Below are 144,179 nucleotides of genomic sequence, written 5' to 3' on the forward strand. Positions count from 1 at the left end.
TTTAATTTAAAAAATTCTAAATCTAAAAGTTTGAATTACTTTAGTAAGTCAAGTTTCCTTAGTTTAAATTTTTCTTTCATCTCTATTAATAAAATAGGAATAAAGTAAACTAAACTTAAATTTAGAATTATTTTTGATATAAATAATATATGAATTAATGTTTTTTCAAAAATTTAAAAATATAATTTCTAATATATTACTAAAACCATTCAAATAAAATATTTAATATATATTTAAATAAAACTTAAAATGTTAATTTATATTTAAATATTAATAAAGTTTTTATTTTTATTGCATTTCAATAAAAATTAAATAAAAAATAAATAAAAAAATTAAATTATTTATCTTGCATATAATTTAATCCATATTTATATAAATAAGTAAATAAAATAGGGTTATGGCATGCTATCTTTTCCATCAGTCACATTATCAGAATCATCAACTACATCAACATGTAATATCAGGTGTAGATGTTAGACATCAAGGAGGTGAGCATTCACAAACCATATGAGACCATCATCCATTTGTTCTCTATATCAACACCAGTCATAAGTAGTTATCAATACTTTCTCATGGGGGCTTCACTAGTTAGGCAATATCATATCACGTGTGTTCATATTGGGGGGTTTAATATCCCAAAAATGATGGTACAATATATTGCCCATCGATGAAAATAGGGGGGGTTTTAATTTGGGCTATGAAAAAATGCAATATTTTGTGAAAATAGGGGGGCTTTTAATTCAAGCTATGTATTGGGAGGGGATGGGAAAAAAGGAGTTTAGGGCAATATTTTTTGAAAATAGGGGTATTTTTTAGTATGCCATGAACATACATGATATAATTTAGGTTCACTAAGTGAATCCCTCGTGTACTTTCTTCATGTATTAGAACACCATCAATACCTTAACCATTATCATCATACATTGTGAAACATCAATATTAAATGGATAGTGAACAACCAAGGGGCAACATCATCTACACAACTACATATCTTGATAGAAGAATTATCAAAACCAAATATCTCCATATGAATAATCTACATTCTATATTAGTGGTATTATACATTCATCTAATCTTCTACACTTTGTGTTAAGGACATCACATAGAAATACCATAACATTAGCAACAAGAGATTGGATACCCATAACAAGGAATTCTTCAAGAGAATCTTCAATTATCATCAACATCCTTTGTAATCATCATCCAAATTTATTCTTAGTAACAATGATAACATCTACCACAAACTCCCTTATTCTTGAAATCATCGTACCATATCATATGAGAAATATACAGCTTCATCATCACTTCCTCAATAACAATCTCTAATATTATCATACAAATTCATCATCTCTTTAGCAACAACCTCTACCAATCACCATATCGTCCATGATAACAATCTACAACATATATTGTCAAACATAAGGTTGACATCAACGACAACATATATTACCAACATATTTATATTTATGCTTGTTCATTTTCTCCTTTTGAATGTGTTTCTTATTATATGAGTATTAAAGATTGTTGAGAAATTCAACACTATCACCAACACTCACTACTACATTTGGGCCTAATTTCTGATGGCTAATTGTCAGACTTGCGATGACACCACATCGGACTTCCGACCAACTTTACTGTCGAAAACTCATCATCGGGCTTCCCGACGATGCCATTTGCGTTGGTTGTCTGACGAAGTTATTAACTCCTCCAATGGCAGCTATATTTTCTCCCCTGGCCACAAATTTCAGTGGATTACCTTCAGAATTCCGATGGATGCTATGTTTTCTCCTCGAGGACTGTCCAACATGGAAGTGATGTCGGATATACAGCATCCTTGTCGGATGTTTCTTTAGTTGTCATAAAAATTTTGACAGTTAGAGATGATGTGGGTCAAACGGCTTTGCCGTCGGTGGATGAAAGCATTTAATGAGTTCTACTTTTAAACATTACATAAAACATTTATTATTTATTTGATTCAGTGTTATTTGAAAAAAAGGATTATCAATGATGTTTCCTTTCTCAAAGAATTGTCTAGGATCTTTCCGTCAGATAATATGTAACATCGAATGACTAAATCATTTTCTTTACAAATACTTATTTTATTTAATTATTATCTAAGCATGAATTAAAATTTATATTTGTACGGGAGCAAAACATACAAGCTAAAGAGTCATGTGCAAGTAAATTTCGTAAAAGAAAGCAAGCAGGCATTATCTTGAATGACATGGAAACAAGCTCATCATCTGCCTAGAAGAGAGCAATTGGAGAAAAGTAGAGGAAAGTGTTAAAGGGTGATAAATAAATAGAGTATGCAATACAAACAAACAATATCTGGAGTGTGTGATGTGACGTCTCTAATTTATGTCCTGAGGGACTAACTGGTTTTGGAGATCCTGCGAAACCTATTGGGTCACACTTGGAGGAAATTAATGTGTTCGTGCAAGGAGCACCCTTTTTCTATTATGAGAATGATTGTTTTGCACCGAAGGATATTTGGAAGGCAATATCCAAAACTTTCTATAGTGTGGAACCAGAGTTGGTGGACTCAAAGTAATTTTCAGCTTTCAGAAGACCAAGAGGTTATGTACAAAAACTCCCAATAGAAGGGCAATTTCAAGCATTAGCTCTCCCCCCCATGACTATTCAGGAAGCACTTCCTCAGACAAAGGACTATTGGCCTCCATGGGATCAAAGAAAAAAATTGAAGCATAGAGTCTAGTAGATGTGGTGGTGTCCTTTGGGAAGAACTCTGCACTATAATTGAAAATTCACGATGGAAACTACAAGATAGCGAAGAGATACATTCTTGAAAAGTGGGAAGAATGGATCTTGGTTTGGGTGGGGCCAAGTGAGGTGGCTCCTCTGGAGGTTGACGAGTTAGAAATTATATTAGGATTTGAAAAAGATCACACTCGTGGAACTTCATGTGACTAATTGATTGCATTGTTTGGGTAATGCATTCCAAATAGATACAGTTGCATACCATTTATCTGTCTTGATTAAAACCTTTTATCCTAATGGCATTAAATTAAAGTTCTTTCTCTTCTATCTGGTATTGGTGGAGAAGAGGTTTCTTTGCATCAACCAAGGATACAATGCAATGCAACCTCTTCTCCACCAATACCAGATAGAAGAGAAAGTACTTTAATTTAATGCCATTAGGATAAAAGGCTTTAATCAAGACAGATAAATGGTATGCAACTGTATCTATTTGGAATGCATTACCCAAATAGTGTAATCGATCAGTCGCACATGAAGTTCCATGAGTGTGATCTTTTTCAAATCCTAATATGATTTCTATCTTGTCAACCTCTAGAGGAGCCACTTGACTTGGCCCCACCCAAACCAAGATCCATTCTTCCTACTTTTCAAGATAATGTATTTCTCTTCACTATCTTGCAGTTTACCTCGTGAATTTTCAATTATAGTGTAGAGTTCTTCATGAAGGACACCACCACATCGTCTAGAGTCTATGTTTCAATTTTTTTCTTTGATCACATGGAGGCCAATAGTCCTTTGTCTAAGGAAGTTCTTCCTGAATAGTCATGGGGGGGAGAGGTAATGCTTGAAATCTCCCTTCTATTGGGAGATTGTGTACATAACCTCTTAGTCTTCTGAAAGCTGAAAATTACTTCAAGTCTGCCAAGTCTAGTTCCACACTATAGAAATTTTTGGATATTACCTTCCAAATATCCTTCGGTGCAAAAACATCATTCTCATAATAGAAAAAGGGTGTTCCTTGCATAAACACATTAATTTCCTCCAAGCGTGGCCCAATAGGTTCCGCAAGAACTCCAAAACCAGTTAGTCCCTCCGGACATAAATTAGAGACGTCACATCACACACTCCAGACATTGTTTGTTTGTATTGCATAATCTCCATGTATTTATCACCCTTTAACACTTTCCTCTACTTTTCTCCAATTTCTCTCTTCTAGGCAGCTGATGAGCTTGTTTCCATGTCATTCAAGATAATGCCTGCTTGCTTTCTTTTACGAAATTTACTTGTACATGACTCTTCAGCATGTATGTTCTTCTTCCATACATATATAAATTTTAATTCACGCTCAGATAATAATTAAATAAAATAAGCATTTGTAAAGAAAAAGATTTAGTCATTCGATGTTACATATTATTTGATGGAAAGATCCTAGACAATTCTTCGAGAAAGGAAACATCATTGAGAATCCTTTTTTGCAAATAACACTAAATCAAATAAATTAAAAATGTTTCATGCAATTTTTAAAAGTAGAACTCCTGCAATGCTTTCAGGCACCGATGACAAAGCCATTTGACCCACACCATTATCCATAATAGAACAAATCAATATAATAGGCTATTATAAAGAATATATACAAAAATATGAAAGAACATTAAATTACCATTACAAACCCATAAACCATTAAATAGTGAAAATAGATATAAGTTTGTAAATGTCTCCCTACAAACACCACAACCATAACCAAAACAAAAAAAATTCTTACCCGCAAAAACTAAGTAGTTGGTGAGTTGCAAGTCTACAACATCTCTTAGATGATCGAACCGTTTCTTAATTTTGTTCTTCTGATTAGTCAATGGATTTAGTTTCATGTACAAATTTTCTATTTGAAGCCTTCCATTTCCCTATATTTGAGACTTAATTATATTCTTGTGAGTAGAATGGTGAATTTTATCACCCAAACAAATCATATGCAAGGGAGACAATCACTTAAGGTCCATCTTATCTTGAAACATTGATGCCCACTTTAGCATGTCACATCCTAAATTGATAAGACTCGTGATTGGGACCCAAAATATGACCCCTCATTTCTTGTGTGAGGATTCGAGAAAGATTCATCAAGGTATCATGTTTAATTTTAAGCATTTTTAGATTAGATCTAAAGGGATCATTTTAAAGAGGGAAGAAGAGATCTTTTCGTAAAGATGTCTACCTCCAAAAATAGAGGAGATATTTAATAAAGATATCATCTTTTAAATTAAGAAATGGGTAGGAGATTAAGAATACAAACCTTCCATATTGCACACTACAAGGTATATTCAAACCTATTTGACCTAGGAAAGCCCCCATCAACAAACCTATTTTCGTCATTTCGTGTGTAAGAAATTGATTCAGGAGTTACGTATGAAGAATTTGGCAAAGTAAATGATGACAATCAAACTCAAATTTTATCTGTCTTGAAAGCCTTTTATCCTGATGGCATTAAATTAAAGTTCTTTCTCTATTTTATGGTGATCTCAGGAGCAGAGGTTGCTTTGCATCGACCTAGGATACATTTAATTTGTGTTGTATCTACAGAAATATGTATCATAGGTCGATGCAATGCAACTTCTGCTCCACCAATACTAGATAGAAGAGAAAGTACTTTAACTTAATGTCATCAGGATAAAATGCTTTCAAGTCATTGCTAAAATCAGTTTAAAGTGTATTCATTTAGGGACCTAAATCATAAAATATTCTCAACTTACACATCATAAAAGGATCTTAAAATATTCATTGTTTATAATGATAAGAATTTTGTTGTTCCATACACCTTCCTTTACTATTTTAGAAATATCATCGACCAAAATATTGTATAGCAGTAGTATGGAGTGCATTTCATCTATTTTATGCCCAAATATTTCATCATACCACTTTCTTTTCAAAGGCGACTGATTGATTACGCTGTTTGGGTAATGCATTCCAAATAGATACAGTTGCATACCATTTATCTGTCTTGAAATCTTTTTATCCTGATGGCATTAAATTAAAGTTCTTTCTCTATTTTTTGGTGATCTCTGGAGCAGAGGTTGCTTTGCATCGACCTGGGATACATTTAACTTGTGTTGTATTTGCGGAAATATGTATCATAGGTTAGTGCAATGCAACCTCTGCTCCACCAATACCAGATAGAAGAGAAAGTACTTTAATTTAATGCCATCAATGATAAAATACTTTAAAGACATATATTAGGTATAAAACGAAGCCTAACCTTTCATTTGAAAGGGTCTACCTACAATTCAAGTGATCTCTTAATTATAAAATCAATTCAATTCCATTAAGTGAACAAGCAATCAAGCATTGAAGGAGAATTCAAGTTGGTGTAGGTGCATTTGGAAGACCAAAGGACTCAATGAAGCCATTAAAGACTTTTGAAGGTCTTAGGAGTGAAGATCCAATCAATTATGATGTCTTAAGGTCTATTATGGCCTTTAATGATGAAAATTGTAATAAGTTTGTAATTTGTCCTAAAGGGCCTAGTAAGGACCTTACGACCAACAAAAAGATGTAACAGGGATTTATGGCTTAGGGAGTCTACAAGAGTTTAGGCAAGTTCAATAAATCATTTCATAACCTTGTGTGTTAGCAATTAAGAGTTTTTGATCAAATGGTTGATGTAATGCTTTGTACGGCAGAGAATGCTGGTGTATGGACTAGGACAAGCAATAATAGCAAATTTTTGTTTTCTTGAAATTTTTTGGTGTTTTGGCTTATGGTAACTTTGTCTTGAGTGTGTATTCCAATTCCTAATGCATTTAAGAGACCTTGAACATCTTATTTGCAGGGAAGATGCACTGATAATCCATTTGTCTCAAACTTTAGACTAGTTGTATTGACTATTCTAAAATATTTGTGCAATTTGGCATTTGATTTGGTTGATTTACAATGAGAATGGTCATTCCAAGAATGTAAAAGGCCTAATATTCATGGGATGGAACTCCTCTAACATGTACAATAAATTACTAACATGTTGATGTGTAAATTGGGTGGAGAACCGGGGTGATCACCAAAACAACGAATGTAAGAGTGGAGAAATTGCTTGCTAAGGAGCAGCAATAGCAAATCCGCCTTAAGGAGGGGCACATTTTATGATTGATAGTGATTAGAAATTTCAAATGAAAGGTGAATCCATCATCATTTGGATGGTATAGTTTTTGGAAGAGGGGTATACGAGAAACCCTACTTTTAAGGGTTTGTGAGAGGCTAAATAAGGGATTTTGCATTCAAGAAGGTTAAAACTTGTAAATAATTGTATTTTCTTAGTTTTGAATCATATACTTTCCAAAGAAACCTTTTGATAGTAGATTTTGTGTACCATCCTAATCCAAAAAGCATTCATTTTGTCTACATCCAATAGTCATTGCTAAAATCAATTTAAAGTGTATTCATTTAGGGACCTTTCATAAAATATTCTCAACTTACACATCATAAAAGGATCTTAAAATATTCATTTTTTATAATGATAAGAATTTGGTTGTTCCATACACCTTCCTTTACTATTTTAAAAATATCATCAACCAAAATATTGTGCTGCAATAGTATGGAGTGCATTTCATCTATTTTATGCCCAAATATTTCATCATACCACTTTCTTTTCAAAGGCGACTGATCAACTGTGCTTTTTGGGTAATGCATTCCAAATAGATACAGTTGCATACCATTTATCTATCTTGAAAGCCTTTTATCCTGATGGCATTAAATTAAAGTTCTTTCTCTATTTTATAGCGACCTTTGGAGTAGAGGTTGCTTTGCATCGACCTAGGATACATTTAACTTGTGTTGTATCTGCAGAAATATGTATCCTAGATCGATGCAATGCAACCTCTGCTCCACCAATACCAAATAGAAGAGAAAGTACTTTAATTTATAGCCATTAAGATAAAATGCTTTCAAGACATATATTAGGTATAAAAGGAAGCCTACCCTGTCATTTGAAGGGGTTTACGTATAATTCAAGTGATCTCTTAATTATAAAATCAATTCAATTCCAAGTGAACAAGCAATCAAGCATTCATCAAGAATTGAAGGAGAATTAAAGTTAAAGCACATCATTCTGCATGACATCCTAAGACCTTGTGTGAGGATTCAAGAAAGATTCATCAAGGTATCATGTTCAATTTTAAGCAATTTTAGATTAGATCTAAAGGGATCATTTTAAAGAGGGAGGAAGAGATCTTTTCGTAAAGATGTCTACCTCCAAAAATAGAGGAGATATTTAATAAAGATATCATCTTTTAAATTAATAAATGGGCAGGAGATTAAGAATACAAACCTTCCATATTGCACACTTCAAGTTATATTCAAACCTATTTGACCTAGGAAAGCCCCCATCAACAAACCTATTTTTGTCATTTTGTGTGTAGGAAATTGATTCAGGAGTTACGTGTGAAGAATTTGGCAAAGTAAATGATGATAATCAAACTCAAATTTTGATGGCATGAAAAGTAGAAGAGTAGCCTAGTTCCATACACCTTCCTTTACTATTTTAAAAATATCATCGACCAAAATATTGTGCAGTAGTAGTATGGAGTGCATTTCATCTATTTTATGCCCAAATATTTCATCTGTGTATATATCACTTAACAAACCACCTGATACTTAATCGATGTGTCTATCATATGCAAGACAACTGATACTAATCGGTATGTATTAGTACTTAAGCCCGATAACAATCAATGTTCACAGTTAATATATTAACAGATATTAATCGGAGTGCATTGGTTAAGCCTGATAACAATCGGTGTTCATAGTTAATATGTTAACCAATATTAATCGGAGTGCATTGCTTTTAATGTAAACCAATACCAATTGGGATTTTATGCTATGAGATTTACAACTGATGGTTATCGGTAGTTAAGCATTGATTGAACTTTTCAAGTATGGTTTAATATATACAAATTTAAGAATGATCATTGATCAAATGAAGGAACAATAGCTTGAAGTCTTCATCATAGTTTATTGATAGGATAGATGATTGAATGAGAGACTTAATTTATCTCTCATTCAATCATTTATCGACTTACCGAGGCTATCATACATTAACAGGATAGAGGGACCTTATATCAAATTAAGGAAGGCATGAGAGTGAAATATGTATTAGTGTAATTATTATACTTTTTGAATATTTATCCTTGGTTACATTCAGACCAAATTACAAGTTACATTCAATATAGGACCACAAGTTACATTACCCAATTAGGGTTAGACCAAATTATAAGTTACATTTATAGGGTTTGTCCTATTCGAGATAGCTACTATTTCAACACATTCTAACACATGTTTCTATTTGTATGCAATAATTAGTAGTAGCTACATAGAATAGCATAAGTTCTTTTCTAATAGTGACCTTCATATGCAATTCTTTCAAGATTATTTAGTTGTATCTACCTTCTTAGGTTATGCAAATGGAGATTAGATTAGGTTATGTATCTACTTTCTTGCTCTATAATTCTCGTTGTGTTTAATAAATTTTTATCCCTTTGGTGAAAAAAAAGGAGGTTGATGATAAATATCTATGTTGTCTATTAGTTGATTCCCATTACAATAAGTGGTTAATGCTGATACAAAGTAACACTAACAGTAAAATTTGATGACAATCTAATACACATCACTCTTGAACTTACCCCTGTCTCATATAACCCTATGTTGGCTAGGCCCCACAATAATTAGAAGATCCTAATTACTACTGTCCTAAACCTTGCGTTGACCATCACAATTTCACAGTGAGTTGAGTTAATTAGTCCATTAGCGAAATTGGGAAAGAGTTTGGTATTGAGTTAGGTGTTGGTGGAAGGTTTAAGGTGGTACACTATCATCATAATTAATGTTAGAGTGTTGTGTGAAGAAGAATGGCCAAGAAAGGAGTAACTGTCCTAAGTGCTTGAGATTGTCACAAAAAGTGAGTGTTGCAGTAGTGAATCTTCCTTTGACCTTTGTGTGTTTGGGAGGGTAAAGACCCATGGTGGTATATGTTGAGTTGTTGGCAGGGTAAAGACCCACATATCAACTATCTACTTTGACATCCTAGGATGGTGTCCACCTACTTTAAAACCTTGTGGGCACTCTTTGTCTGATACTAACATATACATAACATGTGCCTCTCATATAACCCTATGTTGGCTAGGCCCCACCATAATTAGAAGATCCTAACTAATAAAAACACCAGATTCTCCCCTAAAAGGTTGTTGACTCATAGAAGGCCTAGCTTTATAGCCCTATAGTCTCTCATACCTAAAATATCCTTGTGTCTATGATGGTCACATGTGACTACCCTATGGCCCCTACTGTGCTCTAGACCTTTGTCCCTAATATTGATACTATTGGGTTTTTCTTTGTAAATCATATAGTAAGTCTAAATTATCCTTTGAAGGATGGGGAGGCCTATGGACACTTTAGTCCCTTCATCAAGGTTACAAACTTCTCTCATGACTCTTGTGTCATCCCATGTACCTCCTTTTCCATAAGAGACTTTGCCATAGCAACCCTAAAGTCATTTGGATTGGCCATGTGTAGGAAAACTGAAATTTTGGGCTTTCCACCCCTAGAGAAATAATTGACAAGTAACTTGTCTTGAATGTAATCTACAAACTACAAGAACTCCAAAAAATAACTCTCATGTTGAGCCACTATGAAACCTTATTATGTAAATTGTGAAACTCATCTATGCATCTTTGTCAAAAATATTTTGAAATAGAACACACTTTGAAGGACTCCAAAATTGTATCTGGAGAGGGCTTCCAATGTGGGTTGGTGCATTTTATCCTCCTAGTACCACAAAGTGGAATCAAGTCCTCTCAAAAATTGCATTGAAAATTATGCCTTTAGGTTTCTCACATATAGATGCAACCCAAAGCATAAGTCCAAGCTAAGTAACCAAGACTTATCCTCAACCCCATTTGTGGATCTTCAAAATGTAGAGGATTGGAGATGAAGCAACTCTCAAATATGATCCATTGGCTCATGATATGTTCTTTCTATAGTCTATACCTCTTGTATTTATTCATGATGAGGCTAGGTAATGTGTATTGATCAATATTCTATCTCCTCTATGTGTATTTCCCAAATTCAAGGCAAACTCCTAATAAGCTCCCAAGATGAAAGTATATGCTCCTCTACTACAAGTGGATCCTCATGGCTTGGAAGATTTGAGGTCCATACTTTTGCTACTCATCTTGGTGAAAACTCTCAAAGTGATATGACCCTTCCTTCTATTTCCTACACCCTATTTTCTAACCCACACCTCATAACCGTTACCTCACTTCCTATCATTATTACCTTCCATCTACCTTTCATATCCCCTATCTTAACCTCCTCCACTTTCCTACATCCTATCCTAAAGCTTAACCTCATAGACACTTACTTTTACTTCACCTACCTAACCCCATTCCATCCTTCACATCCTTTTATCTCCCCCCATTCACTTTCCTACCTTTGAAACCCCTAACATATCCTAACTTACTCTTTCACCATTATATCCTTCATCACTTACCTCCCTATCTTATCCTAACCCACACCTCATAACCTTATACCTCTCAGCTTCCATTTTATACCACCTTCCTAATGGTACACTTATGGTCCCTTCCAAAACACTGACAAAAAATATCACTTGATCACTACACAGTGCTCTCACCGTTCTGCAGCAGGGATTTTCCGTCACAACCATATATACCAGCATCCATAATTAGGATATATTTTACATAATGGCACTCGATCATGTAGGTTTAGGTCAACCCTCTCCTTAATTAGGATATATTTTAAATATGGAAAGTAGTGTTAATATGTTTTAGGTGTACTATATTGTTCATTAATTAAAATGCAGTGTTTAATTAATACATGATTGTAGGATTGTTCAACGGTTTAGGTCTTGTAAGAAATTTTTCTTTTAAATTGATCATTTCATATTACAGAAACCTCTCACCATCTCTGCTATTGGCAATTAATCTGATAAATCTATAATAAACTTTGGATCTAGATATTTGAATATGTATAACAATGAATTTTCTGATTATACCCTACCTTTTTTCTTCAACCGGATCTTGTAATGCCCAATTTAGGGTGAAACAATGATAATTGAAATGGCTGCCTTGACAAACACATTCCTGCAGCGATTAAACCGGCATAGGGAGCCTATGTCCGCCTCCCTCCTTCGTGTTCATTGGGGGATGGCCCAACAATAACTTCTCAACTTACTAGACCCCCACCCGTGACTTCTTGAGCGCATAATCGATCCAGATTCTTTTGCTAGAATCAGCATGGGAGGAACCACTTCATTCCGCAGCTGGAGCATTTGTGGCATAAAGGTCCTACCAGGAACCAACCATTTAATTCGATTTGGTTTATTCTATCATAATGTCGAAGCATCCGTCCAGAAGTGAGATGTGGGAAAGGAATGCAATGCATTATGACAAGAAGCTATCTCCTTCAGACATCCGAGGGGTGACTAGAATTAGGAGGTCGAGCCTTGATGTCATGTGAATCAGATTTATTCTTTCTCCCCGGTTGATCAAGCGCATAAATGATCTGATTCAATCTCTTTGTCCCGTATTCATCCAATTAGTGCATAAATGACCTATCCATTTTCATATGAGAAAGAGCACCTGACCTGATCTCTTTGTTTAGTTGAGCGCATCGACATATCGATCGAATGCATCCCGATCGGGCCATACACTAGTAGTATAGCTAGGATAGCTGGTATTTTGTAATGGCAGAGGTGGGACGAAGAGGAAGGATTTTGTAATGGTAGAGGCGGGACGAATAGGTAGGATTTTGTAAAGGCAAAGGTCGACGGGACGAAGAGGCAAGATTTATGAAATGACTTGGTCTTTTTTTTAATTTTTTTAAGTAATGCCCGTGGTCATCAGAATTTCGACGAACGCGGGCACTTTTTCTAAAAAACACAAATTTCACTGCCAATTCCTTCTCCGTCGAAACCAAATGTTGCATTATCGTCGGAATTCCGATGAACACGGGCATTTTTTCAAAAAAAAATCAAATTTGATCACAATATACCTTCTCCATCGGAAACCTCCATCGTAATTTTAGGCCAAATGTATTAGTGACTACATTAGTGCTAGGAAGCATTTTCCACACCTTAGATTCTATTTCTTTGTTATAAAAGCCTAGCCATTTTTGGTTTGGTTATTGGGTAGTGGATTTTTTATGCCAATCTTATTTTGAGTTGGAGTTTGTGTGGAGTGTTTTCTAAAATCTTGTTGTAGGAAGAAGATGGCAAGAAAATCTAGACATTTTGATATGGAAAATTTTTATGATAGTAACTTCAAATTGTGGGAACTTAAAGATTTAAAAATGAGGCATGCGAGAGAGAGAGTGAGTTGGAGAGTGGAATTGAGGGTTTCAGGGGGGAGTGGGGAAGGAAATGGAGATCTGGGTGAGGATCTAGAAGATGATGAAGAGGATGAGAACAATGTTGTTTCTTGTTGTTGTTTTTTGGAGGCTAGGGCATGTGGAAAGCTATTTCTCTTAATTGCTCTTGTGTTTTTTGTAGATTGTTTTTCATGTGGATGGATGGTTTGGTTGGGGGTGTTTGCCTCCTACTTTGTTTGGAGCTCCCTATTGGTGTTGCTTCCCCATGGTACCAAGGCTTACTCAAAATAGCGGTTCTTTTTCTAGTATGGGGGCTTACGAGGGGTTATTCTGCTTCCCTTGGGGATGCTAGATGCCAGTTGGTTGTACGCAAGATGTTTCTCTTTTATGGGTCATTCTTGGGGAATCAACACTATTTATTTTTGTGGCCTTAGTGATGCTTGTTGTTTTCTAATCAGATTCTTTTAGGGATCATTTCCTATTAGAATTCATGAAATGCAAGTCCCACAAGCCCAATTATTTTCTGCAAGAATCCCTGTCACACAATAAGAGAGAATTGAACATCAAAGAGAATTGAAGACAAATAACAATAATTGAATGCTTGATTGAATATTTCTTGATTTACAATGAAGGATATGTCATCCTTATAAAGAAATCTAATTCTAAAGATAGAAACCCTATAAAGCAATTAATAATTAATAATGAATTAATTATTAATATACCTAGGGGATGCATGCATATTAAATGATTATTAAATGCCTAAAAAGCTTCCTAAATTTAGCTTAAGTGAAAAAAGAAAAAGGTGACTTAATTAATTAATCAATATGATTGAATTAATTAAGTAAATAAAACCTTTTACTCTAACACCCCCATTAAGATGAATTTAGGGAGAAGCTAAAAAGATAAGTGCATGAATGCAACTACATGCAAATTTGGGTCCCAGCAACAAGGCCTGATGAGGTACCCAATCACAACATGTAAATCTTTGTAAAGTGGAGAAAAGGAGAAAAACCAATGGGAACAAAACTCCTCTCCAAAAAGAGATGAATGAAGACCATGAAGCCCTTAAAAAATGTAGAATCTCATGTAAATGTTCCTCCACAGGAAGAATGAGAATTTATGTTGCACCAAAAAATGTCAAAGTGTGACAAAACCAAGTACCAATGGTGATCACAATGAATCACTCACTGTAGATGATAAAGATTAGGCACACAAACTAGGTATGGGAACCATCAGTTACATAGACATATTGACATGCTCAATAAAGGAGACATGTCAAAGGTCTGATATCAAATTCCTAATCTACAATACAAAAGGGTTTAATCATGTGCCATTAAAAGATGAAGGACAAAGAGGTGTGGCACCTTATGATAATGCGTGTACAACATAGCTTAAAGAAGAAGATCCAACATGTAATGCAAGTGTGCAAAACTAGAAAATATGTAGATGAGGTTGCCACCAAATGATGCCCTTTAGAAATCTATGTAGATGATATGCCCTTTGGTTGGAATATAGCCAAGGGTGAAATTAAGGAGGCCAAAACTGCCCTCCTCCCTCCAGATCGCTTGTTCATTCGCTCTAATACCATCTTAGAATTCATGAAATGTGAATCCCACAAGCCCAGTTATCTTCTTCAAGAATCCTGTCACACAATAAGAGAGAACTGAACATCAAAGAGAATTGAAGACATATAATAATAATTGAATGCTTGATTTACATTGAAAGATATGCCATCCTTATAAAGAAATCTAATTCTAAAGATAGAAACCCTAAAAAGCAATTAATAATTAATATTGAAATAATTATTAATATACCTAAGGGATGCATGCATATTAAATGATTATTAAATGCCTAAAATTTTTCGTAAATTTAGCTTAAGTGAAAAAAGAAAAAGGTGACTTAATTAATTAATTAATCAATATGATTTAATTAATTAATTAAATAAAATATTTTACTCTAACATTTCCTCTTGTTATAAGGTCATGTGGGAGTTATTTGTCTTTTTGCCCGAGATTGGAGATCTTCATGTTTGAATCTTTGGAGGCTTCTTTTGATGTTATAGCTTCTTCTCTACCTTTTGTGTTGGCTTTGTGGTGGTTACTCTTTCCCTCTTCTCTCCCTATGCTTCTTTGATTTTTTTGGTCATGTGGGAGAGGTTATTTAATTGAGGGCTTCTCATAAATCTCTCTGGTTTGAGATTACTGTGGTGATGGGGTCTTCTCTTTTTTTTTTCCTTTTTTTTTGGTAAAAGGCATAGGCTACATATTTTTATTAAGTATTTCAAAAGATTACAAAAATACCAGAATTATAGTACTAGAAGTAGAGATACATAACAAGAGGGTTTCATTATGCTTATATCGGTGATCAAAACATCTGATATAACATATCATAATATATCATATAGTAATTTTTTGCCTTAGAAAAAATATACTATGATAAAGTCTAAAATCCAACTTGGAATAGACAAAAAGATCTAAGCACTATAGTAATTACAACTTAAAAGACCATATACAATGTCTAGTATAAACACAAAACTATACAAAATTATAACTGGGGCTTTTTAGTTGCTACAACACCTTGAATCATCAACTTTGAGGAACTAGCTTCGCCTTGTTCTTCACCCAACATCCTCTTTTCTAAGGGCTAACCTTTAGAACCTAGAGAAATTTCTTATCCAAAGTCATGAATAGTGATTGAAATCTATGAAAACTAGCAGCATATCTAGAAAGCAATTGAAAACAACCACAACCCAGAGCACTGAAAAGAAAATGTTTCCTTGAAAAAACCATCAGTGTGAAGTCGTTCTTTAATTAATACATTTCAAAATCAGCCAATGGTATTGAGGCCAACTATGGGTGAATACATCTTAAATCTTCTCTTTTCTTATTCATTTAGACACTTGGGTCTCTCTTTATTGGGGTTTTTCGTGTCCTCCCCTTTCTTGATTCTTCAACTTTGGTCTTTGAGCTTCAGTTTCAACATCTTTGGTTTTCTCCAATTTTTCCTATTAAGGTGGACCTATCTTCTATTGAGGTGGAGATGTATATTATTGGATATGATATATCTTCTATTGAGGTGGAGTTGGATGCTACTCATGATGAGAGGAGGTGCTATTGGGGGGTTGATGGCACCCTATTTCTTTGTTGTAAGGGAGTTGTTGTTGACCTTTTTTCTGAATTCTTTCCTTTCTCTCCTATTGAGGTGGAGATCTTGAAGGGCAAGGTGAACTCAATGTTACTCATTCTCAAGGTTAAGGTTATGGGAGCCTTTCTAAAACCCATTGTTAAGGTTGAGGGATCTTGGAAAAATCCTATGCTCATGTTTGTCTGAGTTTTATAGTGTTTGGATTCGGCCTTCTTCTCTTATAGCTAGTTCTTCAATATTTAGTCTTTGTTGTTAAGTTGTGGTTGGGTTGTTGGTTACCTATGTTGTATCTTATTGCAACATTCTTATCTGGGTTCTATATCCATACAAAATATGAGGGTTTTAAATTCCTTCAAAACCTATTGAAGGGGTTTCAGGTCCCCTCAAACCTTGCTTTACCCTTAATCAAAAACTTCAAATTGTGGAAGTAAAAGATGAAAGGTATGCTCATGGATAGAGATCTATGAGATATAATATCTAAAATAAAACCTCAAAATATGAGTCAAGAAGCTTGGGATACAATGTATTAGAAGGTTAAGGGTTTGATAAGACTCTATTTAGTTGATTTAGCCCTTTTAAATTTCTATGAAGAGAAGACTATGAAAGAAATATGGGAAGTTCTTAGAGATTTTTATCAAGATAATCACTAGTAAACAAGCTTTTTCTTGAGAAAGAAGATGTATTCTATAAAGATGCAAGTTGTAGGATCTATTTCTAATGATATTCCTATTATTTTCAACATGATAGTTGATCAATTGAGTTCACTTCTAGTGATAAGATTGAGGATCATTACATGCTTCTATTGTGCTATTTTCCTATTTAATCATGGGTCCACCTTGTTATGGCTATCAAAAGTACAAATACCAAGTTCAAGATGGATGAGGTGGTAGTACTATTACTTTGTTCTCTATATGTTCACTTGAATTCTTTCCTATCTCCTATCATTTTCTCAGTCAGAGGTGTGCCAATTATATTGCAATTTCTGATGAACTTCTAATAGAAAGTAGTCAATCCATTAAAATATCTTACCTCTCTAACATTTATCAATGCAGGCCATTCAAAAATTGTTGTAACCTTCTCCTGATCCATCTTCATTCTTTTACATAAATGAAGAATCCCAAATATACCAACTTTGTCTTCATAAAACTAAACTTTCAGAAATTTATCAACTTCTGTTCTCTCAACCTCTAAAATATTTGTTTTTAATATGCCATAAATGTTCTTATCTAGTCTTGTTGAAAATTGGAATATCATCCAACTAAACAATAACAAACTTAACCAAAGAATTGGTTTAGTACCTCATTCATTACCCTGATGAAAGTGCTCGATGCATTCATCAACCCAAAGATATCACCAACCATTCATACAATCCTTCATTTGTCTTAAATGCAGTCTTCCAATCATCTCCTTCTCTAATTCTAATATGATTGTATCCACTAGATTTAGGTCAATCTTTGTAAAATAATTTATCAACTTAAATAATCGATAATGTCATTCATCCTTGGCAATGGGAAGCTATCCTTCACAGTGATCTTGTTGATCTTTCTCTTGAGTAAATACACATCCTCCATTCTCTTTCTTTCTTTGGTACTAGTACAATAGGTACCGCACATGGGCTTAAACTTTCTCTAATGAATCTCTTTATCAACAAATCCCCTACTTATCTATTCATCTTTGTCCTATTAGTTGGTGGCATCTAGTGTGCCACTTTATTTGGTGAGCTAGCTCTAGGTAGGAGATCTAGATGATGACTGATACTTTGGACCGATGGTTGTCCATCTAATATATTCTTTAAAATGATATCCTGATACTCTATAAACCATTCTTTTATCTCACTTTGTGATGGTTCTTTGTTTTCAATAACGTTTTAAGCTTCCAAATTGCCACACTTCTTTGAAATCAATGCAAAACACATGTTTTCATGCCCTAGACCTCCCGAAAACTTCTAGCCTATTAACAATCAAATTTTTGTATTACCGTACACTTTATTTTTCTCCTCTTCTTCTTCCAAAGGTATCAATATACATCTCTTTCCATTTTATGTCATAATATAGGTATTACTTCTTTCATTATGCATTGCTTTTATATCATATTACCATGGTCTTCCCAACAATACATTACATACATCAATTGATATAATATTACACAATACTTCATTATGATAAGATCCTATATGAAATTTCACCCAACATTGTTCACTTAACAATACTTTATAGTGATCTTGAATCCATCTTATCCTATATATTCTTGTATGTGTCAGTTTTTTTCAAATTAGCTTGTGCACCATCTCCTCTAAAACTAAATTATATGTGCTACCACTATCAATAATGAAATTGCAACTTTTATCTAATTCTGAATAAACTCTTCCTTTGTGGTGGCTCATTATTTATTTTTTCTTGGAATATAAATCTTCTCATCATAAGCGATTTTCCTTTCTCCAATTTCCCAACTAAACTAGGTGATCCAACATGTTCTTCTTTTACATAGACTACATTTCTGCATTGTTCTCAGCTCTCTTATAATACTCCCTTGATGACACTCAAATTCTCTATACCTCCACTTCCACATTTGAAACAAGTTCCTCTAAATGGTCTCTTCTCAAATACATTGACATCTCTCTCATATCCATAATTTTACAGAAAGAATTGTAGCCTTCTCTATTACTACGATAGGAATTCCTATCATTTGTCCCTATACAATAGACCTTGTCTTCTTTCTATTAATTGCAGAAGGGTTTATCATCTTCATTTTGTTGGATATGGTTTATCATTGTTGATTCTCGGATATGTTGTTGTCATTGATGTCAACATATTCCTGTGAGTTATTCTGGTGAGATTGGTAAGCTTTTCTGATTTGATTTTTTAGTTTGGTTATCTTGATCATTGTTTTGCAAAATCCGGTATTCCTCCGGTATATTCCGATGTGATTAGATCTAGTGCTAAGTCTTTCAAATATTGTTTTGGTTGGTATTGTGTATCTTCATTTCAGATGGTTCATGATTTGATGCTCCGCAAGTTATCTTTCTTCGTGACAGTTACTGATTGGTTGTGTTCTTGAGCTTCTAGACATTGACAGATGAAGATTTGAAAAGTGGCAGTGGTTCAACTATTCCAGATGATTCTAACATGCTTGTTGGTGTTTCCTAGTCCTGTCCTATTTGTTTTGGCGATCCACTTTTATTGTTGTGCATTTTCTTAGTGGTTTTCATCAACCGGTATTGATTTTTCATGTTATGCGGTATTGCTCGTGGTGTAGCATGTTGCGGTTGATTTTGGCTTGATTTTCGGTGGATGTGATCATTTGGGAATTTGAATTAGGTCCATGCTATGTAATGTAAATTATTATATTGGTCCTATGGTCAATCTTTGTATCGTGTAATATAATTTTGTAATTGTGAGTTGAGGGATGAGGGTTTAGCTGACCTTGTTATCAAGGTTGATCATCTATATATATAGGTGAGATATTCATGTAGTTTGGGTGTTGGTATTGTGTCTGCATTATTAGAGAGAGGTGAATGTGTGAACAAGAGATTTATCATTCACTAAAGTGTTGAGGTGAGATTGGTGTTGCAAAGAGGACAATTGTGCTTAACCAAAACTATCATGAGGCATTTGTGGATGCTATCATTGCAGTTCATGTCTTCCAGATTGTAGTCTGAATCATATTATAAGTCAGTGAGACTTCCCTAAGGGTTGTAGCCTTTTGAGCATATATCTTTTGAGCAGTGAGCTCTACGAAGTGTGTCTAAATGCATGTACATTTCCCATTGTAATATTTTCACATACTACTAAAGAGTATCATATTACCGTGGGTAGGTTCCCATCATGGTTTTTCCCTTAACCAAGTTTTCCACAACAAAAATCTTAATGTTGTGTGTTGTCCTATTAATTTTCTTATCTGTCTATTGGTACAGTTTGGTAGATATGTTATGTGCTTAAAGTTTTATGTTCCAGTGAAGACTATTTCACCCCCCCTCTTATTCTTCCTTCTTGATTGCTAATATAAATTGGTATCAGAGCTACATCCTCTGGTAGAAGCTTAATAGCTTCAAGAGATTTGGGATGGTAGCTCAAGGTATACTTTTCAAGAAGGATAGTATGAGGTTGGATGGAAGCAATTATACTATATGGAAGAACCAGATGGTGGTGCACTTGAAATGTCTTGGAGAAGATTACTGGAAGATCATAAAAAATGTCTATGTCGTTTCTCGAAATGGACCATATACTCTGGATGAGGTTAAGGAAGCAGAATATAACATCAGAGCAAAGGAAGCATTTCTTAATGCCCTAACTGATTCAGAGATGACAAATTCTATGGGACTTTAGACTACACATGAGATCTCGAAGAAGCTTGAGATCCTATATTGATGCAGGAGCACCCCCAGTTCTTGGCAATCTTACATCAACCAAAAATATTTCCTTTCTATTTTGCTTTCTGTTTTGCATTTTTAGCATTTCATTCTGCATTTTCTGGCATTGGCTCATTAGATCTTGAGGAGTTGGATTTTTTCTTGAGGACTTGATCATCTACCTTATTCCCAAACCGCACAACATTTGGATCATTTTCTGGAAAGTTATTGCTACCAGTTTCTGAGATAGTTTTCTGGTACCGGTTGCTTGGACCTATTTGAATTTGTAATCTACCAAAATCTACCAAATCACTTCTGTAGCTTATGGAGTCCTGAGTGTTGATTTTGATGTTCCTTGGCACATGGTTGACCTTCCCTTTCATCCACACTTCATCCTTTGGATTTTCTAGAGGAATCTCTTTGGCAGAGGTTGACCTTGTTGTTTTTATATGTTAGGTCTTGTTCTTTGGTATTTGATCCCTTTTTGGGCCAACCGGATCCCCTTGGATCGTATAAATCATTATAATTGAGCATTAGAATAGAGATCAATTAAGATATAGAAGATAGAAGATAGATCTTAAGATTGGAGGTCCCGGTTGTGTCATATTCTATAATTAAGCACGTTTTAGTAGGCAAGTGAGCCAATTTTTGTAACCCAAATGTTACTGGTTGATTGTAAACAATTTTCATGATTTAATTCATTCAGTTATACATTGCCCCCATCATATCATTATGTTTCTGTTGTGTTTACTCTTGCTGCATAGTCCAGATTGATCTCTTTGAGGTCACTCCTAACCGATTACTGCACCAAGCGGTATAAGAGCGAGATTTCATTTCAAAGATGGCACTTTCTTGAGAAATTTTGTTGTAGGGTGGCGGATTGTGGATTTGACCTACAACTACAGAGGACTGTCGTGAAGATGGCACAAAGAGGAAATAGGAATGGTGGAGCGCATGGGAATGCAAACCCCGTTGTGATGGAAATGTTATGAGGAATCACAACCCAGTTGGAATCCATTGAGATAGCATAGAGAAGAGGCCTACATATTGAATATGTGAGTGAAGATGAAGGAGAAGAAGCCTCGACAGAATAGGTAAACCCACCGACGATTGATCTGGACGAAGAAAGGTTCTTAAGGGTTTTGAGTAGGGCAAATACTAAGCCACATTTTACCCCACCAAAATATGATGGAAAGTTGGATTCAGATGAATTGATGGATTGGATCTTGGAGATGGAGAAATATTTTGATTTTGAGAACACCACAGAAGAAAGAAAGGTGAAATATTTTTGTACCCAGATGAAAGGTCATGCATCTCTTTGGTGGGAGCATTTTTAGGTTGATAGATGGAGAAGAGGTAAAGAAAAGATCAAGACATGGGATCAGATGGTTGCTAAGTTGAAATCAAAATTTATGCCAGATGATTATCAAGTGAATCTATTCCAGAAGTTGCAAAATTTGAGGCAGAAGGAATCTAGTGTGAAGGAGTACACTGAAGCATTTTATAAGTTGAATATCAAATCCAAACATGTTGATGATGAAGTTGAACAAGTTGAAATATATTTGAATGGATTGTGGATGTCTATAGAAGATGAACTCAGTTTGATCAAATTGTAGAGTGTTGAAGAAGCTTACTAGTATGCCTTGAAAGCAAAAGAGAAGTTGAATAAAAGACATGAGTAGAGACATAGAGGTAGAGGTGAAAGGTTTTTCAAAGCAATAATTCAAGGAGGAAGAGGATATACTAGAGGAAGAGGAACCTGCATAGATCATAACAAGGACAAGGAAGTAAACAAATAAGGTAATTCATACCAGAAGGATGATAGAAATTTCTACCAGAGGAGAGAACCGGATAGTATTGGAATGAGAATTTTGGAAAAGATGATAGAAGAAAAGACAAGAGAGTGTTTAGAGGAACTTTCTATAAGTGTGGAGGAGAAGGACATGTAAGAAGACAGAGAATACTAGGAGGACAATAGTGGTGGAAGAAAACCCCACCAGATCAGCTAATAAACTAGAATATGGAGAACTATTGATGATGAGGAGAGATTTGTGTCATATCGAAGGAGATGAAGAGCCCTTTTAGAGGAGAAATTTGTTCAAGACCAGATGTAAAGTATCTAGTAAGTGCTCTAAAGTTTTTATTGATAGTGGTAGTTTAGATAACCTTGTTTCAAAAGAGATGGTGAATACATTGAATCTGGAAAGATTGAAAGACCTTAAGCCTTCTCAGATAGCATGGATTCAGAGGATCATAAGCTATTAGTAAGTGAGCAATGTTTCATGAAATTAAAAGTTGGGAATTATCATGATGAATTCTTGTGTGACATTATGCCTATGGATATTTATCACCTTTTGTTGGGTAGACCTTGGCTGTTTGATAGACAGGCAATACATGATGGGAGAAAGAATACATAGACTATTGTGGCCAATGGGATGAAGCAATCCTTGTTGCCCTTGGAGGAGCCTTTGAAGAATGAATTATGTATGAATGCTAGAATCTATTTAGTGGATGGAAGGAAATTCCTAGATGGGATGAGACATGAGAATGTGTGTTTTGTCTTAGTTCCTAAGAAGACTAAGAATTCAGAGAATGAAGAACAACTGGAAGAGATAAAAGAGTTGCTGATAGAGTATGAATATATCACTTCAAAAAATATGCCTAATGGATTTCTACCTATGAGAAGTATCAGTCATTGCATGGACCTAGTCCCCAGAGCTAGTTTGCCTAACAAAGCTGCACATCGGATGACACCAACAGAGAATGAAGAGTTGAATAGCCAAGTGCAGGAATTATTGAAGAAAGGTTTGATTAGAGAAAGTTTGAGTTTTTGTATAGTACCAACATTATTAGCACCTAAGAATAATGGAGAATGGAGGATGTGTATCAATTCCAAAGCAATAAACAAGATCACAATGAAATACCAATTTCCTTTCCCTAGGATGGATGACATAATGGACTGTTTGAGTGGAGCCAAATACTTCACAAAGATAGAATTGAAGAGTGGATATCATTAGATCAGGATCAGAGAAGGAGATGAGTGGAAGACAACATTCAAGACAAATGAAGGATTGTATGAGTGGTTTGCGATGCCTTTTGGGTTAAATAATGCATCGATTACTTTCATGAGGCTTATGAATGAGGTATTGAATAAATTATTGGGTAAGTTTGTTATTTAATATTTGGATGACATTTTGATTTTTAGTAAGACAAAAGAGGAGCATTTGTTGTATTTAAGACAAGTTTTGCAAAGTTTGAGAGAAGAAAAGTTGTTGATAAATCTGAAGTGTACTTTCATGAAGGAAGAGTTAGTCTATTTGGAATTTGTGATATCTGAGGATGGTTTTAAGATGGACCTTGAGAAAGTAAAACCAAATGTTGAATGGCCTACACCAAAAAGTATTGGAGAGGTAAGATCATTTCATGGATTGGCTAGTTTCTACCGGAAGTTGATCAGAAATTTAAATTCAGTTTGTAACCCTATGACTTAGACAATAAGGGGAGATAGGAAGGATTTCAAGTGGACTACCAAAACAAACAAAATTTTTCAATTGCTGAAGTAGAAAGTGACCGAGTAGCCTATGTTAGCTTTACCATATTTCAACAAAGTATTTCAAGTGGATTGTGATGCAAGTGGAACTACCATTAGAGCCATATTGAGTCAGGAATGGAGAGTAGTAGCTTATTTGAATGAGAAGTTGAAAGATGCCCAGAGAATATATTCAGTGTATGATCATAAATTTTATTCCATAGTTCAAGCCTTGAAGAAGTGGAGACATTACTTGTTGCCTAAGGAGTTTTTATTGTATATTCATCATCAAGCTTTGCAGTATTTGAATAGTCAGAGTAAGTTGAATCAAAGACATATGAGATGGGTAGAATTCTTCCAGAGTTACACCTTTGTGTTGAAGTATAGAAGTGGGAAATATTACAAAGTTGTTGATTCATTGAGTAGAAAGAGAAATTTGCTGACAAAGATGAGAGTGACAATATTAGGGTTTGAGGAGTTGAAGGCCTTCTATGATGATGACCCAAATTTTGCAGAACCTTGGAGAGAATGTAGAGAACCAGTTATGATAGACAAAAGAAAGTGGTTGGATTACTTTATTTAGGATGGGATGTTATTAAGAGGAGTTCAGTTATGCATACCTAAGAGTGCTATGAGGGAGAATATGATAAAGGAGAAACATAGTGGAGGATTAGCCAAACACTTTGGTGTTGCTAAAATAGTAGCATTGGTGAGTGAGAATTACTTTTGGCCCCAGATTCATAAGGATGTTAGGAACTATGTGAAAAGTTGTAGAGTTTGTCAAGTTGCAAAAGGTAGTAGTGAGAATGTGGGATTGTATAAACCTTTGACAATATTAGAGAGACCTAGAGAAGATATAAGCATGGATTTCATACTTGGATTTCCTAAAACACTGAGAGGGAATGATTTTACATTTGTAGTAGTGGATAGGTTCTTGAAGATGGCTCCTTTCATACCTTGTAAGAAGACATCAGATGCAGTGCATATAGCTGACCTATTTTTCAAGGAAGTGGTGAGATTGCATGGATTACCTAAGAGCATAGTTTCAGATAGAGATACTAAGTTTATCGGTTATTTTTGGAGTACACTTTATAAGAAGATGAAGACAGATTTGAAGTTCAGTTCTACTTTTCAACTATAGACTAATGGATAGACAAAAGTAGTTAACCTGGGCTTGGGAAATTTGTTAATATGCTTAGTTGAGGACAAAACCGGAAGTTGGGATTTGATCCTTGCACAAGCATAGTTTGCCTACAATAATTTAGTAAACAAGAGTATCAGAAAGATGCCTTTTGAGATTGTTATCAGAGAACACCCTAGAGGTATATCAGAATTAAGAGATATTAGCAGTGAAGATTGGAGAAGTTCAGAAGTAGAAGAATTTGCAGATCACATAAAGGACTTACATATTCAAGTTAAGCAGCATTTGGAGGACATGAACAACAAGTATAAGGAGAAAGAAGATGAGAAGAGAAGGCATAAGGAATTTTAAGTTGGCGATGAAGTGATGGTGTATCTAAGAAAAGAAAGATTCCTGATTGGAACTTATAACAAGTTACAAATGAGGAAGTTTGGACCTTACAAGATTTTGAGAAAGTTTAGTTCTGGAAATGCATATGAAGTGGAGTTACCAGATAGTCTGAGTATTTCACCTATATTTAACATTGAATACCTACATCAGTATCATGAACCAGAGTTTAGTGATGACAATATTGCAGATCAGAGAAACAATTGCCCTAGAAGGAACTAGATCAGATTGAAGACATTTTGGACTATAGGATTGGGCGTAGTACCTAGAGAAGTCTGTATAAGGAGTATCTTGTGAAGTGGAAAGGTAGACCAATTGAAGGTTCATCTTGGATTCCTCAAGTAGAGGTAGACTGCCTTGGTTTTCCTCTAACCCTAGCAAAGTGAGAGACTCACTTTTTTCAACAACCCTATATGTCTGATGCAGGAGCATGTTCGGTTCTTGGCAATCTTTCATCAACCAAAAATATTTCCTTTTTGTTTTGGTTTTTGTTTTGCAGTTTCAACATTTCATTAAGAATTTTCTAGAATTGGATCATTGGATCTTGAGGAGTTGGATTTTTTCTTGAGAACCTGATCATCTACCTTATTCCCAAACCACGAAGCATTTGGATTATTTTCTAGCAAGTTATCACCTCCGGTTTTCGAGATAGTTTTATGGTACCAGTTGCCTAGACCTATTTGCATTTGTAATCTACCAAAATCCATCTGATCCCTTTCATAGCTTGCGAAGCCCTAAGCGTTGATTTCGATGTTCCTTGGTGCATGAATGACCTTCCCTTTGATCCACACTTCATCCTTTGGATTTTCTAGAGGAATCCCTTTGGCCGAGGCCGACCTTGTTGTTTTTACATGTTAGCTCTTGGTCTTCGGCATTTGATCCCTTTTTGGGTTGACTGGATCCCCTTGGATTATATAAATCATTGTAATTGAGCATTAGAATAGAGATCCATTAAGATATAGAATATAGAAGATATATCTTAAGATTGGAGGTCCCGATTGTGACCTATTCTATAATTAAGCATGTTTTAGTAGGCCAGTGAGCTGATTTCTGTAACCTGGATGTTACTAGTTGATTGTAAACATTTTTCATATAATTAATTCAGTTTTACATTGCCTCCATCATATCCTTGTGTTTCCATTGTGTTTACTCTTGCTGACCAGTCCAGATTGATCTATTTGAGGTCTCTCCTAACCAGTGACTGCACCATGTATGAAGGTGAAAAACAGGTCAAAGTTGCTAAGTGGCAGAGCTAGAAAGGAAAATATGAGACATTGAAGATGGGAGATGATGAGAATATACACTCTTTTATGGATAAGGTGAATGATCTTGTCCTAGGTATCAGATGTACTGGTAGAAGCATTGAGGAGGGTAAAATTGTTGCTAAGGTGCTAAGATCCTTGTCTCTTTCTTATAAACATAAGGTTGTTTTTATTGATGAGATCCGAAGAGTGACTACCATGACAAGAGATGTGTTGGTTGGAAAACTTGTTGCATTTGAGCTGAGTGAGTTTGGAGAATCACATGGAAAGTTTGAGACAAGATTTATAGCATCAACATCTATATCTGGTAAGCAGAAATATGATCTTGATGAGTGCAGAATATCCATATATGAAAGAGAAAGAAGAGAAATAGTAGAGAAAAAAAGAGAGCTTGATGAGCTTGAAGCACTGATTTCTCAGAGATTTCCTAAAGGTGTCACTAAGTATGATGGAAAGTTTCCTTTGAAATGTTTCTCTTGTAATAAGATAGGACATTTTGCTTCTAGATGCCCAAAGAGAATGGCTAAGTATGGCACGCATGATAAGTTTGATAAGCATGATAGGAATGATAGATATGAGAAGCATGAGAAGTATGATAAACCTTATAAGGGTAACTAGAAGTTTAGGAACCAGAAGAATTGTTATTAGGTTGCAGATGAAGGTGTTATAGATGATTAATCAGAAGGAGATGAAGTTGTGTTTATTGCCATTAAAAAGAAGATAGACCTATGCCTATTGATTCCACTAGTTGTTCTTTTGAGGAGAAATCTTTGGCTACTAAGGTAGAATAAAAGGATGAATGGGTGATTGACAATGGTTATTCACATCATATGACCGGTGATAAGAGAAAATTTGTAAGCGTGGAAAGGTATGATAGTGGAATAGTTAGATTTGTAGATGACAAAGCCTATGTAATCTATGGGAGAGGTTCTATTTCTTTTGATGGTAAGCATAATGCTGATGATGTCTTGTATGTTGAAGGTTTGAAGCATAACCTTTTGAGTGTTAGAAAACTGGTTGGTAAGGGTTATGATCTACAATTCAAAGATGGTAAATACAAGATATTGAAGGTAACATTTTTTATTTGAATACTGGTGAGAAAAGTTGTTTGATTGCTAAAATAGACGAGAGTTGGTTGTGTCATAGGAGAATGTATCATGTAAACTTTGATTCATTGATCAAGATCAATTCTACACAAGATGTTAGAGATCTTCCTAATATTGTTAAACATGTTAATCTGGCATGTAAGGAATGTCAACTAGGTAAGAAAACACAAATTTCTTTCAAGAGTAAACAATATTCATATGATAGATTGCTAGATCTTGTGCATACTGACCTATGTGGACCTACAAATATTAGAAGTGTGTAGGGTGATAGATACGTTATGCTACTAATTGATGATTATTCCAGGATGATGTGGGTTGTCTTTTTGAAAGAAAAATCAGAAGCATTTGACAAATTCAAGATATTAAAAGCTAAAGTTGAAATTAAGTCCACATTGAAGCTGAAATGTCTAAGATCTGATAGAGGTGGCAAATTATGTTCTGGTGAGTTCAATTCATTATATGAGATGCATGGAATCAAAAGACAACTATCTGCTCCTAGAACCCCACAACAGAATGGAGTTGTTGAGAGAAAGAACATGACTATTTTTGATGTGGCAAGAACTATGTTGATTGAAGGGAATGTTCCAAAGATCTACTGGAGAGAGGCCATTAGCACTTTTATTTATACATTCAACAGAGTTCACACCAAAGCTATACTGGTAAGACCCCTTATGAGCTTTGGTTTGGTCATGTTCCTACTGTAAGATAATTGAGAGTATTTGGTAGCAAATGTTATATCAAGAGAGATGAGGATATAGGAAATTTTGATGCTAGAAGTCATGAAGGTATCTTCTTGGGATATTCAATTAAGAGAAAAGCCTACTCATGCTATAATAAGAGACCGAGAAAGATAGTTGAGAGTGAAAATGTGAAGGTGGATGAGAACCTTGGTAAGGATATCAAAGCTTATGATGATGGTGAACATGTTGTTTTAGTTCCTATTCAGCCTGAAGAGCCTAAGAAGAATGATCTGGTAGAGATTGTTAATCCAGATGTTGTTGCTACCAGTGAAGATATACAGGAACCTAAGAATCATAATAATCAGAGGAATCTGAGGTATGTAAGATTGAATCATTCTGAAAATTAGATTATTGGTGATAAGAATAAAGGTGTGATGACTAGAAGAAGGTTAGCTGCTGAAAAAGTATGTTTGATTTCTAAATTTGAACCTAAAGATATTATTGAAGCTTGTAAAGATGAAAATTGTATGAGATATATGGAAGAAGAACTATATCAGATTGAAAATAATAACACTTGGGAACTTGTGCCTAGACCTAAGGTTAAGAATGTTATTGGTACTACATGGGTGTTTAGAAACAAGCTGAATGAAGCCAGTGAAGTTGTCAAAAATAAAGCTAGACTGGTCTACAAAGGATACTCACATCAAGAAGGAATTGATTATGAAGAAACATTTTCTCCGGTTGCTGAAATTGAAGTTGTTAGACTGTTACTTGCTTATGCTTCTTATAAAGATTTCAAGGTATATCAGATGGATGTCAAATCTACATTTTTGAATGGTGATCTAGAGGAAGAATTCTACATTGAGCAACCTAATGGATTTTTATTGTTGGATGATGGAGACATGGTATGTAAGTTGAGGAAAGCACTTCATGGATTGAAACAAGCCTCTAGAGCCTGGTATGCTAGATTAGACAAATACTTGTTGAAATTGGGATTCACTAAAGGTGTTGCTAACAATAATTTGTACTTTAAAATTGAAAATGATAACATCCTAATTGTTGAAGTTTTTGTTGATGACATTATTTTTTGTGGTGATGATGATACAGGTATGAAGTTTCCTAGTGATATGCAGAAAGAATTTGAGATGTCTATGATTGGTGAGATGAAGTTTTTCTTAGGTTTGTAGATTGCACAGATAGGAAAAGGAATCTTTATATCTCAAACTAAGTATGTGAAGGAAATGTTGAAGAAGTTTGGATTAGATGATTCCAAATTGGTTGGAACTCTTATGATAACTGGTTGTAAATTGTGTAAAAATAATGCATCTCCTAAAGCTAATCAGAGTTTGAACAGATCTATGGTTGGTGGACTGCTATATCTTACTCATACTAGGCCTGACATTATGCATGTTGTGTGTATGACATCTAGATATCAAGATGATCTGAAGGATAGTCATGTAACTATTGTTAAGAGGATATGCAGATATCTAAAGGGAACTATGGATTATGGTTTATGGTATCCAAAGAACGATGATTTCATGTTGTGTGTCTACACTGATGCAGATTAGGTTGGTGATGTTGATGACTGGAAGAGTACTACCAGTGGAGAATTATTTTTGGGTAAGATGCTGGTTTCATGGGAAAGTAAGAGACAAGATGCAGTATCCTTATCTTTAGCTGAAGATGAGTACATCATTGCTACTAGTAATTGCACTTAGATAGTTTGGAGGAAGCAAATGTTGAAAGATATCAGAGTTATTCATGATGAGTCTACTATCATTTACCATAATAATTCCAATGCTATAAATATGTCAAAGAATCTGATGCAACATTCAAATACTAAGCATATATCAATCAAATATCATTACTTGAGAGAGCAAGTCAATGAGGAGAAGGTGAAGCTGGAATATGTATCTACAAATGAACAAATTGCTGATATTTTCACTAAGACTTTGCCTGTAGATACATTTTTCTATTTGAGAGACAAGTTAGGGGTATACACCCCTCCTGATGAGAACTAGATGCATTGATTTGCATTGATCCAGTAGATTTTAGAGCCTTATCTTTTATCTGAATTGATGAGCTGGTGTTGCTCCTTTGCTAGAGTAGTCTGTGTTTTGGGAGAGAGATTTCTAAAATATTTGTTTATGTGTTTTAGGGGGGAGAGAGTTTGGTTATGTGTAATATGGGGAGAGAGTTTAGTTATCTAATTTGAGATATTTGGCATTGTTTTCAAAGGGGGAGAGAGATCATGTGAAAAACTGCATTATCTATCTTGATCTTAGGGGGACTTTGTTGCTGATATCTTCTTTCTTCGCATTGATTGGTTTTCACATTCATATGTTGCCATCAATGCCAAAGGGGGAGATTTTTGGATATGGTTTATCATTTCTATTGCTAGGATATGTTGTTATCATTGATATCAACATATTGCTTTGATTTATTCTGGTGAGATTAGGAATTTTTTCTAATCCGGTTTTGTAGTTTGGTTTTGTTGATCACTGTTTTGCAGAATTCGGTATTTCCTCCGGCATATTCCAGTGTGATCAGACCTAGTGATGAGACTTTGGGATATTGTTTTGGTTGGTCTTGTATATCTTCATTTTAGATGGTTCATGATTTGGTGCTCTGCAAGTTATCTTTCTTCATGACAGTTGTTGATTGGTTGTGTTCTTGAGCTTCTAGACATTGATAGATGTAGATTTGAAAAGTGGTGTTGGTGAAACTATTCTAGATGATTCTAACTTGATTTTTGGTATTTCCTAGTCATATCATATTTCTTTTAGCAATGTTCTTTGATCATTGTGTGAGTTTCTGGTGGTTTTCATCAACCGGTATTGATTTTCATGTTATGTGGTGTTTTTGGTGGTGTAGCGTGTTGGGGTTGACCTTGGCATGATTTCCAATGGATGTGATCATTTGGGAGTTTGAATTAGGTTCATGCTATGCAATGTGAATCATTATATTGGTCCATTGGTCAATCTTTGTATCGTGTAATGTAATTTTGTAATTGTGAGTTGAGGATTGAGGGTTTAGCTGGCCCTGTTATCAAGGTTGATGATTTGTATATAGGTGAGATATTCATGTAATTTGGGTGTCACTATTATGTTTACATTATCAGAGAGAGGTAAATGTGCGAACCAGAGATTTATCATTCAGTGAAGTGTTGAGGTGAGATTGGTGTTGCAGAGCAGACAATTTTGCTTAATCAGAATTGTCATCCGACATTTGTAGATGCTATCATTGCATTTCATTTCTTTCGGATTGTAGTCTGAATCATATTGTAAGTCAATGAGACTTTTCTAAGGGTTGTAGCCTTTTGGGCAAATATTTTTTGGGCAGTGAGCTCTAGGCAGTGTGCCTGAATGCATGTGCATTCCTTATTGTAACCTTTTCACATACTACTGCAGAGTATCATATTACTGTGGGTAAGTTCCCACCATGTTTTTTCCCTTAACTGGGTTTTCCAAGTCAATAATCTTGGTGTTGTGTGTTGTACTGTTAATTTGGTTATCTGTCTATTGCTGCAGTTTGGTAGATCTGTTATTGTGCTTAAAGTTTTATGTTCTGGTGAAGACTGATTCACCCCCCCTCCCAGTCTTTTTTCTTGATTGCTGCTATCATATTTTGCTCAGTGTATGATATTCCTTCTTTGAATTGTATTCGACCTCTCTAAAATCTTCCTCTTTTGGACCTTTACCTCTGGTCAAATTTCTTGTTTCTCCTACTCCTTCAGTGCAAAATGGTATACTTTCTCAATTGTGGTTAGCCTCACTAGATTTAGTTCTTCTTGAGTATTTTTTCTTAGACCGTTGATGTACAGAGAAAATTTTTCTTTACTTGTTCTTAGACTGTTGATGTACAGAGAAATCGTTGAATGTTGGAACTATGGAAAAATCGATCAATTTAATAAAGAATTTAAGGAGGATAAAAACAATAAGAGACCTTTTGATTCATAAATACACATTATGCCTCCTTTCTCTCTGCTCCATCTCCATGAGTTACTTCCTTGGAAATCTGATTTTGATGAGAATGGATAATATTTTTTCTATAGGTGACACTATGCCTCAAACTCAACAACCTCTTCTCCAAGGATAAATTAAAGAAAACTTTTCTACCAACTAAAAAAATCCACCAAGCTTGACACAATTTAATTGTCAGTTAAATATCCCTACAGTAAACACATTGTCTTAAGGTAGGATACAACTATATTCCTTAGCTAATATCCCACTAGAGAATAACCCTATAAATAATTTTTTAGGCTAGAGAATAATAGGGACCTTCAAGTTCCAACAAGAGACAATGGTGAGAAATTAGAGTTTTTTGTGGTGACAAATGAATATCCAAACTACCAAAGGAAACTCACTGCTCTTGAAAGGACTTTCAAGTTGAGGATCATTTCCTTAAGGAAAGATATGGAGGGCTTGTAGGATGTGTCTCACTACCTTAGTGAAAGATACAAAGAGGATTTGAGTTACAAAGTATAAGCCTTAAACATCACAACATCTAACAATCTCCCTTGAATGTAACTGTTCTTGACTCAATACCTCAAGCAACCATTTGACAATTCACCTCCAATACTTTCACCACACGCATCATCTACCTCAATATCACATCATTCTCAATACACAAAAATCCACACTAATTTGAACATCTATATATCATATGCATCATAAAAAAACATCAATTAGGTCAACCAAACCAAGGATAAGGAGAGATGCCAACAATTTAGCCACAAAAACATAATGGTGGTGAAAGTGGTATTATCCAAGAGATAGAGAGAACATAAAAAAATCATAAAATATCATCCAATATGGGCCCAGACATCACACACACAAGTGCACATCCTCCAAAGACAATAATAGGATAACGTGTAGCACATAAGTCAGCCCAAAAATGCTTCCTCCAAACAAATTCACACAATTTTGATACCACAAGGCATAGTAGGGCCCAAACAAACTTAACAAATTCTCCAATGTTGGTGTAGACCCCTAGAAGCATAGCACAAGAAAACAAACAATCCCTATTGTCTAGATAACTACAAATCACCCTCAAAAACCAACTCCATTCAAAATGTAGCACCAAAACATTCAACTATTGACATTCAAAACACATGGGTATGTTCCTTGAACATTGAACAACATTCCAAATAATATTTTCTCACACAAAATAGATACAAAACTCTTCATACCCAAATGCCTAGACAACATAGTCATGAAATAGAACATCGCAAACACACTTTTAGAGAGCTTCATCACTTGGAATCTAAACTAAGGCATTGCACAAACATCGCAAGAATGTCCTCCAAGACACAAAAATGAAATAAAAAATGTAAAGCAATATAGAGAATTATCCATGCCAGTCCTAACAAACCATCAACTACCAATATACTGCCTTAACAAGAAACGCCAACTACAATACCAAGGATCTAAGAAGATAGGAGTGTAATGTCAATAGATCATAAATATTAAATCAAAAATTGCAAGATAATATCTTCAAATGTGAAGGAATGTTGAGCATTCTTCTATACTGTCTTCAAACAACTTTAACTCATGGAGACTAAAACACTTTGAAACACCATTTTCTTCCTCAAGGAAAGGCATCCCAATAACTTGTAGAAATTGTATTACCATCAACACCAACATCAACATATCCATTATATCAATATGCTTCTAATACTCATTTTAATACTTCTAATCCTCATCTTAATGCCTCTAATCATGACAACATTTTTTCTCTCAATCATGAGCATCATCACTATCACTATCATAGGTATACAAGATCTAGCCTCCTATAAACATCTTTGTTATAACTATTCTTCAATTTACATCATCATCGTATATGTTGAGACATCAACACCAAACTGATGGTGGACATCCAATCAAGGAAATAATCAACAACATCTCTATGCAACTACATATTTGACAAGACAATTTTCAACATCATATGCAAGTACAAGTATTAGTGCTAGCTATCTCCACAAAACACATCTAAAAAAAGAAACCCTCAATCATTATCAATTCACATAACTCACCACAATTATCATATGTACTATAGCATGCTAGATATCAACACCAAGAGGGTGGACATCATCCGTGAAACATCTACACAACACTGTTCTACATTAATGACATCATACATCAATATGATCACCTAAACTTCAAATTAGTGACAAAACCTAGCACCAAAATAACATGCTAGGTGTAGATACCAACACCAAGAAGGTGGATATTCACAAGGAATATCAACATTTCTACATCATCATAATTATGTATGATACTAGAATATACTAAGTGAGACACATATTTGACTGAACATCCATTAACCATCTACAGTCTACAAAATATTCAATGTATCACATCATCTATTAAATTATATTGAATATGAATATCAATGCCAAGAATGATGGACATCCAACCATGGATATAATTTAATCATCAATTGTTTACCTTATTAGTACTAAGACATCATTCTACACTATCCAAGAATCATAATATATCAACGATATATACTTCTATAATTAGCATATCATCAATAACAACACTTAGTCATCAAAGACAATAATTCCATTAATCTCCATCATAGCAATATCCATAGTTGCACCATGTGACAAGAATTGTGATAGGATAACAATGACACCACACAAGAAAGGGGTTGACACTAATGGACAACATTATAATTGTACTGACAATAATCTCCAATATTCTCCACAACGCTAAGGGATGACATCAATGAAAATAATTACAAATAAGATATATAATGTTAAGGATATCCCAAGTGATGAATGTTGTACCTAAGAGAACAAACACACATTAGTTAGGTAATGTGATAATTTTCCCTAGTGGTAACAAAAGTTGAAATAATTTAGGGAAGATTATGGTCTCCTCGGTATGACTCTTAGATTATGGTAGGCATGTAAGTTACCACATAGTAATATTAGCAAGGCATAATGCATGATGCTCGCCCAATGTAATGATATGGCTCTTACAACATACTTAGGGACCAAGAAAGTGCAACAAAATGATATGTGACCATGAGAACACAAATTGAAGTGATTGCTGCCATATGCATGTGCTAATGTAATGTACAATATAATGGGTGTAATAAATATCATATGTAATTATGAAATAAAATGTAAAATTATTCCCCCCTAACATGGACAAGATAGAATGATAAAGCTAAGAGATGAGATGGGGCAAGTAATGATAAAAATTAATGAATAACGATTCCCACATATAGGTAAGATGTGTGTTATCAATTTTTGCTAGGTTATAATTAGTTTTTGCAATAAATTCTCTGAGTGCATGGCATAATAGTAAAACTAGTGAAATATTGGTATATATGTAGGCCAAATTGTGAGGAATAGAAATGAAATTGGTTGTGGTTTTTGTGTTATATTTAGTCATTTCAAATCAGGTATGAACTAAGTAAATTTTTTTATTGTATTTTTTTCTAACCCGAAATATAAAATACATAAAAAAAATTGAAACAATATTTTTGGATAAAAAATAAAATAAAAATTGCTAAAAACTAAAAATAAGAACAAAGAAATGAAAAATGTTAATTGAAACAAGGCTAGGGCAGGTATATTGGAGGTCTGCAATTAGTATCCTGCTTAAATCAAGGTAAAAAATGACCTCTCGGGCATTTTCTAAAAAAAATAGTTCTTTTTGGTAAACATGATCTCGTTTAGTTTAGAATGAGATCATGTTTAGTTCAGAATGAGATCTTGTTTAGTTCAAAAAGGGATCCCGTTTAGTTCAGAATGAGGTCCCATTTGTCGCTCGTCTTAGGAACTCACCAACAAGAAGGATCCCATTCCAAATTTTGGCTCAAGATCTTGAATCTGAATTTGATTCCATTTTATTAAAATTGGGATGTTGTTTGAGTGATTGCAATTTAGTCTTTTTGTCTTAGTCTGAAACTTCCATAAGAAGTGGACACAATTTCTTGAACTTACCTGTATAAAAAAATTTTCACTTTGGATACAGTTGGTGAAATAAATTTTTTGTTTAGAGATTCATACAATCATGATGAATACTGATATTCCATGTTTGTTGTTTTTTGAAAAATGGTGTTGTAATTTTTTTTCAGTACTTAAAAAAATCAACCTCATATGAGGCATTGAAAAGTTGAATGTTTTTCTTTTAAATAACATTTTTTAAGGTACTTGTCTAAGCTTGTTAGGGCTTGCATTAGTGTATATAAACTAAAAATTTTTATTTAGCTTTACATCATCTAAGCCTCTACAAATTTTGGAGCATTTATAATGGTTCTACTAAAGTTAGCGATAGGTTTATTTATAGTTGTGCTCCTCCAAAGTTGGTCAAGCTATAGATTTAGTTGGAATGGGAATCTTTCCTGCATCTATAATTGGTTTTTTGTCCTCCTAAAAGAAGGAATATTGTTTGTAGGAACTGGATTATTTTTTATCATCAAGCATTTACATATATTGAAAGAGATTATACATAATGGGGGAAGATGATACATAATCTCTCCTTTTCTCTCTTATTGGGAGACAATAGATTATATACTTATGATGGATCTCATACCTAAATGGTCATATTTAGTTGTCTTTCTTCCTTCATTTGAATTTTTATTTTTTCTCTCTTTTAGATAAGATTTTTGTCCCACCAAGTTTTCTCCTATTCTACATTTGTGAGTTTGATTGAATTTGTATGTATAGGTACCTAACATGGCCTAGTAGCCAGAACCCATCATCATCTTTGTATCCTTGCATCATTTGTGTTTGTTCAACATTGTCCCTAACTTGCACTTAAAGGAGGTATTGGTGTGAATAGTTGTATTTCCTATCTAGTTTTTCCCTTTATGGTACGAAGAAGACACATTACCTAACTAGTTTCTAGTTAGGCCCTTTTCACACATATTCATATTTTTAGTTCACTTAGGGAGCTACAAGTAATTTTAGAAGTCTCTAGTAGACATGTGATCTTCTCCCGTAGTTGTCTCATGTCATTAGATTAAGATTTTTCTCATCATCCTAGTTAGTCTTACCTGTCAACCTTGCCTATATAAGCAAAGTCCCATATGTATATTTAAGAACATGTATGCATGTACACATTAATTGATTATATTTGATCTAATATCATTTTGTATCTAGTATTGGAAAATTTATTCTCTTGTATTTGTCATTTGTGTAAGGATATTTTGGTTTAGCAGATGACCCTAGGAGCTTGAGTCCATAAGTCCCTCTAATATAATCAATCTATCAATTTTAATACTTTTAAAAAGAAAAAAAGAATGTTTTTTTAAGGTATCAAGGACAATTCCAATGATTCTTAGGCATAGATGATTAGAAGGATTTAACTAACAATAAGACCAACCCAAATGTTACATTATACTTTATGAATAGACATGTTAAGATATGTTACCTTATATCTTCTAGAAGTAGATTTGACATCAAAAAGTCGTGTAGATTTCACTTATTAGAACCGAAAAGGAAGTTACAATTTTTAATATATAAAATAATTACAATAGTTATAAGATATAGATAATTTGAAAGATAACAATAATAACGACAATTTAAAGATACATATATGAAAAAATGTGAAATATAATAAATTGTATAATCAAATAACATATCTAATAAATAAATAATAAACTAATTTAATCTAGAAACAATACAAATATTTATCATCATCATCAATATAAATTTTACACAATTAAATTTGAAGTTTAAAATAAAATTTTATTTGAAATTCGATTAATAATATATTTTATTTACATAAAAAATATATTAGAATTAAATTCAACTTTAACTACTTATTATGTCTGATCTAAAAAATATACTTATGCCACTGAAATTCATTTTAAAATCTCATCGAAATAGAAAACACAAACTTCATTACAAGTCTTCAAAACTTTGTGCTTAAAAAGTGGAGGAGATAAAAGTTTTCTGCAAATGCGAATTTAGACTTGAGAAGCCATCTCCCAAATCTGTCATTGCTCCTTCCTCATCCTCATCCTTGTACTTGTCTTCATCCTTCTCCTCATCACTATCACCATCCTCATCCTCATCACCCTGGTCTTCCTCATCCTCGTCATCATCTTCATCCTCATCTTTGTCCTCATCCTCTTCGTCCTCGTCCTTGTCCTTGTCCCTGTCTTTATCCCTCTCCTCATCACTATCACAATCTTTTTCCTCATCGCCCTGGTCATCTTTATCCTCATCCTCATCCTTGGCCTTGATAAATATTTGTTAGTTTAAAAATGAGCAGAGAAAACACATAATAATGAATAGAAAACAGCAGAAAGAATAATAGACACAACAAAGAACTCAAGACACAAGATTAACATGGTTCACCACTAAGTGGCTACGTCCACCAGAAACGCATGGAGAATTCTTATTAACCAATATCCAATTACATAGTACATCATGTATGGGCTGCACACAACCATTTATATAAACATATCAAATATGAAATGAAGAGTCCTTTGGGGAAGACAAATAGCCATGTGACTGTTGGGCTTCATATACCCAACAATCTCCCCCGTGAAGTCCAACCGGCATAGCCTGTAACATTCCCTACATTTCTATTCCAAGGCTCATACTACAACCAGCTCTTGAGAAGATTTTAATATCACCAAACTCTATTCATGAACAGTGCGAATTAATCTTCTCCAAGTCAGATCAAAGTTAAAAACGTATTCTCTAACTACTTCATCTGGTAATCCATAATTAGGAACACTACTATCTGCAGATGCATAATACACTCCTCCATCAAAGTCTCTTGCTCTTGTGCTCCCCTGTAATAGAATATCTAGAAGATCACCATTATCAGATTTTAATACCCAAATATAAAACTCTCGTACATGTGTGAATAGCCTACAAACATCACTCCCAATTCTCATGGTTGCCTCATTGAATGAATTTGTTGTATTTTGTGCAGAAACTTGTGTAGTACCTACAATCAATGCATTCCACTCTACCTCCACTACTGCAATCTGCAACAATAAATCATCACTTCTGCAATCTGTTTATTCTTCTTTGGGGTCATCCTCATTCGCTGGATCCAAGACTACATCCTCCTCACCCCGGGAGGCATCCTTCTCATCTTGGAAGGGAAACAAACTAGTCTCTTCTTCAAATAGCAAATACAACAAACCCTCTTCTTATTCAGGCAAAGTCTCCTCCTTTTTCTAGCCATCCCACCAATGACATTTGGTTTCAACCTCCACTTGGACATCACTCTCTACCGAGTCTAGACTGCCAAGAAATTTTTCAATGACTAATTTGGCTTCATCATCTGATTCAGCCTCATCATCTGAAACTTCAGCCTGTTTATTGATAAAATAAAAACACCCAACTCTAGGATCAACTATCCAATCAGATCCCATCTCTGCTCAACATTTCACCATAGCTCTGATACCAATTGTTAGTTTAAAAATGAGCAGAGAAAACACATAATAATGAACACAAAACAACAGAAATAATAATAAACACAACAAAGAACTCAAGACACAAGATTAACGTGGTTCACCACTAAGTGGCTACATCCACTAAAAACGCAGGGAGAATTCTTATCAACCAATATCTAATTACACAGTACATCATGTATGGGCTGCACACAGCCATTTATATAAACATATCAAATATGAAATGAAGAGTCTAATGGGGAAGACAAACAACCATGTGACTGTTGGGCTTCATATACCCAACAATATTCTCTCCAAGTTTTGCACTTGTGGATTGCCTTGCTCGCTAGGCGAGATGTCTGCCTCGGTAATAAAGGTGTGCACTCGCCACGTTGAAGAGCCAAATGCCAATGACCGCATAGACATCATGCATGTAAAAAATCCAAATAATTGCTTCCATTTGTAGTGGGGAGGGGGAGGAATCCAAGCATAGAGAGAAAGAGAAGCACCACCTCTAATGCCCTGCAATAAGTGGCAGAGAGACTGGCCAATACTTTTCTCACTTTGCTCCATTAATACCATATACATTATTTGGAAATCCCCACAAGAAAGCTCCGGTGTTTTCTTCTTCACCATCTGACAAGCCTTCTTATTTGCCGAGAAGCATAGATCACAACATGTGACCAGGAAAGATAGTTTTTCTTCACCCCCCATTAAGGTGGATGACCACTCTCTGACCACTCCATCAACATTCAGAAATCTTCTCTGCCCGTCAAATATGCAGACATAGAAGGGAGAGCATCAAGGAAGTTGCTAATGATTTCATCTTCTTTCTTCAAGGTATCTTTATGGACAAGACAAGATTTAGGAGAAGGACAAACATAACTCATCAATGCTTCATCTCTGGAGGCTTGGTGTGTCTTGTCTCTTTCATAGCTTCGGATGAAGAAACTCATAGTAAGGAAATATGATTGAAGTGTGAATTGTGTGAGTAATCATAGGGAAAACCTCATGAATTGTTCTAGGGTTAAGAATTTGATAAGAATTTGCATGATTCTGTGTTGTTCTTGAGCTTCTTGTGTCGACTCCTACTTTAATTTTTCCTCTTGTGGTTAAGTGATAGAAACCCCAGTCTACAAACTTGCCTAATCTTCCTGATGGTTTTGGTGAAATGCATATAGGTCATCAATAGAGCACCATCAAACAACATGCATGATAAATCAAATCAACATCATATAGAGTCCATGTCTGCATATCATCATAAAAATAAACTATCCAAGTATACAATGAAATCACGAAAATAATAATCAATGAAGATAATCAATATGCAAACCCTAAAGCACTAAAAAATAAAAGATAATCAATATACAAATCCTATTAGCCCAACAAAAATTTTGAGGAATTATGTCAATGTTTCAAGGAGTGAGAGCTAGAAGAATTGAAGTGTGAAATGAGCTGATTTTTAACCTTTATCACTATGGAAATTACTCTTCTATTACCATTTTGGTAATGTCCAGTTAAATCTGTAACAACTATTTGTGCATAGTCGGTCTATTGACGGGTGTTTTGACACACTCACCAACAATCAGATAATTTGTGTAAACACTCGCTACCTCTCTTGAAAAGTAATAAATCACATTGAAAATTTTTCACCAAGATATGAAAGAGACAAGACACACCAAGTCTCGAGAGACTTTAAGATCTTACTACTCTTATATCAAAATAAAACAACACATGAAAGGGAAAGAGAGAACATGACTACAGTACCTAGTAAGATTTGCTTACTATGAGTTTCTTCAATTTGTTCAGCTGACCAAAACCATTGGGAAGATTAGGCAAGTTTGTACAGTTTATTATTTTCAACCTCTTCAAGTCGCTCAGTTTATCTAAGACAGACTAGACAAGTTTGTACAATCACTTAAACTCAACTCCTCCAAATTTCTTAGTTGACCAAAGGTATCGGGCAAGGAAGTGAGCTCTCTAAAACTGCACAATTTTAGGCAACGAAGAGATTTAAGTTGACCAAAGCTCTGTGGAAGCCTCATCATATAATGCTTATTTTGAGATATACCAGCTCTTGCAGACGAGATAGTTTACCAAAACTTTCATCCAACCCAAGGGATTCTAAAGCCTCCACCTTCAATCTACACAAAGAATGAGGTAACTACAGACATAGTTGATATTCCAAATCAGTCCTGGAAAGGGAAAAAAATAATCCGATATCTCTATTCTAAACAATAGATAGAGAAATTAAATGCGTAACATACGTTGCAAAAACTATCGTCACTTCTTATGCGGCCCTCAAATATTGCCTGCCTTGGAAGCTAGTTTAACTCCATCCGTGAACAATATCCATTATTAATTTTTAGATACCTTAGATTTTCAAATTTCTTGGTGCATGCTCCTGTGACTTTTTCTCCTTCACTAAGGATCAAGACTCTTAGGCACTGACACATCTTATCCAGATCTTCTGTTAGAAGATGAATTCCTTTCAATTTCTCAAGTCTCTGCAAGTATAAAGTATCAGATTAAAATAATAATATGGTTCCCGGAGAAAGTTACAACCCCCATACAAGCTTGTATACAGAATAGAATAGACTTTTCTTGTATTCTGTATTGCATTTTTCTCATTGGTGAATATCGTTAGTTTATTCAATTGAGAGTCACTTCTAACAAATTATGGTGAAAGTAAGGTTATAAAGAGGAAGAATTATACTCCCACAATCGAAGAGAAGAGTCACGAATATTTTAACAATTTTATTACCTACTACGCAAAATCATATATTATTCCAACCTTAAATATGTTTTTGCTTTGAGGAAATCTAACTTATAAACAAATATAGAAAGAGAAAAGAAGAAAATAGAGCATATAGCTAAACTTCTACAAGTTTACTATGTCTAGTAATTAAGTTTACGAAGGAGAAAGAGAAGTAAATTGGTACTTCTACTATAAGTTTACTAAGACCAAGTACAATATTGATAGTAATTTTGCATAGTGAGTTGCAAAGATTTATTTTTTGATGCTTCAAGACCATATTGTAATCGCTCTTCACATCAATGATTAGTTTTCATTTTCTTTGCTACAGTGTAATTTATAATTTTTGATAGTTTTCTTAGTGAATGGTTTAGATAATTCTATTGTTTTTAGCATGTTACCTATGTTAGAAGGAAACTACTCATTTTTAGTTTATTTCTTGATTTAGCTTGCAATGCTATTTTCTTTTGAGACAATGCGATTTTTTATATATTTGTGTTTATTTTATGTTATTGATCTATTGTATTGAGTGTTATTTTTGAAACTATTCTATTTAAAGATAATATAGGGCATTTCAATTTCTATTGTAAGTGTTCTAATTTTTTGTGTGTAATCAAGTTTTTGTTGTCAGTGTTTTTCATTTTGTATTGTTGTCACCATCATCATTATAGGATTATTCAAAAAAAAATCTAATAATAAACTAATGTAAACTAAATCTAATTTAACCATCAAACATGCAAAAGTATGCATGGTGATAAAGATCATGCATCACTTCACAACATTTCCCCTTGATGTTAAGACTCACAATATGATTTTGAAGCCTTGAAAATTGAATCTCTACAACTTGGTGTAATTTTGTTAATACAAGATAACTCAAAGTGGAAAAATCCAAATGTTTGTAACTTATTAATTATTGTGCAACATTTCCACACATCTAGTCTATAGACCATTTAATACACTTTTTGTTGAAGTCAAGTACCCATTTATTCATCTCTCTCCCTCATGATAAATCAGAAAGTGTTTCCTTGTTTTCTGTAACATAGAGAAGACTCATGACACTTGTAGACACCTAAAATTAATTAAATCAATATTTAATTAATTTAAGCCTGTCAACATAATTAATTAATCTAATTATATAGGCCAATAATTAATTTATCAAATAAATTAATTGTTCCCCATTCTTCTAAAGTCAACCAAATCATTAATTCTACTTGTAGACACCTAAAATTGTCCTGTGTAATTAAATAAATATTTATTTAATTATTTTATTTTAAGTCTTCTATTAATTAAATAAATATTTAATTAATTAATTAATTAATTAATCCTCTTCTAAGCCTTTCCTCATTTAAATAAATACTTTTATTTATTTAATTGATCCCACTTCTTCTATTAATTAAATAAATCTTTATTTATTTAATTAATTCATTAGCCTTTTCTACCCATGACACATGTCATTCATCTCTCAATTCCTACACTACCTACCCAATCATTATTTTCTTATTTCTTTTATCTACCCTCTAATCCTAGCCGACCATCTACCTTTACACCTCTTAATCTTATACCTCCATTTCTTTCAGTGTCTTCTATATAAGAGGATGCTTCTCTCATTTCAATCCTCCTAAGCATTCTAATCAATCTTATGCAATCAAGCCTTTTTGTGATCAAGCTATCAACCACATTTTCATTCTTTGTTGTGCTCTTGTGCAAACATAAAATCTAAAAGCAAACATATCAAGCAAGATCAATGGAGATAGGAAGAATGGAGATTCAAACCCTATTGGACATGTGATGGTATAATCTTTGTGATTTTGTTGATTTGCATTGTCTTAAGTAATCTTCATATGTTATTGTGGATCTTTGTTGTTGTTAGGCTAGGGTTTTGTGGTTGAATTCATTTAGTCTTTCAATATTATTGTTTTCATTATCCACTTTTCACCATACACACTACTAAATCCTTTTTGGTTAATTAGTTTTAATTAATTAACCTAATCATGTAAATCCTAAAAATCAATTTTCCTAATCCCCACTTATTCTAATTAATTCTTCTAGAAACCCTCATAATCATGCTTAACAATATCCTTCTATTTTAAATTCCCCCACTCATGTCAAAGGGAATTTTAAATTCCCCCACTCATGTCACAAGGAATTTTATACTCTTTGATCCATGCCCACTACCTCAAATCAATCTTAGCCCATCATAACCAAATCAATCTTGGGCCTCCATTGGCCTCCTCCAATCTATAAATTGGAGCCTCTTTTCCTCACAAAAGGGGTCTTCCATTCTTCTATCGTTATGATTCTGATTTCTCTTCTATCTTCTTCCTATCATACCGTCATAATGCTCTCATAATACTTCATTCAAATCAAATCCTCAATCCTCATCTATCAATAATCCATCAATCCAAATCCTATCAAATCCCAATCTTGTTGAGAAAAGGAGAGAAATCAACATCCACATCAAGAAAGGAGCAAATAAAGTGGAGCATCAAATGGGTGCATCTTCCACTTCATCAAGCTCAATCTAAGGGAGAGGTGAAAGACAAGGTATAAAGTTGGTTGTTTTCATTTATATTGTGTCTTGTTTGATTTCTTTGCATTCTAACCTCCTTTGTCCCTTCTTCTTTTTTTTCTTTTCCCCTCTGCATGTTTATTGTGTCTTTACATTCTGATTTCAAAGCTTGGTATGAGAAGATGCTCTTGGAAGTTCATGGACCACCTCAAGCTTCCTCCCAAGTCAATCCCATAACTTCTCATCCATATATCATACCCCCATCCATCTTATCTCAACACACTATATCCAATCCCAATCTATATTTATTATCCTTCCTCTACCTTTGACAAGGGAAATCCATCTTATTCCCCATCCATATCTCCATATTATCCCTCATCCGTATATATACCTTCATCTCTCCTCCCATCTACATCCCAATCCCCATATTTTTACAACACCTTCATTACCTCTACTCCCCATCCAAATCCTTTACTCCATAGTCCTCCAAGAGTTAATCCTAATTGCCCAATCCATTATTCCAATCCTCCATGTAATCCTTATCCCCCATCAAAATCCACATTATCTTCATCCTTCAAGGCCATGTTTCAAAAAATGGCCCAAGAATTAAGAGAAAAGGACTCAAAACCCCCACCTAAAAAAAAAGTTGTGTAATCTCCCCAAGTCATACATCCACCTCTATCTCCTCCAAACTAGGAAGAACCTCACTCCCCTAAGCTTCCTATATCTACCATCCCTTCACCTACCCACATTGAAGAATCCACATCCTCCTCCATCACATCATCCCCACAACCCCAAACATGTCAAGACCTTGTTCCAAAGCATGCTAGCATAGGTTCCTCTCCATTACAAGATCAAATAATCACTCCACCTCATGATACCTCTCCATCTCAAAATCCAAGTCTACCCTCCACTCCATCCCATAATTCCCTTCCATCCTAAGATAAAATTATCTCTCCTAATCCCCCTTGTGATCCCATTCCTAATAAAGATCAAAACATCCCTTTTATCCAAAGCAATGATTCCCCTCCATGTCAAGATCAAGTTACTCCATCTCATAATCCCATTACATTTCAAGAAGAAAATATCCCGTCCACCCCATTGTATGATCCCCTTTCATCTTAAGATCCAATAATCGCTCATACTCCACCACTTTATCCTATCACAAGTCAAGATCAAAGTATTCCTCCATCTCATAATCCTAATATTCCTCCTAATCCTCCACATGATTATATTCATCCACAAAATCCCACCACCCCTAGTGAGGCCATTCATGAATCCCATACCTATCAACTTGGCTCTTCCACCTTTATCCACTATGGTTTCCTCCAAGATCTTACCACTCCTTCCACCTCCTATCCCTCTCAAAATGGAATCGCATCTTGTTTCCAAAATAATAAGTTCCTATTGGAATAACTATTTGTGAAAAAATGAATTATCAAGGCAAAGGGTTAGGCCTCCATGAACAAGGCATATTGGAACCCTTTCAAATCAAATAAAATGAAAATGCATATGGCCTTGGCTACAAGATCATGCTCAAGATGTTGGTATATCTTCTATCCCTCCTAAATCCAAAACCCTTTTCATATAAATCAGAATCATGCCATTCACCATCTTTCACATCCATTTCGGGCCCTTATGTTCAAAAGTTTCTTCCTTCCTTCACCCTATTCAGTTTGGGCCCCTATGTTCCAATGCTCAATCCTCCATTCCTTCCATCCAATTTGGCTCCTTACATCCCTCCATCTACCATTTCATTACCCCAAATAATCCTTAAGCAAGGTCAACAAAGGCAGACATCCTTGAATTCCTTCCAAAAATCTCCCTCCATCCTCCCATCCATAAAATCTCAAAATCATTTGTCCTCAAGCACCAACACCATTTGTATTGGAAGAAATTTGGATGCCAAATTTAACATGCATACAGTCAACAATCCACAAAAGTCAAAGGATCAACATGTCCCCTCAAAAACACATGCACAATAAAAGAAAAATGTGATCTGAAAGAAAGGACAATCCAAAAGGCCGCAAAGGCCCCAAAAGAAAAAAATCAAAACCTATGTGGATTCCTAAGATACTTCTAGAAGCAGGACAATCAAAATTGGCATCCAAACTTGCTAATTGAAAAGATCCATCCATTCATAAGTCCTCCAATCCTCCATCTAAAAACTCCTCACCTTCAAAATCCATTTTAGGCCCTTATGCCCTAAAATCCGCTCTCTCATGTCCATCGTCCCCTTCATCTATTTTGAGTCCTCATGTCCCAAAATCCGCATTTGATCGTCCATCTAGTTCAAACTACCCTCCTCTCCAATTTGACCACCCTTCAAGGTGTGAGCCAATGTTGATCTTCCCAAAATCCCCTTCCATTTATCCACAAGTCTTCCAAAACTCCATCCATTATCGCATTTTTTCACAATCCCATCCTTAACATAAATCCTTCACTCCATTCATCCTTCATCCATCACATCTTCCAAATCAATTCTACCAACATATATGAGCATACCTCCAATTCAAAGCAACACTAAGGGATACTATCCATGGAACTAGATGCTTGAGTCCTCCCTAGCTCCTTCATGCATCCACTATCTTCCACTATCCACTCATCCTCATCCTTATCCATCCAAACTATTCCAAAAATTTAGAAAAATAAAAAAATCAAGGAAAACATAAAAAAATCAAGAAAGGTACAAAACAAAAAAAAGCAAAAAAATAAGAAAAAGTAAAGAAAAATCATTTCATCCAATGGTGAAAACCACTTCTTGTGGCACCTTGGGGAGGTACCATGATGAAAACTTGGCAAATAAAGTCGTGTGTAATCCCCCCTCTTTAACTCTGCACTTGGGGGCAAGCTTCATCCATGCTATCCTACTATTTACATTATCCATATCTCTTATCCTTTATCCACCTCCTATCTGCATCCATCCTTCTTTACTATCATTGATCTTGACTATACTATCCACATACTCCATCTCATATCCCTCATCCTATCCAAATGAAATCCTCCATTTTCATCTTTGGTCTTGATCATATTAGAGGCAAAATAATATGCATGCACGCTTTAGAAAACACAAGCCTTAAATCCTCTACCATCCATATGCATTACATATTATCCTTCAAACTCATACATCTTTATCCACCATCCTTACATCCTCAATTTCACCACCTCTACTATGGGGAATTGCACTTCTTTGCAACATAATTCTTTGATCCCCATCTTTCCTTTCCCTTAGACCTCCATATCCTATCACCATCCATCCACTTAATCTCTCCATCTCCTATCCAAACAAATTCTTCATCCAGCTATCCTATATCCACAATCCCATTCAATCCAATCCAATCATATTCCTCATCTCATCCAACTCAATCCACTCAAACCTCATTATATTCCCATCTATCTACTTGATCCAATCCCATCATATCATATCATCCAATCCAATCCTAATCAATCATTTATCCCTCTTCCATCTCATCCTATCCAATCCTAATCCCCATCAAATTGAGCTTTCCCATCTACCTAAGCTTACATTGACTTGTGCCTAATCCAGGCACCCATCCATACTGTGCTAATCAAATCCAAGAAACAATCCTCTCATCTGCAGACCTTGCACATCCACCTTGCCTTTTTCCAATCATCAACCTATATCCAATCCATCACCTATCCATCGGGATGAACCATTCCCATGTCTGGCAGTTTATCCAAATCCATCACCTGCCCATCAGGATGCATCCTTCCCTAGTTTGACAGTTTCTCCAAACCCATGTCCTACTCTTGGCAAGAGATGTCAGTTGGTCATGTGCATGTTGTTTTTATGGTTGATCTTTATGCTTTGATTTTTATATTGTGTCCCAAGACTATACTTGCTCATGGCTACCTCAATCATCACATATCTTGGTATGTCTTGGATAGTGTATCATGGGGCATAGATTTCATGGTATGGTATGTTCGAAGGTTTTCCTTGTATGATCCGACAACCCTGCATTAGTGTTTATCAACACTTGCATGGTTGTGTGCAAGACATTCATGTTTGTCTGAGCATCGGTCCATGCCTCAGATCTTCATATCATCCTAGTTCTTATAATCAGTGGTGTAGACTATCCATGTCAATATCAAAACCTATATTTTCTCTCCATATCCACTCAACAAGAAATCCTATCCACTCATTTCATTTCATTCATCATCTCATTCCATCTAGTGACTCTAATTTATCCATCTGTCTTCATCCTCCTCTTCTCTTTATCTAGTCCTATAATCCATTTTGAGAGCACACCTGTGTTCTTCGAACTCGCATGTCCTCTCAAGAGGGCATACCACTACTTCCTCATCTCATGACTGGGGCATCATGCTACTAGCCCTTATCCTTTTCATCCACTATATTTTATTCTTCTTTGATATAACATCACTTCATGACGCTATATCAAAGAAGGGCAAAATGTAGACACCTAAAATTAATTAAATCAATATTTAATTAATTTAAGCCCGTCAACATAATTAATTAATTTAATTATATAGGTCAATAATTAATTCATCAAATAAATTAATTATTTTCCATTCTTCTAAAGTCAACCAAATCATTAATTCTTCTAGAAACCCTGATAATCATGCTTAACAATATCCTTCAATTTTAAATTCCCCCACTCATGTCAAAGGGAATTTTAAATTCCCCCACTCATGTTGAAGGGAATTTTAAATTCCCCCACTCATTTCAAAGGAAATTTTAAATTCCCACATTCATGTCAAAGGGATTTTAAAATTCCCCCACTCATGTCATAAGGAGTTTTATATTCCTTGATTCATGCCAACTAACTCAAATCAATCTTAACCCTTCATAAACAAATCAATCTTTGCCCTCCATTGGCCTCCTCCAATCTATAAATTGGAGCCTCTTTTCCTCACAAAGGGGTTCTTCCATTCTTCTATCCTTATGGTGCTCATTTCTCTTCTATCTTCTTCCTATCATACCATCATAATGCTCTCATAATACTTCATCCAAATCAAATCCTCAATCCTCGTCCATCAATAACTCATCAATCCAAATCCTATCAAATCCTAATCTTGTTGATAAAAGGAGAGAAATCAACATCCACATCAAGTGGAGCATCAAAGGGGCACATCTTCCACTTCATCAAGCTCAATCTAAAGGAGAGGTGAAAGACAAGGTATAAAGTTGGTTGTTTGCATTTATATTGCATCTTGTTTGATTTCTTTGCATTATAACCTCCTTTGTCCCTTCTTCTTTTCCATCTTTTTCCCCTCTTCAATACTTCCATGTGCTAATCATAACAAGCAATCACAAATTACTCAAGACTCATATAATTAAATTTTGTTTGACCACTATTTTTTTAACATGTGAGCATTTAGGCTTCTATAACCTTTTGAACATACTTATAACCTTTTTTTATCTCAATCCATCCATAATCATTCTACATATGATCTTTCATAGACTATCTATTTCAACGTGACTTTTTAGAGTGATTATTGAACCCACAAATTGAACAAGGATGAAGCTCCCAACATTTCTCTACTTCGTGTCATTCCCTATGAAAATATAAGCACTTCATTTTTTCCATTTATTGAGATGATTTTCACAAACTTTTAATATATATGCCATCATTAAAAATTATTTTATTATATCCAAGACCTACATACTTTGGCCTCATAATAAATGAATGGTTTCTCTAATTCCTTCCCCATGCTTTCCTAAACCTTTTATATCATTAAGCAATTTATTCATGATCTCCATACCAAAATTATCTTCAAGAAGAATTTTCTATTAGCATCACAAACCAAACTTGTGCACTAAAATGCTTGCTTAACTTCAGCTTCACACTCTTTACCTGATGAAAATTTTAATACGACGCCCATATGAATTGTTTGACCAAAAGAACAAAAAAACCTTCTATTCCACATAAGACATCACAAACTAATGACTTTGATTTCCAAAGCTCATTTTTTTTTCCAACAGTTTTAATTTCTCTTCCAAATCTTCAATCTCCTTTACTTCATCAAATAGCTTTAATTTTTCTTTTAATTCTCCATTTTTCTTTATAACTTTCTTTAATTATTTGTGAAGAATATCATTTTCATGTTTTTTTCCATCGATATCCTTTCTCAACTCCTTTATAGTCACTATAAATTTTGAATTGGAGCTTTTAAGTTTCACTAATTCATCTTTCAAAAAATATTTCTCACAAATTAAAGATTCAATTTCTTTCTCCACCTTTTCATCTGTCTTTCCATTTGAAACAAACTGAATTTACTTGACATTCCAATTGATTGGTGGAAATACATAATGGTCTATATTTCTACATGTTAAACGTCCATAAAACTAAATTCATGTACTTACTCTGGCCTAGCTAAAGCTTTTTGTTCACCCTAACTCTTCTAATTTCCATCCCAAGAATGTGTTTCACTGCATCAAGATCTTTCATTTTAGATTTAGTTCAACTTTATACTTTAGTTTTGAAAGCATACTTTTACCTTTACCAATGAATAACATATTTTTAACATATAACGCAATATATAGGAAATTATCACCACCAAATTTATAATAAACATAGTGATCTAATTTACAATGCTCGAATCCCAAACTCACGACCATGTCTCAAATTCTAGGTACCATATCCCAATACTCTATTTAAGGCCATACATAGATTTCTTCAATTTAAAAGATAAATTACTTTACCTTTTACCACATAGTTCTATAGTTGTGTCATAAATTTATTGCTTAAAATCACCATGAATGAAGGGAGTTTTCACATCCATTTGCTCAACCTCTAAATAATAAGAAATAACAATAGAAATAAAAAATCTAATGGATGCCATTTTTGCAATGAGAGAAAATACCTCACCATAATCAATACCCTCAACATGAGAGTAGACTTTCACAACCAACCTTACTTTATACTTCTCAATACCTCTATGTGAACCAATCTTTTTCTTGAGCACCCATTTCCAACCAATATTTTTTCATCCTTTCCAATATTGGTACAAGATCCCATGTATTATTCTCTTTTAAAGTTTCCATTTCTTCATCCATTTCATTTTTAAGGATTCTACATCATTCATACCTAATACCTCTTCTACAGATCTAGGTTCATCCATATTAGTATTCAAAACAAAAATACATCTCCAATCATCAGATAAATATCTTTCAAGTGGTTGCCTATGTCCTATGGACCTTTGAACAAGAAAAGATGGAAATTCTTCTTCCTCTTCTAAAGATTTAGATCTAGATAAGCTCTCATCAACTTCTTGTCTATATAGGGGTATCATTCAACATTTTTAGGTGTAGAAGGAAATTAAATCACATCTTCTTGTTTAGTTTATTATTGATGCAATGTAACTGAATGAGGCTTAGTTTCTCTAGAAATAACACTTTTACTGTGTATTACCTTTTGTGAAACAATATCACTAAGACTGCATCCTTTCACAACATATATGTATTCAATGAAGATACATTTCAAAGCCTTGTTCTCCAAAAATAATTTCTTCTCCTTTGGGACATATACATAGGCATCGAAACCAAAAAGTCTAAGATGTCTCAATGAAGACTTATGCCTTGACCATGCCTTCGTAGGTGTTTTATTAACAAGAGTTGATGTAGGACACCTATTAATTAGGTATCAAGCATTGGCAACATCTTCAACCCAAAAACTTTCATTTTGGACTAGCTTCTAGTCTTCTCCATCAGTCTCTTGTTCATTCTTTCTACAACTCCATTCTGTTGTGGACAATATTAAGTTTTCTTCTTTCTATTAAGACCATAGGTATTTATAGAATCTATCAAAATCATTAGAGTTAAATAAATTTCCAATATGAGTCCTCAAACATTTTATTTTCTTTCTGGTATGCAATTCAACCATTTCTTTAAATTGACTAAAAAGTTTATATTTACTCTTTCAAAAACTATTTATGTCCTACTATAATCATCAATAAATAAAACATCATATGTGGATTATGAAATGGAAGGAATGTTTGCACGATCAAAAACATTACAATGAATAACCCCTACCAAATCCACCCATGGTTCCACTTGTTGCTCCATCGATTCCTGTAGATGTGCAGAATACATCATCCACTTCAATATTAGATGCTTTGAATTCTCTCATAGGTAACCTGAGTGAGCAAGTTGCACACATGGCATCCGCTCCTTGATCGATGCCACATATGTGTACAAGCTGTCATCAGATGTGTGTAGGTCCTACTGCTGATCCAGGATACGCTTCAGTTGCAGTTGAGCATGATGAAACATATGATACTATGATGACATCATATATGGATTTTCTTTGCCCTAATGATCATCTTGAGTAAGTATAGATATATATACATGTACATGTCAATCTAATACTTCAATTAAATATAGGTATAAATTAAGTGCATGTCTTTTTTTTAATACAATCTAATACTTGATTAAAAAAATTTGGTTTGTGTAGATAAGGACTACACCAAATGTTCAAGTCAATATTGCATCTACTCCTACACAGCTTGGCACAACTTTTGGGGTATAGTATCAATTTCTATCTAGAAATTGTACTATCTTTTTAAGTTAATATGTTATCATCGTATACTATATAAATTTTCATGTTAATACATTGAATGCTTCTTTCTCCAGGCTTCAGGTCAGGCAAGACCCTCTACATCACATCGAGAAGAGGGTGTGATAACTATGACACCATCTATTGTATGTATCTTAGAATTCATAAATTAAATATGAACTCTTACAACATTGTAACTTAACTTGAAATTATTTAATACACATATATATGTTCAATAAATATGATTTCATTAAATGCATGTTTGCAGGTGGACACTACTATTAGGATAGGTTATCCTCATCATTTTTATCAGAGCCAATTTGAATGCACATCGACATCCTTTGAGGTCTTAATATGTAATACTTAATTTGACCTTGTTTTGACTCTTATTTTGAGATTTAATTGGATACTTTGAATTTGACCTTGTACAGGACTTAGCTAGCACTACATTTGGTGTTGATTTCAATGTACATACACGTAAAGGTGCACAAGATACTACTAGAGGAGATGAGCAACCTTATATACAATATATTATTATATGATTATTTAATCAAATTATAAATGTTCATTTTTATTTAAGAAAAAAATAAACACTTGTATGTGCTCATGTTCGTTATATCATGTTTCTTATCTTGCATATAGGATGGAACAACTCCCTAGCATATAGTACATGCATAACAAGTTACTGGAGTTGATGTGCACACACATACGATAAGTTTGTAACTTAATGAATTCCAACTGTATTTGATAAATGATTATCTTTTAATAGTTAATCAAGTATTTTGATATTATTTTTTCCTTACAGCATGAGATGGGTGGATCTGGTCCACGTCGTGGGGAGAAGAGACCACAAGATTTTATTGATGATAGCACTTAGATTTTACTATTTATTTGGCTATGATATGATGTACATGTACTTTTTAATGGACTTTACACATTTGTTTACACGTGTAATTATTTTTTAACATTGTATATATTTCCTTGGATGTGCACATACTTTATATATGGATATTTGCATAAGAGGATTAGATCATATATATATTTTGGACTACATATATATATGAACATTAGATATTATGTGGAGTTCATCATGTTACCATCTAGATATTATATGGATTATGTGGACTTAAAATTTTATTTATGGAACTTGTGCTTAAATAACTTTATATGGATTATGTGGACTTGAAATTTTATTTATGGAATTTTATTTAAATAAATTGTGATTAGATAAAATAAAGGTGTACTTCATGAACTAACAATGATGGTAAGACCAAAGTATCAAAACATATCTTATAATTATAACATATTTTAAACTAAATTAAAAAGTATTAATCATCATAGACATGCAAAATATATAATTACCATTACAATAATGATGATGATAAGAGAAAAGTATCAAAACATAGGTTTAAATATATAATTACCATTTCAATAACAATGATGATAAGAGCAAAGTGTAAGGAACAAAGTAGGTGATATTGTGGGGTCCTTACAAGTAGATCCAGTGTGCTATGTATGAAATTAAATTTAACCCATAGAATATATAATATATTGAATAGAACTTGATTAAAATATAATTATCTCATTCATAAATTTGACCAATAGTCTCTCATTTATGCATATTACACAAAGTGTAATCAAGCAGACCTATCTAAAATAAAAAATAGTCTATTTAAATTATAATAATAAAGATATATATCTCTCAAAATACAACATAAAGTATGCACAAATAGTAGTAGTCATTGAGGCCAAGTCTACTCTGAGAGACCTTGAAAAAAAATATACATATGATTAGTTTTTATAATGAGGATGCATTCAATTTAAAATACAACATAAAGCATACATCACGACTCTTCAAAGGGATTTGCCTTAAGGGTACAAAAATTTAACTTACTTGTAATTATTCAAAATGAAACATAAAGTATGCACAAATAACTTGGTTTTCATTGATGCCTTCTACTTGTGGTAGACCTGAAACAAAATTACTAGATTATAATTAAGATGCATGATTTAAAATGCTATATAAAATATATATCACGACTTTTAAAAGGGAGGTGGATTAAGGGTTCAAATTATAACTTACTTGTATATATTCATTTTGTTATACCATCTGCATCCTCTCTCTTTTGCAAAGAATCTATAATTGTCTTGTGCTCTTTCTTAGAGAGAGTCCATAATTGTTTATTAGAAGGTCTGCCATGATATCCATCCAATTTTATATTAGTTTCCACTACCAAATGCGAGTAATATATAATCTTCTCTAATTCATAATCTTCAAATGCAGGCAATCCATTCTTTCTTGTTAGATATTTAGGTAGCTAGGTGCCAACAACAACCACAGATCCTGTTGGATAGTCATAACCATCATCATCTACTCGAGGAGTCGTTAGCTTATGTTTTGGCTCTACACATCGAGGCAACCAATACTCTGTCCCCTCTTCATTGTCCTCTGGTGCAACAAAAACATAGACATGTCCTGTGCACAAAACAATTTTATTTTAATATTTAATGAGATATAAAAACAAAAATATACACCGTAAGATTTCATATATGTACTATTTAATAAATCAAAACAAATTTCAAAAACAATTTTACCTTATTGTATAAGATTTGAAATGCGATCATAGTCATTTCATGCAAACATCTGATCCATATCTTCGTCAGTTATTTCATGCAGATCATTTGCATCTATGGGTGTCAATGATCTTTGTTGTCATTCTTCAACCCATTCTTTATTCTCACAAAATTCCCAATCTCTGGATACACAAAACTGACAAAAGCAAGCAATCTCCCTTGTGAATATAGTCCATGTGTTTGAATTAGAACTCTTAAACGATTGCCATTTATCTGATCTAATGATGGTATTACAATCATGTCGAATAGGAATACTATCTTCCTCTACCAACCAGAAGAAATGTCGAATTGCAGAGTTCTTAGTTGATCATTTTGACAGCTTTGAATTGCACCAATCTACAACCGCACGAGCATCTCTGAATTTCACTGCATCATCGAATTTCAATTGTTCTCTAGTAAGAGCTCTTTTTACACAAGCACCATCTCCATTGTGTTCCCCCTTACCATGTCCCGCTTCAAAAAAACTCCATAAATGTTGGACATTGATTTTCTTGTGAACTCTGCATAGCCAATAAAACATTCTTGCATATTTTAATTGTCCAATGCAGTTGTCTGACCATATCATATGTTGTTTCATGTCAATTTCTCTTTCCTTAAGATTATCATGAAATACCTCGAAGCAATGCTGAACAAACTCTGACGAGTGTAATTGATTATCACTAACATAGAAATGATACTCCCTCAAAAAATTTCTAATATCTTTTGTATTGTCATGGTCATGTCTATATATAATGTGCACAAATATGGCCACTTGCACTGAGTTGTAGTGTTGTGATTGAGTTTCCTCTTGTGGTTTTAGAGTATAATTTTCTACAAAATCCACAACTCATACTATTGCTCCAACTGGAAATGTGTTCTTGCATATGCAAAACTGTCCATCAAGTCATCAGGCATGTTGGGAATGTTTCACATATTTTGGAACAATATGACTTTTAAACTCACTGATAAATGCATTCACACTATTATGTTATGTAATCAATTCTAAACATTTCCCCATCTTTCCATCCTTTAGAGGGTATTAAATATTTTTAAATCTCCTAACATCAACCACTTTTTTTCCAAACTCAGATGAAACATGTTCATGCAAACACTCACCTATCAAAGAATAGTTCCCACATAAATTGAAAAGGCCATAAATGCATGAACTAGAAAGAAATAATTTCTCATTAGGTAGTTTACAAAATAAACTTGCAATAAAATCTTTTATAGTTTTAGGTGGAACATAAACACCACAATCCTGCACAAGATCATTACCATGCAACATACAATGTATATATTGAAAAACATCATTATAGTAATGAAACTAAACATGAGGTTTACAACAACAAGATATTCTTTGTTTATTGATTTTGACATACTAGGGTTTGCATTTTTCAAATGATCTACTAATTCGTAGATTCATTAACATAGATTCATCACTAATTTTTTTAAAGAATTCAGTTTGAGTCATGTCAAGAAGATGTTTTGGCTAAGGATCATGAATTTTTGATCCCACCCTTAACTTTAAAACATCTCTAGCATTTGGTGAAACTTTAGTGTTATCATGCCAAAAAATTTCGATAAATCGTTTAGTTTCATCATTTAATTTCATGTCTGACCTTTGAAGTCTACCACTAAAACTCCAACAATGGTTTAGTGGATCAATTTCAATTGTGTCTCTTCTTTTGGCCGCTCTTGACAAGGTTCTACGATGTAAGTTTAAATAGCCACTTATATCACTTAACATTCTTTCACTAACAATTGTTTTGTCAACTATAGCGGTTGTTATAACTCTAAATGCCGCATTCTTATCTTTAGATTGACTTGCTTTTCTAATAGAATTGATGGCACTGACAACAATAGATACAACTTGCTTATATGATTCATCTTTTCTTTTTGGTTTTGCATAAATACCTATTTTTTTCACAACTTTACGCATTTTTAATAATTTTTATTAATTGTAGCATTAATTGACATTGGAATCCTAACTTTTTATTATAGAAAAATTATTTATATAATTTGTTCTCATGTGTTCCGATTTGTCTCCAAGAAACTAACCCATTAAGATTATCTAGCACATTGCTATCAATAGTAAACAAAATACATTCATTTTCTTTCAAAGAGGATGGTGTAATATTTTCAATTTTTATTTCTTTTTGTATTGGTGTATTAAATTTATATCCATCTTCATTTAAATCAGAAATTTGATTGGCATCATAGTCTTAGGGATTTAAAAACATACTAGGATTCGCATCAACAGTCATACCCGTGTTTGGTTCTACATTTCTTGCGTCCATCATGGTCTCTTCAATGGTCTTATCTACAATGAGCACTGAACTAGATGCTTTAGTGTTATTCAATTATGGAAGTTGATTCCACAACCTGCCACTTTCCTTGGGATTAGGTCCAATATAGGCCTGGGATGGCCACACCTGAGACATGGACCTGTAAATTCAAATCTCCATGAACGAAAGCACAAATATGAACTTCTGAAATAGTTTACGTGCCTATAATTAGAGAATTTTTATACGAAATTAAAACCCATTTTAGATTATACTGTCTAAATTCTAAATATGTAAATTTATTTAAAAATTGATTATTTTAACTACTTTTCATTTAATTTATACTAAATCATGTCTAGAAACTTGAAATATTAACTAATTTTGTTAATTTAATAACTCTTTTATTTTAATGAATTTTGAAAAAAAAATTATATCTCATCAATATACACAAAAACATTTTCTATTTAAAATAAAAAATAAAAAAATATTAAGTTTACGTCAAATTATGTGGGCCATACACGTCAAATTTTTAAAAAGATAATTACGGTCATTAAAAAAATTAAATAAAAAATATATATATATTTTTTTAAAAATACAGAAAAATATGCTCATCAATCTTCAGTGTGTTACAAACCATTTCCCAAAACGGTTTGAGAAAATAATTTTAATTGTGTCAAAAAGTGTGGGTCGTACACATGCATGGTATGGTCCTAAAATAGGCATTTTTAAAACATAGTTTTAGAACTCCATTCAAAAAGTTATTTTTTATTTTATGGGTATTAAAATAAATTACATATTTGGAAATTAAACTCAAACGGATATCTTTTATATTACTGACTTTTTCCAAGATTCAATCTACAAGTGTTTCAAAATTTAAGCTCAAATGAGACAAAATCTGAAAAAATCAAGGAAAACACTTCCAGTTTTTGGCCAAAAAGTGGACTCGGCTTCTTGCATTGACCCATATTGCTTCTCACTTGGTTCCAGTCTAGTTTGTTGGTCGAGCAAGAAGCAATCTACAATTTCTCTTTCATCAATAGAGGTTGAGTATCAAGGAGCAGTTAATGCTACCATTGAGGCTATTTGGCTTCAAAATATTCTCACTGAGTTTGGAATTCCAAGTGTACCATCATCTTTTGTGATAATAAGAGTGCTATACAGATCTCAAGAAATCTAGTTGATCACCAGAGGATGAAACACATTGAGATACATATGCCTACTACATTCGAGAGTTGGTTCAGGAAGTCATCATTGATCTTAAGTATTGTTTTACATCAGAGTAGATTGCAGACATCTTCACCAAACCCTTCACCAAAAGAAAGTTCCTTCATTTGCTAGATTTTCTTGGGATGCAATAGGTGTCTACTTCAGGAGGGGCTTCTTATTCCTCCATTATTTCTCTCTTTATTTAAGGGGGGGCCATATTACTCGTATGGGGGGGCCTTCTTCTTTTGGAGGGGATATCTATGTACATGGGTACCTAACATGGCCTCATTTGTCAGGACCCATATTTTCACCCACCTAAGCTATGCTTAAGGGGGGGTGTTAGAGTAGTTTTTTTATTTTCTTTATGTTAGGGAGAATTTGTTTTTCCTACACATATTTTATTAAGCTTGCTTAGGTTATTAGGACTAGTTAATATGAGGACACATGGCAAAATACTTTAGCTACATATGTAACTCTCCACCTCACATGGGTAGTTGAGTTACATACCCTCTTTTGGATTGTTGTGCCACCTCTCATAACCACTATTTTGTCATTTCCTAAGTGGGTTATGGGGTAGTTGGGTTTCTCACCCTCTTTTGGCCTTATGTGCCAACTTTCTCAACTTGTTTCCTGTCTTCATGTAAGGAGGTTATGCCACGTGTTTTGGCATTTACCAAGAAGGTAAAACCTCCCACTTTTTATGGGGAATAAGAGTTAATGCATCCCTTGGATGTATATGGTTTTATTTTTCTATATAATAAGGATTATACTTTCACCTTCACTAGTCCAGTGATTGCTCTATGAGAGTCTTCTCTAAAATTCTCTTTTGTCCCTATTTTTTCTCTCATATCAGATTTATCTACACTCAGATATTTTGATCTTTGACCATCTATTGTTTGGAGTTGCATGTGATCCTAGCTCAGTTCTTGCTTCTCACAGAATGACAATGGTTTCAGTCCATGGTAGGGAGAGTGGGCTCTTGCATGTGTGGACCAGGGTCTTGAGAATTAGGCCTATAGGAGGGGTCTAGACTTGGTGGAACCACATGAAGAGTTTATTTGTAATTGAAAGTGATAACCTTAATATTTGATTAGTGGGTTTTGGTATATAGGAAATCACAAAACATAATAATTGGTTTAATGGCCCCACCACATAGCCCTTGAAGCGTGTGTGCTTGGGAAGACTGTTGGAGTGGTAAACTGATCTCCCTTGAATGGCTCCAAGGTTGAGATGGTTCCACATGACTATCAGGGTGAGGCTTGGCCCCTTCTATTGTGAGGATAGCTTGTGATGACACTATTTCCCTACATTTGTCCATTATCCATATGCTTATGTTTTCGATTATGCCTTTGGAAGTTTCATTGGTTGATTTAGCCTCATGATGTGTTTTACATATTTTATTCATATTGGAGTCTTGTGGTATCATGTTGTATCCTATGGTTGTTAGATGTCAACTTAGGTCTTGAGTGTGAGTTGGAATCTTATGTCATTTCCTGGCACAGGGGGTGGTTCCTTATTGGTTGCACATGGCCGGGTGGTTTGATGCCTTCTTCCATTGGGATATTCTTCTTGGATGCTAGCATGCATGGATAGGATTCTTAGATTCCTCATGTGACTATTCATTAGAGTTGATCTATATGTTCATGTAAAAGAAGACTTTGTATCATGATGACATGTAGTTGTAAAAGAGGTTATGTATTCACATGTTATATATTTTCATATGATTTTTGATGTAGTTGAGAAAGAGACATGATGTAATAGTTAGGAAAACATCTCCTTGTATATTTATGGATGGTTTGGATATCCAATATGTAATTATAGACCATAGTTCTAAGTGAAAGGAAGAGTAGTATTTATACATTCATATTGTGTTGAGATTACATGATGAATGTGTATATGTATTAGCTTATGGAATTTAAATTGGAAGGGTAACAGTTGTTGTTATAAATCTAGCTATAGTAATGGAAATCATTTAGGTGTGAAGGTTTATGCTACATAAAAGATAAAGCTTCTTATTTTAGAATATTAGTGCTAAAGTTTAAAGAACACTCTAGTATTATTAAGGGAAATGGCTATGTTACCTATGTTTCTTTCATAATGTATGAAATTATGGATATTATGAGTTTGATTTGTTGATTTCCAATAGTCTCAAAGGATATGTTATGTGATTGGATTATGCTTATGTGTTATAGATTTGATATAGTTGAATGGAAAGTAAATGGATAGAATGTATGATTATGTTATGATGTCTAAATGGTTATGTGATGATTTGGTTCTATGTCAAGTAGTGACGTTGAGATAGTCAAGGGAAAGGTTATGCATTGTATGGTCTTTCATGGAGTCATGTTATTGAGTAAATAGTTATTCCACTTGCGAAGCATGGTTCATGTTTATGTTTATATATTCATGTATATAGTTAATGATGAAATGATGTTTAATGGTAGTAATGTTGTACTCTATAACTTAGTGTTTGTGTTGATATGAAGATTAATCTAAAGGAAAAAAAATTATCTCCTTTTTGTTAGTATATTTTGGTTTATTTCTCTAGGGTATTTTGGTAGGTATTACACTAAACAACATTGTTCATCAATAAAACCATTCGAAAACACTCAAAAAAATGTCTTCCATGTTGAGAACAACTTCAACATCTAAACCATAAGGGGGGTCATAAGATCTTCATTTTTCTCTCCACCTTAGATAGTGCATACTATTTAGTCACTAGAAGAAAAATTAGCATCACCAAAGGGTACAGACCCATCCTCACACTTTTCTTCAATCTTTTCTTCTAATTTATTCACCCGTCATATTCATCTTCTCTTCTTTGTCAACATCAATTTTATTTACCTAACTAGTAGACATCTCATTCCCTCTTCTACAGATGGTGGCAATGTGTCCAATTTATTACAGTTGTAATAAGTCAAACCTCATTTTGCACCATTTCTATTCATTCTAACACTTCAATCTCTTATGATACTTCCACTCCTTTTGATAACACTTCTTCAATCAATAACCTTATGACCAAAATTGTTGCAATCATAACAATATCTGTTGGAAGACTAAACATTTCTACTATTTTAATTCGACATCATCCTACTTCTACACTCATTATAATTATGATGAACCTTATGACGAGATCTAATTTGATTTCTACATTCACTAGCTTTTTGCCAAAACATATTGCATGAGAAATAGTTACAATTGAAAATTCATGAGTACCTGGTTTGAGTGGGAGGAGCAAGAGAACTCTTGAATACTTTCTTGTTCTAGAGATGAGGGAAACCATTTTTATTTGAGTTCCCTACATCATTTTTAATCTTTATCTACCAACTTTATTCATCTTATTTATGAACTCCCATTTGATTTCTGCCACATTCTTGTCTATCAAGTTAGGTATTATTTTCAATGTTTGGCTTTCCTTTGTTAGATTCAACTCTTCTTCTACTATATCTCCCCAAATTTTATCTTCTAAGGCATACATATCTCTTATAGTAGTAGAAATAGACTCAATAAAAATGTACATCTTCAGTTTGATTACTTGTTCCAGTAAACATGTAACACCTACTAGGGACCCCAGAGTAATAACAACTAATAAATCAAATACATAGTGAATATTTTTTTTTTAAAGGGAAACATAATACATAATTCACCTTTAAACTCAATATAACCCTAAGTAAACACATTACACAATATAGATGAATCATAGTTACATTATTTAGCAGAAGATAATCATATCAAATAATAGAACTTAATGGTTCCCTAACATCGCTACTAGCAATACTCTCTATCACATGTCAACCACATAGCTCATCACATAACATCTATACCAAGTTCATTTTAAAACACAAAAAGAAATATTCCTATGATAACATTCATTAGGAATACAAACATATATGCAATTTACATAATCAATTTTGCTTGCAAAACATCTATTGATTTAATTACATCTACTACAATATTTTCCACCTGGAATAATCTCAAATATCTTTTATAGATGTCAATAAATAGTTACGTAATATTTGTATTCCCACCAAAATATACTAGAGAAAATACACTAACTAACAAGCAAATAGAGATAATTAATTTTTTTAAAACATCTACTAATGCAACTAACACAAATAACATCTCATGTGCAATGATCAACCATTAACCAAATAACATCGTTTGCCATCATGAACATATTCATATAGGAACATTACACAAGAGGAAACAACACATCACAACAATATCTTTCCCTAAGGTATCTCAACATCATTACTTAAACCTATCCATAAGCAATAACATACATCATAAACATGATAAAATATTTATCACCATGATCCAATTACATACTAACTCTAATATAACTATTCCTTTCATGCATATATGATCATTCACTATTCTGTAACATGGATACATCCAACTAATATGCATACATTTACCATCCCTTTTAGGTTCATTTTATGATCCAAATCTAAATGTGCTTTAACCCTTAGCCATTTCCTAACTACATGTTCATTATCCATTTACAATGGTAATTGTAATTATAATACATAGGCACATTTATTCTCACATCTATTATCCATACCACACATGCATCTAAATTCCTAACATGATCATTTCCCTTATCTTGAATGCTAAATGCATTAATGCAAGAATCTCAAATCTTTCCTATCATTCAATGCAATCAAATGAATGACATCTTATCTACATGATATTAATAATCAACCACAATTCCTACATTATACTCATTCCATTTACTTAAGATTCTCTCACTTATTAGTCTACCTCCTAGATGATAACCATGGAATCTAAACTAATACAATAATAACTTTAATCCATTCTATTTCAAGTATAATTACATTACATGCATCTAAGTACATGAAAGTCATTTATTCATAATCTAATTCTACTATAACTTATCACATGATACCAAATGTATAACCTTAATTCCATAACCGTAGAGACAATTCCATTGTATTTCCATTATTCCCCATGATACTAAATGCATATCCATTAATCCATATCTATTTCTCCATTAATAAACCAATATCACATGATACACAATTAAGTTCTTCTAATAAACAATCTAACTTTTACATGAATACAACATCCTTTTACATCAAGGAACATAGTTCTCCTCCATATTACAATTACATCCTCAATCAATATCTACAAATGCCATATAATCATATACATCAATATGATACAAGCATCTATCCATAGTTGAAGAGACAAGAGATCCACATCCATGCAAGAGAATTCAACAAAGAACATCCCAATGGAAGTAGGCATCAAACCACCTGACCATGTGGAACCAAAGGAACCACCCCCTATGCTAGGACATGACACAAGATCGCACTCAAACTCTAGATTTAGGCTGACACCTAACATCCAAAGGAAAGACCAATACAAACAAGGATACAAAACATAAAATCCAATATGAAACCTCCAGAGGGAACCCATCAAAACAAGGCTTAAGGCACTAGGACCTACATGTAGGGAAAAGAGTGTCATCACATGCGACAAAAGGGAACCTGGGAACTAGTCCCGACCATCCTAGATGAAAATGCGAAGCCATCTCAACCTTTATGGAGTAAGGGAGATTAGCTTACCTGGGTTACCAAGGCCTTCCCAATCCTATCTCGATCTCCACCGTTCGAAAGGTAAAGGGGCCCATGCATTTTCATATCTTATTAGGATGAACTATTCTACCCAAACTGGAGAATTATTAATTAAGTTATCCCTTGATTACAAAAGGAAAACTCCCAGTGAGATACTCAAAAATATAGACCCTGAGTGGACAGTGCATTCACAAACTAATAGTGCATCTACCAAACCTGGTAGTGCATTTGAGACTCAGAATCATGCATATGACAGAAGGAACCTCACATTTGCAACAAGAAACAATGCATATGATGAATTAGTGCATACACAGTTTTAGCGCATTTACTCAGACATGGAAAAACTCAAACTTCTGAACAACATACAAAATCACAAAGACAACCATAAATTTTGAAAATACCTTCAAAAGATACGCAATTTAATACTTAACCGAATAAGCCCAATAAATCATTCAAAGAAACCAAATATTGGCTCAATTGGAATTAACATTCATGATAACCTCACATAGGAAAACTTTGAAATTCTCACAGAGAACAATCACGGCCACACCAATAAGAGATAAATCAATTTTCCCTTAATAAAATTTATCCTAAACTATAATATTATTATTCTAATGAATTTTCATTTATCCTAGCCCGAACAAACATGATGCAAACAATCTTTGAAATTCAAATGCAAAGATCACGGGCTAAAATCTACAACCTAGGAAAATAAAAGTTATGGCCAAAGAAATCTGATGAAGAGTAATCCAAAACCATCCCCAAGAAACCAAAATCCAAGCCAAGAAATCTTCAAACTTCAAGCCAAAAACTCTTCAAACTTCAAGCCCAAAACTTGCAGAAGAAATCTAGATGGTAATCCGACAAAAATCATAACTAGCCAAATAAATAGGAAATCAAACCAAAACTATAGAAAATACCAACCAATAAAAATAATGTAAAATAATATATTTCTTACCAAACTTTCACATAAACCAAGGTAAGAATAATAAGAGACTATTTGATTAACTTACCCAATAGGGTAGGTAGAAAGAATCTACTAATTAACCCAAAAGAGTAACAAGAGAATAATAATATAAATAACTAATAAAATCATGGGCACAAATAATTATAAAAGCCCAATAATAAATAATCAAGGGGTATAAATAAATACCACAAATAATAGATAATATTTATCCAATAATCATAAATCAATAAATACTTAATCAATAATATGAAATCACCTATTAAATATAAACCCCAATAAATAAATAAATAAACCAAGGGTATAATAAATTAAAACCACAATAATAAATCAAAGGCTAATTATATAATTAAATATTTTAATTAATGATAAATCCTTTTCTTACTAAATGATAATATTAATTCCAAATCAATAATTAAATAATATGATATAAAATCATTTATCCAATATTACTCTTTCTCAATTAATTATTTATCTTATTATTAACAACTATATATATTTATTTTATTATAAACTATATTAACCGATTAATTTAATTTAATATTATTAAACTATATGAATCAATTTAATCAATTAATTAATAATTAAACTAATCAATAAACACAATACTACACAAGTAATCCAACATAGGATAACCCAAGGAATCACTAGACGCCAAAAAATAACTCACATCAAGATGCTAAATTGACAAGGGTGATCAACTTAAACCTAGAGTATAAGGTGGGATTTAATTTCAACTCCTATCAACTTGCCATTGGGATAAGACACACTCAGACCTGTGGAGCCAGGTGGAGTCAATGTCTAGTACCTGCATCCACAAAGACACGATACAACATATAGTATAGGCAAGTGATAGAGAATCACAATGGCATATCTCGCCCATAATGAGTAATGTGACATCATCCCTATCACAAAGAAAATAGAAGACACTTGCAAACAATCAAGCTCTAATGCCCCTCCTCAACCCAGTTGATGAGATACATGTGATAGGTTCGCTAAGGCCATGAGAGGATGTTCAAGATTATGATTAGGATGCTAGGTATTTTAGTTTCTTAGCACGACCCTAGGCATTATGTGGATTCACGTTATTTGATGGTTGTACAAAGGATGGTGTAGTGTTGACAATTGGTTGTTGAAAGTGTTAAGTACAACAGTGTATTGAGGTGAAGCCCGCAAGTTATAGCGTGAGCTAAGCATATTTGTAACGTTACCTCGTTTTAATCTTATTGTCTTTATTTCATCAAAATAATTTTTATGCTATAAGTCATGTGGCGTCATGGTACTGGAGGTTGTCATGTTGTTGTTATGTTCTTGATTTGTGTAATTTTCAGGTTGATGCTTATTGATGCAATATTTATGGTTTTTGAGTACCCTCATGATGATTCATGCCATGAGGATGAATATCGCATATTGCTGATTTTGGGAAAGCAAGTGTGCAGACCTTGCTGGGTTATGTTGTTTATTTGCAGTAGTTTTATTATTTTTGGCTTATGCTTTTCTGTGGTCAAGAGGCTTGCTTCTTATATTTATTTTGGCATCCAATTGTCTCATGAGCATGTGTTATGTGTGAGATGCTTTGGCATGATGTTACTTTCAGATTTACTCTATTCCATATAGCCTCTTGTGTGTGTTTATGGATCCATGTAGAGGGAGTGCGCTCCTTTGCGACACCAGTGTCACAACCCTCCTTTATCACTTTTGGATTTAAAATACAAACTCTATTATATTTTTGGATAAACTATTTAAAAGATTGAATGAATATCATAAAAGGATGAAATAATAAAACTCACACACACACATGGAAAATATACTTTTTTTTTAAATTATTTATTTAATTCTCCTCACCCAATTTTGGCACATGTTGTAGGAAGAATAAGAAGCTTCTAGAGGATTCTCCACCACCTTGCATGTAACTCCTCCCACTAAGTCCAATCAATTTTGCATGAAGTCCAAAATTGGGAAAGAATCTCTTTTTTTTAATTAAAAATTTAGGTAGTGGAATAGGGGGATTTTTCTTATAAATGATATGCAAGTTTTCAAAAATGGGAGTTAGTTATTCCATAAAGAAATTCTCCTCTCAAGTAATTTTTTTCTTTGGTAGTCATATTTCATTTTGAAAATAGCTAAGATTTTCTTGGAGGAATTCTTTCAAGTTTGAAGATCAAGGGAGGCTCATTGAAGGATTCATAAGGGATTCTTCGTTTGCAAGTATCCAGGTTTTTCTTCTTATTTAGTTTTATTTTGAATCATGCATTTTTACTTTTTCTATGAATTAAATTAGATCAATCTTGGTTTAATACATTGCTGAAATTAGTTTGAAATCTGTTTTTCATTTCCTTATTGAAAATTGGATTTTGTTGTGGATTAGTTTGAAGAATTAAAATATTGTCTTTCAATAGATTGGATTTTTGTTAGTTTGAAGAATTAAAATCTTGTTGCTTATCTAATTGTTGTATAATAGATTAATCTTATTTTATATGCACACTGTGAATTAAGTTTAAAGAATAAAATCTTACTCTTTTTTTTTCTTGCTATGAATGAATCAAATCTTCCTGTAGGAATAAGTTAGCTTCCTTGGAAATCTTAGTATACTTGTTATTCTGGTTGTCTCTGTAAATTTTAGATTGAAAAATGGATTGTAAATACACCTTATGAGCTTGCATTTACCAGCATAATCATCTATCTTTCATCTGTACATGGCTGTAAACGATTTATTTTCTCTGGATTGTTTATCTCTGTGAGGAAGCAAAATATAAGTTTACCTCTGTAAATTTCAGATTGAAAATTAGATTAAAATACATTCCCCAGCATAAGCATCTATCTTTTTATTTTCCTAGATTGTCTTATCTCTATGAATAACTCTCTGGGTTATTCACTCCTGTGAATGAACTCTTATTGTTTAAAAATCTACTCTCTATGTCTAATTAAATTAAATTAAACAGTTATTTGATTTCCTATATTATTCATGTTTTATTTTCATAAGTCAATACTCCTTTGTTATATAAATTATATAAATATACATACATACATATATATATATATATATATATATATATATATATATATATATATATATATATATAAATAATTTGTTTCAAATAAAAAAAAAAAAAAGAAGGCGAAATGCATATTAACGCCGATGATTAATGGCGGTCAAAGCTAATAACTTTGCATGGCGTAGCGGACGGTTATTGTAACCGCCGGGGAGGGACAGCGGTACCCTCCACTGCCCTACGGTCACTATTACGACAATGATCCGTAGGGGAGTGGGGGGGCCCACGAAGTCCCCTCAACCCCTATGGGCCTGCGCATGCAGGACCACAGGGGGTAATGGGACTCGCAGTCCCCATCCCCTTATTTTAGCCCATTTACTATTTAAACAATGCATTTTTTTTATATATCATTACACTTGGAAATTGCGATGGGTTTTTTTTATAATTTTAATTAAAATTTAAGTTAATTTTATTTTTATATAATTCTTTTTAAAAAAAATATATAATCATATTAATTAAAGTTAATCTTCATAATTGCGTAGTTAAATTTTAAAGTTAATAAATTAATAAGAGATTGGAATCATAAAATTATTATTGTCTCAATCCCCTTAGGGATTTATTGGATTATTTGATCAATGATTTTTGACTCACTTAAAAACAAATAAGTCTTATTATTTCGATTTGATCCAAAATTTCAAAAAAGTATAAGCTAATCACTCATGTGGAATTAGTAACTCTATAATTTATTAAGTCTCTCGATAGGAGTGAGCATTTCTTCATTTTGTATGTAAATGACGCTACTTTTGCATGGCATTTATATTAGTTCACATTCATTATCTTCATACAATTGCATGTAAGTTCACAATTATCATTATCATGCCAACACATGTATTAATTTGTTTAGTTGTAGAATAATGATATTTCTCTTTTTCAAATAGTATTTAAGTGTCACCAAAGCTCGCAAAGTTTAAGTTATGTACATTTGTTTCATAATTATATTCAAGCATGATGTTTTCATAAGCTCTTAGTTTAGAAACTAAACAAAGGAAGTTGAAAAACCAAAACTAGCAGCGTTCGGTATATACGGTGCCTCTAGGTCATGCTTACAGGTAATGTTGTCGTGTTGAACTACTGCACTTAATGCCTAATAAAGCTGCATCAACGACGTTTGTGGCATCATCCCTATAAATCATCGGGGAGTAATAAGGGGCACTTGGAAGTTAAAATCCAAGGGGTGGGTAATCCCCCTTGGATTGATAATCTAATAAGATAACTTTGAAATGATTTCACATCCGTTGAGATAAACCATAGTAAACCCCTTTTTAGGGATGGTTAAGTTAAATGCTTTTACAAAATTGATTTCTTGTTTTTATCTTGAAGAGATATTGGTGATTTGGTTAAGGGTGATGCCCATGATAAGAATTAGGATCTAGCTATTTTTTTTTAGGCCACCTTGAGCCTTTGCTTAAGCCCTACCATCGTGGGTAGCAACCGCAGAGAAACTGTCTGGGACATTGACCCTAGAAAGGGTTGTGTACCCACAAATCAGTTTACATCAAACCATAGAATAGAAAATAGAACTACATACTTTAGGCCTTGATCCCGTGCCCAAGCAGGTATGTAGGCAGTCTTGGGATAGAGTTGTCCCTCGTACTCAGGCGTACGTGGGTGGGGTCTAGGCTTGGTTGAGTAGGAATCCTATTTGAAAGATAAGATAATTAAATTGGAAAAGAAATTCAATGCATACTCGAAAGGAATCCCGTATGGATTCGCTTGACTTCCCGAGGCTTTAAGCCAAATTCTGAGGCGGAAATCAAGCTTGTATTTTTTTTTAATTACTCCTAAGGACAACGACCTCGGTGCACTCCTGTTAGAAGAGTGTAGTACTTAGTGAGTGGCTCAGGACCTGAATGGTCCTGATGAGTCTAAGTCTCTAGCCAGAGCATCTCCTATCCCATTGGGATAGATGCCTACCCCGTATGGGTAGATGCCTATCCCATTTGGATAGATGCCTACCCCGTATGGGTAGATGCCTATTCCATATTGGATAGATGGAATCTTATGTCCCGTATGGACAATTGCCTAACCCGTATGGTTAGATGCTCATCCCGGATGGATGAATGCCTAATCCTAATGGATGGATGCCCAGAGTATGCAATTGAATAAAACATAATGATTGAATTAAACACCAAAAAAAAAAAGAGAGTACTCAATTTTGTTGAATCAATTATGGTGGGTTATTACATGTGGTATCAGAGCAAAGGTTCAAGTCTAGACCTTGTGCTCACTTCAATTTATTCAACTAAGGGAATGTTTTACAATGGTAGAGATTAATTTTTAAAAATTTCTAAATCAAAAACTAACTACATAATTTAACTTTCAAGTAAAAACCTAGAATGGCAAGAGGAAGAGGAAGAGGAAGAGGAAGAGGAAGGGGTAATGGAAGACATACTAGGAGTCAAAGGGAAGAAAACCATGAGGAAAACCATGAAGAAAACCCTGAGGAAGACCATGAAGAGGATTGACACAATCCAAGAAATAACGAAGATGGGGTCCAAGCTATAATCAATCTTCTAATCGAACAAAGAGATAAAATCAAATTTCTGGAACAATCAATGTAGGACCTTAGGGAAAAGTAGAATGACTTTGAAAATAGAAGTGGTACTGAAAATGGTAACCCTAGTAGCAATCAAGGGAATGTGGTGGGTAATAGAAAGGAAAATAATATATTGGAACTCTCCAAGGACTTAAAGAAAATCACCCCTCCTAAGTTCGATGGGAGGCAGATTGGTGAAGGGCTGAGAATTGGCTAAATGAAATGGAAAAATATTTTAAGCTAAGATATTTTAGCGAAACAACCAAGGCCTTATGGGGTTCCTATCAACTCACAGGGGAGGCAGCCAGTTGGTGGACCAACACCAAGGAACAGAATGGGTATAGCAGGGATATGGTCACATGGGATCAATTTGTTCACCACTTCCGAGATAGGTGGCTCCCTTAATTGTTCTTCGATGAGAAGGTGACAGAATTCCATAATCTACATCAAGGGTCCCTATCCGTTTAACAATATTGGGATAAGTTTGCCAAGTTGCTTAAATATGTACCTATGTACCAGAAAGATGAAGAAGGTCAAGCAAGGAAGTTCATTTTGGGGCTAAATACCAACATAGGGGCAGAGGTTGACATGCATGGACCAAGAAACATGAATGAAGTACTCAAAAACTCCCTAAGGTAAGAAAAGAAGATTCAAACACTAGCAAGATGAAACTATAATGGGAACCACACATTTAAAAGGAAGCAAGAATTCAATGGAAACAATAATTTCAATAAGGGTTAGAGGAATAATTCTTCTGAAAGAAGACCACCTCCTAATCAATATCAGTGGAATGGAAATGATAATAACAGGGGCAATAATAATAGAGGCAATAATAGCAGAGGCAACTATAATAGGAATGACCAGCAAGACAGGATAACTTATCCACCCAGGGCCAATGAAACAAGGAATGATCCCCCTAGAAATCAAGGTAGGAGGGGTCCTCCAGGTGGATGCTTCATGTGTGGGGGAAGCCATTTTGCTAGAGAGTGCCCTAGGATGCAAGGACAAATTAGGGACAATCAACCCTAACAAGGGCCCCAACAAAGGATTCATGCAACGGTTAGGAACCGAAGAGGAAGATACCAGAATGTTCATGTGGAAACTATAGGTACACTATTTGAACAACCAATATCAATTCTAATTGACACTGGATCATCTGAATGTTTCATCTCACCTGAATTAGTAAACAAATATGCATTAAAAGTTAATCAAATGAAGTCATCATGGACGGTTCAATATGGGGATAAGGCAACTAGGGAAGTAACTAAATGTTTGCCAGGGGCAAGGGTACAATTTTCTGAGTTTGAAACAAGGGTAGATCTCTATGTGGCACCCTTAGGATTATATGATATAATTATTGGAATGAGTTGGTTAACAGACCATCAAGCTAATGTAGATTGCTATAACAAAGTTGTTGAATGTTTGGATGATGGGGGGAATAGGGTCAAAATCCAAGGAAAGTTTAAACCCATTAATATAGAAACCATCTCAGCAATGCAACTAAAGAAGGAAAGGAGAAGAGGAGGCCAAATCTATATGGTTGAAATTGATGAAGGAAAGGAGGAAAATAAACCAACCTTTGAAAATGCCCCTTTCTTAAAATAATTTAAGGATGTTTTTCTAGAAGAATTACCTAGTTTACCCCCTAAGAGGAAGTTTGACTTTTCTATCGAAGTACTACTAGGAGCTGAACTAGTATCATGGGCACCTTACCGTATGAACACAACTGAATTACGAGAGCTCAAAATGCAATTAGAGGAACTCTTAGCTAAGGGATTAATTAGGCCAAGTGTATCACCATGGGGAGTGCCAATCTTATTTGTTAAGAAGAAGGATGGAACCTTAAGGCTATGCATTGAATATAGGATGTTGAACAAGGTCACAATAAAGAATAGGTATCCCTTGCCTCGCATAGAGGATCTTTTTGACCAAATGAAAGGAGTGGCAGTTTTCTCAAAGATAGACCTCCGGTCAGGGTACCATCAACTCAGAATTAAGGAGGAAGACATTCTGAAAATAGCTTTCAGGACTAGATATGGGCATTATGAATTCATAGTAGTTCATTTTGGTGTAACCAACGCCCCAGCTGCATTTATGAACCTAATGAATAGTGTACTCCATGACTACTTGGATAAATTTGTTTTGGTATTTTTGGATGACATATTGATTTACTCTAGAAATGAAGAGGAACATTTAGTGCACCTACAAATTGTTTTGCAAAGGTTGAGAGAACATAAGTTATATGGGAAATTGTCCAAATGTGCCTTCTTTGAGGAAAAGATTCACTACCTTGGGCATATAATATCAAAGGAAGGAATAGCAATCGATCCAGATAAAATAAAGGCAATAGTAGAATGGCCAATCCCTAAGAATGTTTCAGAGGTAAGAAGCTTTATGGGGCTAGTAGGTTACTATAGGAGGTTTGTGGAAGGATTCTCTAAGATAGCAAACCCCATCACCTCATTACAAAGGAAGGGAAAAAGGTTTGTGTGGACAAAACAAAGTGATAAGGTATTCCAAATCTTGAAGGGAAAACTAACTTCAGCACCCATTCTAAAGGTACCAAATCTGAATGGACACTTCACAGTCGTAATTGATGCTTCTATTGAAGGGTTAGGAGGAGTACTTATCCAAGATGAAGGGGTAGTAGCCTACGAGTCCAGAAAGCTAAAGACTCATGAAGTCAATTATGCACCTCATGACTTGGAGTTGGCAGCAATTGTGCATGCTCTACAAAAATGGAGACACTTCTTACTAGGGAAGCCCTTTGAGTTACCAAGGACTAAAATACATCTTTACCCAACCCCACTTAAATGCCAGACAAAGAAGGTGGTTAGATTTTCTAAGTGAATATGATTTTGAAATTGAATATATTAAGGGGAAAGAAAATAGGGTAGCAGATGCCTTAAGTAGGAGGAGACACTTGATGACTATAACAACATTCAAAACTTCTTTCAAAAGGCAAGTAATGGATGAGCAAGGTCACGACCCATGGTATGAGCAAGTCAAATTGACTTTAGAACACAACCCAACCAATCCTAAGGTTGAAGGGTATACATTAGATGAAGAAGGGTTGCTCAAATACAACAATAGAATCTATATTCCAAATTCAAGAGACTTAAGGGAAGTAGTCCTGTCAGAGGTTCACAATGCCCCTTATTCAGGGCACCCAGGAGTTAACAAACTTTATGCAGATCTAAAGAAGTTATACTTTTGGCAAGGGTTGAAGAATGATATTTTTAAGTATGTGGCTAAATGTTTGGAGTGTTAAAGAGTAAAGGCAGAACACAGACATCCAGCTGGATTGTTACAATTACACGATGTACCTCAACACAAGTGGCAAGTTATTAGCATGGATTTTGTGCAAGGGTTACCCATGTCACCTTCTAAGCATGATGCAATAATGGTGGTAATTGACAAACTCACTAAGGTGGCACACTTTATACCAAGGAATCTGATGGATGATGCACCTACCTTGGCTAGGTGCTTTGTTAAGGAAATATTTAGGTTGCATGGAATACCAGACAAAATCATATCAGATAGAGATGCTAAATTCACTTCAAGGTTTTGGACCACTCTTCAATCAACTCTAGGAACTCAACTAAATTTTAGCACTGCATACCATCTTGAGACCAACGGTTAGACAGAAAGAACAAATCAGATTATGGAAGACCTGCTTCGCATGTATTGCATGGACCAACAGAGGAAATGGGAAGAGTACGTACCTTTGATAGATTTTGCTTACAATAATACATATCAAACATCTTTGGGAATGGTACCTTTTGAAGCTTTGTATGGTAGACATTTTCGAACACCTTTGAGTTGGGATAGTCTTGAAGATAGAGTGATTATTGGGCCAGATATGTTGAAAGAAGTGGAAAGGAAAACTAAGGAAATTAGGAAAAGATTGAAGGAAGCCTCAGAAAGGCAGAAAAGTTATGTAGACAAAAACAGGACACCAAGGGAGTTTGAGGTAGGAGAGAAAGTCTTCCTAAGGGTTAGGCCACACAAGAGTTCCATAAGATTTGGGAAAAAGACTAAGCTTGCACCTCATTATGTTGGACCTTTTGAAATATTGGGAAGGATTAATCCAGTTGCATACTGGTTGGCCTTACATCCCCAATCGAGCCGAATCTATGATGTCTTCCATGTATCTCTTCTTAAAAAGTATGTACCTGATGAAAAACACATTTTGAATTGGGATGCTTTATAGGTCCAGGAAATGGGAGGAATAATGCTAGAGCCATTCAGAATCTTGGAGAGGCACCAGTGCTAGTTGCGCAACAGAGAGGTTGATCAGTGCAAAGTGCAATGGGACCAATATGATGAAAAGAATGCCACATGGGACGATACTAAGGAGATGCAACAATTGTTTCCTTTTTTGTTTTAAACATAAACTATAGACTCTTTTGGATGCATTTAATAAGTGCATCGGGACGATGCACAAATTAAGGTGGGGAGGATGTCACAACCCTCCTTTATCACTTTTAGATTTAAAATACAAACTCTATTATATTTTTCGATAAACTATTTAAAAGATTGAATGAATATCATAAAAGGATGAAATAATAAAACTCACACACACACATGGAAAATATACTTTTTTTCTTAATTATTTATTTAATTCTCCTCACCCAATTTTGGCACATGTTGTAGGAAGAATAAGAAGCTTCTAGAGGATTCTCCACCACCTTGCATGTAACTCCTTCCACTAAGTCCAATCAATTTTGCATGAAGTCCAAAATTGGGAAAGAATCTCTTTTTTTTAATTAAAAATTTAGGTAGTGGAATAGGGGGATTTTTCTTATAAATGATATGCAAGTTTTCAAAAATGGGAGTTGGTTATTCCATAAAGAAATTCTTCTCTCAAGTAATTTTTTTCTTCGATAGTCATATTTCATTTTGAAAATAGCTAAGATTTTCTTGGAGGAATTCTTTCAAGTGAAGATCAAGGGAGGCTGATTGAAGGATTCATAGGGGATTCTTCATTTGCAAGTATCCAGGTTTTTCTTCTTATTTAGTTTTATTTTGAATCATGCATTTTTACTTTTGCTATGGATTAAATTAGATCAATCTTGGTTTAATACATTGCTGAAATTAGTTTGAAATCTGTTTTTCAATTCCTTACTATAAATTGGATTTTGTTGTGGATTAGTTTGAAGAATTAAAATATTGTCTTTCAATAGATTGGATTTTTGTTAGTTTGAAGAATTAAAATCTTGTTTCTTATCTAATTGTTGTATAATAGATTAATCTTATTTTATATGCACACTGTGAATTAAGTTTAAAGAATAAAATCATACTCTTTTTTTTTTTCTTGCTATGAAGGAATCAAATCTTCCTATAGGAATAAGTTAGCTTCCTTGCAAATCTCAGTATACTTGTTATTCTGGTTGTCTCTATAAATTTTAGATTGAAAAATGGATTGTAAATACACCTTATGAGCTTGCATTTACCAACATAATCATCCATCTTTCATTTGTACATGCCTGGAAACGATTTATTTTCTCTGGATTGTTTATCTCTGTGAGGAAGCAAAATATAAGTTTACCTCTATAAATTGAAAATTGAAAATTAGATTAAAATACATTCCCCAGCATAAGCATCTATCTTTTCATTTTCCTGGATTTTTTTATCTTTGTGAATAATTCTCTGGGTTATTCACTCCTGTGAATGAACTCTTATTGTTTTATCCTTATTGTTTAAAAATCTACTCTCTATGTCTAATTAAATTAAATTAAACAGTTATTTGATTTCCTATATTATTCATGTTTTATTTTCATAAGTCAATACTCCTTTGTTATATAAATTATATAAATATACATACATATATATATAAATATACATACATATATATATATATATATATATATATATATATATATATATATATATATATATATATATATATGTATGTACATACACACACACACACACACACACACACACACACACACACACACACACACACACACACACATATATATATATATATATATATATATATATATATATATATGTATGTATCTATATGTATATATATGTACATATATATACATATATATACATATATATGTGTGTGTGTGTGTGTGTGTGTGTGTGTGTGTGTGTGTGTGTGTGTGTGTATATAATTCATTTCGAATAAAAGAAAAAAAAAAGAAGGCGAAATGCATATTAACGCTGATGATTAATTGCGGTCAAAGCTAATAACTCTGCATGGCGTAGCGGATGGTTATTGTAACCATCGGGGAGGGACAGCGGTACCCTCCACTACCCTACGATCACTGTTACAACAGTGATCCGCAGGGGAGTGGGGGGGCCCGCGGAGTCCCCTCAACCCCTACGAGCCTACGCATGTAGGACCACAGGGGGTGATGGGACTTGCAGTCCCCATCCCCTATTTTAGCCCATTTACTATTTAAACAATGCATTTTTTTTATATATCATTACACTTGGAAATTGCGATGGGTTTTTTTTTATAATTTTAATTAAAATTTAAGCTAATTTAATTTTTATATAATTCTTTTTTAAAAAATATATAATCATTTTAATTAAAGTTAATCTTCATAATTGTGTAGTTAAATTTTAAAGTTAATAAATTAGTAAGAGATTGGAATCATAAAATTATTGTTGTCTCAATCCCCTTAGGGATTTATTGGATTATTTGATCAATGATTTTTGACTCACTTAAAAACAAATAAGTCTTATTATTTCAATTTGATCCAAAATTTCAAAAAAGTATAAGCTAATCACTCATGTGGAATTAGTAACTCTATAATTAATTAAGTCTCTCGATAGGAGTAAACATTTCTTCATTTTGTATGTAAATGACGCTACTTTTGCATGGCATTTATATTAGTTCGCATTCATTATCTTCATACAATTGCACGTAAGTTCACAATTATCATTATCATGCCAATACATGTATTAATTTGTTTAGTTGTAGAATAATGATATTTCTCTTTTTCAAATAGTATTTAAGTGTCACCAAAACTTGCAAAGTTTAAGTTATGTACATCCATTTCATAATTATATTCAAGCATGATGTTTTCATAAGCTCTTAGTTTAGAAACTAAACAAAGGAAGTTGGAAAACCAAAACTAGCAGCGTTCGATATATACGGTGCCTTTGGGTCACGCTTACGGGTAATGTCGTCCTATTGAACTACTGCACTTAATGCCTAATAAAGCTGCATCAACGACATCTGTGGCATCGTCCCTATAAATCATTGAGGAGAAATAAGGGGCACTTGGAAGTTAAAATCCAAGGGGCAGGTAATCCCCCTTGGATCGATAATCTAATAAGATAACTTTGAAATGATTTCACATCCATTGAGATAAACCATAGTAAACCCCTTTTTAGGGATGGTTAAGTTAAATGCTTTTACGAAATTGATTTCTTGTTTTTATCTTGAAGAGATATTGGTGATTTGGTTAAGGGTGACGCCCATGATAAGAATTAGGATCTAGCTAGTTTTTTTTAGGCCACAAGCAATAGGCCATCTTGAGCCTTCGCTTAAGCGCTACCATCGTGGGTAGCAACCACAGAGAAACTATTTGGGACATTGACCCTAGAAAGGGTTGCGTACCCACAAATCAGTTTACATCAAACCATAGAATAGAAAATAGAACTACATACTTTAAGCCTTGATCCCGTGTCGAAGTGGGTATGTAGGCAGTCTTGGGATGGAGTTGTCCCTCATACTCAGGCGTACGTGGCTGGGGTCTAGGCTTGGTTGAGTAGGAATCCTATTTGAAAGATAAGATAATTAAATTGGAAAAGAAATTCAATGCATACTCGAAAGGAATCTCTTATGGATTTGCTTGACTTCCCAAGGCTTTAAGCCAAATTTCAAGGCAGAAATCAAGCTTGTATTTTTTTTTAATTACTCCTAAGGACGGCAACCTCGGTGCACTCTTGTTAGAAGAGTGTAGTACTTAGTGAGTGGCTCAGGACCCAAATGGTCCTGATGAGTCTAAGTCTCTAGCCAAAGCATCTCCTATCCCATTGGGATAGATGCCTACCCTGTATGGGTAGATGTCTATCCCATTTGGATAGATGCCTACCCCGTATGGGTAGATGCCTATCCCGTATTAGATAGATGGAATATTATGTCCCGTATGGACAATTTCCTAACCCGTATGGTTAGATGCTCATCCCAGATGGATGAATGCCTAATCCTAATGGATGGATGCCCAGAGTATGCAATTGAGTAAAACATAATGATTGAATTAAACACAAAAAAAAAAAAAAAGAGAATACTCAATTTTGTTGAATCAATTATGGTGGGTTATTACAACCAGGGGTCACGAGAGATGGACTTTCATGAGGTTCCATGTAAGGATGCATGGATTCCAAACCTTCTTGGGCACATGAGAGTCGACCTGGTATTTTAATCAAGTGATAATTAATTAATGAATGGGATGGGTAGTTAGATAATTAAAAAGATAAAAATTGATTGTGCCTCATGACTTAGTCCTAGGGAGGATGTTTTAGGATGAGAATGAGCAGGTCATGGAGATGGTAAACCAATCTCCCTTCATCTCTCATAAGTTGAGATGGCTCCACATGCCCTTAGGCTTGAGCCTAGTTTCTTTTGGTTTGGCATGTGATGACACTCCCTTTGTACATGTGTCCCTTTGATTTGCATTTGCATTCATAATTGATGATGTGTTGGCTTGTAGGAGTTTCCTTGATTGTTGACTTGCATTGTGATTGGTCCATTTGTGTGCATGTGTGTGTGTGTAAGTTCTCTTTGATGTTAGTCCTTTTGTTTAAGCATCAACCTAGGTATAGAGTGGGAGTTGGGACCTAGCGACATCTCCTAGCTCGGGGGGTCATTCCTTGTAGGTTCCACATTGGTCTGGTGGTTGGATCTTTTTGCAATTGGGGTTTCTCCCTCTTGTAAGTGCTTCTCTTCTTGCATTTATTGGATCTTCCTTTGTGGTGGCTATGGTTTCTTGGAGAAGATTTATGTATTCTATACTTCATTATTGTGGGTGCTCTCATTATGTAATAGGATAGGAATGTTGGAAAGGAAGTGAGTTGAACTAATGATTGTACTCCTTATGTAATAATGATACCTATTGTACCCATGTTTTCTTATTGGACTTAGACTCTTATGGAAACTTGTAAGACATCCTATGAAAGGATAATGATGTAATTATGTTATTGTATATTGCATTTCATGACTTGGAGCATTTTAACCTAGATTAGAGAACACAAAACTATGGAATGGAATTGATTTAGTTATGTTGAAAAGCGACTAGTAAGTTGTAATGTAAGACTTCATGGTTAAGATTAGTTTGAATCAGCAATGTAGATCTTTACATTGCATCAATATGTTAAGCAAAAAATGCATATATGTATGTATGAACATGCATTTTCGTGGTGGTTGTAAGTTCGTGGGTACTAAGTCATTCATTCCTCTCGGGCAATCGGGTGTGGGCACCCCTGGCTCGATAGGTCTGAGTGTGCCTCTTCCCAATGGTAAATATGTGGTTGGAGGTGTCGTTGGTTCCCTACCCACACTCTAGGTCTAGGTTGATCGTCCAGTCTTGTGGTTCATCTTGGTGTGGTATGCCATGTTGTCATGTCATCCTATTTGTGAGTATGAGGCATGGTGAGTTTATGTATTTAATTTGTTTGATTTATTTAATGTGATTTATTGATTATAGCAATAGATTGGTTATTTAATCTATTTAATTTGTGATTAATGATCTATTCTTGATTAAGTAATTATTTAATCATAGTTTATGGTTTTAGTGTTATCTCAATTATTAATGTTTAATGATTTGAGCCTTATTGTAATTTATTAATATTTGAGGATTTTAATTATTTAACTATTTTCACTTTTGAATTCAAATCAATAACTATTACTTTATGTCACTTGAGATCTATTTGATGACTATTATTTAAAGTTGATTGAAATTTTATTTAATAATTATTATTTATAGTTTGATTCAATTGATAATGTTGTTTATTGTTTATTGTTTATCTAATTAATTATTTAATGTTTATTCAATTTTTATTTAATGTATTTTTATCCGCCTTGATTTATTTAATTAAGTCTATTTAATTATTATAATCATTTTTATAGTGTGGAATAATGCTAAAGGGATTAAAGAATAATATAATTCCCGAATTTATATTGACATATTATTTTTGGAATTTTAAATTCCCCATCGAAAAGTTAGTGGGGGAAAAATAAAATATAGATATGTTATTTAGTTTTAAAGAAGACACAATTTAAAATTTGATTGGTTTTGAGGGGAGGTTAGGGCTTTTAAGGAATTTGTCGTGAACTAATTTCTTCTTCATGATCATCCATCATTTTTACTCTCTTTTTTTGGGAGTTATCTGCAAATAATAATTTGGGGTCTTTTACAATTTCTGATTTCTAGAGGAGCTTGGCTGGATTTCTGGTTGCTGCTAGAGGATTGGGAGAAGTTCTTCTTCAACAAAGCAACTCCTCATTCGAATTCCCCAGGTTGGGTCTGAAAACCTTTGTCTTGTTGAAGATTTTCCTTCAATATTACCATATGTGTGCAATTATTTTCATGGGTTGAGGAGTATCTATGAATTCCATTGCATATTAAGCTATTTGTGAATGTTGATATTGGAGCAATAAAATCTTTGTCTTGTTGAAGACTTTCCTTCACTATTACCTTGTGTCTGCAATTGTTTTCATGGTTTGAGGACTATGTGTGAATTCCATTGCATATTAAGCTATTTATGAATGTTGATATTGGAGCAATAAAGTTTATTTACTATGTTTTCTTGGATAGTGAAAGATCAGTTAGTTCTTCTTTTATTTCTGCATCTTGAATATACAACCGAAATATTGAATGTTTTTTTTCTTTTCCATATGATCTGAAACCCTTCATTATAGAAATTGAGCTTCTAGTAAATCTGGTGTTTAAGCTTTCATGCATATGTGTGAGAATTTAATTGTTGAATCCCTACATGGGATGAGGAGTTTTTGTTCATGAAATTCAAATTTTACTCCTTTATGGATGCCATTGTCTCTTCCCCATTTTATGTATTTTTGTTTCTTTTGTTTAATTTGGTTGGAGGGGGCTGATATGTTGCGATAGCAGCAGAGAGTAAAATTGTGTTTTGAGTTATTTGAGGTGGGGGGGAGGCATATGTAAGTTGTTTGTGCTACTGTTTTAGCACCCCCTCTTGCCCCTTACACCACATATGGGTGGTGTTGTTTTGCACACCCCCCTCCCCATAGCACCACGATGTGGCATTGTGGGTGTTGTACCACGATGTACATATTGTGGACCTACAACCCCCACGATACCCCATTGTGGGTGCTTGTCATTGCAACCTCCATGATGTGGAGTATTAACCTAGCACAACCCCTTTCCTTTTGTTGGTTCGCCCAACAATGAATGAAAAAAAATTAATAATAAAAGTAAAAACACCCTGATATGTGGTGTGCAACAAAAATATAACGTTGCCCCCAAATTTTAGATTGCCTAGTTGTGAATAGAGATAAATGAAATAAAAACACCATGATATAAGGTGATTTTAAACACCACCCCTCTATCATGTAGTTTAGTCCAACAATTAATGGATTCTTCCTGCATGCCCATTTTGGTGGGCAAGTCTACAAACTTCCACCCATATTTGATGGGTCTAGCAATGTAGAGGAAAACTTAAAGGGTGAACATGCCCAAAAATACTTTGTTAATCTAAACCTTATATTTTTCTTTTAGCTAGGTATAGATTTTATTCTCATGAGTTATGAATGGTATTTTGGATCTTATCTTTTCTAGCCATGCTACGAGATAGTCATTGTTTTAGCTTATATTGATGTGATAATGTAGTAACGTAATTTCTAATAATATGTGTTCAGTATAATTTTGTATATGTGGCATTTTCTTAATTGATAATAATATGTATTTCAAAATTGCTTAAGGTAACTTCTTGTCGCTTATGCGATCGGAAGGTTATGATTTTTTAATAGTATTCAATGGATGTTATCTTTGGTTGTATTTAAGAGTCTAGTTGGTTTGTGTTGAGAAAAGACAACATCGTGAGAACTAAATCAGCCATAAGGTTGAAAGTCATAGTGAAACCAAGTAGAATGATATCATTAAGAACATATATGGTCATGCACGCATTCAGTAAGATGGCTGAAAACTATAACAAAACTAGAGAATTGATAACCTCAAAACTTTATGGGATATTTGTACTTATGTTATGGCTGCAATAAAATTAATAATATATGAAAAATAATATCGTGGTGCATATAGTTGCATGAGTAGGCTAGTGTGTATGCATTTGGGGGTAGAGTTAGTGAGAATAGCACCTATGTGATGCATTATGTAAAACAATGGAGATATAAGAATAGAAATTATTATGGTAGTAGTTCATACATGCCATGTTAGAGCATAAGCATGAAGGATACAGGCTATGCATTGAGTGGGATGCATTATTCTCTTAGGCAATACACATTCTATGGTAGCTCCTTACTACACGTCATGCACCAGAAGGAGTATGTGTATTAATGCATTAGTGTTGTCATAGTATGTAGGTTGTGATATGCATATGTGATTGGTTGGCTTGTAGGAACGTATGGTTTTAGTTCCTAGATGAGAGAGGGATTAGGGATGTGTATATCATACTTAGTATGTAGTTCTTAAGCATTATTGTTGGTTTGATACATTAAGATAATAAAGGGAAACATATGTAGCATACTCTTGGGTGAAGATTCTATGTTAGATAGTACACTTGGGTGCACATTTAGTGGTATTCCTTGATAAGTTAGAACATTAGGTGCATATATGTTCATTGTTATGATGATGGTAATGTAATGATTTGATCATTAATTTTAAGTAAAAGTAATTTAAGTAGTGACGACAATGCCCTAGGGAGATTAAGAAACCCCATAAACATGATTCTGCTTGAATTGGAAACATAGAGTAACAAACAACGATTAAGCCTTTAACTTTAAGATGAAATTTATGAACCAAATCTTAAACTCATTACCTAATGTAAGTAGATGGAAACCTAGTTAGTAAACAAACAAAAAATTATTCCACTCTTTAAGGATAGATGATGTAAGTTTTCCTGGGGTTTATTGGCGAGCACTACATGTTGGTATCAGAGCCCAGGTTGCAACACTGGAATCTCTAGTTGTTGTTGTGTGTTTCAATCATGCTGAAAATTTTCTTTAGGATTCATATTGTAGCAATTTAGAAGTGACCCATTGCACTCCAGAAATGAACCTAAGTAGTTTCATATGCCTTACTAGTTCCAAATGCCTAATGAGTTCATAGGTCACTTTCTCTACACATGGATGTTTAATAAGGGTTGCATGTAACCCCTCAACTCAAGCTATGTACTTTGAAAAAGATTTGTTTTCTATATGGTGCAGGAGCACCTAGTCAAGGTCAATATATGAGTCATTTAATGGAGTATTTGAGTCCATGTTTGTGTTTAAGGTTATTTGGAAGCATAGTGAATCCTCTTGATGTAATTGAAAGCATAATGTACCTCATATGTATCAAGTTGCTCAAAGTTGTGTGTTAGAGCCCTAATTGGGTCTAGAAGGTCAAAAGTCTATAAAAATGCCACGGAGGGATGAAAATGATGTAAAATATCTATGTGATTCCATGTTAGCATGTTTGGGATGTCTATTCAAAGTTTTGTTAAGTTTGGAGTTCAATTTCCAAAAGTTATCAATTGTGTCTAAAAGTTGTCAAACACAAAAATGCATTGTAATGTTGTCACAAAGGGTTGTAATTCAGTTGTAACTATTAAAAGGGAGTGTAAAGGCTATAAATAGGTTTGTTTGATCAATTTTGAGTAGTGGTTGTGAGTTGGAGGATAGTTTCATAGAGTTGTTTCTTTATGCCTATGACTATCATACCTAGTTTGTAGGTAGGTTGACAGTCATGGAAGTTTTCACAGAAATGGGAAGTAAAACACCAACGAAATGATTTTATAAGGAGTGATAAAGGAAGGAAGGATGGTAATGTACCATTTTGGCATGTATTTGTAAGATCATTCAATGAATAAAAGAATTGTTTTGTGTAATGTTTTAACTGTGCTTTTGTAGCAGTCATGTTGTTTGTTGTTCAATGAATATTTTCATGGTTTATTGGATTTTATGAAGCCTTAAGCCTATTTAAAATGTTATTCTAGTGAATTATATTTTATTTTAATCAATTTTGATCATTGGCCATGGTGTGGGAAGGAAGAATGGGCGTGTTTTCATAAATCTGTCACAAAACCCTCATTGACAGGTTAAGAGAGAAGGGTTTGACCATATCTTGCAAACTAACCATTCAAAAATTGTAATTTTATGGATTTTGGTGGTAGAATGAGTGGGATTTCATATGAATTTGGTTTCATAACAAATGGTTTAGTTTTGTGGAATATATTTGATGCCCTAGGTGGACTGTACATGTATTTTTCTTATTCTTTTATGACAGTCAATTACTATCTCGGGAGAAAGGGCATAACTTGTAATTGAAATGTTGGATCTTTATGAAATTTAGATATGTTGTTTTTAACCAAATTATATACATTATCACTAGATATATTTAATTAATGTTGTCTAGTGTGAAAGTTATTAGCAACAGAGTGCTGATCTAGGAAAAAAGGCAGTGTGGACAGCAAGTTTGCAAGTTTGATTGCCAATAAAAGTTGCTTGTGACCCCAAGCATATGAAAATAATATCTATTATTGTATGAAAATGAGAAGGAAATGAATAAATGACCTTGACTTGTTATTTTGGCAGATTGGAAGTTGTTTTGAGATCATGGAACTGATGGTGGATCTTCATTGTTAAAAGGACATTGAAGACTCATTGAGATTTGATTGTCTTATTATTATTATTGTTGATCATAAGTTGAAAGTTGTTATTATGAAGTATGTTGCAGGTGATTGAAGGATAATGGAGATGTCACAAAAGGACTCTTTGAAGTTGCTTGAGATTGGTATGGTGAGATATGCCAAGGTATGGTTTGTGATAAGTTGATATGTGTGGTGCTTGGGAATCATGGAAAAGTAAATGATCATGTTGAAATACTTGAAAGGTATTGTTTTCTATTAGATGGATCTTATATCAAGTTATTTTGGACTAATTGAATATTGAAAAATTGGACTAGTTGGTTAAGTTTAATCTTGTTAGATGCCTCAAACCTGTCAAATTGCGGGTTGTATGGGTCAGTGAGCACCCTAAAAGGAGAGCTTGGATAGTTGCTCTCTTGATTCCCATGGTTGATTTGGGAATTGATGGTTTGTTTCATGATGCTCTACATCACTATATTATTTCCTCCTAGGTGATTAAAGAAAACATGCAAGGGGAAAGCTAAGATTTTGACTAAGCTTATAAGAAGGTATCGATGACTTTTGGGTAATTTCCTAGATTCAGATGATAAGCGCAATGGTGAGGTGTCCACAATATGTATGGAAGCTAAGAAAAGGTCATGGTTGCAAGGCATGCCCTCTCTACTCATTCAAGGGCATTTTACCCTTAAGTGATGTGTAGTACTTACTCCCTTTGCTGTGACTAATAGTAGTCACATCGTGATGAGGATTGAATGAATTTTTTATTTGATTTTGAATTTCTCGTTATTGTGAGTAATGTGGTTTCAGATTATTCTTACTTGGGCCAGGTCACCAATTTATTGTTTCTTTAACTTGATTTATCTTTAGTGGCACTTGCCGCATCATGTTCTTGATTGGATTTCATCGACAATTTTTTTTCTTCTTTTCGTGATTTCAAATTATGGACTTTTTTTTTTGCTTCTCTTTTCCTATCTATGGTGACCTATCCCAAATGTGATTGCATTGTGAGCCTGTTATGTGTTAAGTGTTCTATCATTTCCCCTTTGGACCTCTAATAGTATGCACAAGGGAGAACACCACAAATAGTTACAAAGAACTCATAAAATTATTGAGTAGCAACGACATTTAGTAAATAGATGAAATACGCTAGTCGTGTAAATATGCTAGTAAATCCTTCAATGTAGCAAGGATAGAAGTGCTAGGGACTGAATGGTCCTACGATTCTCAAATAGTCAAGTAAACCGGATTATTGAATCTTATGTTTTATGATCTTGTGTGAGTACTTTTGTGCAGTTAATAGATAAGGATTATCAGAATGAGTAGCATAGCGGAAGCATGGTGAGGAAAAGTATGAGGTCTACATATCAAAAGTTCCATGGTTCTAAAGAAATAGGTCACCTAATTTTATATGTTCTAAGTCGAATTGACTAAAATTGTCTTAAAGAGGTGCACTTTTGAGAAATTTCTCTCTCGCTTGGACCCATGTCATGGACTTTTTAGCGATTTTGGGATGCCATAGGCATGAGGAATTGTGCAAAAGGCCTAATTGTGTACTTCTGAGTATACAAATAGATGTTAAAGGAGAATCGATATGCTTAAATAGTGCAGATTATTTCAATATTTCATACTCAATTGATAGAAATTAAAAGTTTTGACCCTCGCAAATGTGGTTGAAGGATGTTATCAGGGTAATATCTCACCAATTTAGAACTTACCTAGTAGCTAGTAGGAGGATTATTACTTGTTGTCTCTAAAGGAATGCATTTGCACCAGATGAATAAGGTAAGAACAGGGAACTCTGATGTTGAAATCTCACTTTCAGTTAGGAAATGACTGAGTAATACATAGTTGTCGAAACCCAATATTAGGTAGAATGGATAGACTATTGGTAAGTATTCTGAAGTAGATCTAGTTATAGCTTATTCGTAAGGAGAGCTTGGATTAGGTAATTCTTGATGTATCTTAACCCTTGCGACTTCCAAGAGTAAGTCAAACCCAAGGGGGGGAGGATGTAATGCCCCTCCTTGACCTAATTGATGTGATACCAGTGATAGGTTTTCCAAGGCCATGAGAGGATGTTCAAGATTACAGTTAGGGTGTTAGGTATTTTATTTGCTTAGCGTGATGCTAGGCATTATGTGGATTCATGTTATCTGATGGTTGTATAGAGGATGGTGTAGTGTTGAAAATTGGTTGCCTGAAGTGTTAAATACAACAGTGTATTGGGGTGAAGCCCGTGAGTTATAGCCTAGGCTAAGCATATTTTTAACATTAACCCATCTTAATTTTATTATCTTTCTTTTGTCAAAGCCATTTTTATGCTTTAAGTCATGTGGTGTCATGGTATCGAAGGTTGTCTTGTTGCTATTATGTTCTTGACTTGTGTAATTTTCAGTTTGATACTTATTGATGCAATATTTATGGTTTTTAAGTACCCTCATGATGATTCATGCCATGAGGATGAATATTGTATACTGCTGGTTTTGGGACAGCAAGTGTGGAGACCTTGCTGGGTTATGTTGTTTATTTGCAGCAGTTTCATTATTTTTGGCTTATGCTTTTCCGTGGTCAAGAGGCTCACTTCTTATATTTATTTTGGAATCTAATTGTCTCATGAGCATTTGTTATGTGTGAGATTCTTTGCCATGATGTTACTTTCAGAATTACTTTATTCCAAAGAGCATCTTGTGTGTGTTTATGGATCCATGTAGAGGGAGTGGTCTCCTCTGCGACACTAGGGGTCACGAGAGATAGACTATCATGAGGTTCCTTGTAAGGATGCATGAAGTCTAGACCTTCTTGGGCACATGAGAGCTTACCTGGTATCTTAATCAAGTAATAACTAATTAATGAATGGGATGGGTAGTTAGATAATTAAAAAGATAAAAATTTATTGTGCCTCATGATTCAGTCCTAGGGAGGATGTTTTAGGATGATTATGAGAACGTTGTGGAGATAGTAAGCCAATATGCATTGGTCTCTCATAGGTTGAGATGGCTCTGCATGCCATTACGCTTGAGCCTAGTTTCTTTTCATTTGGTATGTGATGACACTCCCTTCTTACATGTGTCCCTTTGATTTGCATTCACATTCATGACTGATTATGTGTCGGCCTCTAGGAGTTTCCTTCATTATTGACTTGCATTGTGATTGGTCCATGTGTGTGTGTGTGTGTGGAAGTTCTCCTTGATGTTATTCCTTTAGTCTAAGCATCAACCTAGGTGTAGAGTGGGAGTTGGGACCTAGCGACATCTCCTAGCTAGCGGGGTGGTTCCTTGTAGGTTCCATGTTGGTCAGGTGGTTGGAGATTTTTTCCATTGGGGTTTCTCCCTCTTGTAGGTGCTTCTCTTCTTGTTTGGATTGGATCTTCCTTCATGGTGGCTATGTTTTCTTGGAGTAGATTTATGTAATGTATACTTCATGATTGTGAGGTACTCTCATTATGTAATAGGATAGGAATGTTGGAAAGGAAGTGAGTTGAACTCATGATTGTACTATCTATGTAATAATGACACCTATTGTACCCATGTTTGCTTATTGGACTTAGACTCTTATGGAAAATTGTAAGACATCCTATGAAAGGATGATGATGTGATCATGTTCTTCTATATTGCATTTCATGACTTGGAGAATTGTAACCTAGATTAGAGAACACAAAACTATGTAATGGAATTGCTTTACTTATGTTGAAAAGTGATTAATAAGTTGTAATGGAAGACTTCATGGTTAAGATTAGTTTGGATCAGCAATGTAGATCTTTGCATGGCATCAATATGTTAAGTAGAAAATGCATATATGTATGTATGCACATGTATTTTCATGGTGGTTGCAGGTTTGTAGGTAATAAGGCATTCATTCCTCTCGAGAAACTGGGTGCAAGCACCCCTGGCTTGACAGGTGCAAGCGTGCCTCTTCCCAATGGAAAATATGTTGTCGAAGGTGTCATTGGTTCCCTACCCGCACTCTAGGTCTAGGTTGGTTGTCCAGTGTTGTGGTTTGTCTTGGCATGGTATGCCATGTCCTCATGTCGTTATGTCATCCTAATTGTGAGTATGAGGCATGGTGAGTTTATGTATTTAATTTGTTTGATTTATTTAATGTGATTTATTGATTATAGAAATAGATTGGTTATTTAATCTATTTAATTTGCAATTAATGATCTATTCTTGATTAAGTAATTATTTAATCTTAATTTGTGATTTTAGTGTTATTTCAATTATTAATGTTTAATGATTTGAGCCTTATTGTAATTTATTAATATTTGATGATTTTAATTATTTAACTATTTTCACTTTTGAATTCAAATCAATAATTATTACTTTATGTCACTTGAGATTTATTTGATGACTATTATTTAAAGTTGATTGAGATTTTATTTAATAATTATTATTTACAGTTTGATTTAATTGATAATTTTATTTATTTTTTATCGTTTATCTAATTATTTATTTAATGTTTATTCAATTTTTATTTAGTGTATTTTTATTTGTCTTGATTTATTTAATTGAGTCTATTTAATTATTATAATCATTTTTATAGTGTGGAATAATGCTAAGGGGATTAAATAATAATATAATTCCCCAATTTATATTGACATTATTTTTGGAATTTTAAATTCCCCATTCAAAAGTCAGTGGGGGGAAAATAAAATATAGATATGTTATATAGTTTCAAAGAAGACATAATTTAATTGGAGCAATTTGATTGGTTTTGTGGGGAGGTTAGGGATTTTTAGGAACTTGTCATGATTTCAATTCTTCTTCATGATCATCCATCATATTTACCCTCTTTTGGGGGGACTTATCTGTAAAATTTTTTGGGGGGCTTTTACAATTTGTTATTTCTGGTTGTTGTTGGAGGATTGGGAGAAGTTATTCTTCAACAGAGAAACTCCTCATTCGAAATCCCTAGGTTGGGTCTGAAAACCTTAGTCTTGTTAAAGATTGTCCTTCAATATTACCTTGTGTTTGCAATTGTTTTCATGGGTTGAGGAGTATGTGTGAATTCCATTGCATATTAAGTAGTTTGTGAATGTTGATATTGGAGCAATAAAGTTTATTTACTATGTTTGCTTGGATAGTGAAAGATAAGTTAGGTCTTCTTTTATTTTTGCATCTTGAATGTACAACTAGAAGATTGAATGTTTGTTTTCTTTTCCGTATGGTCTGAAACCCTTCATTATGGAAATTGAGCATCTAGTAAATCTAGTGTTTAAACTTTAGTGTATATGGCCGAGAATTTAATTGTTGAATCCCTTCATGGTATGAGGACTTTTTGTTCATGAAATTCAAATTTTATTCCTTTATGGATCCCCCTGTCTCTTCCCTATTTTATATATTTTTATTTCTTTTGTTTAATTTGGTTGGAGGGGGCTGATATGTTGCAATAGAAGCAAAGAGGTGAATTGTGTTTTGTTTTATTTGAGGGGTGGGGTATGTATGTTGTTTGTGATACTTTTGTAACACCCCCTCTTGCCCCTTACACCACATATGGGTGGCGCTATTGTGCACACCCCTCCCCCCCCCCCCACCCCACAACACTACAATGTGGCATTGTGGGTGTTGTACCACGATGTATATATTGTGGGTATAACCCCCATGATACCCCATCGTGGGTTCTTTCCATTGCAACCTCCACGTTGTTGTACCACAATGTGGAGAATAAAGGGCAGCATATGTAGCAAACTATTGGGTGAAGATTCTATGTTAGATAGTACACTTGGGTGCACATGTAGTGGTGTTCCTTGATAAGTTAGAAAATTAGGTGCATATATGTTCATTGTTATGATGATGGTAATGTAATGAATTGATCATGAATTGTAAGTAAAAGTAATTTAAGTAGCGACGTCAATGCCCTAGGGAGATTAAGAAACCCCATAAACATGATTTTGCTTGAATTGGAAACATAGAGTAACAAACAACGACTAAGCATTTAACTTTAACATGAAACTTATGAACCAACTCTTAAACTCATTGCCTAATGCAAGTAGATGGACACCTAGTTAGTAAACAAAAAAAAGAGTATTCCACTCTTCTAGGATAGATGATGTAAGTTTCCCAGGGGTTTATTGGCGAGTGCTACACAAGCAATATCATAATCGATCTCACATCATGAATTAGGGTTAGTACATCATAAAATACCATCAAATCAATATTAAATAGACTATGATATAACAAAGAGATCTATTGTTATTAAAAAGAGCTATATGGCTTAGGGAGAGGCACTACAATCTTTTACATCATTTGTAAAAGTACATTACTATTGGCATGATTGGCATAACTGATGTAGATGAAGAATGATGATTGAACTGGTAAAGGACTATTTGTGATGACATTGTGATGAAGAGATTGGGTTTCCATAATTGGATGACTTTGATCAGTTATTTGTGTTTTCATTGATAGCAACTAATGTTTACTTGTGTTGTATTTTGTCATCTTAGTCTTTTTGGTCTACCATAAATTGCTTACCGGAAATGAAACAGGAAACTAGGAACTAGGACCTTAACCAGTAAACGAGGAAATGTTTTGATTGAATCTAGTAATTGGTAATGATTGAAGTGTTGCAGTTTGGAATGTGAGTTTGTATCATTGTATTGTGTATCTGATCGAAACCGCATCATGTTTTGGAAACTGGAAGTCATGTTTATGATTTCTGATATGTTTTTGCTAGGGTTTAAGGACTGGTAAATAATTCTCTTAACTAGTAATGATTTTTGGTTTGGCGGTGATCTACATCAGGTTCAAATGTTGGAGATGATGTGGCACAACCCATGTAGAAACTTGAATTTCTATTTTTGTGCATTTGAAGATGGAATTTCTTAGGAAACAATGAAGCGCTTAGAAGAATGTTCTAAGGGTTTGACTTTGTATCAGATTGAGTTGTTGTGATGAGTTATGATCACTCAACGATTGATATTGTCTTGAAAAATGTTGTAATAGTTAGATAGTTCAAAAAATCGGAAGACAACTAAGAGGGGGGGGAGGTGAATCAGTTGTCATAGATTGCCAGAACATTTAGCAATTAAAACTTTAATATCAGAACCCAAAACATTAAAACCAGAATGCTTAAACCAAATAAGGGAATAGAAGTTAAACAAATTAAGCATAAACAATAATCTGAAAATAAACACCAGCCACAAGACACCAAGATTTATACGTGGAATACCCAATAAAGGGAAAAACCAAGGTGGGAAGCATCCCCACGGTCAAATAATACTTCTACAGTAAGTATGTGAATTATAATTGAGGGGCCTACACTTGCAAGAAGGCCAATAGCCTAGAGCGCACTGCTCATCACAAAATGATGTAGCCAGTTAAAACATAATCAATATAACAAGGAATAATAAAAAATAATACAAGTCTAGATCAAAATTTCTTCATTATTCTTCTACAACTTCAACCATCTTACCATTACAATGAAAAAATCCCTATTTTAAACAATCTGCAAAAAATTCCTTTTTGGGCAAATTTTTACAAAATCCGAAAATTGCCATTTAAGGAAATTTTCAAATCTATCCCAAAAATCATGAAATCTTCTAGAAATATAAAAAGCATTTCTACGACACAAAAAACAACTTTCTAATCTCAAAAATATTATGAGCTCAAAATTAACTAAAAAACCAACTTTCTAAAAAACCGAAAAAAGAGTAAAAGCCAATTTTGGGGCCTTAGATGAAGGAATCCGGCCTTAAAAAATAAAAACAAGAAAATAAAGTAAGGATACATACCTTTTCCCTCTCTTGATCCACGGGTGAATCAAGTGCATTCAACAAATCTTCATAGCTGAATGACCACTGTACATGTAAAATAGACAAAAAACGCTAATCAATCTACAAACCCCAACTAAGACTTGATTTCAACATTTTAAAACAATTGTACAAATAAAAAATGTGTTCAATTACCTTCTTCCCATTTTTTTCCATCTTTGAGGAATTCTTTTTCTTAGGACAAGGCCTAGACGCAAAGGGGGTACCCTAAAAAACAAAATTAACACGAGATATTAGTACAAATAATATATTAAACATAATTTAAAAAATCTAAAATGAAATAACTTGCATATTCCATCAAAACAATACATAAAAAAGGTTGTACAAAATATGATACTATATAGCCTTGTAGGCCAAAATCGATTGCTAAGAGTGTGATGTTATCAATCTGGGACATTTGGTCCCCTGTCAACACCTACAAACCAAAAATTGGACCAAGCATTAAAGATAGTTAGTACATCTTGTAATTTTTTTATATTCAAAGTGTACTATTTTATTTTAACATGTTACAAACTTTATACCTCAGGCATCGAAGTTGCAGCTGTAGTAACTGTGGGAGGAGTATGGGATACCACTACTGCATACTGAAATGCATATTATTTATCTCAATTTAAATAGATGTATAAATGAAAAATTAATTTATGTAATTATAAATTTAAAGTGACTGATAAATAAAATGCTATGAATTCAAATCAACACACCTGTGTCTTTCACTGATGGGAAAACACCATGTCCATCAACTCCTCTATCAATGCCAAATCCTTAGTGATGTGGGCTTGACATCTACTCCTGTAAATCGTGCATGAATAAGATGTGGATCCATCTACATCGGCCACGTCATCCATCCCTGAGCATGTCCCCAAGCAACTGACACACATATGCTAAACGGTCTCTCTGTCGCCACCTGGAGAAACTAATGGCTCATCATCCAGTACAAGAGGGTGTGCTAACGACGTCCCATGCTGGATAATGACACCAGTCAATGATGTGGCCGCTTGAAGAGTCTGTAGCTCCATCAACTCTTTCAACTCTACTGGGACATCCTGATGCACCTTGGGTTTGGGTGCTAGGGGGTGATGACTCTCAGGGGCTACTCACCTATGGGCTCCAGGTTTATCTTGGGCAAAGCCACTACCTCTACCATGGAACTCTCTCATGTCAAAATAGTTTGGTCGCACATTGAGGACAAACTCACAGTATACTTTTCTCAAAAAATATAATGGCACCTCATAATTATTACAAGGTGGATCATCAAAGACCATCCACCACCTCTGCCAAAAAAGATTCTTCATCTCCGCATTGGTACACCAATGTATGGGAAACCTCTTTGCATTAAAAGGTAACGAATCACCAGTTTTACGATCAACAAAAAGGGCACATAATATCAAAACTTAATAGTAATTCAGACTTACAGTACACATAAAGAGTACTCTGTTTTCCTTGTTGCAGCTTTCAAATAATACAAATGTCTCCATATATATATTTTTTTGCACCTCTAAAAACAATTAGCATGTAAAAATTCAAAATTCTCTGTTTAAAACAGAACATGCAAAGCATGCATTATTGCTAAGAATAAAAACTAAATAATTATAGTTTTCAAACTAATAATAGATGGCTACGGTGGAAAAACTCATCACCAGTTAGCCTCTCTAAAAATAGAGACTATATGTTTTATTCGCACAACTAAAAAACTAATAAGAAGCAAAGTAAAAAATAGAGTTTAACTAGTAGTCTTAATATAGGATTGGTGGTGCATTACAGTGAGTATAATGGTGTAACTTGCAGTGACTTGCTCAAACTGAGAGCTCAAAATCAATTCTCTGCATATTTTTCCTTGGTGCTAAGAGGGCTCACAATCTTATTTTGAAGAGCAAAAAATTAAGCTTTTACAATTGCCTTGGTAAATATATTAGATAGCTAGTCCTAAGCATTTATATGCTTCAATTCAACTTCCTTCTTATGTAACAATTCTGAATGAAGTGATATTTCATATCAGAATGCTTTGTTCTATTATGATGAAATGGATTCTTTGCTAATTTGAAAGAACTCACATTGTCACAATAAATTAGTGTAGGCTGAATTTGCTTTTCTCCAATTTCTTCCAAAACTCTTCTAAGCCAAAGAGCTTGTGTCCCTGCTGAGGTAATTGCAACATACTTTGATTTGTGAATGAGAGGGCAACAATACTTTAGTTTTTTGAGCTCCAAGCAATAAAACCAAAACCAAAAGAGAAACAATTTCCAGATGTAGAGTGACGGTCACCCATACTACCTCCCAAATCTAAATCACTAAAGCCAACAAGATTGAACTTTTTAGAAGAGTAATAATGAATACCAAAATTTACAATGCCTTTCAAATACCTAAAAATACTTTTGGTTGTCTTCATGTATATTTTTAAGAGATTTGTCATGTATCTTAAAACAAGTAAAATTGAATATGCAATATCAGATGTTGTGTGGGTTAGAAACATCAAACTCCGCAAAATACTTCTATAAGTTGTCTCATCAACTAATTCAACACCATCATCTCTACACACCACAACTCCATGAGCACTTGGATTAGAGGAAGGGTTACAATCACTTATATTAAATTTTGTTAGCATATCTTGTGCATACTTTGTTTGACAAATGAAAATTCCATCCTTACTTTGATAAAACTCCATTCCTAGAAAATATTTCATGAGACCAATATTTTTCATCTTGAATTCATTCATCATAACAACTTTGAATTCATCTTTCATCTTAAAACTACTACCTATATACAATAGATCATCAACATACAGACTTATTATGAGAATGTAAGTACCTTCTTGTTTGTAGTAAAGAGTAGGTTCACTCATACTTCTATGGAAGCCATTTTCTAGAAAAAAATCCATCAATCATATCATATCATGCTCTTGGTGCTTTCTTGAGACAATACAAAGCCTTCATCAACCTGCAGACATGCTTCTCTTTTTCTTTCACTTCGAAACCTCATGGTTGTTCCACATATATTTCCTCTTTTAAGTACCCATTCAAGAAGACACTTTTAATGTCCATATGATGTATGCTCCAATTCTTCTAAAGTGCTAATGAAATCAGCATTTTGATAGTCTCTTGTCTTACTACTAGTGCAAATGCCTCTTCATAATCGATGCCATACTTTTGTGTGAATCCTCTAGCAACTAATCTTGCCTTATGTCTTTCAACACTCCCTTCACTATTAAACTTGGTCTTGTAGACCCATTTGGTGCCAATATTCTTCTTGTTATGTGGAAGCTGTGAGGCCTCACCTCGACTCAGTCTGACATTCAGTGGATTTTATATTTAGACTATTATGGATACTTTATTTTGATACATTTTGAGACTTAGAACTTATATGATTTCAGGATTTGGATAACATTGTTATGATTTGATGATTTACTTACATGCTTTATGAGATAGAACACTACATGATTGTTAGATAGGATGATATTGCAATGATAGATGTCGTTATTAAAATTGCAGGACTTTACTTTGAATATAGAACTATGATGTATGTTTAGTTTATGTGAATTGGGATGAAATTGCTTATGTGAATTTGTTTGATAAAAGATGTATTCAATCTGTGCAGATGAAAATTGTATGCAAGTAATGATGTGTATTGTTATATTATTGAATTATATTATATATGGATATTTGGAAGTACTAATGTGTAAATTGAGATGCGCGGGAAATTTACCATGTGACCATGGAAAATTATGGAGAATCAAACCTAGACTTATGTATGTTCGTAAGCCAGGGTTTGTCTATTTGGAGAGACAACACCCCGTTTGTGTTGTATTTTATTCGTAACAGTATATGCTGCAAGAGTGTTAAGTGTTATTTAAATTTATTGTGTAAAAACCACAAGAGACAATTCCATGTTTTATTTTTCTATAAGTGTTTTATTTGTGTCACTTGACATGTGTGGAGTTAAATTTAAAGGTTTTATTTTGTCTCTTGGTGGGAAAGTGTTTAATTATAGTTTTCTTAAATAAAATAATGTGTTGTCATAAATACTTTGGGAATATAATATTTCAGGTGGTCAACTTATGTTTGACCCGAAAATAAACTTCAGAGGGGTTTAAAATGGGTTAAATGAACACCTAGGGGTAGTTTAATAGGGTTTCCTAAAGCCCATAAGGTATACCTAGGGGTTAGGGGTAATTTTAGGCAAGTTTCTACTTTATAATGATCTTTTAACGCTTTAAAAATTGGTTTTTTTTAGTTGAGCGAAAATTGAAAATTAGAAGTTAAATCTAATCAAGATTTTCCTTTTGGAATGGGAGTCTTTTGGCATTTTTGCTTTCTTTCTTCTTTTTGGTTTTTTTTTAGAATCTTGTGAGAACTCAAAGAGTGAGCTTCTTAAGGAAGATTTTTGAGAATAGTTGGGTAATCACCCACTCTCCATTTTTGGAGACAGAAGAAAATTTGAAAAGAAAATAATGTTATGGAATAGAAAAATTGACTAAGGGTAGAAGGAAAGAGATTCATGGATTGGGCAGCTCTTCATCAAATATCTTAATAACCTTTGGGCAGATTAAGGTTGGTTTCAATTATTATTTTTAAATGTCTTCTTCTTGTTTATGTCTGGAAGTTTGTTGGTATAAGAAATCTATGTTCTTGAAAGTTTGTGTTAGAAAATCTTTTGGTATTTTTGCTTTATGAATTGTTGTGTTTTGGGAGTTTTCTCAAGACCTCTTACTCTTGGGAGAGAAGAGGATCTTGAGGGTGGTAGCAGTGACAACCCTCGAGTGAGAGACTCTCTTTTGAGAGCGATAACAAGGGATTTTTGTGTGACCCTTGCTGCCTGGCCTGTTTGTGCAATGGGGGTCATAAGGAGGGATATAAGGCTAGAATGCCTTTGGGGGGCATAAGGAATAAGGGGTTGAGATTCTTGATATTATTATTGTGCCATGAGGTGGCTTCTTGTTTATTTCATACTTGCAGTTCTCCTCAGGGTATTGGTCCACTACCACCCTTTGAAAATGTTCATCACCAAAGTGTGGTGCTGTGAAAGCCAAGTTGGGAATGAGTCTGGAAAATCTGTATGCATTTCTTTCTATGTGTTTGCCTGTTTGTTACCCGTCTAGGAATTGGTTCTCCGAGCTCGGGGGTGGCTACCAGTTAGCCTAGGCTGGGAGGTGAGCACTGCATGGTCATATTTGTGTTTATCTATTATGCAGGAAAGTCAGGAGAAAGAGAATAGGAACCATGAAAAAGACACAGAAGATTATTATTGAAGATTCTTAAATTCAGTTGCAGATATTTGTTTATTTTTGTTATAAAAGTATGCCTCATTCATAGAAAAGAGAAGCAAGTTGTAATTATTGAAATTAGACTTGAAGTTTTATTGTTGTGGCTATTCAAAGAAACATCCTGTAAATTGGTAGAATATCTTAGAGTTGTTTTTAAAAAAAAAAAAAAAAAGCTTGTTTTATTTCTACTTCTAGTTTTTAGTAAAAGAAAAGTTATTATGAGTTGCATGCAAAAGCTTCTTTGTATTATGGAAACAAAAGAATAGATTTCATTTAAATTTTATCTATATTTTACTTGTGGCAAAATAGAAGTTTATTTATGCTGAAAGATTTTAAGTATTTTAATGAAAAAAGATGTTTTATGTAAATATTTTATTAGAGGAAAGAAAAAATCAATGAATCTTTTTATTCCAGAAAAGTATATTATATTTCTTAAAATGTTTTTCTAAATGGTATTTTTAGTTAGTGTTGATTAAAAGCTTATATATATATATATTTCTGAATTAATTTAATGCTTTTTCCCTTGTTATATTAGTTTAAAATTGTTGCATGTAAATCTTTTCTTTCTTTTTAAAAAAGAAAAATATATAAATATACATTTGAATATTTTCACCCTTTAACTATGATTATAAATTTATATAAATATATATATATATATATATATATATATTTATATATATATTTATATATAATATATATTTTAAAAAATAAAATAAAATAAATAAATTAAAAAAAAAAGGGAAATGTTTTTGGGTCCACGCGAACCCCACTATGTGTATGCACAGTGAGGGCCACGCGGCACCCACTGTGTGCACACACAGTGGAGCCACTTCGGCTCCCACTGTGTGGACACATAGTGGACGGCCACGGCCGCCACTGTGTGGCCACACAGTGGGGAGCCGCTAGCGGCACCCACTGTGTGGGCACACAGTGGTGCCGCGGTGCCCACTGTGCGCCCACATAGTGGCGCCATGGCTCTCCCCGCCTTCAACTTCCAAAACCTGCACAAAAAAAATCATGGCCGCCAAGGTTTTCGGCCCAGCAAAATAAAGTTCTCTGTAAAAAAATTATGGGTTAAACCCTAGCCCGGGTGGGTCTAGGGCAAATAGGTTTTAAAAATAATATGATATTTAGATTTGATAATTTATATATGAGAAAATAGAACCCTAATTAGGGTTGGAGAAAAATATGGTTTAGTATTTAGAAAGTTATTATGTTTTTGAAATAGATTTAAAATAATTAAAATATATGTAATATATATATGTATCTATATATATATATATATATAAATTCTGGTCATAATTTGGATTAAGTATTTAATTATAAATATATATATATGTGTGTATATATAATTATATATATATATATATATATTTATATTTATATAATTCTGGTTATAAATTGGAGCAAGTAATAAAGAGAAATTTAAAAATGGTTGTTTAGGCTATATAGTCGTATTGGAGATTAAATTAATTTTTCCTCTCCTATTTCTTTAGCTTGTTTGACTTAATAAACTTAATGACTGAGTATCTCGTGGAGATAAAATTATACCAGTTAGTTTTCCGCAAATAATATTTATCATTCTACCGATGGCTTGGTTCATCTCAGAACTAGCTCGAATTTAATTATGGAAATTTTCAATAACGCTTGTCGTGTGAGTGAACTTGTTAATTAATTAGTATATTTTAAAAAAAATAAATTCTTCCATTTTCCCCCTAAATTTTGGGCATGACATTTTGGTATCAGAGCAAGGTTTCCACACTAGGAGCCTTACTCACTTATGTTTCGCCTTAAAATATTTAAAATTATTTTGTTAAATGGAATTTTGAATTTAATTGAATTTAATTCTAAAAGAAATAAATTAATTGTTTTGTCTTATTTCCTCTTAGGATGCCTCCGACAACGTGACAAGCTTGCAAGCGCGGACGGGGTCCTAGACGTGTGCGCATAGCACGCGATGAGGTAGAGAGGGAGGCATCGGTTCCAGAGGAGAACCCAGGAGCACCTCCCGAACAGCCAAATGAACCTAACCGTGACATTTTAGCAGCCATTCAGAATCTTATTGGCATTGTTCAAGAAAGGATCCCAGCAGAGAACCCTCAGGTTAGGAGTCATGACTTTGGGAGTCATAGATTTGTTGATAGAGAACGAAGCAAGAGCCCAGCTCCGATTCCTATAGAGAGTCAGGGTGGTAATGAGCCAGAGTCAGTGCATATGCCAGGACCACCTCCAGCGGTGGAACTAGTTTATTTTGAGAAAGCTCGTCGAGATCCAGGGGATCTCATCAGGGAGGTCATGCGCCTCCAACCACCATCCTTCGGAGGTTCTACAGATGGAGTAGAGGCCGAGGCATGGCTTCTGAGTCTTGAGAGGTGCTTTGCGTTGCATTCTTATGAGAGCAACTTGAAAGCACGTGTTGCAGTTCATCTTCTGAGAGGGACAGCCTCCACTTGGTGGAGACAGGAAGAGTACAAATGCGGATTAGTTCCTGATACACTCACTTGGGAGATATTCACAGAGAGGTTCCGTGAGAGGTACCTATCAGAACACTTCAGGCAGCGTCGTATAGATGAATTTCATGATCTCCAACAAAAAGGCTTGTCAGTAACCCAGTATGAGAGTAAATTCTTTGAGTTGTTGCCATATGTAGATTATCTAAAGGATGAGAAACTTCTGGTAAACCATTTCATCAGGGAATTAAATGCCGGTATAGCCGGGCCTGTTAGGATGTCCGCCCCAGAGAGCCTTCGGGTTGCTGTAGAGAAGGCACTAATTGCCGAGGAAATTCAGGTTAGACCACAGGACAATAGGGATCGGTTTCAGAACCGAAATCCCGCACCTCAGACTTATGGATTCCAGAAACCATATTGGAAAGGGAACAACCAAAATTATCAGGGGTTCTCCAAACCCCCTCCTCCACAACAGACACCACAGAACCAGAGGCAGAAGCCTCCACAGAATCAGCAGGGCTCCAAGCCCAAGCAGTGGTAGACTCAGGGACAGAGACGTGATCAGAGAGCACAGGGGCAGTACACATAGCCGACGGGGACTCAGCAGTCCTCTAGGGGTGGGTACAGCGGATCTAGTAGGACAGGAGGTCAGTCATTCTCTAGGCCTCAGGGTGCCCAGTTCCAGGCATGGGGTGCTTGCTTTACTTGTGGAGCCATGGGGCATATGGCGAGGGATTGCCCTCAGGGACAGGTAGCAGGGAGTCAGCAGATGGCCGCTTCAGAGCCGACAGTTGGTGATATGGGCAGGTCCCATAGAGTATTTGCAGCGGTTGACAACCGCCAGGCTGATCATCAGGCCACAGTTATCGAATCTTCAGGTATAATCAGAGGTAACAATGTATCTATTTTGTTTGATTCAGGAGCTACTGACTCCTTTATATCTCCATTGGTTGTGGAGCGTTGCGGGCTAGTGGCAACTAGGCAGGATGTCAGTTGGGAAGTGGAATTAGCTTCAGGGGTTAGAGTGTCAGTGGAATCAGAGGTTAGGGCATGTCAGCTGCAGATTGGCAAGACCACCACTTTAGTAGACCTTAGAGTGACTCCACTTGGATCTTATGGAATCGTACTTGGCATGGATTGGCTTTATGCCCATAGAGCCAAGATGGATTGCCGCCTGAAAAAGATTGAGTGTGAGGATGATCATGGTTCGTCCATAGTTATCACTGGGATTCAGAGGCCCGTGTCTCTTCGTATGATCTCCGCAATGTAGCTTAAGAGGAGCATGTGGAAGGGATGTCAGCTTTTTGCTATCACTATCAGTGACAGAGAGGAAGAGGAGGAAAAGGAAACATCGCTGGATGACCATCCTATCCTTAAGGGATATTCAGATGTATTTCCTTCAGAATTACCGGGAATGCCTCCCCGTAGAGAGATTGATTTTCATATAGACCTAGTACCAGGAGCCAAGCCAGTTTCCAGAGCACCTTATAGAATGACCACAAATGAGCTTAATGAACTTAAAATTCAGCTCGAGGAACTTCTTGAGAAGGGTCATATCCTTCCTAGCGTATCCCCGTGGGGTGCACCAGTCATCTTCGTTAAGAAGAAGGATGGATCTCTCCGATTGTGTATGGATTATCGGCAGCTAAATAAAGTAACCATCAAGAACTGATATCTGTTGCCCAGAATTGATGATTTATTTGACCAGCTTCAGGGTGCCAAAGTCTTTTCCAAAATAGATCTGAAGTCAGGATACCATCAGTTGAGAATAGTGGAAAGTGATATCCACAAGACCGCATTTCGCACTAGATATGGTCACTATGAGTTTACCGTAGTCCCCTTTGGACTTACGAATGCCCCAGCAGTTTTTATGAGCCTCATGAATGGGGTGTTCCGTACCTTTCTGGACCATTTTGTTATTGTGTTCCTCGATGATATACTGATATATTCTCAGAATGAGGAGGAGCATGAGGAACACCTGAAACAGGTATTGCAGTGTTTGCGGGATAACCAGTTGTTTGGCAGCCTATCGAAGTGTGCTTTCTTTCGATCTGAGGTTAAGTACCTTGGACACGTTATTTCTGGTGATGGAATCTCAGTTGACCCATCAAAGATTAGGGCTATTATGGATTGGCCAATGCCTACCAGTGTGACAGAGGTCAGGAGTTTCATGGGTTTAGCAGGGTATTACCGATGTTTTGGCGAGGGATTCTCCAGAGTCGCACACCCTATTACTTCTCTTCAACGTAAAGGGAAGAAATTTAAGTGGACAGAGAAGTGCGAGAGGGCCTTTTAGGAACTCAAGAAGGCACTTACTAGCGCTCCTATCCTTGTTGTACCAGATCCTTCAGTTGACTTCATGGTTTGTACAGATGCTTCCTTAGAGGGTTTAGGGGCAGTTCTTATGCAGGATGGTAGGGCCATAGCTTTCGAGTCTAGGAAACTTAAGACTCATGAACTTAATTATCCCACTCACGACCTTGAGCTTGCAGCAGTAGTGCATGCACTTCTGAGGTGGAGACACTTCCTTTTAGGACACCACTTTGAGTTGCATTCAGACCATCAGAGTCTTCAGTACATCTTCACTCAGCCGAACCTTAATGCATGTCAGAGGAGATGGATGGAGTTCTTGTGCGAATATGATTTTGACGTTCACTACATCAAAGGAAAGGAAAATGTAGTTGCAGATGCCTTGAGTAGGAGACGTCATGAGGTTTACACCATATCCATGGGCACAGACTTGAGAGACCGTATACTTCGGCACTTCTCAGAGGATGGATGGTATGCAGAGGTTTGTTAGGTATTACGTTCTCAGGTTACTCTAGAAGGGAAATATGTGGATTATTCTTTGGAGTTTGATGGACTGTTACGCCACAGAGGGCACATTTATGTACCTTCCTCCGGAGGGTTGCAAGAGTTCATTGTCAAGGAAGCTCATAGAGCTCCTTATGCAGTGCATCCCAGGGTTAAGAAGTTGCATGCTGACTTGAGGCAGTTGTGTCATTGGCCGGGAATGCGGTAGCTCATTGCTGAGATAGTAGCTCGATGCCTCGAGTGTCAGAGGGTAAAGGCGGAGCACCGCCATCCAGGTGGGTTGCTTCAGTCTCATGCTATACCAGAGTGGAAGTGGGATACTATATCCATGGATTTCATCATTGGTCTTCCTATGTCTTCTCGTCGCCATGATGCTATCTTGGTGACAGTTGACAAGCTGACCAAAGTAGCTCACTTTTCACCAGTTCGTACTACATTCACAGCTCCAGCAGTAGCACAGGTGTTCTTGCGAGACATTGTTAGACTACATGGCGTACCCCGCAAGATTATTTTTGACAGGGATTCTCTTTTCACTTCTACCTTTTGGAAGTCATTACAGGCAGCTATGGGCACTAAGCTCAATTTCAGTACAGCCTATCACCTGGAGACAGATGGTTAGACAGAGAGGGTCAATCAGGTGTTAGACAATATGCTTCGTATGTACGTCATGGATCATCAGACCCGGTGGGAGGAGTATCTTCCCTTAGTGGATTTTGCCTATAACAATGGGCATCACACTTCCTTGGGAATGCCACCCTACCAGGAATTATACGGCAGGCCTTGCAGGATGCCCTTGAGTTGGGATCGCATAGAGGATAGAGTTGCCATTGGTCCTGAGTTAGTTCGGGATATGGAACAGCAGGTGGATTTGATTAGGCAACGTCTCAGAGAGGCTCGGGATAGACAGAAGAAGTATGCTGATGCAAAAAGGATAGATCGTAGCTATTTGGTTGGAGATAGAGTTTTCTTGAGAGTGTGACCACATAAGAGTCCAATCCGTTATGGAAAGGGTTCTAAGCTCGCACCTCGCTTTGTAGGACCTTTTGAGATTTTGGAGAGGATAGGCCCAGTTGCCTACCGTTTAGCTTTGCCACCTAGCCTGTCACGCATCCACGATGTGTTTCATGTTTCAGTTTTGAGAAAGTATATCTATGATGAGTCTCACCTTTTAGATTGAGATGCCTTGCAGGTGGAGTTGGATGGGCAGCTAGCTTTGGAGCCCATTCGCATTTTGGCATGCCAGACATTGGCCCTTCGAGGTCGAGAGCTGGACCAGGTTAGGGTCCAGTGGGATTGTTATGATGAGGTTACGGCTTCATGGGAGGACGCAACACGTATGAGATCAGAGTACCCTCACCTCTTTGATGAACTCCAGGAGGAAGTTCATGCCTAGAGGGGGAGGATGTGAGGCCTCACCTCGACTCAGTCTGACATTCAGTGGATTTTATATTTAGACTATTATGGATACTTTATTTTGATGCATTTTGAGACTTAGAACTTATATGATTTCAAGATTTGGATAACATTGCTATGATTTGATGATTTACTTACATGCTTTATGAGATAGAACACTACATGATTGTTAGATAGGATGATATTGCAATGACAGATGTCGTTATTAAAATTGCAGGACTTTACTTTGAATATAGAACTATGATGTATGTTTAGTTTATGTGAATTGGGATGAAATTGCTTATGTGAATTTGTTTGATAAAAGATGTATTCAATCTGTGCAGATGAAAATTGTATGCAAGTAATGATGTGTATTGTTATATTATTGAATTATATTATATATGGATATTTGGAAGTACTAATGTGTAAATTGAGATGCGCAGGAAATTTACCATGTGACCATGGAAAATTACGGAGAATCAAACCTAGACTTATGTATGTTTGTAAGCCAGGGTTTGTCTATTTGGAGAGACAACACCCTGTTTGTGTTGTATTTTATTCGTAACAGTATATGTTGCATGAGTGTTAAGTGTTATTTAAATTTATTGTGTAAAAACCACAAGAGACAATTCCATGTTTTATTTTTGTATAAGTGTTTTATTTGTGTCACTTGACACGTGTGGAGTTAAATTTAAAGGTTGTATTTTGTCTCTTGGTGGGAAAGTGTTTATTTATAGTTTTCTTAAATAAAATAATGTGTTGTCATAAATACTTTGGGAATATAATATTTGGGGTGGTCAACTTATGTTTGACCCGAAAATAAACTTCAGATGGGTTTAAAATGGGTTAAATGAACACATAGGGGTAGTTTAATAGGGTTTCCTAAAGCCCATAAGGTATACCTAGGGGTTAGGGGTAATTTTAGGCAAGTTTCTACTTTATAATGATCTTTTTAACACTTTAAAAATTGGTTTTCTTGAGTTGAGCGAAAATTGAAAATTAGAAGTTAAATCTAATCAAGATTTTTCCTTTTGGAATGGGAGTCTTTTGGCATTTTTGCTTTCTTTCTTCTTTTTGGTTTTTTTTTAGAATCTTGTGAGAACTCAGAGAGTGAGCTTCTTAAGGAAGATTTTTGAGAATAGTTGGGTAATCACCCACTCTCCATTTTTGGAGACAGAAGAAAATTTGAAAAGAAAATAATGTTATGGAATAGAAAAATTGACTAAGGGTAGAAGGAAAGAGATTCATGGATTGGGCAGCTCTTCATCAAATATCTTAATAACCTTTGGGCAGATTAAGGTTGGTTTCAAGTATTATTTTTAAATGTCTTCTTCTTGTTTATGTCTGGAAGTTTGTTGGTATAAGAAATCTATGTTCTTGAAAGTTTGTGTTAGAAAATCTTTTGGTATTTTTGCTTTATGAATTGTTGTGTTTTGGGAGTTTTCTCAAGACCTCTTACTCTTGGGAGAGAAGAGGATCTTGAGGGTGGTAGCAGTGAAAACCCTCGAGTGAGAGACTCTCATTTGAGAGCGATCACAAGGGATCTTTGTGTGACCCTTGTTGCATGGCCTGTTTGTGCAATGGGGGTCATAAGGAGGGATATAAGGCTAGAATGCCTTTGGGGGGCATAAGGAATAAGGGGTTGAGATTCTTGATATTATTATTGTGCCATGAGGTGGCTTCTTGTTTATTTCATACTTGCAGTTCTCCTCAGGGTATTGGTCCACTACCACCCTTTGAAAATGTTCATCACCAAAGTGTGGTGCTGTGAAAGCCAAGTTGGGAATGAGTCTGGAAAATCTGTATGCATTGCTTTCTATGTGTTTGCCTGTTTGTTACTCGTCTAGGAATTGGTTCTCCGAGCTCGGGGGTGGCTACTAGTTAGCCTAGGCTGGGAGGTGAGCACTCTATGGTCATATTTGTGTTTATCTATTATGCAGGAAAGTCAAGAGAAAGAGAATAGGAACCATGAAAAAGACACAGAATATTATTATTGAAGATTCTTAAATTCAGTTGCAGATATTTGTTTATTTTTGTTATTAAAGTATGCCTCATTCATAGAAAAGAGAAGCAAGTTGTAATTATTGAAATTAGACTTGAAGTTTTATTGTTGTGGCTATTCAAAGAAACATCCTGTAAATTGGTAGAATATCTTAGAGTTGTTTTAAAAAAAAAACTTGTTTTATTTCTACATTTGGTTTTTAGTAAAAGAAAAGTTATTATGAGTTGCATGCAAAAGCTTCTTTGTATTATGGAAACAAAAGAATAGATTTCATTTAAATTTTATCTATATTTTACTTGTGGCAAAATAGAAGTTTATTTATGCTGAAAGATTTTAAGTATTTTAATGAAAAAAGATATTTTATGTAAATATTTTATTAGAGGAAAGAAAAAATCAATGAATCTTTTTATTTCAGAAAAGTATATTGTATTTCTTAAAATGTTTTTCTAAATGGTATTTTTAGTTATATATATATATATATATATATATATATATATATATATATATATATATATATATATATATATATATATATATATATATATATATATATATATATTCTGAATTAATTTAATGCTTTTTCCCTTGTTATATTAGTTTAAAATTGTTGCATGTAAATCTTTTCTTTCTTTTTAAAAAAGAAAAATATATAAATATACATTTGAATATTTTCACCCTTTAACTATGATTATAAATTTATATATATATATATATATATAAAATATATATTTTTAAAAAATTTAATTAATTAATTAATTAAAAAAAAAAGGGAAATGTTTTTGGGTCCACGTGGACCCCACTATGTGTACGCACAGTGAGGGCCGCGTAGCGCCCACTGTGTGCACACACAGTGGAGCCGCGTCGGCTCCCACTGTGTGGCCACACAGTGGGGAGCCGCTAGCGGCGCCCACTGTGTGGGCACACAGTGGTGTCGTGGCGCCCACTATGCGCCCACATAGTGGCGCCATGACTCTCCCTGCCTTCAACTTCTGAAACCTGCACAAAAAAAATCATGGCAGCCAAGGTTTTCGGCCCAGCAAAATAAAGTTCTCTGTAAAAAAATTATGGGTTAAACCCTAGCCCGGGTGGGGCTAGGGCAAATGGGTTTTAAAAATAATATGATATTTAGATTTGATAATTTATATATGAGAAAATAGAACCCTAATTAGGGTTGCAGAAAAATATGGTTTAGTATTTAGAAAGTTATTGTGTTTTTGAAATAGATTTAAAATAAATAAAATATATGTAATATATATATATATGTATCTATATATATATATATGGATATATATATATATATATATATATATATATGTATATATATAAATTCTGGTTATAATTTGGATTAAGTATTTAATTATAAATATATATATATGTGTATATATAATTATATATATATATATATATATATATATATATTTATATAATTCTGGTTATAAATTGGAGCAAGTAATAAAGAGAAATTTAAAAATGGTTGGTTAGGCTATATAGTCCTATTGGAGATTAAATTAATTTTTCCTCTCCTATTTCTTTAGCTTGTTTGACTTAATAAACTTAATGACTGAGTATCTCGTGGAGATAAAATTAAACCAGTTAGTTTTCTACAAATAATATTTATCATTCTACCGATGGCTTGGTTCATCTCAGAACTAGCTCGAATTTAATTATGGAAATTTTCAATAACGCTTGTCATGTGAGTGAACTTGTTAATTAATTAGTATGTTTTTTAAAAAAAAAAAAATTGTTCCGTTTTCCCCCTAAATTTTGGGCATGACAGAAGCTCTATAAGATCCCAAGTGTCATTCCTATGAATGGAATCCATCTCTTCTCTAAATTCTTGCATCCAAGCGTCACTAGTATATACATCATCAAAACATGATGGTTCAAAATCAACATTGGTAAATAAAACAAAATTCACTCTCTCACCTATTGGAGTTTCTTCATGTGTTTGGTTTGTACTCCTTTGATAAATATCACTCAATCCCCTTACCTTCCTTGTAGAACTTGGAGATGAAGCTGGACTTGTACTTTGAACTGAAGAACTAGATGAGGGGCTACTTGGTGGATTTGTACCCATTGAAACAAAAACATTAGTGGGCTGATCATGATCAATATCATCACTCATAACATCATTCAAACAAATTTTGGCTTCTCGACATGACCTTTTTGATGACCATGGACTCCCCCTTCATCAAAAATTACATCTGTTGAGACAATAAGCTTATTCATGAACCGTGAGGGGATTAAAAAATCTATAAGCTTTTCTTTTCTCACTATACCTAGCAAAAATACATGACTAACATTTTGCATCTAACTTTTCTCTATTATAATCAGGTACATGCACATAGGCCCCAAACACCCAAAAACATTGAAATGATTAACATTAGGTCTTTTTCCATACCAAGCTTTATAACGAGTCATATTTTCAAGTGCAGTGGTGGGGCTTCTATTGAGGATGTACAGTGCTCTAGGAACTGCATCTCCCCAATAAGAAATTCTCAATCCCTTAGTTTGTAACATGTACCTTGCCATTTAAACCACTATATGATTCTTCCTTTCAACTACTCTATTATGTTGAGGTGTGTATGCAATGGTGAGTTGCCTCTTGATGCCATTCATATCACAATAACTCTAGAAAGTCTTCGAACAAAATTACCCTCCTAGATCAGTCCTCAAACATTTGATTTTGCACCCTTTCACATTTTACATGAGGGCTTTGAACCTCTTAAATATATCCACGACTTCATCCTTGGCCTTCAAAAAATACACTCAACAATTTCTTGAGTAATCATCAATAAAATTGATAAAATATGATGACTTACCCAAACCCTTAGTTTGCATAGGACCACATATATCTAAATGAACAAGCTGAAGTGGTTGATGGGCCCTCCATGCATTTCCCTTTGAAAACTTTTCCCTTGCATGATTGCCTTTAGAACATCCTTCACAAACCTCCTTGTGCTCCTCAACCTTGGATGAACCAGAAACTAATGCATATGATGTTAGAAGCTTCAAACTGTGAAAATTTAAAAGCCCATACTTGAGATGCCATAACCAATTTGAATCCTCATATGCCATATTTTCAATATTGTTGTTATGTTCACCAAACCTCGAGGGGAACATCCTATTCTTTGTCATAGGCACAACAACGATCACACAATTGCCTTGATTCTTATCATGGATCTAGTACATGTCTTATTCTCAAATATAACTTTATAGTTCTTCTCGCATAATTGTTCAACACTTAACAAATTGTACTTCAACTATGGAGTATAATAAATATCATGAATACTCTTCATACCTTATTTTGTGTGGACTTTCATAGCTCCGTTTGTAGCAACCTCCAATGATTTGTCATCACCAAACTGAATATTGGTTTTAAAAGTTTAATCCTTTGTTGAAAATAACTTCTCATTCCCTTTCATATGGTTATAGCATCAAGAATCTAGGTACCAAACATCTTTACTAGTATATTCACTTTTGGCATAAGATAAAGATAAATGACTTGGAGGATACTCGCCACTTTCCTGAGCATAGTTAGCACTTTTACCTTATTTCAATTTGCAATCTCTTTCAAAGTGGTCATACTTGTTACAATGGTAAGATTAACTATTTCTCTAATCAAATATGCCTCTAACTCTTCCTTTGGAATCACCTCTTCCTCTTGAGCCACCTCTGCCTCTATTTCCTCTTGAAGAATTTTGACTTTGCCCTTTACCTTGGCCTTGATTTCTTTTGGTGTTACTGCTACTATAATCTTCATTCTTTGTGATTTGTAATTTGGATGAAAATGCTTTCTCAACACTTTCAAAAGAATATCTCAATCTTTCTTCATGAGATATTAAAGATCCAACCAATTGATCAAACTGAAGGGTTTTTAAATCCTTTCTTTCTTCTATGATTATGACAACATGATTCCATCTTGGTGTCAAAGTTCTCAACACCATTTTTTATCAAAACTTCATTGCTCATAGTTTTCTCAAGTGTAGTCACTTTATTGACCATATCTTTGACTTTGACACAATAGTCGCTTATACTTTCAGCTTCTTGTATCTTCAAATTCTTGAATTCTCTCTTCAATGTCTATAGCTTGCCAACTTTAACTTGAGCACTACCTTGGTAAGCTTCTTTTATAGTCTTCTAGGCATCTTTGGTTGTCTTTGTAGATGAAATTCTTGGAAATAAGCTCTTATCAAGAGCTATTTGAATGTGAAACAAAGATTGAGCATTCTTCTTCCTTGTCACTCTTATCATTAGTAGAAAGGGCATTCCAATCAATTGGCTGCTCGTAACTTAATTCAACAATCTCCCGTATATTTTTTCCTATCAAAAAGGTCATCATCTTTATGCACCAATAATCATACTCATTCCCATCAAATTCTGAAATAGGCATGCTATTAGAGTTCGACATGGTTAACTTTGGCAAAATTCCAATAGCTAAAACTTCAACCCAAAACAATATTACTTTCTCTGATACCAATTGTACATTCAAAATTGAGCCCCCTATTCTTATAGCCAGCTAATAAAATTAAAAGAACGTAACAGAGAAAAATATAATATCAAAACTTAATAGTAAGTCAAACTTACAACACACAGCAATGAATCATAGTTAAATTCAACAAACAAAGACAAATTACTTTGTTTCCTTATTGCAACTTTCAAATAATACAAAGGTGTACATATATAGTTTTTTGCACATCTAGAAAAAATAATTATTAGCATGTAAAAATTAAAAATTCTTCGTGAAAAATAGATCATGCAAAGCATGCATTATTGTTGAGAATAAAAACTGAATAATTATAGTTTTCAAACTAATAATAGATGGCTATGGTAGGAAAAATCATCAGTATTTAGCCTCTCTAAAAACATAGACTATATGTTTTATTCGCATAGCTAAAAAAACAATAAGAAGCAAATTTAAAAATAGAGTTTAACTAGTAGTCTCAATATAGGATCAGTGGTGCAATATGGTGAGTATAATGGTGGAAGTTGTAGTGACTTGCTAGAAATGAGAGCTCAACATCAATTCTCCACAAATATCTCAAGGAAAGGATTGTGAAGCCGTAGTATCAGTTAAATTTAATTTGATTTCAATGGGAAAAATTGGTAAAATGGTGAAGAAAGAATTTAATTTAATTTCCGTAAAAGATATTTTGGAGGAAAAAATGATAGGAGATAAAAAATGTAATTCATTGTTGATAAAAAATTTGAAAATGTTTGGAAAGAAAGATATGAATATTTATGTGAAATTAAAAATCTTGAGAAAGAATTGGAGATGTTAAAGTAAGAAATGCAGAGTTAGAAATCAAAATAAAAATTGTTCGAATTAGTCAAGAAGAAAAATACTGCTTTGGAAAAATAATACGCGATGGAAATGAAAATCAATGCTGGAAATCAAAGCTATTACTTTTTGATGTCACAGTTGGCACACATAAGATTTATTTGTTGGTTTCTGTAATATTTCTTTTGATAAAGAATGTGAATTTGAAAGTCACAGTGTGTTTGAAACTACAACTTTTGAAGCTTGTTGTATTAAAAACAAAGGATGGTTTGAAAAAAATGTTGCTTTGAAGATTATGAAGAGAATGGGTTATGAAAGTAAAGGTTTGAGAAAACATGGAGAAGAAATTAGAAAGCCCACTCAGCCAAATATGAGGCCAAAATATGAGGCTTAGTTTCTCTAAAAATAACACTTCTACTATGTATTACCTTTTATAAAACAAAATCCCTAAGCTTGTATCCTTTCACAACATAATTGTATTCGATGAAGATAAAGTCTTGTTCTTCAATACTTTCTGCTTCTCATTTAGGGCATATACATATGCTTCACAACCAAAAACTTTAAGATGTCTGAATGAAGGCTTATGACCTAACCAATCTTCCATAAGTTTTATATTAACAAGAGATGATGTAGGAGACCTATTAATTAGCTAGCAAGCAATCACAATATCTTCAACCCAAAAATGGTTGTTCTAGACTACTACAACTTAACATACTTCTATCCTTGTCCATCAATGTCTTGTTCATTCTTTTTGTAACTCCACTATGTTGTGGAGAATACAAAGTTGTCTTTAATATATTAATACCAGTCTTTATAGAATCTATCAAAATCATTAGAGAAAAATTAATTGCCATTATCAGTCCTCAAACATTTTATTTTCTTTCTAGTATGCAACTCAACCATTGCTTTAAATTTTTTAAATAAACTAAAAAGCTCATATTTACTCTTTAAAAAATATACCCATGTCCTACTATAATCATCAATAAATGAAATATAATATGTGGATTTTACAAAAAAAGGAATGGCTATAGGATCAAACACATTATAATGAATAAGATACAACACAACACAATATTTATGAGAACTCAAGAAAAATTGAACAATGTTTTATTTCCCATAAAAGCAATGCTCACAAAAATTAAAATCAAGATTAGAATCATTCAAACCTTCAACAAAGTTTTTATTTTTCAATTTGGTTTGAATTTTTTCTCCAACATGACCAAGCCTCTAGAGCCATAACATAGTCTTCTCTACAAGTAAATTTTCTTTAGAAGAAAGAGTGTCCTTAAGTACTCAAAAACCATGTCCATCTACTAAAGGTGAAACCACCACATCTTCTTATAAAGTATCCACAAATTTTATTTTCATAGAAGTGCTATTACACTCAATAAAGTATTCTTCTACCTTATACAATGTGCCAAATCTAACAAGGGCTTCTAACAATCACCATAGTAGCTCTAACCAATTTACATCCTACATTAGAAAAGATTACCTACACACTCAAGTCTATCAATTTTCTCACATATAACAAATTTCATGTTAGTCCAAGGATACATAACACATTGTTAATCCTTTTCACTCTACCATTAAGAAACTTGATTCTAGCTTTACGATGACTAGTAATATCTAAATGAGAATCATCACCCAAAAAAACCTTACCTCCATTAAATTCTTCATATAAAATGAAAACTAATATCTATTAAAGATGCACCTCAATCAATTAACCATGCATCTGTTACTTCATGAGTAGCCAAAGCTATACTAAAATTATTACCATCTTCCTTCTCAAAGTCAAAATAAATCGTCTTCTTTTTCTTCTTCTCTTTTAAAAACTCTTGCCAAGGCACATTTACCCTGACCCTTAGCTAATCAATAGACGAAATCCCACAAGGGGGTACCCCCTTTAAACCCATTGCACTCATGTATCAACAGTAAGCTTTTATCAATAGTACCTTTTTATTATTGCAAGGTTAAGACACCATTTTCCTAATAGTAGACCCTTTTGGTGCCAATCTTCTTCTTTCTATGTGGAAGCTCGATAAACTCAAATTATGTTTCTTGTTTATGGAATCTATCTATTTCAGCCCAATCGGACAACTGAGTCAAAAGTTATGACCCCGCGAAGTCCCTGCATCAGAAAAGGAGTCTCACTGACTACATATAAATGCAGACTACAATCGAGAGAAGTGATTGAACTGCAAAGATAGCATCTCCTATGCCCGAGTATAGTTCTGGTTAAGCTTAATACCTGGGGACTAAATCCTCTTAAATAAACCTAATTCGATCTCCAATGATTGACCAAATCCTCTACCTGAATGATATTACATTATTCGCACATTACATATATCCACATCCCATTCCCATTATGATCTACATGAGACCTTACATCTATATATACAAACCCTCAACCATAAACAATCAGGTAGTCCACCAAACAATAAACTAACTACATATTTATAAGACATGTTAGCCTTAGACAAAACAAATAATATCCAACACATAAGACATCCCGAAAACATATCAAGAAGTCAAATCCACACCTTACATTAAGTCGGTCCATAACCTTGAACAACTGGGACCCAATATAGATCCACATGGTACAACAATGATCTCCATTTGCCAAGTCTCGAATATCATCACCATTAGCACCCTGAAACCATACCGGAAGATGCACCAACACCACTTATGCATATCATCAAAGATCTTCATAAAAAGCTCTATCGATGAAACCCTCACCGGAACCGCAAGCCAAACTTCCAAGCAAATAGGATAGCATCTAATCACTAGACCAAAACTAACTGACTGAATATGAACATGAGTATCATGAATAAGCCAATTCCATAACCAAACCATATCGGAGCATACCGGATCATGCCAGATCCAAACCAACTAGAAACTACTCAACCTACCGGGACTAAAAGGGTGTCGGTAAAGCATCCAAACAACTAGCATTGACATCAATTACAAAACATCAATGAAACACATAATCAATTCCTCCAAATAGCCAACAATCTCCTTGGTTGGCATTGATGGCAACACTAGATGTGTAAAAAACATCTAGGTACCAAGAAATGCCAAACAAGTCTCCCCCAATTGAAGACAACCAACAATCTCCCACTCAAAGATATAGCAATGAAGAGACCAAACTTCCCCTATGAATGACATCTCTGTAAAATTATGAATGATACATATATCTCTCCCCCTAATGTATACAACTCCTTAAATTTTTCTTTTCACATTAATATCTCTCCCCCTTTGACATGAATGCTAGAAATATGACATAAATATCAAAGCAAAAACATAAAACACTAAATCAAAAAGATGACCAATCCCCCTGAGCAATATCATCCCCACATTAGTGTGGGAATGAAAAATATTTCTGACAATACATATCAAACTGATGCCAAGCCACATCAATAAAGTCTCTACTTGAGGGGTAGAAACTCCCAATCTATCTCTGAAGTACTCAAATGATTCCTTAGGTAAAGGTTTAGTGAAGATATCTGCAATCTTCTCTTTAGTGTTCACATAAACCAAATTAACTTCATTTGCTTCCACCTTCTCCTTCAAAAATTTGTACTTGATAGATATGTGCTTTGTCTTAGAATGAAATGTCAGATTCTTTGATATATCAATAGTAGCAGAGTTATCATAGTGAATAACTACTGGTTCATTACAATCCACCTTTATGTCCTTCAACATTTGCTTCATCCATAGAAATTGTGTATAGTTAGTAGCAGCAGCAACTTACTTAGCTTCAACAGTAGATAAAGAAGTACATGACTATTTCTTGCTGATCCATGAAATCAACTTCTTTCCAAGAAAGAAAGCTCCACCAGAAGTACTTTTCCAATCATCAATATCTCCAGCCCAATCAGCATATGTATATGCACATAAAGTAAAGTCATCATCCTTAGGGTACCACAAACCATATTCTAATGTACCCTATAAGTATCGAAAAATCTTTTTCACCGCACTCTCATGATTTTATCTAGGATCACTCTAAAATCTTAATACAATACAAACAACATTCATTATTTCAAGCCTAGTCTAAGTCAAATAGAGAAAACCTCCAATCATAGATTTGTATCTTGTAGGATTTACCAGTGCAAAAACATCTTTCCTTGTCAATTTCTCACTCATAATGATAGGAGTACTTACTAGTTTAGAATCTCCCATACCAAATTGCTTCAACAATTCCCTAGCATACCTAGTTTGACAGATGAAAATCCCTTTGTCAATCTGAGTAATTTGTAAACCTAAGGAAAATTTCATTTCCCCAATCATAGACATTTCAAATTCATTCTTCATATTGTTAGCAAATTCTTTATAGAACTTATCTCCACCTCCAAAAATAATATCATCAATAAATACTTCAATAATCAGTATACCATCATCAATGACCTTATAATATAAATTACTGTCAACATTACCCTTAGTAAAACCAAGCTTCAAAAGGTATTTATCCAACCCTGCTTACCAAGCTCTAGGTGCCTGTTTCAATCCATATAAAGCTTTCCTTAACCTGCAAACCATGTTTTTATCATTTGATAGTGAAAAACCGTCAGGTTGCTCAATATAAACTTCCTCTTCAAGATCTCCACTAAAAAATGCACACTTAACATCCATCTGATAAACCTTGTAGTTTTTAAGTGCAGCATAAGCAAGAAATAATCTTACATCTTCAATCCTAGCTACCAGTGCAAAAGTCTCACCATAATCAATTCCTTCCTTCTGAGAATATCCTTTACAAACCAATCTATCCTTATTTCTTATAACTTGACCATCCTCATTCAATTTATTCCTAAAAACTCATTTAGTTTCAATAACATTATTATTTTTAGGCTGGGGAACCAAAGTCCATGTGTTATTCTTCTCAATCTGATCTAATTCTTCTTCCATAGCTTTCAACCAATATTCATCTTTACATGCCTCAATTACTAATATCGGTTAAAATTGAGATATTAAATATACCTCATTAGTTGTCAGTCTTCTTCTTGTCATTACTCCATTGTTCTTATCTCCAATGATCCAATCTTCTCAATGATTCAATATTACATACCTAGGAGTCTTCTGACTCTCTGTTCCTCTTGTTGGTTCTTCAGTTACTGTAGAATTTTTTGATACTATCAAAGTAACTAGCTCAACACTTTGTTCCAGTAAAGGTGCTACCAGTTTAGATATAATCATTTTTGCTACCAATTCCTTCTCAAAAACTCTGATTTGACCTCTATTCAGCTCATCCACCTTAACATTAGTGCTCTCCACAATTCTCTGCAATCTTCAGTTATAACATCTATATGCTTTAATTTCATTAGAATAACCAAGAAATATGCCTTCATCATATCTAGGATCAAATTTTCCAATGATATCATCTCTCCTGATATAAAATTTACTACCAAATATTTTGAAATACTAAACTGTAGGTGTATTGCCGGACCATAATTCATAAGGTGTCTTACCGGTTTCTCCTTTGATGTATACTTTGTTGAATGTATAACCCGATGTGCTCACTACTTCTCTCCAATAGATATGAGGTAGACTAGCTTCCATCATCATTGTTCTTGCAGCATCCAAGATAGTTTTGTTCTTCCTTTCCACAACTCCATTCTGTTGAGGTGTCCAGGGAGAAGAAAATTGTCTCCTTATATCATGCTTCTCAAAAAAGTTATTAAACTCACCGGATGTGAATTTTCCACCATGATTTGACCTCAAACATTTAATCTTCAATCTTGTCTCAATTTTCACTTTAGCTTTAAAGATTTTAAACTTTTCAAATGCCTTAGATTTCTCCCTTAGAAAAGTAACCCACATCATTCTAAATTAATCATCAATGATTAGCATGAAATATTTATCACCTTGAAAACTTTTAACTCTAGCAGGGCCACACAAATCAGTACGAATAAGATCAAGAACATCATTATATTTATCTTGTATACTCCTAAAAGAGGTTCTAACCTATTTACCCATTTGACATTCTTTATACCAAATTATAGGTATATCTCTAATTGCCTTAGTTGAACTGATCTTCACAATGCAATCAAAATTCACATGACACGACCTTTTATGCCATAGCCAACTTTCATCAATTTGTGCAATCAAACATGTCTTCTCATTGAAATTCAAATGAAATATATTACCTTTTGTTTATGTACCAGTTGCAATCTCCAAACCAGATCTATTAATGATTTTGCATTTTCCATCCTTGAACTGTAATTGAAATCCCTTATCTACCAATTGTCCTACACTCAAAAGATTATGCCTTAAACCTTCAACATAATAAACATTATCAGTATTGTCCTTACCATCCAATGATATAGTTCCTTTTCTTTTGATCATACATGCTTTGTTATCTCCAAATCTAACCAGATCGCCATCATATTTTTGCAAAGATAGAAACTTCCCTTTATCCCCAGTCATATGATGTTAACAACCACTGTCAATTACCCATTCATCCTTGTCTTCAATTTTAGCAGCAAGTTCCTTCTCTTCCAGTACAATCTCTTCTAGTGCTGAAACATTTTCCTTGATAGCCAGGAACACCCATTCCTTTCCATTGTTGGAACCACTGGTAGAATCTTCTGTTGATTCATCATCAAAATTAGTATTGCCTTCCTCATCCTCTATGTAGCATGATTTGTCTCTATTTTTCATGTACTTATACTTGTTCTGATATCGAGGGTTAGGCTTAAAAGATCTTCTAACTCTTTCTTCAAATCTTGAATTCCTTTCAGGACGTCTAGATGAAAAATGACCAATCTTATTACATGCAAAACATTTAAAAGGTGCTTTTCCTTCATACTTACTTCCTATCGGTCCTTTAGGTACTCTTCTAGCAAATAGTGCTCCAAGTTTCTCAAATTCTTTATCTTCTCTCTTCATATCATCCAATTATTTTGCATACAAAGCTTTCCAATTTTCCTTATCGGTTGATGATGTAGATGCATGAAAAGAAGGTTGAGACTTCACATCTCTAGAAGGTCCAAATTATTCAAGCTCAAAAGAAGATAATTTCCCAACCAGAGTATCTTTGTTGACAGATGTATTAGCCATTGTCCTCAATTCATTAATAGAAGTACCCATCATCTTATAAGCTGGTGGTAGGACTCTCAGAAGTTTAGAAACAATTTCATATTTACTCAGAGTTCCACCACAATATTGAATTCCCATAACAATCTCATTTACCCTTTCCATGAATGTGGTAATCCTTTCATCTTATTCCATCTTCGGGTTTTTATATGTCACCCAGTAACCATCAAGTTTTGCAATTTTAACAGTAGGGTCACCTTCATTAAGAGTCTCTAACTTATCCCATATAGCCTTTCTAGATTATTTGTTAGTTAATCCCATAATTTGTTGATCAAAAAGTGCACACAAGAGGGCTTCTCTTGCTCTATAAACATTATCAAGCTCCTTATCCAAGTTTTCTGGAGGAGGATTGCCAGATGTCGGATTATGAGGTGTAACACCATTATGTGTGATCTCCCAAATCTCCTTGCCAAGACATCTTAGATGAGTCTCCATCCAAATCTTTCATACTATGTAATTTGTTCCATCAAGCCTAGGAATATCTCTCTGAAAGATAGCTCCAGATGAACTGGATGAACTTGAATTGTTAGTCACTAGAGGATCTTCCTCAAGTGGTTAAGCTTCTATAGAGAGAACCAAATCTCTGATACCAATTGTTAGACAATTCAAATAACCAGAATACAACTGAGAGAGGGGGGTTGAATCAGTTGTCACAAATTACCAGAACATTTAGCAATTAAAAATTTAATACCATAACCCAAAACATTAATATCAGAATGCTTAAACCAAATACCAGAATAGCAGTTAAACCAATTAAGCATAAACAATAATTAGAGAATAAACACCATCCACAAGACACCAAGATTTATACGTTGAAAACCTGGTAAATGGAAAAATCACGATGGGAAGTGTAGTCACATAAATTTGTCCACTTAATTAAATGAATACTTATTATTTATTTGATTATTTAACCATCAATTAATAATTAATTAAATTATTATTTAATTAATTCATCTTAACCCTCTTCTCCTATTAATTAAATAAATTATTCAATTTATTTGATTTAATTCACTTAACCAAATTCAGACCATTAATTAAATAAATAAATCATATTTATTTAATTAAATATTCTCTCACATTTAAATAAATTAATATTTATTTAAATCCCTCAAAATCCCACCTCTCACATTTAAATAAATTAACATTTATTTAAATCACCTTTATCCTCTACCCACTTGCATTTTCCTACAAAAGCAAGTTGCACAACTATTTTAAATAAATTATTTATTTAAAATCCTATTTATCCTCACCCACTTGAAACCTTTAATGGTTTCCCTTAAAGTCTTCAAACTTGATGGCTTTAAAGTCTTCAAACTTGATGGCTTCCTTCTATAGTCTTCTTAAGCCTTTAATGGTTTCCCTTAAAGTCTTCAAACTTAATGGCTTCCCTTAAAGTCTTCTTAAGACTTTAAAGGTTTTCCTTAAAGTCTTCAAGCCTTTAATGGTTTCCCTCAAAGTCTTCAAGCATTTAATGCTTTATCTTCTTTTTTCTAATTTAAATAAATTAATATTTATTTGAATATTTATCCAAATGCAAATTACACCATTTAATTGAAATAAATGATTTTATTTTAATTGAAAATACCAAAATTCCTCCCACTTGCATTTTCCTACAAAATCCACTTGCATGCCTAAACCCCTTCTAGATTCTTCTAAACCTTTCCTAATTAACCTAATCCATCCCCTAAATATTGTCACATTCCTAAGCAAATTGGAGTCACTTCTCAAAGACTCCAAAGTCTTTGAAAAGCAATTAATGCTTTGTGTGTTCAACAAATTAACCTCAAAAGTCTTCCAAACCACTTATGGCTCTTACATGACCATTAATGGTTAATTCCACTTGCACCCATGGTTAGGGACTTTGACCCCTAACTTAACCCTCATGTAACCCATGTGTCTTTTCAAAGCATTTATTTCTTTGACTAGGGTAACCATCATGTCCCCTCAAGCATTTAATGCTCCTTATCTCTCCTCTCAAGCCTCCTCATGGTGACACTTGTCAACATGGGATTGGGTTGAAAGTCTCACATGGATTGAAAATCTTTCAATCCTAACCCTTGTTAAGATTGCTCAATCTTAACCCTTCATTTCCCCATTTCTTCTATAAATAGAACCCTTCTCCTCAAGCAAAGGAAGAAGCATTAGAGTATTGTTGTTATACTGGCATTAGCATAGAGCTTTCTCATAGCATCACTATCTACACTTGCATAGCATTTTCTTATCATATTCAACCATCTTGAATCTCCATATGGCATCCATGGCTAGTGCTAAAAGCTGAGAGCTACACTCATTTGGGACTTGGAGAGGAGAGGAACAAGGGAGGAGCAACTATGAGCATCTTGATTAGCTATTTTATTCTATGTTTATATGCTTTCTATTTCATGCTTAATATCTCTCTTGATATGCCTATTTAGGATAATCTTTTGTTGCTAACACTAACGTTTGTTTCTTGTGCTCTTATGTGTGTTGCCATCAAACAGATTTTCTAATCCTTTTTGCAGAGCATCAGGAAGCCTAGCCATAGTCAAATAATAATTTTGTTGTAAGTATGTGAATTACAATGGAGGGGCCTGCACTTGCAGGAAGACCAACAACCTAGAGTGCACTGCCCATCATAAAAAGAGTCTCACTGACTGCATGTAAATCCAGACTACAATCCAGAGAAGTGATTGAACTGCAAAGATAACATCTCCTATGTCTAAGTATAGTTCTAGTTAGGCTCAATACTGGAGGACTAAATCCTCTTACATAAACCCAATTCGATCTCTAATGATTGACCAAATCCTCTACCTGAATGATATTACATTATTTGCACATTACATATCCATATCCCATTCTCATTATGATCTACAATGAGATATTACTTCTATATATACAAACCCTCGACCATAAACAATTAGGTCGGCCACCAGACAATAAACTAATTACATATTTGCAAAACATGTTGGCATTGGGCAAAACAAATAATATCCAACACATAAGACATCCCAGAAATGTATTGAGAAGTCCAATCCACACGTTACATTAAGTCGATCCATAACCTAGATGAACGGGGACCCAATATTGGTCCACACGATACAACAATGATCTCCATCTGCCAAGTCTCGAACATGATCACCATCAACATCCTGAAACCATACCGGAAGCTACACCAATGCCACTTATGCATATCATCAAAGATCTTCATTAAAAGCTCTGTCGGTGAAACCGGAACCGGAACCGCAAGCCAAGCTTCCAAGCAAACAGGATATCATTCAATCACCAGACCAAAACCAACTGACTGAATATGAACATGAGTATCATGAATAAGCCAATTCCATAACAAAACCATACTAGAGCATACCAGATCATGTCAGATCCAAACCAACCAGAAACTACTCAACCTACTGGGACCAGAAGGGTGTCGGTAAAGCATCCAAACAACTAGTGTTGACATCAATGACAAAATGTCAATGCAACACATAATCAATTCCTCCAAATGGTCAATAGTAATGATTTGTATGATGATCTGATATGATCTATGATGATCTGTATTGTAAAATCTTGATGTATCTAGGGTTTAGTTGCCGACCTAGTTGTAAAAGTTATTTATGTTGGTATAGTTGATGTTTGTTGTTTCGGTGGTCTTTGATAAGAGTGTGAAACTAAACCAGAGTGTGAGAGATCTGCCAGTGTTGTAGATTTGAAGCATAATTGGATCTAACTAAGAAAGAAGTTAAGTGCTATACCTAGATCATTCCTATTGTTCCCTAATAGCTACAGTAGATAAAATCCCTTAACCAGGTATGTCCTAACATGCCTTATATTATAAATCCCCTAGTAGGGTATCTCTATATTAGAGTCTTAAATCCTCTCATGAGGTTGATCCTAATAGATCAAAGCTCCTAACATGGCTCATCATCTAAATCCCTTAACCTTGTGACTCCTAAGAGGGTCTTCTCCTAACAGGGCATCTTTGTAAGCTCCTAATATGGTGCATTCCAAAAGAGTGCACAATTTTTGTGGGTACCAATTCCCACCGTGGTTTTTCCCTATTTAGGTTTCCACGTGAAAAACATGGTGTTCATATGGTGAATGTTTTGATGTGTTGTTATGATTTACTTTTAGTTTATGCATGGTTAATGAACACTTAATGATCAACTTTGATATATCAATTTAGAAGATGATTATCAGTAGATACCAGTACTGGTAAATGATTCTATTATTGGCTTATGTTTGATTTGGTGAATGTTTGACAAGTTTAAGTTTCAATTTTTCAAGTGATGTTAATACTTATTCACATCCCCTCTCAGTATTAACTGGATCCTCTAAGATTAACAATTACAAATAACATCATAATGGTAAATCATCTCATAACTGAAATATGAAGACACTAAAAAACACATGGTAAAGAACCATCCAGTTGCACATGAACAAGTCCAACAAAATTATTCCCAATGGGTGAAAAAGCAACGCCACCCAGCCATGTGGAACCCGTAGGTCCACCCCCTATGCTAGGAGATAGATACAATGTCCCAATCATTCAATCAAGAAGCCTAAGGATATAAAGAATAATCAAACTTGCAACCAAGACACATAAACACCACTTTAGAAGATAAGAAGATCAATATAACAACCAAAGATTACCCAAATATGAATACATAACTACAAAGAATGAAAACAAAAAAATATACAAAAGAACTCACAAAAGACTTCCAAAATAAGAAGATCAACCATAATATCCCAAAGAACACCCAGAGGCTTCCAAAAATAAATGACTCAATAGGATACTAGGATACATAAGGTGAGAGTGTCATCGCATAGCTTCTCATAGGTTATTCTCACAGTCTAACTCCTCTCCTAACTCCAGACCCTGGTCCCCATGGACAACTCATGCAGAACTGTACAATCCTTTCGCGAAGACAAGGTATTACACAATCATGCCATATAAACACCTTAATAGGTGGCCATGCCTTCCTAATCTCACCCTATGCCTATACGAGCACACGGGGCCATAAGTGGGGCACAAAATTATCTTATTATTATATGTAAACCCAAATAAATCCCATCCCAAATTTTATTATTAATGTTATCACTTAGTTACAGTACTCACCTATGGGTTATCTTGGCAGCCACTTTGGGCTCTGACCTCCATAGTGAGACACTCTCCCTTAGTGTACCTACATATCATATACTCTATGTCTCAACGCAAACATCATGAAGCATAATATAATCAAATGGGAATATAAATTATCCATACATATGCATAGATAACTCATACTATAAATAGGACTTATACACATAGATCAAGTCCTCAAAATTGAGTCATAATCCCAAAAACAAAAAAATAAATTAGGACTCGTATGGGGATTTCAATTAAGCATGTAGAAAAACTATTCATAGAAACACTCAATCCCCACACCCGATTTCAAGCAAAATGTAATCTTTACAAATCATGAATAAGAACTTAATCTCATATAATAAATGCAATCCAAACAGCGTCCCAAAACCCCCTAATAATCATTTGTAATTTCAAAATTGTAAGAATTAACTAAAATCAACAAGGGAAATAGATACCTACTTGAAAACCTATGAAAAGAAAGAAAGAGAAAGAGAATTTTGATGACGAATTCTGAACACAAAAAGCCTTTGAAATAGAAACCAAACAAGATTGAGCAAATTCAAATCACACCTTGAAGAAACTTAAAAATAATTGAAACTTGTGAATCCTAACCTCAAATTCAATCTTTAAACTTTCTTCACAAAGTTGCAATACAATTTTCATCTCTCCAAAACTTCAAAAGGTAAAATAATAATAATTGATGCTCTGCAAAATACGAAAAAGGTTAGACTGGAACTTGTGGTTGTATAACACATAAAAACACAAGAAATCATTAGTGTTATTCAACTAAAAACTAATCTAAGTAGGCATATCAAAAGAGATACTAGAAACATCCTAAAGTAATTAACTAGGGAAACAAGTATAATGAGGCATCTCCAAATGCCTTCTAGCATGCTCTTAGTTCCTTCTCCTTTGTTCCTCTCCTCTCCAAGTTCCAAATTAGTGTAGCTCTCAGCAGTTTTTTGCACTATGGATGCTTATGGAGGTTCAAGATTGTAGATGATTACAAACTTATGTTATGCAAGTGTAAAATAAACTAGATATGAGAAGCTATGAAATGAATTAAGATTAATTTTAGTCCAAAATGATAATATATGTGATTTTATGCTAAAATGCTCTCTAAAATTGACTATAGATTAAATGCATACAAGTTTTCAGGATTTGGATTATGAAGAAATGGGCTCTATTTATAGGAAAAATGGAGCAATGGATGGTTGAGATTGAGTAATCTCAACAAGGGTCAGGATTGAATGATATTCAATCCATGTGAGGGCTTTCAACCCAATCCCAAGATGACAAGTGTCAACATGAGAAGGGTTGAGAGCAGAGGGAAGAAGCATTAAATGATTGACATGACCTGAGGGTTAACTTGGGAGGTAAGGTCAAGGTTTGGTTGAGTGAATAAATTCTTTATTCAAAGATTAAAGCTTTTATCCAATGGATAAACTCTTGTGCAAAGGTAAAAGGGATAACCATGGTCAAAGCAATAAATGCTTGAGGAGACACATGAGTCACATGAGGGTTGAGTTAGCGGTTAACCATAAATGGTCATGTAAGAGCCATAAGTGGTTTGGAAGACTTTAGAGGCTAAATTGTTGAACACACAAAGAAATAAATGCTTTTCAAAGACTTTGAGGTCTTTGAGAAGTGACTCCAAGTTGCTTAGGAATGTGACAATAATTAGGGGATGGATTAGGTTAATTAGGAAGGGCTTAGAAGAATCTAGAAGGGGTTAGGATTGCAAGTGGGTTTGATGGGTGAGGGAAAATAAGATTTTTATTTAAATAAAATTCATTTATTTTAATAAATAGGTGCAAGTTGCATTTGTAGAAAAATGCAAGTGGGGGGGTAAATGATTTAAATAAATGTTTTATTTAATTTATTAAAAGAGGAAAGGGGATTAAATTGAATAAATATAATTTATTCATTTAATTGATTGTGAGTTTGATGTAGTGAATTAATTAAAATAAATTGAATAATTTATTTAATTAATAGATGAATGTTTGAAGATGAATTAATTAAATATCAATTTAATTAATTGATGGCTAGTGAATTTTTAATCAAATAAATAGAAAATATTCATTTAATTAGGCTAGATAGATTTATGTGACTACATTTGCCCCTCTTTGAGACGGTGCGGTTTATCGCGTCGTTTCAAAGAAAGAAAAATAAGTGTGAAAAAATGTCTCATAAATGTTAATTTAGTGGGTGGTATGCCCCCTTGAGAGATGGGCTGAAAATTTTTGAAAAATTGGGCGATCTCTCGAAAAAGAATGAAAATTGGTAGGGTGGTAGAAGAGAACAAATTAGCAATACTGGTGAAAGAATGGAAGAAATCAGAGATAAAATGGAGAAATGGGAGGCTCGAGAAGTGCACGGGGACCATAGAGGTGAGCGGGGGAAAATTAGGGTTACGACGAGAGGTTTATATCGGGAGAAAGGGGTGAAAATAGGCTCATTTGCATTCGCGTCCATACTAAAATCTTAGCTTTGATAACGACTTTTTGGAAGAGAAAGGAACAATCAGGATGTTGGTTCCCATAGCACAACACCGATTAGAGTGAGTCCATTGATTCCAGTAGCCAGATGACTACGGACCAGTGGTATGTGAATTTGAATTTTTGAATTTTATGCATTTTTGACATTTTTTTGTTGAGTCCAAGTTGAGTCGACACAAGAGTGCTAGAGATTTGTTTTGGCGCTTTTGTTAAATGAATTAGCGCTATTGTGCTACAATGGCGCTATTGTATAGTGATTTTAGTGCTTGTGTCAACAGTGGTGCTATTGTAGAGTTGTTTGAGTGCTTTTGGGTTTTTAGCGCTATGGAGTAGTCATTTGAGCGCTATTGTTGTTAGGTAGCACTTTTGTGTAGTTAAAATAGCTTTTTTGCTTGGGTAGCCCTATTGAGCAGTTGAATTAGCGCGTTTGAGATGAAGTAGCACTATGGTAGAGTTAGTATAGCATTATTGTTGTTTAAGCGCTTTTGCATAGTTTATTGAGCGCTTTTGTTAAGGTATTAGCGCTTTTGTTAGAAGATAGCACTTTTGTGCAGGAAAATAGATGCCCTAGTTTATGTGAATAAAAATCTCCCAATGCCAATGATAGATGGATGGAGAGATGAGGTGAGAGTTGCTTTGAACCATAGCAGCCCTGATGAGATTTAGGTCATTTGAACCATTTCTTACCTGTTGAGACCCAAAGATACTTGATAAAAGTATCTGTTGATAGTCTAGGTTTAAACTTAAGAAAGCTTGAAACAAAACAACTGATGATGATGGTTGATGCACTTGTGTAGAAGGATCTACGCATCTTACAGTTGTGCGAGAGGCATCCTACCACATAGGGGCTGCGCGATCGGTTGACAGAGGCCGAGGTGGATTACATTGCAGTGACTGGCATGTACGATGTGATGTATATGCCCGTGATTCGGATGAATCACAGTTTGATTACAGCATTGGCAGAGCGGTGGCATAGTGAGACATGCACGTTTCACTTGGTATAGGGGGAGATGGCTAGCACACTGGAGGATGTATGGCGCATCCTGCATATTCCCATTCGAGGTGAGTTGGTGACGTATGACAGAGCTTGGGGGACAGCAGCAGTGTATAGATTTTTTGATGAGGATGTCTATATTGATGATGGTTCGATAGTCTGGGAGGACATAGCCGCCTTGTATGAGCCATTACCAGTAGTGCTATCAGGGATTGTTGGGGGACTACTGTGCCCAGATCGATGATCACATGGACTTGTTGTTGGTTTTGGTTAGGTGATTGAGTAGATGATGATAAAGGGGACCCGGTTTGTATGGGGACCGTGCGTGCTAGCGCACTTATATCAGGAGCTTCATGATGTAGCATACCGAGGGAGGGGCTCATTGGCAGTGGGAGTCATGCTACTGCATATTTGGGTGTGGGAGCACCTACCAGTTACCTGACTAGTTAGTCTGAGATTTTGGGCAGTCGGCTAGCCATATGTATATATGTAGAGACATATGATGAGTCAGCCCCACCTGGGGAAGTTAGAGTGGTGGCGGCGGGCACTGGATGATCTAGATACAATGATCTAGAGACTATATCTTGAGTGTGAGCCTTGGGAGGATGATACAGAGGCATTATCATATGTGTTCATGACCCGATTCCTCATTGGTAGGACATCCTACCATGTGGAGAGGCAGTTGCCTGGTAGAGTGTTGTGACAGTTTGGGCAGAGACAGGGATTGCCTAGTGGTTTAGGAGTGTATGCACAGGTGGTCTGAGAGAGGTACGCATGGGGGCTAGTATTACCTTATGACCAGGCATCAGTAGAGTTTTGGATGCTACAGGTGAGACCATGGGATATGCGGGCGAGGATAGTAGATGTAGGGGTATCGGAGGAGTATACACAATATATGGCAACACATCCAATTCCACGGATATCAGATCTAGCAGAGTCGATGCTAGAGTTTGAGGAGGATAGGGGACGAAGACGGAGGAGGATAGGAGGTCATAGAGTAGGTGGACTAGGGAGAGGGGATGGTGGTGTTGGGGATGGTGGATGTGGTGATGAAGGAGGTGGAGGAGGGGGTGCTAGATGCTTACAGTGGAGGGGGAGAGGTGGGTAGCCATTGCGATTATCTTAGGGACCTTTGATAGAGGGAGGCATGAGACTAGGTAGGAGGGATGTTGGGGAGGGACAGGTTCCTATGGATATAGATGAGGGAGCTACTGGAGAGGTAGCCACTGGAGAGGCACCTATGGATATGGGGGAGGGAGCTATAGGTGGGGATCTGCGGGACCATATGATAGTATATTTGCAAACTCGCATGGAGGATTTGGAGGCAGAGGTGGCCGCTGGGCATGTGTAGCTATTTGCTCGAGAATCAGAGTTGACCGTAGTGCTGCGGGAGAGGGATCAGGTAGTGGAGAGATTAGTAGAGCTGAACAAGAGAGTCTAGGTTGGAGTAGGAGCACAGGGCCCTACTAGGGAGGTGATGAGGGAGATTCGGCGAGCACAGGTGGAGATAGAGTATTGGCGGGGTTTATATGAGTAGGTGGTACCATCTAGTTGATGGGCACTTAGCTATTACCAGATGTGGTAGGTGAGATCAGAGTGATCACAGAGGTTGCAAAGCACTGCAGGTGTGATGGGTCCTCCACAGAGAGATAGATTAGGGGATGCAGGGGCTAGCAGGGGTGTGATGGGTCCTCCATGAAGAGATAGAGTAGGTAATATAGGGGCTAGCGGGGGAACAGGTGGTGATAGTGGTGCAGCATCTGGTCAGAGTGGCATCTAAGAGAGCATTTTGTATTCATGTTATATTTTTCATGTTGGACTATATCTTGGATGGCTCTTGGTAGCTGATATTTTGGACTTTATTATACTCTGATACATGTATGTTTTTGGCGATATGATATGATATAGATGAGGAGATCCCATATTTTTGTGATGATATGCATGTTGATATGTATGGGTTTTTATGCAGGATGATGATCTGATGATTTATGCTTAGATGGATATTTGTACTTTATATGTATGTATTGATGAGATGATTCTTATATATGTGTTTCACGATGATGTATGCTTACATGATGTCTATATGCATACTTTATGATTGTGATGCTAACATATGGATGTAGGTTGATATGCATGATTTGTAGATGTAATGTCTTATGTATGTAATGCCATGATGATTATGTATGCATATGATGATATAGATAGTATCTTGTACTTTATAGTGAATTGATGATAAAATGATGATATGCAATGATGTTGATGTGAGGTGTTAAAATAAATGATTTATTTAAATGCATCTAAATGTTTTTAAATGAATGTGATATGGATAAACAAATGTAAAGTACAAATGTTTAAATGATGATTTCTAAATGAATGCATATGTATAAACCAATGTTTAATACAAATGGTTTTATGTTATGATCGAAATGATAAATATGAAGTGAAATGATAATGCAACTTATGGGTAATGAGTAACTGCACTTTAACGCAATTAAAAGGAATGTGTTCTAAATGAATTTTAAATGGTACTAAATGAATGCATCCGTAATGGCTAATCATGGTAGTAAATGCAAATAAGGACAATCTTATCATATAAATGAATCTAAATGTCATGAGTGTGCAATGATGAAATGATAAAATGATACTAAATGCAAGTAATTGAGAATGAACTATATGTAGTAAATGCAACTAAATGATATTAAATGCATGCTAATGAATGGCTAAAAATTTCAATAAAGCTATATGCAAGTACATGATAATGAATTAGGCTAATGCAAATGCAACTAAATGTAATGAAATGATGATGTGGTTATGATAGATGAATGCAAGGTTTTAAACTTTGCATGATGTACTGATGATGTATCAGAGAACTCTGTCATGATTGTATCCAAGACCAACTCAATTGTCATATAACCTCTTATGAAAATATTGCTCACACTTGCACAAAAATCATGCATATGAATAATGAATTTTTAAATGGATGGATGACATGCAACAGAATGCAATATAAATAGATGAGATGGAATGACGATCCATAGTGCTTTATTTTCATCATTGAGCTTTAAAATGTTGTAAGAAAATACAAGCAACTTGACATAATGATTCAAGATGACCTAAGTATTGCTTACATGGATTTTGATATAGCAAGTTAATACAAACAACTAGATATAATGGGTCAAGTTGAGCTGAGTATTGCTTGTGGAACAGACAAGGATCATCTCCTTTCATGCATGACTTGGATCGTCCTCCTTGATCTTGAACTGATCATATCCTGAGACAAGTTCATATTGTAATAAGAGATAAAACCTTATCGAGCGTGGATGAGGTAGTAGGAACAAAAGATGGAGCATTGTACCTGCAAGCAAACAACATGTATAAAGAATAAAGAATATGGACCGTCGATAATGGTTCATGCTCATATGGTCGAGGTATACGCTGTAGTCAGCAAGTTGTAGTGATCTATGACTGTATTTTGCATATGATCATGTGACTTAGTGAACTTCCCACGTAGACACCATTAGTACATGACCCAAAATTTCATCAGAAATAATTCACAGAAGACATATAAACAATGCTTTTAGGAACCAGCACGACCTTTCTAATCACTTGCGGATATCCTGGAGTAGCGTAGGAACCTGATATATATAAATGAATGAATAACCTACAAATTAACCAAGTATTTGATAGCTTAAACAAGATTTTCTTGTCAAAGAAAATGTCATCTTGTCTTTGTTTTGGTAAGGAAGGATGCAACCTTGTTTAAGACAGTTTTGTGTGTTGATGTTGGTTGTTTGGTCATTTTGATAAGTGATCATCATTTTTAATTGTGCACAATGTTTGTTCTGGTATCTGCTTGGATGAGTATATACAATGTGTTTCCATGTTTTTGTTTTTGTTTTTTTATGTTTTATGATGTTTTTGGATGTTGTGAGATAGTTTTTGAATGTTTTTGATATTTTGTAATTGTTTTCCAATGTTTTTGGATTTTGTGAGACAATTTTGAATGAAGAACCCAATGAATCACAATTAATGCCGAATCCACTTCCATCAATGGGTTAAGGGAATTGCCCCCAGTTTTAGACATGACTATGAAAAAGCGGGATGCAATATGCATGAAGTACTTTCTTGGATTGCAGATCAATAACAAGCCATGGTGTGGATGGATGGATGTGTGTATGTAATGAATGTGATCACAACAAGCTTGAAAGACAATGAATTCATAGCCTTTACGAGTGGTGCCTGTTTGCTAGGTTTTCACCATCACACTTACCCAAGGTGCCACCGGAGTGTTTGTTCACCGTTTGGATTTTTCTTTACTATTTTGATGTCTTTGTATTTTCTTTACGACATTTTTTAAAATGTTTTTGGTGTTTTTCCAATATGTATGGGACCCTGATGCTCTGTATAGCTTTAGGTATAAAACTGTTTGAGATGCATGATGTTGATCAGATCTACTAGCGGTTCTCCTTCTAAAGTAGCCAACTGATATGCCCCAGACCCAAATACAACAGTGATAACATATGGACCCAGCCAGTTCGATTCAAACTTTCCTTGATGTTCTCTATTTGGTTGGCTATGAGGATTTTCTCAGAGAACAAGATTACCTACCTCAAATTTATGAGGTCTAACCTGATGATTATAGCTTCTGCTCATGCACTGCTGATAGGCTTTGAGGAGGTTGTATGCAGCTTGTCATTTCTCATCAAGTAGTTCCAAGTCTTGAAGATGTGATACTTTGTATGCTTCATCATCTATCAGATTATGAAAGGAAACCCGTAGAGATGGTATCTTGACCTCAATAGGTAAGATAGCTTATGCACCATAAACCAATGAGTAAGGAGTTGCCCCTGTAGGGGTTCGAATGCTAGTTCGATATGCCCATAGTGTTGGATTGAGTTGAACATGCCCATCATGGCCAGCATCATTGACTTTCTTCTTGAGGATTCTCAATATGTTTTTATTTGATGCTTCGGCCTGACCATTGCCTTGTGGGTAATAGGGAGTGGAAAAGCAGTGTTGGATGTGAAACTTCTCACAGAGTTCACGGACATCCTAATTTTTGAAAGGAAGCCCGTTATCTGTGACGATGGACATGGGTACACCATACCGGAAAATGATGTAATTGAGGATAAATGAGGCAATCTGCTTGTCGGTGACTTGGTTAAGTGGAATAGCTTTGATCCACTTGGTGAAGTATTTGGTGGCGGTAATAATGAATTTGTGGTCGTTTGATGAAGATGGATGGATTTTACCCACAAGGTCAAGTCCCCATTAACAAAAGGGCCATGGTCTTGTGATTGGTTACAATTCTTGTGCTGGTGCATGTATCAGGTCGCCATGAACTTGGCATTTCTTGCACTTTCTGACAAAGTAGTAGGAGTCTTTTTCCATAGATGGCCAATAGTATCCAATGCACATGAGTTTCTTGGCTAGTGAAGGACTGCTTGCATGGGTTCCACAAATTCCTTCATGTACCTCTTCTAAGGCCTTTGTTATCTCATCTTGTTCCAAACATCGAAGGAGAGTACTATCAAGACTGTGTTGGTATAGAGTTTCAGCAATAATGGTATATCGGGCGGTTTGGCCAATGAAAGTTTTACGTTGGTTATTTGATTGGTCAGGAGGAAGTGTGTGATCATGGAGGTAGGTATAGAATTCACCGTACCATGGGGATTCAGAACCAACAAGGAAACATATCATCTCGGATTTGGGGATATCATAAGCAGGAATCCAAAGCTGTTCTACCAAGAACTCGTAACGTGTTAAATTTTGTGGAAGATCTAGGAGAGATGCAATGGTAGCCATAGCATCAGTGGCTTGATTCTGATCTCTAGGTATCTGCTCAAAGGTGATAGTAGTAAATGATGCCTTTAGATTGTCCACCATTTGTTTGTATGACATGAGTTTTTCATCCTTGGTTTGATATTCATCTGTTACTTGTCGGATGACCAGTTGAGAGTCGCCATATATCTGTAACTTTTTCAATTTCCATTATATGGCAAGCCTAAGTCCTGTGATCAAGGCCTCATATTCTGCTATAATGTTTGTGCATGTAAATGTGAGTCTGTAAGACTTCGGGATGCTATCCCCTTGAGGGGTGATAAAGAGAATGCCTGCCCCTAAGCCATGCCTAGTGTATGAACCATCAAAGTATAGCTTCCATGGTTGTGCTTTTGTGATCATGAATATCTCTTCATCTGAAAAATTGGAAATGAGAGGATGATCGCCTATGAGTGGTGCATCGGCCAACTGATCTGCAATAACTTGCCCTTTGATAGCCTTACGGTCCACATATTCAATGTCGAATTCACTTAGAATCATCACCCATTTGGCCAATCGACCAGTCAATGCTGCTTTGCTAAGTAAGTACTTTAGAGGATCGACCTTAGCAATGAGTTGAACCTTATGTTTCAATAGATAGTGCCTCAGTTTTGTTGATGCCAAGATCTCTGCTAGGCAAGCTTGCTCAATAGGTGTGTAGTTGAGTTCATAGCCAACCAGTGTGTGAGAGATGTAGTATATAGCATACTCTTTCCCTTCTGCATTATGTTGAGCCAATAGCACTCCTAATGTTGTAGTAGTAGCTAAAATATAGAGCAATAAAGGCTTACTCAGATCTGGTGAGATCAGCAATGATGTATTCATGAGATAGTCTTTAAGCATCTAGAATGCTTGCTGACATTTGGTATCCCATTGAAAGTGGATGTTCTTGTGTAGCAGGTGTGTAAAAGGATGGCACTTATCTACCAGTTGTGCAATGAATCTTCGGATGGATTGTAGCTGCCCTTGTAATGTCCTTAGCTGACTGATGTTCTTTGGAGGTGGCATGTCCATGATTGCTTTGACCTTTCCTGGGTCGACCTCAATGCCTTTGCTAGAGAAAATGTATCCTAGAAGCTTCCTTGAGGTTACTCCAAAGACACATTTCTTTGGGTTGAGTTGAACATGATATTTTTCTAGTCTATCAAAGATTTTCTCTAATATGTCTAGATGACCTTCTCTTGTGAGTGATTTTGCTAGCAAGTGATCAACATAATCTTCCATTATGGTATGCATCATATCATGGAAGATAGTGGTCATTGCCCTTTGATAGGTCACTCCTGCATTCTTGAGACCAAAATGCATTACATTCCAGTAGTATGTTCCCCATGGACATGTGAAAGTCATCTTATGCTGATCCTCTGGTGCGATTTTTATCTGATTGTACCCTGAAAAGCCATCCATGAGTGAAAGCATGGCATGTCCTACTGTTAGGTCCACTATGATGTCAATGTTGGGTAGGGGAAGTCATCCTTAGGACATGCTTTGTTCAGATCTCTGAAGTCAGTGCAGATACGGATGCCCCCATTTGGTTTACCGACAGGCACAATATTGGAGATCCAATCTACATAATCAATTGGTCTTATGAAACCAACATCCAGAAGTTTCTTAAGTTCCACTTTGACGAGTACTGCAATCTGGGGATGCATCTTGTGAAGCTTCTACTTGACAAGCTTATCTCCTTCTACCACTATGAGGTGATGCATGACTAAGTCAGGATCAAGACTAGGCATGTCTGCATATGACCATGCAAAGTTGATCTGGCATTTCTGGAAGAATTCGACAAACTTGGGTTGCTTCTCTGGTGTTAAAAGAGATGCCAGATGTATGTGGTGAGGCGTTTTAGGAGTCCCCACATTGTATTCTTTGGTTTCCTCAATCAGAATCGTTGATCTTTCCTGTTGTGTACTAGAGGGGAGAATGTCAAACCTTTCATCCTCAGGCACCTCAGAGAGGTTTTCACCATTGGATTCGCTCTTTCTTTTTACTTTTGTGGGATCAAACAGTGCCACAGTGTGCTTTTCACGAGAAGATCCATGTTTTATTATTATATTTTTGTAGCTGAAAGGTTTGGCATCTGACCTAAAGTATGTTGCACTATCAAGTTCTATGGCGAATCTAGCTTTATGATCCTCGCTTGGTATGTTATCCTGCAATTCCAAGAAGTTAATGATCATCTCATCATTTTGGAAGTGGTCAAGGCATGGGGGATTAGGTTGGTTCCATTTGATGAGCTTAGGATGGATAATGGGAATTACCTCATCGATTAGGTTAAGTTCGTGAGATGTTTCAGTGAGGGCTAAGACATTATGAGCAAGGTCATCAATGGTACTCTCCCTGTCAGAATCGGGCACAGGATGTGACGTAGGGTCTGTGGAAGATGTTTCCAGTTCAAGAACCCAAGAGGTTGTTATCCACACTTCTCCATAAACAGGGATGTCTTTGTGGGGTGGAGATAGTGAGGTGTCTTCCTCATCTGAAGTGTCAAGGTGTACTGAATCAAATTCCCACTCATGTGAGTCAGTTTCTAAGTCACTTTCTAGGATCTGGTTCCTATAACATACTAGGATATCTTTCGAGTTAAATACTGCAGGTGTGATCGGCTGATGTACCATTGTAGATGTAACGATTGGTGTTGCAGGAAGAATGATGGAGATCGATGAATCTGATATAGGAAGTATTGGTGTTGTTGACTTTGCTGCTTCTGCTGGAAGTGCCAGTGATGTTGATACTGCTGGAAATTCGGATATAGTGGCTATTGCTTCTATTGGTTCTTTTGATGTTGTTACCACTGTTGATGGGGTTGTTGTTTTGATTGGTGGAGTGATGGGTGGTGCTGCTTTGATAATCAAAGGTGACCTCTTTGTAATAAGATGATATAGTGGTTTGTTGGGTTTCCCTTTGAATCTGAGTTTAGGAAAGATCTCCTTTTGAAAGCCTAAGCCTGTGTTATCTTTAGGCTTCATTTCTGTTGGCAGTGGCTTATGTCAACCTTGCTTGCAAAGTCCCAAAGCACTTTGGCCATCATAACCCACTCTTTGCATAATGAGCAGGCCCTTTCCATATTGATCTGTGGGAAGCTTAGCTTGTGGGATGTCTGTGGTAATAGGATCTTTATAGATCCATTCTGCTAATTCCTCATCTCTGGTCTCTTCTTCTTGACTCTTTCCAAGGATGAAAGGCATCAAAGTGCATGCTAGTGTGACTGCTGGTGTATGAAGTACCTACTGAGGTTTACCATGAGTTCTTGGAGAAGTGGGAATTTGTCCAACACAAAAGAGCTGGCCTAGATTGTATTCTTCAGGACCTTCCTCTACTATTTTCATTGTGAGCTTCTCTTGCTTGGATATTGTAGTGTTTGAACTAGAAAGAGAGGTTGGACTTACATATGAGGTGGACAAGATGGCTTCTCTATTGTTGGGAACAGTAATCTCTAGTTGATGATTTATGTTATGACAATATGCAAAGGGGTTTGCATCTCCCAGGATTGTAATTTCCACACCATTATGTGGGAACTTGATACACTGATGGTAAGCGGATGGAATGGCTTGCATGGCATGTATCCAAGGTCTTCCTAGCAAAAAATTATATGGTAGAGGAAGGTCCAAAACCTGACATATGATGTGCTTCACCACTAGGGCCACTCGGATTGGTAGCACCACTGCTCCTTTGGATGAACGCTCTGCATCATCATAAGCTTTGATTGTGATCTTCTTGCAGGGATCCACTGATTCAATTGCATATCCCAATGCAGTGACTAGTTGTAGTGTATAAATATTCAGGCCTGCTCCATTATCGATCAAGACTCACTTGATCCTATGCTGGTTGATAAATCCTTCAATGTGGAGTGAGGCGTTATGTGGTTGCCAAAAGGATGTATTGTCACTTTTGGAAAAAGTGAGACAAGGGGATGATTTTAGACTTCCAACCATGGCTTGGAACTGATCTATATTCAAGTTAGCAGGGACTGATGCCTCTTGGAGAGCTTGATCCAAGATTGTTTTATGAGATGGAGATAGGCACAATAGCTCTAATATGGATATCAGTGCGGGCATTTTATCTAATTGATCTGCAAGGTTATACTGCTTTGGGATTGATGTGGTACCTTGTGAAGCTGCTTTTATGGTAACCTTGTCGTGACGTGTAACAACATTGCAATCGAAAATGGGTGGATTTTTTATGGTAATAGTGGCAATTTGTTCACTGGCATCATACAGGTGATTTACAGTGTAATTATATGCGGCTTGCGTATAATCAGTAGTATCAGTGTTTCTCCTGGAAGTAGAAGGACCCCTTTGATCTAGTGATGGAAGTGGATTTTTGAACATCAGATGATCATTGTTTGATGTCTTTGGGTCGTGTCCTTCGATTTCAATATCACCTCAGTCAATAAGATCTTGAATAAGATCTTTTAATCTATGATAATTGCTTGTTTTGTGTCCTTTTCCTTGATGGAAATCGCAGTGTTCAGTATCTCTCCACCATGCGGGCTTGACTTGAGGTTCATAATTTGATGTTTTGGGTAAGGTTACTTGATTTGGAGAAACCAACTGACACAACACTGTTTCGATGGGTTCCCCTAAGGGAGTGTATGTTCGTTTTGGCTTAAAATTTTGTTGACGCTATCTGGGTTCGTCTTGAGATGTGATGCAGCCTTGATTTGGAGGAACCACTGTGTTATTCTTGGGTGGGGGGTTCTGTCCAGCAAACTGAACCACAGGTTGTGCACTTTTGATAGTTCTAGCATCCACAACCCCGTCATTGATGATATTTTTATTTTTGTTCCAAAAGTTTGGTTTGTCACTATTGAGGCGTGGGCGAGGGCTATCTTTTGGCTCATTGTAGATTTTGATTAGCCCTTTTTTGATGAGCACCCACTCACACTTTAAACCTTTTGTGATCATGTCATTGAAGGAATCTGTGTCTTTTGTAAGGAAGTTAAGTAGCCGAAACAACTTCCTACACTAACCTTGAGAGGAGGGTAATGCAAAACTTTTTCATATCAGTACAACAGTTACAGAAAATAGAAATAGATATAATAGCATTCATACCACAACACAGTGATTTACGTGGGGAAAACCCTTTCGGGAGAAAAACCCCACCCTCCAAAAGCAGCTCAATATTTTATTCAGCAATCAAAAACAGATTACAAAATACTTGCAGAGCAAGCTCTTCGTAGGAGTACCACTAATCAAAGATTCAGAGGCAACTCAATAGCCATAAGACTCTTACACACAACCTCTATCTCTCACACCTCATAAATAGGAGATACAATACAAGAAACCGTCAAACGGTATTACAAAACAATGGGCTAAAACCACCCAATAAGGTGTAGCCAACCTTATCTCCCTTCTATGACATGTTAAAGCATACATCAACACGTGTCGCTCCCTTTTACAGCTCATTTATGTATCCGATACAAATTATTTTTCCTATTTTAGGAGTACAAACTTCCGGAGGCCATAACTTGAGAACCGGGTGTCCGATTGACGAACCGTTTGAAGCGCTGGAAAGCTCGCGAAGTGCTCTATCACCTCGTAACCCGCTTTGCTGGTTACGGCCACTTTTCAGGGCGTTTTGGAGCCTCTAAAGTCCCCAAAATTAAGTTTAAACATTTTATTGCACCCCTCCAAGATGAAAACTTTAATATCTTCAAAACTAGCTGTGACCTTGTAACGAAACTTTACCGGAATGCTTATCTAGCCAACCAGAAGCTTCAGGGAGAGTTTCGCACCATTTCGTGCTCAAATGAAAACTTACTATAAATAGTAACCTCGCATAAATGCAAGGTTGAGACACCATTTTTCTCAACAAATCTCCCACTTGTCAAACACCTTGCAGGAGCAGAAGGGAATGTCAACACAATGAATCAATTGCTAGGGGCCACAAGGCCCATAGACTCTGAACACCATCTGAACTTCTCTGTGCTCACAGCCTTAGTTAAAGCATCTGCAACATTCATCAAATTTTCCACCTTAACCAGCTTCACCCTACCATCTTCGACCATATCTCTAACAAAATGATACTGAACATCAATATGTTTGGTCCGGGCATGAAATGTCGGGTTCTTAGCTAGGCTAATTGCACTCTGACTATCACAGTAAACTGTCACTGTACCTTGTTTTATTCCATTATCCAAACACAATCTCTTAAGCCAAATGGCCTCTTTACAAGCATGAGTAGCTGCCATATACTCTGCTTCAGTAGTGGATAAAGCAACCACAGCCTGTCGCTTACTCATCCAACTAATTGCACCACCAAACAAAGTAAACACATAAGCACTGGTGGATCTTCTGCTATCAATATCACCTGCCCAATCTGAATCCACATAACCATGGATATCAAGGGAAGTCATGTCTCCAACTGAATTACCATGATAACACAAAGAATACTCTGAAGTACCCTTCAAATATCTGAAGACTCTTTTGACTGCATCCCAATGAACTCTACCAGGATTAGACATATATCTAGAAAGTACTCCCATTGCTTGGGCAATGTCTGGTCTAGTGCAGACCATAGCATACATCAAGCTTCCAACCGCACTTTGGTAAGGCACTCTGCTCATGTCTTCCATCTCCAATGGGGATGTAGGACAATCTGAAATAGATAGTTTCATTCCAACTGTAAAAGGAGCACTCAATGGTCTACAATTCTGCATGTTGAACCTCTGTAACACTGAATTCACATACTTACTCTGGCCTAGCCATAGCTTTCTGTTCACCCTATCTCTTCTAATTTCCATCCCAAGAATGTGCTTTGCTGCACCAAGATCTTTCATTTCAAATTTAGCAGCGAGCTGAGACTTCAGTTCTGAAATCATACCTTTCCCTTTACCAATGAATAACATATCATCAACATACAATGCAATGAATAAGAAATGATCACCATAAGATTTATAATAAACACAGTGATCTGATTTAGAACGTTCAAATCCCAAACTCAACACATATGTATCAAATTTCTGGTACCACATCCTAGGACTTTGTTTGAGGCCATACAAAGATTTCTTCAATTTACAGACCAAATTACTTTTGCCTTTCACCACATAATGCTCTGGCTGTGTCATATAAATATCTTCCTCCAAATCACCATGAAGGAAAGCAGTTTTCACATCCATTTGCTCAACCTCTAAATCATAAGCAGTAGCAATAGAAAGCAAAAATCTAATGGACATCATTTTTGCAACAAGAGAAAATATCTCACCGTAATCAACACCTTCAACCTGAGAGTAGCCTTTTGCAACCAACCTTGCTTTATACTTCTCAATGCTTCCATCTGAACCAATCTTTTTCTTGAACACCCATTTACAACCAACAGGTTTTCGTCCTTCAGGCAATGGTACAAGATCCCATGTATCATTCTTTTTCAAAGCTGCCATTTCTTCCTCCATAGCAATCTTCCAGGATTCTGCATCATTCATACCTAATGCCTCTTCTACAGATTTTGGTTCATCCACACTAGTATTCAGAGCAAAAATACATCTCCAATCATTAGGTGAATACCTTTCAGGTGGTTGTCTATGTCTTGTAGACCTTCGAACAAGCTGAGTTGGAGGTTCTTCCTCCTCTTCTGAAGATTCAGAGCTAGACGAGCTCTCCTCAAATTCTTGCCTATATAGGGGTCTCGATTCAACTCTTTCAGGTGTAGAAGGAAGTTGAATCACATCTTCTTTTTTAGTCTGTTTTGGCTGCAATGTAATAGAAGGAGACTTAATTTCTCTAAAAATAACACTTCTACTGTGAATTACCTTTTGTGCAACAGGGTCCCAAAGCTTGTATCCTTTCACACCATAACTATACCCGATGAAGATACATTTCACAGCCTTGTTCTCCAACTTTGTTCGCTTCTCCTTTGGCACATGTGCATATGCCTCGCAACCAAAAACTCTAAGATGTCTCAATGAAGGCTTGTGACCTGACCACACTTCCATAGGCGTTTTATCAACAAGAGCTGATGTAGGAGACCTGTTAATCAGGTAGCAAGCAGTGGCAACAGCTTTAGCCCAAAACTTTTGTTCGAGACCAGCACCACTCAACATACTCCTAGCCTTCTCCATCAGTGTCCTGTTCATTCTTTCTGCAACTCCATTCTGCTGTGGAGAATACGGAGTTGTCTTCTGCCTGTTAATTCCACAGTCTTTACAGAATCTATCAAAATCATTAGAGAAAAACTCACCGCCATTATCAGTTCTCAAACATTTTATTTTCTTTCCAGTCTGCAACTCAACCATTGCTTTAAATTCTTTAAAATGACTAAAAACTTCAGATTTACTCTTTAGAAAATATACCCATATCCTTCTACTAAAATCATCAATAAATGAAACATAATATGTGGATTTTCCAATCGAAGAGACATCTACTGGACCAAACACATCAGAATGGATAAGATCCAAAACACCACAAGTTTTATGAGAACTCGAGTAAAACTGAACGCGGTTTTGTTTTCCATAAATGCAATGCTCACAGAAATCAAAGTCAAGATTACAATCATTCAAACCTTCAACAAGATTTTTATTTTTCAAGGTCCTTAGACCCTTTTCTCCAATGTGGCCAAGTCTCTGGTGCCATAACATAGTCTTCTCTGTAGGTAACTTTGCTTCAGATGAAAGAGCACCCTTAGGTACCCAAAAACCATTTCCATCTGCTGAAGGTGAAACCTTCAAATTTTTCAGTGAAGTATCCGCAGATTTACTTTTTACAGAAGTGCTATTACACTCAACAGTGTATGCTTCAAGCTTATACAAAGTGCCAAACCTGACACCTCTAGCAACTACCATAGCACCCTTAAGCATCTTACA

The sequence above is a fragment of the Cryptomeria japonica genome, unplaced genomic scaffold, assembly GCF_030272615.1.
Source record: "Cryptomeria japonica unplaced genomic scaffold, Sugi_1.0 HiC_scaffold_145, whole genome shotgun sequence".
NCBI lineage: Eukaryota > Viridiplantae > Streptophyta > Pinopsida > Cupressales > Cupressaceae > Cryptomeria > Cryptomeria japonica.